This window comes from Pteronotus mesoamericanus, unplaced genomic scaffold, assembly GCF_021234165.1.
Source record: "Pteronotus mesoamericanus isolate MK-2021 breed Mesoamerican mustached bat unplaced genomic scaffold, CSHL_Meso_final contig_82, whole genome shotgun sequence".
In the NCBI taxonomy this organism is placed as follows: domain Eukaryota; kingdom Metazoa; phylum Chordata; class Mammalia; order Chiroptera; family Mormoopidae; genus Pteronotus; species Pteronotus mesoamericanus.
The window spans coordinates 8,678,504-8,780,737 of record NW_026555265.1 but is presented as its reverse complement, the minus strand read 5'-3'; the positions used below and the strand labels follow the sequence as shown (position 1 = coordinate 8,780,737).

At 37.1% G+C, this 102,234-nt stretch overlaps 1 protein-coding gene across 1 annotated transcript; it reads right to left on the bottom strand.

Moving 5' to 3' along the window:
• Window positions 1-3,289: 3,289 nt before the first annotated feature.
• On the bottom strand, window positions 3,290-88,839 carry PLS1 (plastin 1). The gene is made up of 16 exons (XM_054585153.1): window positions 88,775-88,839; window positions 50,492-50,597; window positions 45,783-45,946; window positions 43,791-43,920; window positions 40,315-40,447; window positions 38,349-38,430; window positions 34,067-34,232; window positions 33,842-33,984; window positions 29,731-29,826; window positions 26,674-26,869; window positions 21,946-22,024; window positions 18,753-18,867; window positions 12,448-12,581; window positions 11,905-12,028; window positions 5,136-5,260; window positions 3,290-4,885 (listed from the first exon to the last, which is right to left on the bottom strand). The coding sequence occupies exons 2-16, from the start codon at window positions 50,559-50,561 to the stop codon at window positions 4,750-4,752; spliced, it is 1,893 nt and encodes a 630-aa protein (XP_054441128.1). The 5' UTR covers window positions 50,562-50,597; window positions 88,775-88,839; the 3' UTR covers window positions 3,290-4,749.
• Window positions 88,840-102,234: the final 13,395 nt, after the last annotated feature.

The following is a 102,234-nucleotide window of genomic DNA, read 5'->3' as shown; positions in this document are numbered from 1 at the left end:
CGGTCCAGGCAGAGGAAAGGAGAGCAGTGGGTGACAAGCTCCGGGAGGCGACTCTGCGAACGTCGGGGTCCAGAGCTGCGAGAACTGCCAGCCGAGCTGGGTCCCCAAGAGAGATGCTCACAGATCCATCTCTTCCCGTCACCTTCCGCTACGCGTCAGCGCTGACACGGGGCGGAGCCTGCTGCGGGCCGAATTGGGCTTTGGGCGGGGGCCTGTAGATGGGGCGTGGTCTCGGGGCGCCCAGCTCCCGCTCCCAGAGAGCTGCCTGGCGCGGGACAGCTCCAGCTGAGCCGGAGGCGCTCAGCCGCGGCTCCTTCTCCCTAGAGTTGGGGCTGGAGGAGATCTCCTCACCGTCCCCTGCAGCACAGAAGTAAATACGCAGAAAAAAAAGCGGTGTGGTTCGTCGAGCTGCTGACAACGTACGTTCAGTAGAACCCTCTTGTAGAATCGTCAGATTATTTCACATTCCCGTGTCCTCTGCATCGCCAAGAGGCCAGGCGAGTTTGGTGTACTTACACTGGGCTAGCCACCCGCATTTCAGAAGACTCCGGTTTTAGCAACTCGTTTGTGATAGAGGACCGGCGTCGTATTCCTGATGCCATACATTTATTCGCATGTAATTAAGGGGTACTGATATGTATCCATGGGCAAGCACTTTTTTAGGATGGACTCTGCATCACAGCCCTTCAATGGTTTCTTCTTCACATTTATAAATCTGATTTTAAAAGATGAGTACTATTTAGGCAAAAGCTAGCTCAAGCACAGAAGGGCTACTTTCTTGAATAATTTATTTTCTTACTCAGGCTTTCATTTAAAGCTGATTCCTTCGCCTTTAAAACCTGGGGCGGGGGAGGAGGGAGGCTGGCAATTATTTGGCTTGAATAATTATTATTGCTTCCCACAAGCAGCCACACAAAAATCTAAATTGTGCCCTCAAGGCTTTAGGCTTGTAAGGCAACACATAAATTTACTTCCAAGTATCTTGTATTTGAGGGAAATAACATCCTGTTCTGTTCAGATTGTTTTGTTCCAACCTGTCCCTGCCAACACCAACTCCCAAATTTCTTAAATACATCTTTCTCATCAAAGTCCTCCTAAGAGGAATTGCTAGGCAAGATTGTCCACCTTTCCAAAGATTTTCGTGTGTTCACTTCAAAATAGTAGTTATCTATTGAATCATTTTAGCCTTTTTATCTGTAATAGATCATAAGTCTCCCCCATTCTATAATGGAATTCAGTTCCAAGTTTGTGTATTTGTTGGAATGTTAAAGTTGCTCCTTGCAAATTTTGGGCCTGTGAACACAGCACTACATATTTGAGTTTTGTGTGTGTGAGCTTAAAACTTTCACTCAGTAAGTAGAACCACACTAACCATGACCCATTCCCAAGCTGGAGTGTTTGAGGGTAAAAACTTCAAATGGCACAGAATTATATATTCCACTTTTAAGTCTATGCAAGTTTCTGGGTTTAGGTGATTCCCATAGAACTTCAATGGTGCTGGGTTGATACCTTAGATTCAGGGGAATTTCAACCTACATTAACAGATAGACTTTGGAGGCATTCCAAAGTATTAGAGGGATTTTCTTTCTTCCAAGTAAGCATGTGTTGCAACTGCATCCTGTTCCTCAGAAGTCTTGGAATCAACTCAGATGCAGATGATTCTCTCTTGCCTCTCTAGCACATTCTTTATCTAGCACAAAGTGGGAGTATTTTAAGGTCTCCAGATCTTGTTTATTTTGCATCTGTAATGTGCAGACCAGTAGTGGAGTTATAATGAACGATGGAATGCAAGATTCAAAAGTAGCACATTACTCAGAGCAACTTACCAAACCAAAGGATACAAAAGAAGAGCCATCTCCAACTCCAGTTGGAGAGAAAATCCGGATTCCAATCTAGTCCTATAAGTAGAATAGACTTTACCTACCTTTCCAAACTCTCTACCTCTTCTTCACTACTCCTAGGCTGTATTTGCCTAGTTATTTTCCTAAAATTCCTACAAGACTCTTCCTGTTTGAGCCTTTGCACTTTTTCCCTTGGCTGAATACTTACGACCTAGCTCATCATCATTCATATTGTCCAAATAGCACATCCTTAAGGAGATCTTCCCTGACCAACCCAAACTAAAATAATCTTTACCCCAGTTCCCAAGTCAGTCTCTATGACATTAGTTTTATTTCTCCTACTGCAATGATCACTATATAAAATTCCCATTTGTTTATCATCTCTCTCCCTTTGCAAGGATAGAAGATTCATGAGGTCAAGAAACTGTCTATATTTTTTCACTGCTGAATCTCCAGGGTCTAACATCATACCTGGATCATAATAGACAAATTTATGTTAGTGAATTGGTTGATGCAACAAAATTACTTCAGCACAAACTAAATGTGCAGTAATATGCAGTTGGTCTTTACTAAAGTTGTTCATGTTAAAAGACCAGAGAACTGTCCTGTGCGGGTGATTCAGCTAGCTGGAGCATTGTACAGTATACCAAAGGGTTGCAAGTTTCCATCCCCAGTTGGGGCACATGTGGGAGGCAACCGATTGATGTTTCTCTCACTCACTTCTTCTCTTTCTAAAATAAAAAAAATGTATCCTCAGGTGAGAATTTTTTTAAAAAGACCCAAAGAACAACCTTTTCTCCCCAACTGTATTTTGCCACGTATAACGCACACACTTTCGGCAAAACTTTAGAGGGAAAAGTAAGGATGCACATTATACATGGGTAGTACTAATTCCGTATCTATATAAATGTTTTTAATTCTTTAATTTGTACTTGTGCATTAAAAGTGTAGCTCTAGAAAGCAAAAATTCTTGTATCATATGTGTTCAAAAATAAATGCTAAAATTCCTTTATAATATAAAAAGCAAGTATCTAAATATACATAATTATAAAATTAAAACAAAAGATTTTTTTGCCAGAAAGTTTGGGCCAAAAACATGGGTGAGCATTATACATGACAAAGTATGGTAATAAATTTTTTTTTGTTTTAATAATTAGTTTAGCAATTAGTTTTACTAACTAGTAATTAGGAATTTTGTTTTACTAATTATTTTAGTTTCTCTTTTTTGGAAAATTATCTTATGAGATAACTTCTCACAGTTATATTTTTCTTTAAATGAAATACATACCAACACATTTGTACATACACAGAATTTTTATTAAACATACATTGTGAGAAAAAGAACATGCTAAAGTGCTAAATTTCATGTAAATTAGATAACTTAATAAATACAATGGTGAAAAAATGAAAAGGAAAAACATGATTTAAATAATCTCACAAAAGGGCAGGAACATATCTTAATTGTCATATAAGAACACAATCATCAAAATATAAAAGGAAAAGAAATCTCTCTAGTAGAAGAATATATTTCATAGTTCCACCTGTTGATAATTTCAGTTAAAAATTCTATTCTAAACACATGAGCAGTCTTACTCTTAACCAACATATACATTTTAATCAGTGGTAAAAAGGGGAGTTCCACTTCTCATTCACACTGACAAAGTGACAGCATTTTTGTTACACAGCAGTTTCACTGGCACTAGCAGTGGAAGATGAAGGAAGTAGATTTCTGAATTCAATTGTTAGCAAAGAATCTCTCTACTGATAAAGATTCAGACAAAAATACATCTCAGGTAACACAAGCATTAACCAAACATTGCTGTCTTGTCGGAGGCTGTGAAAAAAACATGTGAAAATACTCTATGTTAAATAGTAGTTTTCTGCTAAAGAAATTCAGTGGGCATGTTCTAAATTATTTAGGGCTTCAGTATAAATCAAAATTAGCATCTGTAATATGAAGCTAACGTTACAGTGTCAACATGTCTTGAAATCCTGTAGCCAATATTTGGCTATAAATATTTGGAGAAGTCGGTCAAAAAATATATGCACATCAAAAATGAATATTTCTTAAAGAAACTTTCATGTATCAAATATCTACAAACTGAAAAGTACCCATGGAGTGTGGGGTCACAATAAATACTTGGCTGACTTACCAATTATACATGCTGTTTAAGAAAGCCCAGGGAATTCAGGTGAAAGTACATATATGCATACACACATTCCTCTAATAACACCCTACCAACATATATATGCTGCCTGTCATTACCAAATTAGCATATGCAAAGTATCAATGCAGTTAAAATTAAGTTTTAAGTAAAAAGCTCTGGCTTCTTAGATAAGAGAATGAACTTTGGGGTTTATTCAAGAGTTCTCATGTGTAAAATATTTTATGTTAATAGAACAATACTTGTCACTTAATAGTTTTAGACAATACAGAAATTTACAGAGAAGTTAAAGCTTTATACCATTGCACAGAGGGAAAAAAGAGGGATTAAACCAGATTATGACTTTGAATACATTTATGATCAAAATTAACACATACACACAAATCAAAACATATTTCGCAGTAGGACTTGGAAAAAAATTTTTGTATTGGTCTTTTTTGAACCATGAAAAAGAAGAAATTAGTCTTGTTTTGAGACTTTCAGGAAATGAAATTAATTTTATCATGAAATATCAGTTTGATGATGAACATGTTCCATCATCAGTATCTACTAGTAAAGTAATTGTGTTATCCAAAAAGGTCAACAAACTCTAATGGAATGAACAGGATATTGAACTCATTAATGAATTTTACAACTGTTTTAAGCATATAAATAATCTCTGGTTTTATACCCACTACATTTCAGAATTCTGTAAACTGTGAAGCATTCAATATGTTTAATGTGGCAGAAAATACGTTTAATGTTTATTTTATTCTGTTCAGTCCTTTTCCCATTAAGCATGCAAACACCGTCATAACCATCTTTGGTTTCACTTCTACGAGGTCATCAGGTAAGGCATATATCCGGGCACCAATCTTTCGAGCAACTGAAATGGCATATCTGAAAAGACAAGAAAGATATCTTGGTATTTTTTATCTACTGTGTTTTCACTCAATATATACTGACAAAAGAATGAAATATTTTGGTAAGTCTTAACTTTACAAAAAGGTTAAGTTTATGAGTCTTTAAATCATATTCCTTATACAAATTGTACTTAAAAATGTGAATTTTAAGAACATAGAAACCTTACTTGTAAGGATTTAAGAAATTAAAAAACCACTATGTTCTAACGTAAACCATAAAAGCTTACTTAGCATTGTTCAGCTTGTCCTCATCAGAAAGGTCTTCTCTCCTTATCATTTCTTGACGAACTGCATTTGGTGCAATGGCATCTATTAAGTCTAGGACAGGTAAACTAGTGCTAATAGATTTGTCCTAAAAAATAAAGAGTATATGAACATTCGTATCAGACCAGAAGGTCATAACCACGTAACTGAGAGCAATTGATAAATTTTCTTTATACTTAACGTTCAGGTTTTCTTCAACGAGCACAAATCACAAACCATTTAAAATACACTTCTGCCCTGGCAGGGTGGCTCAGTTGGTTGGAGGGTCGTCCCACACACCAACAGTTTGTGGGTTTGATTCCTGGTCAGGGCATTTACGTAGGTTTTGGGTTTGATCCCTGGTCGGGGCATATACTGGAGGTAACCAATCAAAGTTCCTTTCTCTCTCTCTCTCCCCCGCACCGACCTCCCTTGACTCCCCCCCTTCTCTTTCCCCTCTTCCTACCTCTCTACAATCAATTAGCATATTTATTTAAAAATAAATGAATAAAATATACTTTTCCTTCCATCTTTCCATCTTTACAGAGCTTACAGTGTAGAGAGTCGTCACCATACCTAAGATTTGTGGATGTGACAATTCCTAAAGTATGCTAACTATAGCATTTATCCTATAAAAAAAACCAACTTTTGAAAGGGAATAGAAGGTAACTTTTAAATTAATAGTTTTGCAATTCTAGTAATAATATATTTTTTAAGAGCATGGATTCCTAAGCCTTCACTTAATATTTTTCAGAAAGAAAAATGATAGTGGAAAGGAACTAACATCTACAAAGGCATTATTCTTGTCGCTTTACATTTTCAGTTTTTTTAATCCCTAAAGATGAAGAATATAAAGTTCACAATACTCAAGTGATTTGGTCATACAACCAGCAAGTATGGAATCACTATTTGAACCCATAACTGTTCCACTCCAAGATTCTCTCCATTTTTTTAAGTTACCTCCAAGTCAAACTAAAAATGGACAACTAAATTCTAGTGGATAGAGCATTGCCCTTGAAGTCCTAAATCCTGGTCTGAAGTGATTTTACCACTTACCAGTACTTGAGCAAATTATTCTGTCTCTCAGCTTGAATAGTGGCCACTGTTGGTTGCCTATCCAGAATCTACTCCTTATGGAATACTTTCTCCAACCTAACAAAACTCGTATTTTTGCTCTGTATCTATACTTCCAACATAGGGATATGTGCTCCAAGGAAAGCTGACCCCCTCCACAGCTACAGGGCTGTCCTGAATTAGTCCTAGGCCATGCATTATGAGGGTGGGGTGGTCAAGTTACTCTTTTTAGGTATACAGCAAACATACAGTAACATCTATGTTATTAAAATTTCATGGGGGAGAATGTTTAGGAAGAAAATGTCTAAAAAGACTTCTTGGGTGAATAATAATGAAAAAAAGTTTGAAAAACTCTAGTCTAAGCCAAATAGAGGCTAAGCCATATTGATTTAATTTGGGCCTAATTTAATTTAATGCAAGGTCCTTCCTATTCAGGAAGAGTTATGGAAAGCCAGCAATCCCTCCCCCTAGATGTGAATGACACTATAAAACCTCTGTAACCAGGAGCTATCCAGTAACCAAGAGGAGAGCCAGCTTTAGGGTGAAGTTGGCAGTTTAGATGGCAAAGCAGAGACGGGCAAAAACCTGAGTCCTGAATGACATACTTTAATTACTAGCTCAACCGATCCTGAAGTCTGTCCTACAGCTCTGGATTTCTGCTACTGTACCTTCTCTTTTGGTTTAAACCATTTTAAGTGGTGTTTCTGTTACTTGAAGCCAAAATACTCTTTCCTAATCACTATAATGGAAATGTCATAGGATTCCTAAGAATATTAAGATAATATAAATGAAAGCATCCAATACAGTTCCTGGCCGAATGTTGTTCTTAATAAATGTTTGATAAAATATGAGGCCTGTGAAACAGAGTAACAGGTTGCTCTCTTGGGGCCATGATCTATGAGCCACTGCATTTATTAATCTTAGAAAAATTTATATTCTTCATTTTCAGGAATGTTCATTCTATGAAACATTTGAGGAGGGGAGAAGTAGAGGGGTACAAATAATTAGAGTCCTTCGGTCTGTCTCATGCTGGTAATTGAGATCTGTTTTTTTGGCATCTTCTCTATTTCTGAAAAATTCTCACAGCTGTTTTGTCAATGTGTCGTCTACAGACCACCTACATGAAAATTATCTGAGATGCTTGTTCAAAGTACAAATTTATCCCTATACTCGAATTAATGAGTCTGCGGATGGGGCTAGGAATCCACATTTTTAATAAGCATTCTAGATGTACACCATTATATTTTCTAAAATTAAACTTAATGTAATTCTATAATAAATTTATAATTTCTATGTGCTTGCTTTTCATAATATTTCTGTAGTGATTAAAAAACAGACAAGTGGCTTAATTGTACTGTATTTTGATTACTTATTGACATATTTGTGAGGGTTTTTTTTTAAAGTTTGGGGAAAATTGTTGATGTGTTTTGGTTTTCAGCTTCGCTGAGGTCTGAGGTAAAACTGGCAAATAAAGTTGTGAGATATTTACAGTGTACGTCTTTATACATTGTGAGAGACTCCTAGTCTTTCTAGTTAATGAACACAACCATCACCTCATATATGTATATATTTATTTTTATATATGATGAAAATATGTAAGTTCTACTGTTAGCAAATTTCAATTATACAATATAGTGTTAACAGTGGCCATCATTTTATACATTAGATCCTCAGACTGTATTCATCTTATAGCTGAAAGTTTATACCCTTTGTGCTATTTTAAATATTTCTTCACTTAAATATAGGAAGTAAGGATTTTTCCACCTATCTCTCTATGATTCATTTTAGGAAAAACTTTTATTGAGTTGCATGAAAATTTGAGTTTTAAAGGTCATATCAGATCCCTTATCTCCCTATTTCCAAGAAAACAGGCCTATCTTCCAACTCCTCTGATTTGTGTATTATCAGTGAAAAACTTTACTTCTGCAAAGGGAATAGGGGTTACAGTAAAACCCTTAGTTTAGTATATAAATGTATTTTCATCATTTTCCTTCCACATCTGTTAACTTACTCATAAAGAAACTACTTAAACAAAATGAATTTGTAGAATCTTAAAGACAGTCAAGAGTTTGGCTTGATTTTCAAGATAACAAATTATACCATCTCTTTTTCTTAATTTCTTTTGGGAATATTTGATACATATTCCTATTAGAACCTTCCATTCCATTGTTCTTCCAGTCATTTCTGAAGGGGAAAAAATGATGTGGCTGCCAGAATTCCCAAAAAAGCTTGACAGGAACCCTTCCGCATGTGATGCTCTTTATATATACTGGCAGTACCAATAGCTTAGGAAGTCCCATTTATTGAGCCCTTACTATATGCCGCGTACTATTGAGCACTTTGTATTTGTTAACTCATTTAGTGTGACAACAAACTCAGAAGACAGGTACTATTAATATCTCCATTTTAAACATGGGAAAACTGAGGCATAGAGAAATTAATAATTTTCTCAAGGTCACACAATACTAAATGGTAAGCAACAAATAAATTCAGCTTTATTTGTCAAGAGATGTAGACCAGCTGCTAGTATCAACTGCTAAGGTTTCTATATAACACATGCCCTTCTCATGTGCTTCCTATTTCACTTAGCTGATTTCTATAGTATCACTGACACCCCATAGGATTCCAGTTTTCTTATTTGTCTCCTTCCCTGAGGAGTGAGCTCTTTGAGGGCATTACGTAACTACAGTGACTAGCAAAGCACCTGACACAGGGTAAGCTTTGAACACAGGGGATGGCAAAAGTAGGTTTACAGTTGTGTGTATAGACAAAGACATGCAGATTATGATTATTACAGTAGCTGTACCAACTCAGAAGAATGTCACAATACGACTGTATACCTACTTTTGATCACCCTTGTATTTATGGAATGAATGAGCAGTATGCCACACAGTTAATAAGTGGCTGAGCTGAAGTCAGACCCAGGGCCATAAATTCCATGGTCTGGTTTTCATCCTGCAGTTAGACATATCTGGATGCGAAATTCAGCTATTCTGCTTCATAGCTCTATGGTGGTAGAAAAGTTACCTAATTCTTCTAATGCTTTTTTTTTTTTTTTTTTTTTTGCTTATAGAATTGAGAGGGAAAAAGAAACAATACTGTATAAAATACTTAGCACAGTGACACACAAGACTCAATAAATGGCTATCATGATTATCATTATTGGCTGATATACCACTTCCTTATATTCTTGGTGAGGAAAATTGCTTTGCCACTAAAAGGGTAAGTTTGTCTTTTCTAAAATATCTAGGTATAGCCTGCCTTAATTATGATCAATCGGTTCTTACTACTACCATTTATAGCTTTCAAATATAATGCCTTCTTACAGTTGGAAAAAACCTCCCCACTCCAACTATTTTTCAACATTCACTGCCACACTTCTTAACTATTTATAAAGGTTTTATTATCAAGCACCTACTAAATGCCAAGTGCTTCTGCAGTATATGTCTGCCACCTCAGTTTTAAGTAAGATCACACTCTCCAGTCTACTTTTCCTGGTGAGTTCTCTCCCTTTAAAGGGTTTGTGTACTCCCATTTTTCAACCGTCCCTTCTATTCAACTGATCACCAAGTCTGTATTCTGTTTTATATCTCCTTCCATCCAACTCTTCACTTTCTGAAAATCACCTTGAATACAAGCTTGAAATTGAATCCATCTTCATTCCTGAAGGCAGCTGCACCTCAAGACAACCTTATTTTTGTTATCATGTTTTCCATTTATCCAGGCCCCAAATCAAGAGTTTTCACTCCTCTCTCTCCTGTGCATCCCAAACTCAAGCGGCCAAAGCCTACTACTTCTTTTACAACAGCAAAAAACTCTTCATTCTTAACATTCTCACTTCCCTACCCCTAAAACTCCAGATTCTTCGCTTCACACCTTGAGTTCAGCCTCTGCTTCTTAGGTACTGTTCTTGAATTTAAACCATTCTTCTTCCAACCCATCCTGCTCACCACATTCAGAACAGTATTCCGAAAATAGTCACTCTTCCTACATTAATGCCCTTACCAATATCCTGTATTAAGGCCAGATTCCTCCATAATATTGGCCCAAGCTGTATCTTGTATTATGTCCCTTAGGAACCATCCTCTCTAGCCAAACTACCTCTCGTCTTCTCGGACTTGCCTTCATTCAAGATGGATCCCTTATAGCTTGTTACACGCCTCTTACTCTCCACAAATTCAAATCCTTCCTCTCTATGGTGGTCAAATCAAATTCAACTTTCTCCATTACTCTTTATTGACAATTCACTTGGAAACAATCAATTAGAATTATCCATAATATTAGTTGCACTAATTCTTTGGATTTTATCATTTATTCTGTAGTATTATTACCTTCTCAGTTATACAAATTTGTCTTTCAAATAAATGGTGAACACTCTGAAGGCCAAATTAATTTCTTGTATTCTATATCTTCTTATTTGCCTAGAAATGTAACTAGTAGTAAGAGCTCAATAAATACGTATTAATTTGTTTCTAAATATTTTCTCACTGTATTTAATTACACACATGCTAAAAATTTTTCATAAATATGCAAATGCATATAACTGCAGTAAAACAATTTTAATGAATGACTGTCAATTAGAGAACTTTATGTGTTCCCTTTCCTGTTGTACATTTTTAGTTGTGTTTTATGTCTAAAATATATAAAGACATATCATGGACTGATATGTACATATTTTTTTAATAAGTAACATTAAAAAATCAATGTTATTAGTTCCTTCCAAGATGTTAAAGAAAAAACACACCTGAACTAGGACACGGGCAACACCTCTGCCAACATCCAGAGATGTTCTGTTAAGACAACTTGGGGCTCAGTTTTTGGTAAAGATGAGAAGATAGAATTTATCAATTTCTGATATTTCTTCTGCTCTACATGTTGTTAAATATATGAGCAAAGGCAAAGAAGAGAATAAAGGTGGGTAGATAACTCTTGGGAGAACTTAGGGATTCATCTGTTTGCATTCCTTCATTTCACTAAAAAAACTAATTGCTGATTTTTCACTTATAATAAAATCACAAACACAAGGCTCACTGAATGAATGTGTATAAGCAGACATGCTTTGTTGTAGCTAACATCGGCTTGCATGCAAAAGCAAAACAATGAAGATGCATGAAAATTAGTGGGTATGTATGTACACATTACATTTTGAATGCTTTATGAATCATCCACAAATGCTTGGAAGTGAGTGTTAAGTGCCATTATGAAGCCACATGACAAGATTTTTTTTTTCCTACCAGTTTTCTCAATTCCCACTCGAATCCGTTTGGCTGGCTCTGTTATGTCTTGGAAATGATGTCAATACAATTCTGAAATTGCCGCTAGGGAGCACAAAACATTATAGGTCTTATAGAAACAATGGGTTTTTAGCTTTCTTTTTCATCTGACAATTGAATTTTTTGGCTCTATTCTATTATTTTTAAAAATTAGATTATCAGAGTCTGATAATATTAACCTGCATTTATACTCAATAAGACAACCAATCAAAAACCTAAGAATTCAAATTGTATGCTTTTGATTTATACATACCAAAAAACTAGTATGCCTAAGCTCACAAATTATGTTCTTGAGATATAAATTAATGTAATTCTGAACCTAAACCAATGTAATTCCCAATAAAAAATTTCTTCCTAGACTTAATTTCTTACCAAACAAAAAAATTTTTAAGTAGCTTTTGATTACCTTGAAGCTAGAAATAGAAGTATTTTTGTTTGCATTTTTAAGAGTCTGATTGACCCATTTAATTATAATTTCATCATTTACTTTTTCACCTTCTCCAAGATCTGATAACACATTCAATGTGTACCTGTAACAGAAAAGATGTATATTTGAAATTGAAAGGGGTGAAATTTGCTCCCAAACCATTTGTATCAATATTTAGGTAAATATTTAAGAAATATTTCAGTTCTAATAAATATTTCTAATTTTAGTCTGGTATTTGCACTTAGTTACATTCCAAAGTTACAAAGCTCAGTAATCAGAAACAAAAACTACTATATGGCATTTAAAAAAACTTAAAACAACTCCTTACAAAGCAGTTTTCAAGAGACATTAAGAACTGTGATTGTTCCTAGAGATTTACCCCCTTTTAAAATAAAGATTTATTTACAAAGAAATATTTTCATAGTATATTTCTTCCGTGTTTGTTATTCTGCAGAATGAAAACCTTAGTTCAGATGATTTTCTGAAGGAAACTCACAGTGTTGCTATGAACATAGCCCTTACCTTCTCATTAGCTGCCATACCAATGCCAGAGTAAGTGTTGCATTCCCTTCATTTAGGTCCTGCCCAGCAATGCCAACCAGGGAGAAGTTGGCCTTATTCTTCCCAAGGTCCACTGCATAGTTACAGTTTTCAATCTACAAATAAGTAAAAGTATTGGTATAAAAAATATATCTCTTGAATCTGCAAGCTTAATTCAGTCATCTGTAACATAACTATGGTGACACCTTAAATTTATATTACAGAATTTCATTTCATAATAACACAGTGGAATTAAGAAAATTATTATTCCAATTTTATAGTTGAAGATGTACAACGCACTGAGGCGTTAACCTAGATAAACAACTGGCTGGGAAGTTTTTTTGTTTGTTGTTGTTTTTTTCCTTTTTTTTTTTTAGAATTTTATTTTAATTTATTTTTTCAAATACATTTGTCTCTGCTGGGAAGTTTTAAGATCCTCTTACCTTAAAAGTCTTGACTGTCCAAGACTACACAGCTTATCAGTGGCAAATCTGTGATTCAAAACCAAGGTTCCCTGAATTCCATTAATAGAGGTAATAAATAGAGTTTTGCCTAAACTCAAAATTAAGGAATAGAGGAAAAATTGTTTCATTAACAATTTAACTTACTCTCCAATATTTTTGGTCTAGATCTTACCCATTCTCTGAAATTCCACATTTAGCCCACTTTCTTCAACAAAGGTTTAACCTTGACTGTACCAGCTGATAATAATCTATCCCTTCCTTGAACTCCCAATAATACTTATTTTGTAATGCTTATCCACCATCATATATTTATACTTTGCATTTTATATACTCTCTTTTGCCGACCATAGCAAAGCTCCTTTTAAAGGGCAAAAACTATAATATGTACAAATCTGTGTCACACTCTCCCCACCCTGGCCTAGCACCCAGCATAGCACCCTGCCTACAGTAAGAATCTGATGAATGAACACCAAGTAAACTACTTACATATACACATAATTTACCTATATACACATATAAATTCAATGTATTTGAGTATTTTATCTCACTGAAATTATCAACTCCTGTAATCTTGTAATATATCACCAGTAGTAAAAAGTACTTAATAAATACTTTAGAATAAAGTAAACTTTAGTTAAGAAAATAGTATAACTGGTTTCTCCTGATCTTCTTTCCCAAGTTAGTTGAGGCCTCATTACAAAACAATTAAATCTAGGATACGGACACATTTTTCTAAGAGTAAAAACATATTTCCAGAAAAGGTGAGAAAGGGCCATACAATAACAGAATTTACACAAAGAAATGGGTATTGTTCTTTAAAAGAGAGAATTCAAATTCCCAAAGGGCAGTGTGTAACAAATAAAAATGCAAAAAGATGTTTTGAACTTGTTGTAATATCTGCTTGGTTCCCTTAATAAGTTAAAATCTTTCATATGTATTCATTTTCTTAAAATACAAGGAAATATTCCAATATTCTTTATTTTTCCTAGTAGTCACATTACGTTATCAATTTAGTCTGCTTACTAAAAGTATATGCTATAGAAATGCACAGATTTGAAAAAATGGAACAGATTCCTAATTTATGGAAAATAGCATCAGAGCTCTGATTATGTAACAGTGTGAACAGGAGGGATAAAACCCAGCGTGCTTTCCAACGACACCCTTTTCATTAGGAAGATTTTCTAGCAAATCATAATAATCACTTAAATATAAAATGTGTTTCTTTGAAAAGCCATTTGTTTTATAGTTTGACCAAAATTCCTGAGGGGCATAATGGTTAGAAAGGAAAGCTGAGTTGCTAGCCTAGAGATCTGGCGTAGAGATCTAAGATACTAGCACGCACTGAAAGGAAAAAGGGAAATGAATGCTAGCGTAAGGGAAAGATGTGTTCTAGGTGGGGGCGGGGCGGGAGAGGAAGGGAGAGGACGGGAGAGGAAGGGAGAGGAAGGGAGAGGAAGGGAAGGAGGGAGGAGAGGAAGGAAAGGAGGGAGAAAGGGAGGGAAGGAGAGAGAAAGAAAGAGAAGTCTATGTGGGAGAGAAACACGGACTGGTTGTCTCCCCCACACGTCAACCAGGGATCAAACGTGCAACCTAGGTATTTGCTTTGACCTGGAATGGAACCCTCAACCTTTTGGTGTATGGGACAATGTCCCAACCAATTTAGTCACCCAACCAGGACTTTTTGGCAACATTTGATTCCAAATTTGGCAAGCTTAAACTCTGAAAAGACACAAAACTAAAGGAAGAATAAGAAATCAGGTTCCTAGAGGTAAGCCATGTTTATAGTAGTACTTAACACTCTAAAAATGAATCTACTCCCTGAAAATGTAAATGCACAAAGTTCAGAGCACTGGACAAGAACTGGGCCTTAGAAATTCCTAAAGCTGTCAGGCTAAAAGACTAGGAGCCTGTAGAAGATAAGAATGAATACAATAAAAGGAAAAAAATGGAGGGTGCAGTCTCACAGTGTTAATGGAAGAAATGATTACCAAGCACTTGAAGTATTTTGAACAAAAGTAAAGCTTAGATCATTTGGAAAATGAGAAAAATCATGTAATGGGATACAGGGTTCCAAGTGGGGGAAAAAAAAAACTGAAGAGATAATGAAGAAAGACTATTTAAGTGGTGCAGCCTTTATACATGTGAAGCAAAGTGATATCTGGTGGTGAATGTACAAAATCCATAAAATAAGTCCCTGTGATACTGGGCCATGAAAGTAGCACTTATTTTTCAAACATCTTGAAGTTATTTCAAGCTTATGCTTCATTCTATAAATAGCTGGTATTTGTTAAAAGGAAGCACTCTACCTATGACTCATTTGTGACATCTTATAATTAACATAAAAATTCCAGGTATAACGATTGTTTAATTTTTGTTTTTCTGTTACAGTTTGCATCTGAAAATTTAAAAACCTTACATGAAATTAGTTAACAAATTTTTCTGAATTCTACTTCCATGACTAGAATTGTAGACAAATAAAATTTAAAATGTAGGCATGTCCAACCATTAGGTATACTGAAAAATATCAATATAAGTCTCAAAAAATCATACTAATCCTTTAACTAATTTTAATATTATGATGCATTTCCTTTTATTTTTTAAAACAGTTTTTTGAAGTATAAAGTCTATAATGCATATTTAGTCTAGAGATCTGAAGAATAAAAGTCCTTTCTGAATGCATGTCTCTTTTTGTGCATTTTAAACAAATTAGATTCATATGCATATATGCCATTTTGTACCCTGCTCATTTCCAAGTCATTATTAGTAAAATACTTAAAATGCTATTTTTAAAAGATTGTATTTATCTTTAGAGCCGGGGGGAGGGAGAAAGAGAGGGAGAGAATGTCAATGTGTGGTTGCCTCCAGTTCCCTGCTTTTCATGACTTTGAATATTTCTTGCCAATCCCTTCTAGCCTGCAGTTTCTTTTGAGAAATCAGCTGACACTCTTATGGGAATTCCCCTGTAGGTAACTAACTGCTTTTCTTTTGTTGCTTTTAAGATTCTCTCTTTATCTTTAACCTTTGGCATTTTAATTATGATGGGCCTTGGAATGGGCATCCATCTTGTTTGGGACTCTCTGTGCTTCCTGGACTTGCATGTCTATTTCCTTCACCAAATTAGGGAGGTCTTTTTTTCATTACTTTTTCAAAAAGATTTCCAATATCTTGCTTCCCTCTCCTTCTAGTGCCCCTATGATGCAAATGTTGGACCTTTTGAAGTTCTTAGAAGTTCCTTATACTATCCTTGTTCTTTTGGATTCTTTTTTCTTCTTATTCTGATTGGTTGTTTTTTCCTTCCTTATTTTCCATATCATTGATTTGATTATCAGTTTCATCTACTCTATTGTTTTCCTATAAATTGTTCTTTATTTCAATTAGTATATCCTTTATTTCTGATTGAATCTTTTTTATGTTGCTGAGAGCCTCACTAAGTTCCTTGAGCATCCTTATAGCCAGTGTTCTAAATTCTGAATCTGTTATATTGCTTTTCTCCATTTTGTTGAGCTCTTTTTCTGGAATTTTGATCTGTTCTTTCATTTGGGCCATTTTCTTTGTCTCCTCGTTTTGGCAGCCTCCCTGTGTTTATTTATATGTATTAGGTAGAGCTGCTTTGACTCTGTGTCTTGGTAGTGTGGCCAATTGTAGTAGGTGTCCTGTAGGGTCCAGTGGTACAGGCTTCCCTATCACCCAAGCTCAGTATTCAAGGTACACCCTTTTTGTGCGGGGGTGCGTATACCTTCCTCCTGTAGTTGAGCCTTGGTTGTTGCTGGCAGGTCAATGGGAGGGATTTACCCAGGCCAGTTAGTTGCAAGAATTGTATGACCACTGACCACCAACCTCTGCCCTCTGTGGAGGATCAGCTGTGCAGGGGCGGGGTGATGGTGCTCCGACGTGGTCTGTAGCTTTCCACTGAGTGTGCTGGCCCTAGGGTTTCCTGGGTGGTAGAGGCCAAGGTCAGCCCCCACCTGTGTTTGCCCAGGGTCACCCTGCCTGAGCTATAAAGCAATCTGAAATGGCTGCTACTTGTGCTGGGCTTGGAGATTACCAGACAAAGCCAAACTGTGAATCTAGGCTGGCTGCTGCTAGTGCTGGGCTGGGGCTTACTGAGGCCAGCTGTTGCTTGTTTGAGAGGATTCAAGAAGTTGTGCAGCATGAGCCATTAATATGAAAAAGCAGCCTGAGTGGGCTGGTAAGTTGGGTGGGAGAAGAGTCTCTGGGGATCTCCAAGGTGGGTCAAATAGTGTTAGCCAGGTTGATGGAGTGGCAGATATGGCACCAGTTTGCTGGCTCTTTGCGGGGAGGATTTAGTAAAAGGACAATGACCTCGGATCATTTTGATGCCAGATGCTTCAGTTTCTTCCTCTATGTCATTGGTGACTTTCAAGCTGCTACCCCACTCCTGGGGCTCAGAGGGAGTGAGTCTGAGTAGGTGAGTCCATGTGTGGGGTCTCGAAGAGGAACTGCTTGGAGCTCCAGCAGTTTCTTCCACCAAATCAACCCCCACTGGCTTTTGCAGCCAGAAAATGTGGGGACTTACCTTCCTGGCACTGGAACCCTGGGCTGGGGCACCTAGTATGGAGCTGGGACTCCTCACTCCAGAGACATCCCTTCCAAATTTTTCTCTGCCACACATGGGTGTGGGACCAGCCCATTCTGTGTCTGTGTCCCTCCTACCAGTCTGGCTGTATGTGGTTTCTTTAATTCTGTAGTTGTCAGACTTCCATTCAGCTCAATTTCTGAGGGTTCTGAGTGATGGTTGCTCTATATTTTAGTTGTAATTTTGATGCGGCTGTGCAAAGAGGTGAGCCAAATGTCTGCCTACACTGCCATCTTGATGAGAAGTCCCAATAAGTGAAATTATTAAAGGACTTTCTGAAGATTACTGACATGTATTACCAAACTGAATCTAGAAAGGATATACAAATGAACATTTCCTCTAACAGTGAATGCAGTACAATCCGATTGCTTCTTATTTTAAATTGTACCTCTTTATTTTCATGTGTATGTATTATCCATTGTTCTTTTTCTGTAAATTATTCACTCATATTGTCTGCTTTACTATTTTACTATTATAATTTTAGTAACAGCAACCACATTTTAAAAGTTGATTTGTATGAGCTATTCATAAGGTAAGGATATTAACTCTTTGCCATATATATATTGCTAATATGTCTCCAAGTTTATTGTTTTTGTTTGCCTTTTAATTTTGCTTATGGTATTTATTTTTGTTTACATAAGTTTAAAAGTCTCCAGACAAAATTCTATCATTTCTCAAAGGCTAACTAAAAAAATCTCCTCCTCCATAAACCCTCTCATGACATGTGCAGCCTGTAACCTTTTCTTTTTTAGAAATCATAATATTCACTTTTGTGTATACTGTGTTGTATTGTAGTTATGTACATATCTCCCTAACTTCCTTAGGGCTTCCTGAGGACCAACTCCATGCCTTGTACTATTTTATATCTTGCATTTCCCTGTACAAGTAATCAATAAATATATATTGAAAAATGTGAACAAAAAAACAGTAAAGATTTGGCAAATACTGGCAATTATAAAATAGTAATGCATTTATGATGCATCTCAAAGAACATTAAGTACTACGACTTCCTAAAGACAAAAATGGGTACATAGATTGTCTCTGACTAGGGAAACTGCCTCCATCTTTCCAAACATTTATTAAGGCAAACTTATAAAAAGGCTAGTTAGCTTAACACATTTGGTTTGAATCAGAACCATGGGAAGAGATCACACTTTACTAAGCTTTGAAAAAACTCTTAACTCTTCTGTTTTATATCAGAACAATAACAACATTATTTCATTCACCTTCTTCATGTTCCCTCCAAGGGCAGGATAAGGAGGTTTGTTAACATGGCTCCAGTTGACTGGCACGCGGATCATTTCGTAGAGCTGGAAGATCACTAAAGCATCTGCGAGATCACTAGAACAGGGGGAAAAGAAGGTGAGGGCTGAGGAAATGTTGGCATTACCTAATTTTATTAAGCACAATGGAAATGGGCTTAAGTCTTTAAAAATACAAAACAGTCATTTAATGCTTAAAGGAGGATAGGATACATCATTTGACCCAGAATTTCTAATCTAGAAATCTGTCCAAAATTTTTTCAAAAATGTTTACAAACCTATACATGCACAAGGACATTCATTGCCTTAGTATTTATAAACTTCTAAATGACTTATAGACCAGGCAGTAGAGGGCTGTTGAAAAAACTATTCATACCTTGGACTTCTGGGTCACCATAAGACATAATAAGGCAGATTTCTATGTACTAGCATAAAAGGCTTTATAAGACATATTATGATTCTAAACGCAACTGGCAGGACACTGCATAGTTTATTATTTCTCATGTTGACTTTCAAAATTAAGAGTATTTAAATACCTATATGTGCTACAGGCTGTTAGCAGTGACTATCTCTGGGCCAGAAACAGGAATATGGGAATGGTTAGGGGCAGATTATCATGTTTTATTTTAGTCTACATACTTATTTCTTGAAACTTGTACATTGGGAATGGAGTTCATATACTGCCTATGTATTATGATTTTTGAAACTTTTAAAAAATGATTAAATAAAAATCACAATAACTACATAATAGGCAGCTGTCCGTGTTAAATAACGAGGGTTAAATGGAAGGAATTTATGAGCAAGTAGGAAATACTGAAGTGAGAACAGTACTACTTTCGATTCAGAAAAACATGTTCTCCTGAGGTGCTCAAATTATGTCTATTGAGTCTGTTTTCAATTCTGTATGCTAAAGACACAAAAAAATAGCAATTGATCTTAAACTCGCTATATGCGGCTATATAATGTAGCTTTTCTCTCTCAACAGCTTGTTCACTGAGTTATCTTTAGCTAAGATTCATATTAAAGCTACTTTGCATCTCTGAGCACAAACCATATGCCAGTGAAGGGGGCTTGGCCCTCGCTGAGCAATGGAGGGAGAAAGTCTATTTTGAAGGTAATTGAGAGCTGACTAGGTTACCCAAAAGCACATGGAAAATTTTGCCTTAAAAAAAAAAATCACTAAAGTATTTGTATAGTTTCTGGAATCTCATCTATTTCATGAATTTTTCTTTTTTACTTTAAATGAATTTACTCTTATTTTTATGTAGTATGATATTATTATTTATGTTTTGCAAATTGAGAAACTGAAACCAAGAGAGTTAAAGTGATTTCCAAAGAATTCAAGATGTGTTCCAGAACCAACTTGTCATAGAAAAATTCTAGGGCTAATAGTTCTTAAAATACATTTAACAACTTGTTTAGATGAGAAAACTTTCAGTTAAAATCAATCTAAATTATTCTAATGCTTTGGTTTGGTTCACATTTCATATACTGTAGGTGAGGAGCTAAAATCACTTGTTGAGTTTAGGAATATGATTCAGGCACAAATTCATGGACATATGGTTCTGGTGGCAACTAAACCCTAGCTAATGTTTTTCTATATACACTGGTTCTCTTTCAGGTCATATTACTTTTGAGAATTTTCTGAATTCCCTTTCCCAAGAAAAAGTTACATATGCCTAGAAGCCCTGTGTTAGCATTTCAAAATCTAACTACAAATAATCTTTAACTAAAAATTTGGTCAATTCTCTTCACTACTGTCAATCATAGAGAACTCTAGAGTTCTTAACATTTATGAACAAGTTACCATGAATTTCAATAAATCTTAATCCCCTAGTTTTAAATTTACTTTTTAATCAAAATAGAAATGCATGCTCATTGTAAAACAAAACAAAATACCATAATTAAGTTACTAAGATTAAAAATAAAAGTCTCCTCACTACTTTCAAATGCTACCCTCCAGGTTGCATACAGTTTGGTATTTATCCCTCCAGATTTATAAAGAAAATTCACAAATAAATATGTATACACTCAATTTTAAAATAAAAATAGGACCATACTAGACTTGTTATTCTTTTCTATCAATTAAATATAAGACATTCTTTCAAATGTCCATAAAGATCTAGTTGCTCCTCACTTCCAGTATTTGAGTCCTTTACTGCCCTGCTACTATGTTAGGAGTTCCAGTATAAATGACATATATCTCTTGTCATTTAGCTGTAATTTACATAGCCTTGAGTTTATCAAATATGAGCCTATCACATCAAAGCCAGTTACCATAATAAGGCACTACTGGTTTTAGGTTTTAAATAATATTTTGAATATACATCAACAAGCAGAACTTATTCCATCATAAATCCTCAATTAGCCAGTGAATTTAGTCTTTGGTGGCATTAATCTTCAGTTCAGATTTAAATAATAATATAGTTTATGTTCATTAAGGCATTTCCTTGGCTGTGCAAAGTATTAATATGTTTAGTTAATTAGGCCTTTTTTCTTAAAAATATATAATTAGCTGAAGTTTAGTTCTTTTGCATTTTTGAAGCCAGGCTGGTAGATCCTAAAATAAAGAAAGTAGAAAGGTTTTCTTTTCAACCATACTTAGAAAAACACATTTTCATTAGCACTATCAGAGAGGACAAGAAATGATTCAACAAAATATTTTCTTAGTCCTACCAATGTTAATAATGTATTGTAATTTTTAAGAAAGAAACAATAAGATAAATTATAACAATGAGGGAAAGTAAGTTATTTCTACAAATTAGAAAAAATATACATAACAAAATATGGTATAATTGTGCTTTTGGCAAAAATAAATAGAATGTGACTTATAATGAAAAATATCGATATAATAAGAACTATTTATAAATTACTACTATTCTACTCTGTTAAATGGAAATAATTTATTTTCCTGGTTAATAATTATAAAAGAGTAAGATGGATTATCTTAACCAAATTGTTTATATCATCAAAAATTATAACTATTATTACCATATTATCATTTAAAAAATACTATACTTTTAAAATAAATCCATTCCATTGCCAATTCCCACCATTCTGTGATTTTTATAAAATGTTCTCATGTAAACATACCTATAGTTTGAAACTAAAAAAGTTGGACATTTGTCTTGAAGCTGAAATACAATAAAATATTTACCTGTACAAATGATTAATGTATGGGTTGACGCCCAAGGAATTCATCCAGTTTCGAAATGTCCTCTCTTCTTTGCTCTCTCCTAGAGTAGATACAAGTTCACACTGATGATTCAGATCAAAAGGAATCAAGAACTGCATTTTAAACCATTCAGACAGGTACAAACTGGCCATACATACTTTGCCATGGTTCCTACAACACTATGAAATTTTTAGGGAAAAAAAATCTCTTATTGCCAAAGTCTCTTTTTCTCCCCTCTGTCTAGAAAGCTTCTATTTGCTCTAAATTTTTCCATCTAGAATTCCTTACTTTATGTGTGTGAATTGAGCCATGGGTTTCTCTGTCCAGAAAAGTAACAAATACACCTGTATAGTCATATATGTAGTTAGAATTGCATGCAAAGGGATTGGCTAGAAATTAATAAAAGGAAATCTTTTAGCCCTCAAGGTACAATGTGCACATTAAACAGAAATAGAAAAGCTAAACCTTTTCCAAAGCAGTATTACTAAATTTGTACAGATAGGGTTTTAAACAGAAAAGTTGCTGGGCATACAGAACTACATTTTAACTACACCAAATAGCAATGAAAGAGGCAGGATTGCAGGTTAATATAAAAATAAGCAATGAGGGAATAAAACTATTTTACAGTCTTCTTGAGTTATTTTAGATTGTCATTATTGAAAATACATACGGACACAGCCCTCACACAGGGTGCTAAGAGAAAGACATATTTCACCATAGTAAGCCCCAGACCTCAAAGATCACCTTAAGAAATTCCTGTAGGCACTATTATTTAACCTACGATCACTTAAACTCCCTGAGTATTCCCTTTGTAGCAGTGCTTATTTCATTTATACGGTAAACATGGGCTATCCTGTTATACAAAGTGAGCAGAGAGAGATGTGAGCTCTCCTTGCCATTTCTGCCTTCCAGTCATCCCCCCCCACCCCGTATTGCAAATAGTCCCAAGTCACTATAATACTATTGTTTATTTTTCAGCAAAGTTAGGGGATGACAGAATGGCCTAGCCTGCATCTCATCACCAGACTCCTGAAAATATGAAACATTTATAGTATACCTCTCATCACTTCTAAACCAGAGGCAAGTTCAAGTTCCTCTCTAGACTTTGTCTCATGTGAGATTCCCAGGGCAATTTGGCCTATAAATCTACAACCGTCCGAGTTCCAGGAGCCCATTCGGACCGAGCCATCGCTGCAGTCATCTTCAGACTCAGTGCCGCAGATACTACAAAGCTGCACACCCAGGAGAGAAGCCAAAACCTTGCAAGATCTAAAGGATTCTGTTTTCTGTGCCACTGTTCAGGAAACAATCTGCCAGCTGGACTTTCATGTGGTTTTCAGTGCCATTACTTAACAGCTTTCCCAAACTGTTGAAATCTTGCTCTATTAAATTATATCACCATATAATTTCTTTCTTAAATTTTGTCAGCTCATGTCTACATAATCTGTTTTATCTGCCACTACCCCTTCGTAATAAATAACCTATTTAAAAACCTTTTTTTAAAAGAACCAAGTTAAACTAAATATTTCTAGAAACCATGCTTGCCTTATTTTACAGGAGTTATTAAACAGGTACAAATTAAATGTCTGAATTTTCCCCAAAGTGACATAAATATAAACATATTATAATCCATAGCTTGATGCATGTGACTTGGGTTTACTTTTTAGTTGTTTCTCTATTACAATCTGTTATTTTGCTTTATATAAATTTTTTCCAGTAATAAGAGAATTTTTACATTATTTCCATTTCTGAAAATCCAAATTATGTTTTAAAATTACAAACACTAATAGCATAACAATTGTTCATTTTAATTATAATATTTAAAGTCTGTTGAACCTGATAATATAGTGAATAATATTTAAAAGGACACTAAACTTGTACCTTGAACTGTGTTTGGTAAGTTTCAGAGGTTCTCATTTCTTCCTATTCTCAACTAATTATACATTATTTTAATTTTTAATACCTGGTAAGTAAAATAAATTTTATAAATTGGGCATTTATTTATCTAATGCCATCTCAAGTTGTCTTAGTAAACAGGTGCTCAAAGCCAGCAGCACTATTCATTTGTGCAAGAGCCATGGTAAAGCATTACAAAAACATACGTATTCCAGGTTGGAAATGTTGTCTGCATTGCAGACAATGAAAGCAATCTTAGAAGTAAAATATTAGTTGCTGATATAAAAGAAAAAAACTACAAAACATTCTTTTCATTTTCAGGGTCAAACTGACATCTGCAATTAAAAAGTTTCATGAAAGGTGACAAATTTATTAAAAATAGTCTACTGAGAAGAAAAGGAACTAACATATTTGACACTAACTAAATCTGTTAAGTGATATAACGTATTTTCTTCCTCTATCTGACTGTTACTGAGCACATACTGTATACTCTTTCATTCATCAAAGGTCTTTTTAACTCACTTTGTATTACTTCAAAATAAGTATTATTAGTCTTGTTTTATATATGAGAAAACCAAGGCTCACAGAGGTTATTCAGATATTTAATGGTGGAACCATGATTGAACAAAGTATAATTCCACGGCCTATGTGTCTTCCATCACCACAAATTAATTCTGACATGGTCTCTTTATACATAGCCTATATATTTGGCTCAATTTCATATGAAGGTTTAATACTTAGTTGGGTTTTTTATTTTCTTTAATTCCATATAGATAAAATTATTTGCCAATGAGGACATACTAATATATGAATATGGGATGTGATGAGGTCAAGCTTCAAACTTCATAAGGATCTATAAACACAAATTTACAGAGGAAAAAAAATCCAATGACAGTCAGAGTCAAATACATTTTGGCAGATGTATCAGGACATACATATGTTCTAAATAAAGATGATTGATAAATATTTCCCATGGTATCTTATATAAATATAGTAAATACTAATGGAAATATTTAGCAATCTGATTCACACTGAAAAATTCCAAAAGCATGCTGAACACTAGCAAAAGAATTCAAACGTTAAAAATAGGAGAACGAGCAAGTTGGAAAAGATATCTAGCAAGAATTTGGTGACTATAAAAAGCAGATCATTTTTAATATGCCACTCTAAACAATGCCTTCTAATGTAAGACGGAGGGATTTTGAAATTTTCCAGACTCATAAAAACTGAGCAGTCTTTCTTTTTTTTCAATTTTTTTAAAGTTCTAATTTCTCATCCTAAATTTCTCTGCTGAAAAATCTATTATCTATCTTCCCTCTTAGTTATCTAAGTAGAAAATATAGTCCTTACTTTATTTTACTGGATCTCAGGAAGAGTGAACTGAATTAATCATGTTCCTCAAAGACCATATTTGTTAACTCTGAAACTTCTTTCACTAATTTAAAAAAAAACTGTAATTATAAAGTGACAGAGACATTGGAACTCTGGTTGTGGCAAAGAGAGAAAGACCATGAAACTGACTTCCCATTCTGTCTCACTAGGGAAGAAGGGAGTAAGTAGTGTGGGTGATGTGAGCAAATGAACACCAAATCATCAAACTCTCCCCTCCAAGAAGAACCCCTACTTGAGAACTACCTTCTCCAAACCAGGGAAACTAGTGGGAATATTTTAGGATTGGCTCCTGCCTCTGACAACTGCCACCACCGCTGCCACAGTTTTGACTTTTAGTTGATACTAATGTGGGTTTTGGTATGAATGTGAGTCAGAGGGTGAGAATGGGAGAAGAAAGAAGAGGCCAGAAAAACAGATCAGGAGAAAGTCCTAGATACTGAGAATGTAACTGTCATTATGATGATTCATATATTGTAAGCTCCCAGTAAGTGAAACCTAGCTAAATAGCACAAAATATTTGTGTTTATTTCAAGATTACTTGTGATAAAAGATGAGTTTGTTTATTTATAGGGGAGGCATAAAGGCTTAACATCAAATCCTGAAGTCCCATTGTCAATATTGATTTCTAATGTGTTTACAACTACACTATTCCATCATTACAGAAGGCAAATTAGGTAGAAAATTACATAATCAAGCCTTGCTCTGCTATTCTAATTAAGTTTCATTTGTGTTTCTTGCTTGTCATCATGCATTCTTTAGGCATATTAAGACTGAAAAAAAAAAACACAGCATGAACAATGCAAAAAATAAATATCAACCAGATAGAAAGAATAAATGGCACTAATAAAAAGAACATTCAGAATGAATATATTTATAGAGTATAGGAAAGTACTAAATACAGTACCTACATTAGGAGGGGTCAAATCTGCATTTCATGGAGCAAAATAGGAAAGTATTATAAATTATGAGACAGATAACAATAGCCCACACACAAGACAAGTATGAATATTGTAAATTTTTTCATGTATACTAAAAACATTAAAAAGAGAACATTACTAGAGTCAAACTGTAGCTTTCAAAGGAGAAAAGCTACAAATAATTATTTTTTTCCAATAGATAATTCATTGTCCATATTCGTGGTGGAGTTATGTTATGTGGTCATTAAAGAGAATATTTTTAATGTATGATAGTTTTCACTGACATCTTACAGAGAAGCGACAGACAAGTACAAGATTTATCCCAGCACTCTCTTTAAACCAAAACCAACAACCACTTTCTTTAATTTGAACTTTTTCATGGATGCACATGCCTACACACAGTAAATTATGTCTCCTACCACACTCCCCCTCCTCTGACAGTGAAGTAGGACAATAACATAAGAAGATACATACAGTGAATCAATTAAAGCCAGAAAGAACATACCTTCCAATAAATCCATATCGATGTCATTATTATCAGGCTTGTGTAGGCATGGGTATGTGTTAAACAGATTAGCTACAAAAGCTAAATTAAGTTTAGGATTGCCTGAAACCACATCTGCAGGAGTAACGAACTGTCTGCAGCCCAGTTTATCTGCCTCTTGAAGCATGAATCCAGCACGCTTCAGGTCATTTTTCTCCTAAACAATGATATAAATAAAAATGGTCAAGATTAAACTTTTGATTGGCATAGCTGTTCATAGATATATACAGGGTCTGGCAGAAGTAATGCCTGCTTGAGTGTGGTCGGTAGGGTAATAGTATGGGTGTAACAATTTATAGTTTTAATTTGACCATTTTGCCTAAAATGTCATATGGTGTGCTTGAGTGTGATGTTGTTATGTTACAGAATTACATGCTTATGATTATGTAATAAAAGATTTTGTAATAAAAAGGGGGCATTATTTGTGCCAGACCCTGTATATTTATATGCACTCTTCTGGAAACATATCTAATAATAGCTCAAAATAAGGTCAGAACATGGAGGAATTCCAAATCAACTTCCTCTTTTCTTTTAAGGCAATAAAAATAAGTCTCTGAGTTTTCTTGCTGGGACCAGAGTAATATTTAGCCCTCATTGCCAAAATATTCAACAAAACTTTCAAATAACTGTATTAGGAAACTCCTATTGATCAAATTATAGATAACTTAATCAATGCCAAAGATCAGAGTGCCTTCTGGTTAAGAGGCTTAGTTGTCTCACCCGTGTCTTAATGATAATTTCAGTAGACTCTTTTTCAATGAAAACAAGTTGGGATATTATATTTTAATAAAAAATATTAAAATCAGAAGGAATATCACTTTTCACAATTGCAAAAACCCCAGAAACAACCCAAATGCTTGTCAGAAGAGAGCAAACAAACAAACAGTTATATTCACACAGTGACATACAACAATATGAGAGGCTTAGGAATACAACATTTTTAAAATAAGTACTGGAAATTTAAGTACAACATGATAAACTTTACATGAAGTTAAAAAGCAAAATAATTTAATTTTGTAGTGAATATATTTGGTTGAAAGAAAAGAATATAAAAAGAAAAGCAAAAGAACAATGAACATAAGATTCGAGGTGGTTATTATCACATCAGAGAGAAGGGATCAGGAAGAACTGCAGAGCAAGATGTAAATTACTTTCAGGGTCTTAGCTTTCTTGTTGAATTGAGAGTTCATAAGGGCTTGTTACAATTTCAAAAGAAGCAACTATGAAAATATTTAGTTCTCATGTTTCCTTGGGCTCTTCCAATTAAGGGTAGTTCCTAAGACTTATTTTTTACTTTCATGATCTTGACACTTGAGATATGCTGGCATTCTCTTTACCGGTTATTTTCTAGAATGTCCTTCAATTGAATTTGTTTAATGTCCTTTCATGATTGATGATATGCATTTTTAATATTTTCATTGAGATATAATGCATATCCCATAAAATTAACCATTTTCCAGTGTACAATTAAGTGATTTTTCAGTGTACTTACAAAGTTGTAAAACCATCACCATTATATAATTCTGGAACATTCTCATTATCCCTCCTCATTCCCCGTCCCAAAATGAGCAAATAAATGAATAAACAGATGACAGTAGATCATAAAAGAAATATGATTTATCTAATTCTGTGCACCAGACTTGCAGAAAAGTAGAAATGCAAATAAAATCAGAGAAAGTGATAAGTTTAATGCTATTAAATAACAGTGAAATGTTACTAAAGTAGACATCAACAAATCACAATATGTAGACTTTATATAGATCTTAATTCAAATAAACTTTCAAGGGAAAATCTGACATTGTAAGCCAATTGGAAATGTCAATGTTGACTAAGTATTCAAATAACATTACAGATTATTGTTAATAATTTCAGGTAAGGTGTTATGGTTATATTTTATGTCTTTATCTTTTAGAAATACATATTGAAATACTTACTGATAAAAAGCTATGATATCTAGGATTTGCTTCAAAATAATATGGAAGAGGAAGGAAATAGGCAGGTGATCAAAGTGAAAAAAGACTGACCACGAGTTGACAGTTGTTGAAGCTGAGGGATGAACACATGGTAGCTGAGTATACTAAGTCTGTTCACTTTTGAATATGTTTGAAATTTTACATGTTTTTTTAAGTTCCTAATTTTTGACTCTAACTAATTTGCAAATTTGCACAATTCTGCAACACTAAATTTCTTAGAAACATTAAGCTTCATTTTAATAATATGAAATATAATTAAATAATGACTTAAGTTGCCTTTAAAACTAAATATTATGTACTTTAAGTACTTAATAGATTTTCATATCAGCTATAGTCTGACCACATTTTAATGTTTAGATAGAACCATCCCTGATATTTACAACTTATGCTAAAAGAACTGGCTTCCTAGGAATTATGTTAGATGGATCAGGATCTGTATCAGCACTTCCTACACCCATAAATACTAGGAATTGTCATCTTTTATTTTGTGTATTTTCAAATGTAAGTTGGAAGAACTTATAGTCAATTGCTTAACAATCTCATAATAGCTTGTTTCTACCTTTCCTAGTACACAGTGATAGTCACAAAAACACCCTGTGAGTTCCAGCTATGTTGCACCAGGGAAAGTAGATGCAGGGTTGATTCCACACATACTCAAGGTTGGAATTCTGTAGTTCCCTTTCTTCATTGAAACCAGATGACTTAGCATGGAGATTTGGAGCTTCAGCCATGAAAAACCTTCTGAAAACCAAACTTTAAGGACGGGCTAAGGACTCCACAGGGAATGCTGCCTGTTGAGAATTGCACTCTAAATTTGACTGCACTCACTAGTCAAATTCAGGGATTTGGGGCAAAAGGAATGGGGAATCATTATTGGGGACAGATTTCACTATGGGCTGATAAAAACGTTCCAGATATGGATAGTAGTGATGACTGCACACCAAGAAAATATACTTAATGCCACTGCACTATACATTTAAAAATGATAAAAATAGTAAATTTTATTTTACCAAAACTTAAAAAATTTTAATTAAAAACCACTCACATTAAATCCTGAAAGATCAATGGCAATAGCAGGTCCATCATCCCGGTCACCTTTAGGTGCAATCTGATTAAGCAGATGAAAATAAGCTCTTGAATCCTTCAAGGAAAGAAATGAAACAGATTTTTTAAAATGAATAAAATCATCATAGGAAAAAAAGTGCTCAAACTGAGGAAATAGCCCCCATCTCAAAGAATGCAATAATAGCCACTAATTACTTATTATAGGCTCCTGAATGCACTATGCTATTTTGCACTTCAGAGCTTCTAGCAACACTGTTCTCTATACTGGCATACCCTTCTTCACCTTTTTCATTTGTTTACACTGCCAAGCATCAGCATCAGTTAAAATCAGGATAAAGTATTAATCTTTCGGAAGTGTTCCCTGGATTCTCTAACATGATCACACTGTAATAAATCATCCAATGAAATCATATCCAAAGATGGCTATCATAATTCTTCCCTGTACATTCACATAGCTTCTCCCATTAAAAGCCAGTCTATTTGCTCTCCTCTTTTACTTAGACTGGACTTGTGACTTGCTTTGACCAATAGAATGCAGTTAAAGTGGTGTTCTGGGGACTCTAAGCATAAGCCTTAAGAGCTTTTGTTTCAGTCATTTTGAACACAGCTTCCATATAAGTCCAACCATCTGAAACTGTCATGCTGTGAGGACACCTAAGCCAGCCATGTATAAAGGCCTCCTGAAGAAGCAGTGAGTCACTAGACATGTGATCGATGCCCTTGCCCACATTCCACACCAGCAAAACTCAAAACTGAATGCAGAGTTAGGGATCCCAATTCCTGAAGCGGAATCACTCAACCAAGCTGCATTAACCCACAGAATCCTGAGAAACAACAAGTCGTTATTTCAGTTATTCAATTTTTCAATGGCTTGTTATCCTGCAACGGATAACTGTAATATCCATTTACTGCTAGATGTGTTCTCTCACTGTGTAAACTTCTCAAGAGCTAGGTCACTGCATCCCCCAGCCCCGGCATAATGTCCCACAGGGAGGGTTTAATAAATATCTGATGAACTGGACTTTAAAACAGGAGAGCCCCCTGCGGCCAGGAGGAAGGTGGAATTCCCCTCTGGGCCCTCCGGTCCTCCTCCTGCGGCTCCAAGTGCACAGCCTCCAGGACAAGAGTCCAGCACTCTCTGGCTGGGTGGCCAGGGTGGAGGGCTGGTTTACGAACAGATTTTTCTTTTCTTTTTCCATTTAATTTCTCAATTACAGTTGCCATACAATTTTATATTAGTTTCAGGTGTACACCCCAGGTGATTACACATTACATAACTTACTGAGGAATCATACCAATAAATCTCATGCCCATGTGACACCATACATAGTTAGTGGAATTATTATTCCAGTGGAATTATTATTCCAGTAATAATAATTATAGTCAATTATTATTGACTATATCCCCTATGCTGTACTTTACATTCTCATGACTATTCTGTAACAACCAATTTGTACTTCTTTTTTTTTCTTTGTTTGTTTGTTTTTTGTTGTTGTTTTTTTTTTTTCTTTTTTAGAGATGGGGCAAGGGAGGGAGAAAGGGAGAGAAACATTGATGTCATAGAGAAACATCAATTGGTGCCTATTGTACACGCCCTGACTGGGGACCAAATCTGCAACCTAGGCATGTGCCCTGACCAGGAATCAAACTGGTGACCTTTCAGTTTGTAGGACAATGCCCAACCTACTGAGCCACACCAGTCAGGGCCAAATTAATTTAAAAACTGTCTTGGTCTTCTTGTGCCTTGAAAATGACATTTGTGAACATGATAGTTAAACTGTACCACTTTTTAAACTATTATTATGCAAAACACAGAAGAAAAGTTAGTGGCATGATTATTACATATAGTTAATCTGAGAATAATTAATCTGTGTACCTTAATTACCTGGCTATTAACTTAGAAAAGCAGTGTCAACATGTATATGGAAATTTCTGAATATGCCTTAATTTAGAAACTGAAAAATACCCAGTTACATTGTCCTGGGTTAGTCTTCACTGGTGCCATGGGTTGGTTGCCCCATGTGTCCTGGTGAGTGAATATATGCCTAGTATGGAGAACAAACTTTTGTGTAGAAAATTCCTGAGAAATAACTGTCTGCTAAGAGTCTGTCCAAATTTAAAATTCTTGCAAGTAAGGTTCCAGAGCCCCTGATTGCTTCTAATTCACTATGTAATTGTATAAAATGAAAGGCCAGCATATACTTATAATTTGAGACTATGAGGATTCAATACCAGTCATGTTTCAGAGAACACCCTTTTTCTTTAAGATGCTGGTTCCTGGAAATCCCTTTCTGCAAGTGATATGCTTGTTTTAAGTTTTTTGATCTCTTTGGAGCAGACACAGGATAAACATCAATAGTGTTAATGCAATTTTCACAAAAGCACCATGGAAAAATACTCATGCTTGCTACTTATTAATTTTTAAATTTATACTCATAAGATTACAGACTGGCTATATGGAGTTATTAGGAGTATTTTTCAGTCTGTTTGAGTTTATAATGAAGAATGCTACAGCTATATTTTCCTTATGTTAACATCGAGCAATCAAACCTGAGAATAGTGCAGAAGTCATGTTCAGTGTTCACAGACCAAACATTAGGCCTGTGTCACCACTGTGTGGTACACCCACCGGATGAATTCTAGCACATGATTTGGGAACATAATTTCAATGGGAAATCTACCACTGTCAGATATTTCTTTTCTTCTCTAGAACAGAGCTAAGACAGTTTATTCACAGAGTTTTTCTTTAAGAACTTTTTGTTTAGTTCCAATTTCACTAAATCAAAGATGTGTTCAGGCATTTCAGGTAACAGATGTGTATGTAAAGTTAACAAAAGAAGTCTTTTTAGAAACTCGACTTTTTAGATATTACACCCAAGTCTTTCATGTTAAATATTTGTCCTTCAAGGGTTAGAGGTACACAGTTTTCATTTCATATTTTTCACAGGCTATGCCATGTGCTGAATTAAAGTACCAACGTAACACTAGCTCTGCAATCTCAATGTGTAATCATTGCAGTCTTATTTAACCAGGGATCCTAACCACTAACATTGTGACTTTGCCTCGAGACCTTTCCTCTCTTCAGTACTGTGGTGCTTTGAAGCCAGCAGACAAAGATGCATCACATGTCTTAGGCTGATGCCACTAATTGATTGGTTTATTTGCAATTTGAGCCATTTAGAGACCAATAAACTTCCTTTAAAAAAATAAAAGGCAGCCCCTCAAGTAAAATTTTAAATGAGCATATGACAGATGAAAGCAGACAATGTCACTTCAAAGAGAGAGATTGTCACCCAGGCCATTATGGCAAAAATGTAACCAGACTGAAGGTGCTAATATATCTAAAGGGAAAACATGAATTAATGTCAACAATGATAACTCTGCAAAAAATCATATAAAGAAAAAGTCTCAGGGACCCAAGTTGGCAATGCTGGTCCAGGCAGTGAGCATGACAGTTGTTCTTAGGCAGACTGAATGCTACAGTTTCCTTGACAATGGTCTCCAATAGGGAGGAAGCGTTCCAGCTACCCTGGTTGAGAGACCTACCTGAAGACCTCTTTTCATCTACTGATTACCTGTGCCCTCAGATAATTTGCTTCCCTATTAGCTGGTTATTGACAAGTGGCCATAAAAGTGTTGAATTAGTCAGGCCCACAAGGGCCTCTAGTGCAACAAACACATAATTTTCATACTGGCAGTCGCTCTATAATTTAGTCTATCTGTGGAATGTAAAATGGAAAGGATGCTTTAATCTGCTAATGAGCCACCTCCTTCCCCTCACAGCCAGTTGGAGTTCTCATTAAAAGCCAATTACACAGAATTATTGATGGGACTGAAGGAAGGCATTTTATTTATTTATTTGTTTGTTTGTTTTTAAATTTTTTTTAATTGTTCAAAAAAAAAAAGCCAATGAACTAGTATTTTTTAAATACAAGATTTCGTAATTAGCATTCTCAGAGAAATGCAAAATTTCATTTCCTACACTCTGCCCTTGTGAATTCAATTTCAATTCAAATTTAAGTCTCTGTCCCTTTTGTTTTTACATTCTACATCCTTATTTTATGCCACAAATTTGAACATTAAAATGTAACCTTAATGTCATGGCTGAAGTTGCTGATGGTATGCCATCCTGCATTGGTCAAATGGTAGTTCACCCATCGAAGCAGTAATTCCTCTGGAGAAAGCTTCATCAGCTCTTCTAGTTCCTCACCTTCATTTAGCAATGCAATCAAAGCTGAGAGGAAAACATTGAGATATAAGTTCTTCCTGTAGTAGGTATATGTCAATGAAGATTAAATATTTTTTTATGATCATACCTTCATTCCTGGAAATCTCAATATCAGCAAAAAGACCAACTTTGATGATCTGCCAGAGAAGTCCCAGGACTAAGTGGGGTTTTCCTTCTTTGAGGTCCTGTGCACCAATGTTGACCACCGTACAACCAATGGCTGAGGCAGAATTCAAGGCTAGGTTTAAATTTTCCTGAGTTGCCACAGAGAAAAACATTCATGAGGAAATACTTTTCTAAAGTCTCACCAACAAGTTGTGAAGGTAAATATGAAACAATGGATCATGAAATATCAGATCTTTGAACATAGGTAATATTTAAATAAACACAACACCACTATTCCAAAGAAGAATTCTACAGTTTTAACTACTACCTCTATATGCCAATGACTTTCAAATCCATATCTCCAGTCCACACTTTCTCCCAGCCCCACAAGTACCTTGAATCAGTGTGTCCAAAACTGAAGCAATTTTCTTGCCATGCTTCCCTGGTCTTCCTTTAATCCCCTCTTCAAACAGTTTTTTCTTTATTCCCTGTCTTGGTTGATAGGACCAACATGAATTCTTGCCTTCTACCTTTTTGAGTCAGAAATCTGAATAAATCCTTGTTTTCCCTGGCCTACCACAGCCAGTCACCAAAATCTGTCAATTCAACTTTCTTAATACCTCTGGAAACTGTCAGTGCCTTTCTTTAGGTTTCTTAATTCCTTCCTAACACCATCTCAAACTGCCAACAATCCATCTTCTGCAATACTCTGCTGTCAGTGATCTTAGTAAAATAGAAACCTGGTGGAGTTCCCTAGCTTTAAAACCCTTCAAATGCTCCCTGTCACTCATACTACGGCCTCTCACTCGCTATCTAGGACCTTTGAAGTTGCTATTCCTTCTACCTGGAACATGCTTTCCCCAAATATCCCTGAGTCCTTTAATATTGCTCAAATGCATCTAATGGCCTTCTTTAAATATCCTGCATAAAATAGCAAGCATCGCTACCACCTCTGAAGGCACCCATTATTCCCTATTTTACTCCTTTGCATTCTCTGGCATATTATATTTCTCCCAATTAGATTATGAGCTCTGTGATAACAAAGGTTTTTGATATGTTTAGGGCTGTTTCCCTGGTACTTAACACATGGTATATGCTCAATAAATATTTACTGAGTAAGTGGATAAATGGGTAAGAGTAATTAAAGGCATAGAGGGAAAGGAGAGTCTCAAGTCCAAATTCCTAATATGGCAACAATCAAAAATCCTTAGGATTTGACTATGGCCTCATCTCCTGATATTCCACTTATACAATAATCCATGCTTCAGCCAAGATAGATGGTCCTTTAGAGCTCCCAAGACAATGCCAGGGCTTTGCAGGTAGTTTTTTGTCTAATTGCAGTTAGAAGTAAAACTCAGCTTTATCTCATCAATGGGTCATGTCGTTGATATACGGGGAGCCAGCTTTTGATGTTAATTTTATTCAAAACCATTGGTTTTACAGGTATAGCAAATGAGTTACAAGTAATTGGCTTAAAAAAATGCATTAAAAGTATGGAGCTAAAATCTGCTTCATCGAATAAATGGCAGTTTCTAATTGGTAAATACAATTTTATTGCCTAACTGCTATGTAGGGAACGGGACAACCACTATTGCCTAAGGCCAATTTCAAACATCTAAAGAGCAAGAAGGCACAGGAGAACCCCATAAAGAGGTTGTTCTCCAATTCTTAATGTGGACAACTGCCCTGAGTGTTCAGCCTTCCTTCCTGAAGACCTGCATTGGTGGGGAGAGATAAGGACGAGGGGGAATCTCCACAATGGAGACATGCGAGAACTGTGGTTCTTCCTTGAGTTTCCGAGTCCTAATCTGTAAAACAGGGTATCTTTATAGAGATGCTAACAAAGGCATAAGCAAACACCGCAGTTTAACCTGAGTTACCCATCCATTCTCTCCTGTCTTTTTGTGCACCACTGAACCGTGCCTAAGATACAGCCCACTTCAAAAGGCAAAAAATTTCCACTGCTGCTTCAGATGGCTTCTCATGTTCCTTCTGTTTTGATTAACTATTCGATTCTTTACTAACAATCTCATACAGGTACTGCAAGTTTTCTTTCTTTTAAGTCATGCCATTTTGCAAATTTTTATTTTCCATAAAGTTTCAATTCAAGATGAGCTCACTTTTTTAAAATGATTTTTAGAGGGCTGTGCTAGACTTATTGGGTCAGTAAGAATAAAGGCATTATTTGTTATTCAGATTTCATCATTTGATATATCATCACTTTTACTCTATTTGAAATGCCCAAATGGGATCTATGATTTCCCTACTTTAACTGTAATTGTAGGTATGGTGAGATTGAGATCATATTTTTGTGTGTACATTTGTATATATATGTAAGTATAAAGTATATACACATATACTTCGTATGAATGTGAGTATATTAGTTGCACTGGATTTTTTTATGTGTTATAATGAATAGATTCAATTTCCTATACCCACTCTTGTTAGTCAATAATCTGTTTTTCAGTCTTATTCACATAATTCTTCTTTTAATAATGATAAACAAGAAAATGTAGCTCAGTAGTACATTGTGTAGAAGAGAAATGAGAAAGTCTCTAAGATAAAGAATGAGTCTTGTTATATTAACTACTTCACCTGTCCTTTTCCCTTGCTTTCATAGTTACTGTATCTCATTTTCATCCTTTTATATTTCTCTTCTTTCATACATCATGTTACTATATGACCCTGTCACCATAAAGTGAAAAACTATATTATCACTATCTGTACAATCTTTTACAAATGAATTAGGCTTCTTTGGGATAAAGTTCCATGGAAAACTGGTAGTTTTCTAGCAGATCTACTCCCAGAACTCTAAAATTACTAAATAAATAAGACAGGTTTAATATCCACAGTAATACTTTGCTCCTTCCCAAGAGGCCTATCTTTTCTCATTCTACATTAATACGCTGTTTCAAGCATCCTTGAAACCTAGATTATGACACCCTACTCATATTGAAAGATTGTCATCTCTAAAAATAAAAGTGTAAAAGACTTAGCCCCTCAGACTCATCTGTAGCTATTACAAAATAGTTACAGAATATTTTACTTTATTTTCTTTAATGCACTGCATATATGTATTAAAAGTAAAAACAAATAAACTTTATACAACACTAAGAAATGCTGTATTTCAGATTTGGTGCCTTAAAAAAATTTTATGACACATATTCTAGAAATAAGACTTATGAGACTGTTTTTAACAATCACAGATAAGAGATGAAGCATCCTGACACTAGATGAGAAAAAAAAATAATCTCCTGGCAATTACAATTAGAAATGGGCTCCTTCAAGAATGGTAGCGTCTGCAAAGGCTATGCAATATTACTGGCTTCCTGGAGTGGGGCACAAAACATTATGTTAGTCAACATTTAATTGCATAATTCTCATGGATGACAGGAAATGGGAGTATCCCTTAGATAGTCCAAAATTAACCACGTGCCACTGCTGTAAGGCCATACCTAACTTCCTTATGGAAGAGACTTCAACACGTCAGCCAGAACAAAGATTGTACTTGCCACCAGAAAGGAAGGAAAGCTCAGCAGTGCTCACTTCTCACAGCTGCAGTGTGACCAGCAGCTGTTTCACAGTTGCTATGGCTACTGCCCCGCGAGAATGGCAGGATGGCACAGGGATGGAAAGGATGGATTCTGCAGTGAGACCACTGGGATCACAAGCTGGCTCTGACACCGCACAATATCTCATCATCTTTCAAATCATTGAATCTTATTTTAAGGCTGCTGGGGGGAGCTGAAGGGATAATTCTTGTAATATGTTTAGAATGCTGACTGGTATCTAGTAAGTACTTGGTAAATGTTAATATCCACCCATCGATCTAAACATGTTGAGGGAATAAGTGTAGTAACTATAAATTCCTGAACTTTAACAAAATGTGAATGGACAAGCTGACTACAGAAAAATTTAGTACAAAAAGAATAGCTAAAAACTTTGTGAAATGGTAAAACTATACACTTCTTTTCTCAACCAACCAACAAAAGCACTGGCATACAGCAAATATTCACTAATAAAAATAACAATAATTATAATATAACCTGAATACAATTATCTTAAGAAGTTCATCCAATGTACTTTAGATCTTAATTTCACTCATTAGAAAATGCAGCTAAATTTTTATTTACTAAACACCTAGTTTTTATATGAAACAAATTATGTTAAATCATAGGTTTTACTTGGGCCTAAATGTTCATTAAGAAAGACCTTACAGTCTTCAGCACAGTAACATGAGTTCTGGTAAAGGGCAAAATACTTACAGAAATAGTGAAAGGGGTGAGCTTTTTCTTATTAATGGCTCTTTCATCAATTGTATCTGGTTCAGATAAGTTGATCATTTTGCTAAAGAGAAAATGGGAACGATTTAGTCTAAGATTCCTGGTAATGTTTTTAGTTTATTTTTATAAGCAGACAAAATAGTTAAATTTTGAAAAGTCATAATAATCTACTTCTTTACAATATTAGACTGTTATTCATGTCAGGGACTTCATTTTAAAAATCTAGCCCTGGCCACGTATGTCAGTTAGTTAGAGCATCACCCTGATACACCAAGGTTGTGAGTTTGATCCCCAGTTAGGGAACATATATGAAGCAACCAATGAATGCATAGTGGAATAATAGATGTTTCTCTCTCTTCCTCTCCCTCCTTCTTTCTTTCCCTCTTTTTCTCTCTCCCTTCCTCTCTAAAAATAAATTTTTTTAAATCTAAAAAAAATTCCCTAACCTAAAAAAATCCATCACTCACTGCAATAATAACCTTAGCATTTCTTCCTAATTTTTAAAAACAGTTCTGCATTTTCGTTATGTGAGTCTTACCTTTATTTCATTTAATGATCACCAACATACAGCATTATAAACAGAGAAATCCTCAAGAAGCCAATTTCATTAAGTGGAATCAACTCTTAAAATTACTGTTGTTACAGAAAAATAAGGAACCAGAGACTTGGTCTTTCTAAAACTTCCATAATTCAAACATTTTAAAAGAAATTAATATAAATTTTATCTTTATATTTTAGAATATATTTTGGAAAATACTCATTCAATTCATGATAGGAATTTCCTCTTAAGGTCAGAGGAAGAGTCCAGAATTGTAGGTGGAGGTCCCAGTATTTTTTTCTTTTCTTTTTTCTAAATCATGAGCCCCGCGCCCCTTTCACAGCCTGTTTTCATACTGCAAATCAAGATGAGGTGAGCTTCTGCCCTTCTGCTGCGTTGCAGGTTCTGTTATACCTGAACTCGCCTTAGGACACCTGCATTACCAGTTGACGCGTGTACGGCCCCAGTCGAATTCCTCACCAGACACTGTTCCTTTCCCCCTTCCCTGTGGGGACGGGGCACAGCTCCAGGGGCCCCTCGCCTGCACACCTCTCATGTCTCTTTACCTCGCCAGACTAGAGTCTGACTTAACAGGGTCTCCATTCCCCACTGATTCCACCAAGCCTGTTCCCTTGAAAGATTTCACTGTAGAGTAGGTAGGCAGAGTAGGACTCATTCATCCAATCACAGTATATTTTATACATAATGTCCTAAAAACTAATACCCTGTATTCACGGGTAGGTTTTTCTTCTTTTCAAGTAAAAACACAGAAGAAAAGACTGAAGGAAATATGCCAGAATGTTAATAATGGCTACATATGGGTGATAAGAATATTTCGATGATTATTTTTCATCTTTGTTATCTGCATTTTTATAAACTTAAAAAAAACTTGCTTTGTACCAACAACTATGCCGGGGCTATCGTACACACAACAAAGATAAGGCATGCCCTTTGAGAGTTTACAGTGAAGTAGGCAGAAAGAGCAAAGAGTCAAGGATACAACAAGGGTAAACTACATTAATGTCATCTAAGTAAAAATGACGTGTATCTTCCTTCTACATTTCCTCATGTTCCTGTCCCGGTCAATAATCAATACTCCCTTATTCAGATGTGAAAAAAGAAACCCTGTGAACATTTTAAAATGTATCAGAGGATTAACTCAACAGTTTCCTGGCATTATTAAGGTAATAGAATAAAAAGGCATCAGAAAATTAAGAAATTACATTTGAAAGAAAATTCTAAGAAAAATATAGTACTTCATTGTCTATGTGATATAAATTCTTCAAAACCTCTATAGCTACTCATTAACTGATTCCAAAAGACAATGGATTTGCTTAACTGTAATTTTCATTGAATACTCATCTAGGAGACAGTAAGAACATAGCTCCCGTAACCCAATGCTCAACTCACCAAAGGAGGATGCCATCTGCAAGTGATTTGAAAAGACTGTCATCATTGGGGTTCATGGGTATGAGATGCTTACAGTCAGGGTCATTCTCCAGGGCTTTGTTTATCCAGTTAACAAAGGCCACTTTTTCTTCCTCTGAAAACAGAAAATCTTAGTAGCAAACCTCATTTCACAAAATTCACTGCACTATAAAACCATTCTTGTTCAAATACTACAAATGCCAACCATTAAAACTCTATTAAAACACTAAAGGGTTTCTAAAGGGTTTAAGAAAAGGTGAAAGGGGAATGCATTCCACTTTTTTTATCTGCTATATTTGGGGGGAGTAATGTATATATCTTAAGTGACCACAATGAATATTCAGTTTTATTCTAAAATCTCTCCAAATACATACATATTGCTTCTGAGAGCAAATGCATCAGAAGCAAACTATCAGAGGCCAGATACACATACACACAAACACACACCCCAGGAGAAAAAATACAAGAAGCAAATATCCACAGCAATAAATTCCACCCCATCATCACCCCTGAAAAATTTACAAAGTTGTTATTTGGGGATTACAACAGAAATACTGATTTTGATCAAGAGGTATTCCAATGAATGAAACAGGTCCACTTCTGTGGAACTTCTACTATAAGAAAACAGACACACATCTAGATACCAGTGCTACTCTTGCCACGTTCACCTTCATCTGCTCAACACATGGCTTCTAGCAACAGTACCTGGATCTTTAGGTAGAAATGCTATTGCGTTAATGCAGTAGGGAAAATAGGAAGGAAGTTAAAGGAAAAGTGTTCTACTGCTTGATTATTATCATATGAATATAAAAACATAAAAATATAAAACGTAAAAGGAAATAATTCCCACGTCCATCATTGGGTAACATATAGTAAGCTGACCTTCCCCATTATTGCCCCAGTTCCTAGAATTAGGCAGTTTTCCTAAGGACATATTTAGCAGGTTACCTCAAAATTTAATCCATCTCTCTCTCTCTCTCTCTCTCTCTCTCTCTCTCTCTCACACACACACACACACACACACACACACACAGAGAGTGATAGAGAATCCAAAAGATAAAAACATTTACTAATATTTCTCTTTTGTACATATCTGCCTTCTTATCTCCTTGCCTTACCATACCTCCTCAGGGACTTAGTAGGGATTTAAAGATCACTAAGATATTGTATCATAAGGATTAGATAAAATACATATACAAGGAAATGAAACATAAGGGAAATAAACACACTACTAGAGAGATATAAGCGACGTTTTGAAGAATATTAAGAAAGGAGTAATCACCTCTGGTTGGGGTGGACCAAGAAAAGGCTTTATGAAAAGAATACTACTTCAAAGATGGACTTTTAATTTGCGAAGATGGGCAAGGAAAGGGGGAATGTTCCAGGCATAAGAAATGAGACACCATTTCACAACCATCAAAATGGCTGTAATAAAGAAAATAGACAAGGACTGGAGAGAAAGTGAAAAAATTGAAACTTTCATACATTGTTCATGGGAATGTAAAATGGTGCAGATGCTTTGGAAAACAGTTTGGCAGGGCTTTGCTCTTTTCCTTTTTTTTTTTTTTAAATGCCAAGCATGGAGTTACCATATGGCCTGGCAATTCTACCCCTAGGTATACATTTAAGAGAATTCAAAGCATATGTCCACAGAAAAATGTAAACACAAATGTTCATGCAGGTTCACCATAATAGCCAAAAAGTGGAAACAACCTAAATGTCAACTGATGACAGGAAAAAACAAAATGTGCTACTCTCCACAGAGCAGAGTATTATTCAGCAATAAAATGGAATGAAGTACAAAATATGCTACAACACACATGACTTTTGAAAATATTATGTCAATGATGAAGTCTGTCAGGCGAAAGTCCATTAGTGCATGATCCCACTTATGTGAAATTTCCAGACTAGCCAAATCTATAGAAATAGAAAGAAGATTAATGGCTGCCAGAGGCTGCTGTGGTGGGGAATGGGCGGTGACTGCTACCAAGCATGGGGCTTCTCTCTGGGATAACTAGAGGATTCCAGATTAGGTAGTGACGATAAATGCACAAGGCTGTGAATATACTGGAATCTACAGAACTGTGTCCTTTAAAAGGGTAAATTTCATGCTATCTCCCTTATATCTCAATAAAGCTGTTCTTTTTCAAAAGAAGTCACTTAATGTTCTATATTTTATTCTAGATAATGGTTACATGGTTGTATTCATATGTAAAAAAATCATCAAACCATATACTTAGGAAAAGCGTACTTGATGTACTTTACTATGCATGTCTTATACCTTAAATAAACAACTAAAAAAATGTATAGTGATAGACATCGGAAACATGGTTACCTCTGGGAAAGAACAGTTACTGTTAGAGATGTGAGGGAACTACTCAGAAGACAGAAATATTATATCTTGATCTGGTTGGCAGCTAAATGTATGTAGCTAAAGGGTGTATATACACATATAAAAATTCATTAAGCTGTACATTTAAGATTATAGCACTTTGCTAAATGTATATAGTATCTCAATAAAAGGGTTTTTTCTTTAAAAAAAGGAAGCTTTTCATTAGAATGGACAGGCAGAAATGGAGTCAAAGAGCAAATACATTTCAAAAAATGGAAGTACTGCTACACTTCTTTAGTGGGAAAAGATTAGTAAAAAAAAATACAATGGGTGGGACAAGTATAAGTATATTCTTAAAAGAAAATCCAATTAGAAAGAAAAAGAATCAAGAGGATACTTAACAGATTTAGATCTCAAGGGAAGAAAGGAAAAAAAGTTACAGTAAGTTTTTGTGAAAACTTTTAAAAGCATAGTTCTAATTATGTTATGTTAATATGAACAAAAGGAAATTGGCCAAAGGTTGTTAGACATCTTGACCCTGTGCAGTAAGTTTAAAATGGTACAAGGCATCTCATCTTAGAGTTAATGTGACTGGATTTCTCACTGGGCAACAATCCAATGATTCTATCAGATCAAGCAAATCAGGTATTGTGCTCTCTAGTCTCTTGTTTGCCTGATAAAGGGTGAAGCAGGAATCTCAGCTCCCAGAAAACAGAACGAAAAAGTCCTTGCAATAAACTTCTCCACATATTCCTACATCAGGTCTAAAGGTAAGCTCACCTTAGCAGTCAGTATGAAAACTCCATTCACAGGTTATGATTAAACACAGACAACGCTGAAAATAAGTAATGCTGTTTTGCTGTTTCTAATCCCTTTGTCATGCACAGCACCTGACACATAGTAGGCATTCACTTGATTTCAATGATTCTAGGATTTTTCATTCTGACATCTCTGAAATTAAGATGTATTTCATATTTGACAGCAAATTATAATTTAGTGTGATTTTCCCTCAACAGTACATAAAACAACAGTTTGAACTGCAATAAATGGCACCTTAGACTTGATAAATATGAGACTTGTTGAATGAACCAATGACTGAAAGATCAAATGCGGAGCAGGAGGGTACCTGAGTAAGAATGCTGTGTGCCCTCGCTGGAAATGGATGAAGTTCCTCCGATAGCAGTAATCCCTTCTCTCTTGTTAATTATTTTGCGGAATGTTTTGCTGATGTCTTTGCTTTTTAACTCTTGCATTAGCTAAAATGGGGTCAAAGTAAAATTGAGCCTTGATTAGATAATCATAGAAAATCTTGCAACATGAAGGAAAATTACTTAGACTTCTTTATTTATTTGGAATGACATCAAAAGAAGTACTAACCAGGTATTCTTGCCCTTACTACTTGTGTTCACAAATAACTTGCATATCATTTTACCAATAACACAAAATGGACAAATGTCTGCATTCCAACCTCTAGAAGAAACTTTATTATAATTGAGCTTAAATTGAACACATTAAAACTATTCTTCTAGATTTGCCATGATCTTTTGTACTGAAACGGAAGAACTAACTACGTAAGAGAGTTTTAAATGCCTTAATGAAGCTATTTTCCTGTCTGAACATCTCAACTGAATACATATTAATGTAAGTAAGCCAACTTTTATAGGAAATTACATAGGCTTAGAGAAATACCCTCTCCCCAACACTCTCTCACTGGATTTTCTAGACATTGGTTAGATTGAATTCAATCAGTTCTCCAAGCAGCAGCCAGAGCGAGTTTTTAAAAAAAGCAAATCTGATCATGTCACTTCACACTCTATTCCTCCCATATCACTTACTACTGCTCTCAGGCTAAACACAAAAGTCCTACAAGATCCTGCATAATCTGACCCTGACTTACTTCTCTGGCCATATTCCTTTTCCCTTAACCAACGCAGCTCCTGCTATACTTTTTCCCCAAGGGCTTGAGAGTATCTACCATCCCTAAAGCCACCAGAGCCTCTAATGGGCTGTCACCTCTGCCTGCCTTGCACATCATTCGCATGTTATTCATTTCCCCCATCCATCTCTTTTATCTGTTCAGCTCTTGGCTCTAGTCTTTATAGCTTCTGGGATGCCTTCCCTGAGTCCCTGGGTTCTCCAGCCTCCACACCGAATTCTATTCCTTCCACTATAAACTCTCAAGTAGACCCATACTGCCCTGTCACAGCAATTGTCAGTTATCTTTTATCCATTTTTGTGGTTCTGTCTTCCCCACCATATGTATAGTCCATGAAAGCAAGGACCACATCTTTTTTTGTTCAACACATTATTCACAGTGCCTAGCGGAGCTCCTGGCCAGAAAGGAGCGCAAACATTTGCTTAATGAATTAAAGAATGCAAAACCAGAAAATTTACATTTCATAACTATTTATTTAATTATATTAATGGTTACATTTTCATATAAAGAATATAGTCATGGTGGTATTGTTGGAAAGAAGTAACAGCCCTTGCTCAGTTGCCAGCTGGCCACGGCAGCTCAGCCCAGTCGCCTCTCTTGGCCCGACACATTTGAAATACATCATATTCAGTGTTCAGTTCTACAATCTATTTTTCTTTTACGGGTTGAGTCATATGTTATTTTCCACCTCAGTTCCCTGAGTCTTGAGGTAGTTTAATAATGTAACAATGCTATCATAGCTAGCATCAAAATTTACCTGGTGGCCCTTATGAAACTGAAGATGTAACTTATCACAAGGAAATAATCAGTTTCTAGAAGGTAACGCTTCTATACCTTAGTTATTTCAGGTCAAAAATGTTCCATTTCTCAAGGCCAAATACTAAGATATTAAAATACTCTGCATGCAGACAGAGTCAATGAGCATTGAAGGCAACTATAGTTTTATTAGGGCATGAACTGTTATTGTTCTCAAAGACTGACTTCCACTCCAACAATTTGAGAATGATTTTCATTTGTTTGTTTTGGGAATTATTTGTGGACATAGTTGTTATCATTATCATCAATTTTAATGCAGTACTTTTTCTGGTCTCTTCAGCCAGATTTAACTATAGAGACAATAGCATTATTAAAATTCTTCCAAAGCAATATGATTAGTAGCCAGGAGAGGATTAGATTACTTACAGACACAAATTCTTCAAAACTGATCTTGCCATCTTTGTTGTTGTCAGCAACTGCTAGAATTTTCTCCACAATCTCGCGCACTTTATAGCCAGGCAGAGGAAGGCTTGCTTCCTTAAACAGGTCCTGAAGCTCATAGTCACTGACATACCCACTGTTGTCAATATCTGTAAGATAAATTATGAGCTGTCAAATATCAATTGTAGCCACAACTGGCATGGTTCAGTTGGTTGGGTGTTATTCCTCAAATCGCAGGTTCGATTCTGGTGGGGCACATGCCTAGGTGCTGATTTGGCCCTGGGTTGGGGCACATAGGAGAGGCAACAAATTGATGTTTCTCTTCCCTCTCTTTCTCCCCTCTTACCCCGCACCCCCCTCTTAAAAAAATCAATTGCAGTCTGTTGGAGAGGTGCACTGAAATAGATTTTTGGGAGGTTCACAGGCAGATAGAACCTTTCAGGTTTGCTTCCCAAGTGACAGTAGCCTTTTCTCCTGCATCTGAACTGTACAACATATTCTATAAGCTTTATGAAAAAAAAACAAAAACATACTTAAATGGACTGTTCCCCCATAGGACTACTATACATATTTTAAGTGCACAGTACAAACATTGCTTCGACAAATGAAAAACTCAGGTTTAGCACATGACTAAGCTTCAAAGAACTAAGTATTGGGAAGCCTCAGATATCCAAAAAAAAATACAGCAGCAATGGTCAGGAGGGGAAAGCCACCTAGACTTTAACTTCTTCACAGAATTTACAAAATGGATCTGCTGGACGCATACTTTGTATAAAATATGTGCCTATAAAATACATGTAAGGCATCTCTGGTCTACATTTCACTTGATGGCAGTTCTGTTTCACATGTTAATAATTCACTGCTTCTTCATAATGTATTCATGATACCATTATGTAGGCTGACTCATGTTTGATGTCATTTTGAGATTAAGTGTTCAAGAAATAATTTCACACCTATATTTGGACTTTTGGAAATAGGTGTCTTGGCATTTTCCTGGCATCACTGAGACGCCCTCCCCTGGGTTTTTCCTAGAGACTGCCTATCACTTGTTGACACAGAACAAAAAATGACACAAAACACTTCTGTGCAGAGTTGGCAACAGAGCTCTGGTTGTTTGGTGAGTTGCCTGGGTCCACCTTCTACAGGCTCCAACAGCTCATTTGGTAATAGTGGCTTCCGTTCCTGTATTTCTTTTTCCTCTCAGTAAAAGAACCACCCTGGCTATAACAGAATTAATGATAAAAATAGAAATTTTTCTTTTAAAGTTTCATGCACAAGCTTTAAAGTTAATACTGTTCAGGACAATGAAAAATTTCTAAACTAGAATCTACCAATAACAAAATATTACTTTATCTCAAAAGTTAATTGGGAAGCTAAGTTGCTTGATATTGCAATAGTTAATACTGCTTTTTTTGACCAAAATCAACATTTAGCATGTCACTATAAATTCATTATTTAGTATATCATCAGTTCAGAATTGATTCCTATAATTATGAAATAAAAAAATAGACTAGGCTGCCTTACTTCTTCTATACCAGCACTGTGGTAGGGGATATTTTAAAATAAACAAGATAGAGGAAAAGTTATTTACCTGCTTAACCACCATGCTAAACTAACAAGGATAGTTAAAAGTTAAGGCTTTGAAGTCAGAAAGGTGTGCGTGCTTAAATCCCAGCTCCATTCCTATGACCTCTGTGGTTTGGGTGTGATGTGACAAGAAATAATAGATACTACTTTATAAGCATGTATTCTGTGCCAAGATTTGTTAGGAACTTGACTTACCTTATCTCATGAAATCCTTACAACCTTCAATTAGTTAATAACTCTATTCCAATTTTTAAAATGACAAAATCAAGGCTTAGGTTAAATAACCATAAAAATCGCACTTTCAAAAGAAATGAGACTTTCCTACAACTCAACAACAACAACAAAAAAGCAATTCACTGATTTAAAAACAGGCAAAGACATGGGGATATAAAGCATAGTATAGGGGATATAGTCAACAATATCGTAATAACTATGTATGGTGCCAGGTAGACACTGAAAGTATCGGGGAAACACTTTGTAAAGTATATGACTGTCTAATCCCTATGCCGTACACCTGAAACTAATACAAAATAATACTGAACATAAACTATTATTGAAAAATAAAATTAAAAAAATTAAAAATTAAAGATGGGCAAAGGATTTATGACATTTCTCCAAAGAAGATACACAAATGGCCAATAAGCACATGAAAAGATGCTCAACATCACTAATTATTATGAAAATGCAAATCAAAACCACAATGAGATGCTGCTTCACACTCATGAGAGTGACTATTATGTTAACAACAAAACAGACCAGAAAATAACAAGTACTGGCAAGGATTTGAAGAAATTGGAACCCTTGTACATTGCTGGTGAGAATGTAAAATAGTACAGCCACCCTGGCAAAACAGTACAGTGATTCCTCAAAAAATTCAACATCAAATTACCATATAATTCAGCAATATCACTTCTGAGTATATATGCAAAATAACTAAAAGCAGAGACTTGAAAAGATATTTGCACACCCATGTTCATAGCAACATTATTCACAATAGCCAAAAGGTAGGAAAAACTCAAGTGTCTATGGATAGATGAATGGATAAACAAAATGTGGTGCAGAAATTATTCAGCCTTAAAAAAGTAAGGAAATGATGACATGTGCTATGACATAGATGAACGTTGAAGACATAATGCTCAGTGAAATAAGTCAGTCACAAAAAAACAAATATGACTCACAGAGACAGAAAGTAGAATGGCAGGAGTACTGATAGAGAGGGGGAGATGGGAGTGAGAATTTAATGGGTATGATGACGGTATGGGAAGATGAGAATGTTCTAGAGATCGATGGTGGTGGTGAGCGCATAACTATGCCAACGTATTTAATGTCACTGAACTGTACACTAAATGGTAAATTTTATGCTGTCTTACCACGGTGAAAAAAAAAGTATCTTAATCCCCTACGTCTCCACTGAGGACCCCAAAAAATCCCATTTAGTTAGGTAGGATGGGTGTGTATCGCTGCCTCTGAGAAAAGTTTGCTGATACAAATAAGCAGAGGCATTGCTGAGTTTATGAGTAGCAATTTATCTTGTAAATGAAGTAAGCAAATACGTATTCTGCTACTGTTAGCACGTCTCTGATATAGCACAAATTATCCTGCTGTCAGAATTGTTCCAGAATTACTTAGTTCAAAACATCATTAAATAAGTGTTGCATGATTATATGCCTATGAGTCATAGAGATTAAAGCTGGTGTACTAAACAAAGCAGATTACTAATTCACTTATTTTACTAAGACCTAGGTAGCACTTTTATTCAAGCTACCAAACTACATCTATAAAATAACAGAAATGCCAAATTAAAGAGGTACATTTTTATTACTCCTCTAATTCAATGATCAAAATAGGCAGAATATCCCAATAATTGCTAAATTTCTGTCTTGAAAAGACTCAGAGCACTGCATACAATACCCTATAAAATTTACTTTTAACAATGTTTTAGAAATCATTTCAAGATTAAAGCATTCACTGTGAGCCTAATTTAGCCACCATGAAGACTGTATTCTGAAGGTTTGAGTTATTCTGGAGTTTGCTATACAAATTCTGGAGAAGAGAAAGGGCTCAGAGACTGTAGACTTCACTTCATTTCATAGCAATGATTTGTAAGTCATAACCTTCCTGAGAGCTTTATTTTTTTTAAGAGGTTTACTTTTTAACCTTAAACCTTTTTTCTTTGTACTGATCTCTAAAACTTGTTCTGCACTGTATTTCATCTGCATATGAATAGTTTTTGTCACTATTCACTAGGTTTGTGGGAAATCTAGGCACAAAACTGTGCTCATTCTACCCTCCCTGGTCTACCATCTGACTGTTTTCCATGGACTGCACTAGGAAAGGAGCCTACTGAGGAAGGGGTAAGGGGTGATGGTATTGCCATTCCAAAGTCTACTGACTTTTCAGCTTTCAGTGGGCTCACCTTTCACTTGCATGCATTTGCAGACTAGAGCAAAATATGGTTATTTATATTTTATTTGTTTGTCACAGCAAGATGCAGAAGAATCACAATCCAACAGAGAATGAGAAAAAAGTTTTGGAAGAAAAATACAAAGCTGTTAAAATGATAATATCATAAAGACAAAACATTGAATGGCTTTAAAAAGTGACAGAAGAAATGTAAGACATACAACCTTTAAAAACAACACTATGATTTTTTAAATTATTCATGAGGGAAAAGGAAAATAAGTCATATGGCCTTTAAAAAGAATATTAAGACTTTTAAATATTCTGGATGAAGTAAAAAAGTGTTACTGTTAATGCCAAACACATAAAGGCCAGAGTTCAGTTTACAGACAAGGAAGTGTTTCTATATTTTTTCTCTGTAATGAGGATATCATGTTAAGCATATTCAATTACATTGTCATTCATTAACCTGGATTATTCTTTGCAAAGAAATAATCAAAGAATTCAAAGTACAATTGTCCTAGAAATTCAAGCCTAGTTTCAGTTTATCTTTCAGAAAGAGAAAGAATCCAGTGAAACCTAGATAGAAAAAAAAAAATCTTGGGGTAATTGGGTCATGGTAGAAGCAATAAAAGGTATTGTTCCATTCCTGGAAGGCTGATATCAAACAGAAGAGTAACATCACATTTAGTTTTTCTCAAGCATACCTATTTTATTAAATGCTTCTTGTAGCTCCTCCAGCTCCTCTCGAGAAATGGTAGTGGTACTGTTTTCCATCTTTGGACAGGAAAGACTATCTTCAGGTCTTTATATCTTTAAAAAAAAAAAAAGCAATGTTATAAAAAGAGCCCTTCAGAAACATTTATCTAAGCAATACAGAGTACACAGGCAGTAAAATACCTAGAAGAAATCACCTGAGAGGTCTGGCTGACAAGGAACAAATAGAAATAGATCTCCCAGTAAGAAACACCTGCTTTTCACACCCTGTGCTATTTCTTAAGGAGCCTGCCTAAATTTCTTTTACATTTTATCCTGCTATTTCAGTAAAGTATGCATTTCAAGTTTGAGGAAAGTGTAGCATTTGTAAATGTAAAGGAAGAGGTCAGAAAGTAAATTTTAACACATAAACAACATCCACAAATGGTCAAGTAAGAAGAGTCTGAAGATTCGGAGATGGAGCCTGTGGCTATAATATTCAGCCACTGCCACCAACTCTCCCTTTCCCTGTGTGGGTCCCTTCTTACTCTGAGCAAGCGATACAAACTGAAAGCAAAAAATATATAAAACTGGGCTGTAAGAAAAGCAAACGGGTAGCAGTCATTGCAGAGAGTAACTGCCCAAAATGGAAAATTAGCATTGGTGGTATAGTAGTGAACACTGCTGCCTTCTAAAACATAAAATTATCCATAATCCCACTATCCAGAAATATCAACACTTACCATTTTATTATCTCTATCTGTTTGGCTTTTCAAGTACACATGTACCTTTCTAAGGAGTAAAAATTATGAGTATACTACATTATAATTTTTTATACTAATACATTGTATGCTTCCATGTTCTTTATCAACACAATGTTTAATAGTCACATATTACTACATCATAATTTATTGGGTAAATCTTTTGTTTCAGAGTATTTTCACTGCTTCCAGTCTCTCTGTATAAACAATGCTGCAATCATGATGCTTATAAAGATTTGTATATACCCATGTTTATTTCTGTAAAATAAATATCTCAAGGGGGAATTATATTTTTAAGGTTTCTGATAAATATCAGGGCAATTCATTTTTAAAGTGACTTAGTGGTCTGGCTATTCAATATAAGTTAAAAATGAATACATATTGCATTCCATTTATGTACACATTATATTATAGAGTTAATATGTATTTCAGAAAATAAAAATGAGTGTTTTGTAAACTAACAAGAACTAAAGCTAAGTGGGAAATTCTCTTTTTTATACTTATATTTGGATAGTAGGCTCAATATCGTCCCTGGACATTTGTTATTTTGGGGGAAATAACGTCATTTTTAAAATAATTTATGTATTAAAAATTTTCACTCATCATTTAAAATCATATTAAATTGTGTGAAGCCCTCTAAGGGTGTGGCTCATTTGTCATTTGTAATCTGTATATGCAAGCTGGTTTAGTGTTTTTGGTATTCTTTCAAAATGATAGATTTCTACCTCCTACCACTATTCTGGGCCTATTCCTAATTAAATGTGTAATTAAATCATTTTGAGATATACATACCATTGTCCACTATTTGATTCTAAACTATTTTTTCTTTTTAAATCTGAAAAACTCATGTTACTGGAGTAGGAAAAAAGGGTAAATGGAATTCATCTTACTCCTTACATGCAGTTTCTCACATCTTAGCACTAAACATCTACATTTTATTGAATTCTCACTTTTAAAATATTTTACTATATTTAAAACTATTTACAGGCAAAGTTATTTTCTATTGAAAGAGGTTAAACATCCTTTTAGGATTTTCAAACACAATCCCCCAGGTCTGTAAAATGCTAATTCTGCTGAGGCTGGCTTTGAATTCTGTGGCTTTGGTCATCCTCTGCACCTTTCTCATACTCAAAACAGTTTCTATCCCTTGCTTCAAGTTTTTAAAATAGTAGTCCAAATTTAGCATTTGCAGTCCACAGAAAGTCTGCAAATTAAAGGCCCTTGTGCTGACTTTATATTTGAAAGTATAAATATACCTGGGGTTCTATTCTTTGCTCAAGCCTATTCCAATTTACATCATTTGGTTCTGGCTGGTGTGGCTCAGTGGATTGGGTGCTGGCTTGTGAACCAAAGGGTCACCGGTTCGATTCCCAGTCAGAGCAAATTCCTGGGTTGCAAGCCAGGTCCCCAGTAGGGGGCGCTGTAGAGGTAACACACGTTGATGTTTCTCTACCTCTTTTTCTCCCTCCCTTCCCCTCTCTCTAAAAATAAATAAAATCTCTTTAAAAAATCAAGTTTACATCATTTGTTAATTACATTAAAAATTTTTAGTCTCCCATAATCAGGCAAAGCCAGCACATAAATTTATTGAAAAATCAACTTATCCACGCAATACTATGTTTCTCAATTTAAAACTTTGTTTTTATAAGAATAAAAAAGTTGATTTAAGTCCTTTGGTATTTAAGTGAAACAACAGAAAAATGCAGAACAATCTTCAAGACATATTCTTAAAAGAACGAAGCAAGGTGCAGAAGAGCAAGTATGGTGAGGTAAAAGGAAGCTATATCAGGTGTGTATGATTGTTGTAAGGATACAAGAAAAAGAGATTGCCTCTCCAGGGAAAATGGGGGATTGAGGCAGAGAGGGAAAGGGGCTTACTTTTCAGAATATACTTTTTTTCTTCATTTTAAAAATATAAGCCTACTATAAATAACTGAAAATACAGTGAATTGTAGTAAAACACTGAAATAATTAAAATAAATACTAGTGGTCGGAAGGTACAAATCATTGAATGCTGATAATGACAACCTTAATATATGAGGTCTGCCCGGAAAAAGTCCAACTATTGTTAATATAACAAGAATGGTTTATGCAATGTCGATGTAACCTGGCAGCCAAGGAAAGTGGACTGGAAAGCGCATGTGTGAACAATGACGACCTACTGTACTAGTCAGTGGGGGTGGTAGATGCCATTAAGTGAGCATGTGCACTGTGTGACCACTGCATTCAAAATGAGTAGAGCAACAAATCTGCGTCAAATTTTGCATTAAGCTTGAATATTCCTCCGCGGAAACTATTTGGATGATTCAGAAGGCCACAGCTATGGGCAGGGCAACTGGTGATTGGCAGCTTCATCATGACAATGCACCTGCTCATGCATTGAGTCTTATGCAGAGATTTTTGGCGAGATGACATCAAATCACCCAGGTGACTCAGCCCCCCTGCAGCCCAAATTTGGTGTCCTGCAACTTCTGGCTTTTCCCAAAACTAAAATCACCTTTGAAAGGGGAGAGATTTCATACTGTCAATGAAATTCAGGAAATACGATGGAGCAGCTAATGGTGATTCCAACAAAGGATTTCGCAGTGTTTTGAACAGTGGAAGAGATGCTGGGAGAGCTCTGTGAGGTCCCAAGGTGCCTGCTTTGAAGGGGACTGAGGCGTCATTGTCCTATGCACAATGTTTCTTGTATCTTGTATTTCTTCAATAAATGTATCTATTTTTCATAGTACATGGCTGCATACTTTCTGGACAGACCTCATTTATAAGTATCTATATATGTTACAATTTTAAATAAGAGCGCATTTATTACAAAGGAAAATACTGTGATTAAAATAGTGAAATCGTTTACTGCTTTCCACAAAGGCATAAAGAGTTAGCATTAGAGTCGTTAATGGAAAATATCTTGCCTCTTTTACAAGTATAGTCTCATGCATGCATATATAGTATCAATAGCTGTCTGAGTTTTTGCAAAGTTGTGATGTTACAATTCTTCAAAAACTAAGTACAGTATATAGTGTTCCTTAATGGGTGTTTTTACAGAGCACAATAAACTTATTGCAACATATATTGTTGGCTAAGAAAATGAGGTAGTTTGCTTTGGTATATTAAACACTGTTATAGTCACATACATGATCCCCAAATACGTTGCTTAATATGATGAAAAAAATGTTTCTGCTACAATAAAATAGCACTGACTCTTTAAAATTTTATGGGAGAGAACATACTGCATCAACAAATTTTCACAATAGTATGTAACATCTTAGAAGAAAAGCCCAATGATCCCATAACTAGTAACACAGTATTTATTTTTTCTTACTAGACCCACTCTTAGATGATTAATGTGCTCGTGCACTGTCCTAAGTATTTTGTGTCCATTCTCATTTAATCCTCATCATTCAGAGGTGGGTGCCGTCCTCATTTCGGTAATTGAGAAAGGGATGGATGCTTCATGGGATGGAGCGACTTTCTCAAGGTGTCAGAGTGCATAACTCTCTCACATAATAAGCCTAACAGCTACACTGTGTCAGAAACCCAACTCCGTCTTATTCCTGACTCTAGGGCAGTATGCTCTGCAGTATCCCAAATATAATCTGACACCAGCCACATAAACATATAAATATGCATTTGTATAATAATTGTACAATTCACAAAATATATGAAACATAAATTATTATATACTTGTGAAATAAGAATTTGCATTTTAAATGTAATTAGTCTCTGTAAAATTCTTTGTTAACTTTTGGGTAAAAATTCTTGCTAGATCAACTCATTTTTCTCAAGCACTTTACTTGTCAGTCCTGAAACACTCTAGAAAAACCCCAGAATTCGCTTAGCAATTTTAGAAATAAACACATCACCTAATCAGTACCTAAACGCTTGGCACTGAAGCATACACACCTGGATGCCTAAGACTGACAGCTTCCTAAGACAGCTCAGAAGTGCAGTTTTCCAAAGTCAGTCCCAAAAAATGCAGCCAAGAAACAGCCAGGATCACTGACCAGACCCACCAACAGGGCAGATTATGCTGAATTCTGTAAACAGAGAAATCTTCCTTTGGATTTTGACACAATGCCCTAAGTTTCTTCAATAATTCCAACACTGCTTTCATCCTCTGCTTTTTTTTTTTTTTTTTAGCACATATTTTAACTGAAAACTTTTTTCACCAGTTAAAACTTTTGCCCCCTCTCTTAATCCCCCAATGTACCTTGACACAACCAAATATATATTTGGAAAGTAAAGGAAGTGTTTTCAAAAAATGAACTTTTCAATTTAAATAAAATTGATCTGATCTTTTATCCTCCCTCAAATTTCTAACTTCCTTGAGACTTTAAAAGCTTTGCCAAAATTAGCACAGGCAGTCCTTTATGGTTGGCAGGATCTTAAGCCCTTGGAACAGGTTCAGAGAAAAAGGCATTAGGTACTGCCTTGGGACCAAGATTTTGATGCCTTCTAAAGCTCCCAACTATTACGGACCAAAGCTCTTGTTCATTTGGCGGAGTGGGGAGGGGGGGTTTAGGTTTTTTTTTTACATTATTTAATAGTATTTTTATGGCATTTTTTCCATTACTGTTTAACCACCTTATACCCTGCTCCCACAAAGCTGTTCTCGTTGGTCCCTTTTGACCACCTGGCCATTCTGTTTTGCCTCCTACCACTGAGGCCCTAGACAAGATCACCTGAGATTCTCAGTTTTCGAGGCAGCCACTGGCCCAGTCCAGAGAGCCTTTTCCCCTAGTACATCCTCCAAAAATTCTCTTCTTCTCTTATTCCAGCTCCTGCCTCCACCGCCCAGCATAATGTAAAAAACAATGGCAAATATTACTGAGGGCTTTCAATAAGCCTGGAACTATGCTAACCTCCTCACGCATAGGAGCTTTGTATTTATCTGTTCTTCTACTAATAAAACAAGGATCCTCCCTGAAAAATGTAAATTAGAGGCCTATAGAGGCTAGGTAACCTGCCCAAGGAAGGTAAACAAAAGAAGACATTGAAAATCAAATGTTTCTAGTGCCCAAGCTCTTAAATTCTACATGAGTTTCAATTAACATCCCTATTCTCTCAGCACAAGCACCACAGTTAAGTAGTTTTTTTTTTTGTTTTGTCTTGTCTTTCTGGCTGTATTTTAAAGGATTTTTTTTATTTGTCAATTACCATTGACATTCAATATAATTTTGTATTAGATTCAGATGTACGGCATAGGAGTTAGACAATCATACGCATATCATACGCTTTATAAAATGTTCCCCCTGATAGTTCCAGTGCCCACCTGACACCATACGTAGTTATTACAATATTATTGACTATATTTCCTGTCAAAAATATATGTGCACAGGGACACATATATTTTTTTGAATTAGTATTTTGGTGTTCTTCAGATAAATACCCAAGAGAGGAATTGCTAAGTCATAAGGTAGCTCTATTTTTAACTTTTTGAGGAACCCGCAAACTGTTTTCCTTAGTGACTGCACGAATTTACAATCCTACCCACAGTGCATCAGTGTTCCCTCTTCTCTCCTCTCCACATCCTCAGAAATACTTGTTTATTTCTTGATATCCTTTCTGACAGGTGTGAGGTAATATCTCAATGAGGTTTTTATTTGCATTTCTCTGATGATTACTGAGCAGATACTGAGCATCTGTACATATACCTACTGGCCATCTGTATGCCCTCTTTGGAGAAGGGTCTGTTCGGGTCCTCTGGGCATTTTTTAATTGGACTGTTTGGTTTGGGAGGGGAGGGCTGGTAGTATTTGCATGAGTTCTTTATAAATTTTAGCTATTCACCCATTATTGGGTCTATAGTGGGGAAATATCTTCTTCCATTCTGTAGTAGATTTTGTGCTTTGTTGATGGTTAGACTTTGATCTTCCAGGTCTTGCTATGAAGTTTTTGTTAGGCAGGACCAGAGCAGAATTTAGTCTAGGGCTGTGGTTCTCAACAGATGATGATGTGTTCCCCAGAGAACATCTGGCAATGTATAGAGACATTTCTGACTACGGTGGCCGAGGAGGCATACTGACATCTAGTGTATTGAGGCCAGAACATCCTACAATGCACAAGAGATCTTACAACAATGAATTATCCAGTCAAATTTCTACAGTGCTGTGACTGAGAAACCATATTCTGAAGGCTAATTATTCCCCACTATTAATGCAGGATGGCTCCGAGTACTCTACCTAGTACCCTGTAAATTATTACCTTTTATTTAGCCTGGCTGATGGTGCGAGTGCCAAGCATTGTTCTTTTTAAATCTTTCAGGTGGTTCTTTCCCAGCCTCCAGGTAGTTTCCTCACACACATGCACAGATCAGAATTCTGCTGAATACCTGAGGGGCACCCTCTGAAGATCTGTGGAATTCTCTCTGTGCAGTTCTCTTTCTTCAAGTAGTATGTACTGTGAACTCTAGCTGCCTTTGTCTCCCTACATTCTCAGGTCTGAAGCCCTTCTACCCATAGGCACCTCCCTAACCTATAGCCACAAAACTCTCTCAAGGCTACAAATGAGGCATTTAAAGAGCTCACCCTGTTTATTTCTTGACTCTCAACGATCACTATCCTTTGGTTGCTTGACTTCCAAGGTTTCTAAATTTGAAAACTATCTTACATATTTTGTCCATTTTTGTCTTTTGGTATTTGGTTACTTCAGGCAGGAGAGTAAGTTCATCTTGACCAGAAGCCAAAGTTTAAACTGTATATTTAAATTTTTTTATGTTTATAAATTATAAAGTATTCCATGCTCAGTATAAAAGTCTAGAACTACTGCAGTGCTTGGGAGGTACTCTTCTGGACTATTTCAATTTACAAACATTCATGTATATAGACTTAGATGCATGTGTTATTTTTTAAAATGAGGTTAGGTCACAGATTTTAAACACTATTTTAATAGCTACATAGAATGGAAAAAGCAAAGGAAAACAATGACCTAACATCTTACCCACACCAGGTTCCTATAAATGAAATAAATGGTACATAGTATTAAGTAATATTAATAATACTACCAATGTTCATAGTAAATGCCGTAGAGGACTGAAAACATACAAAAATGATGAAAAGCTGGAGAGGATATAAGAAATCAGAAGTTCTTGTTGCCAAATTTTTCTCCAAAGTGGTATATCTGTAAGAGGTGAAGACATGCATATTCTATGACCCTCAATTCCACTTCTGGGAATTTATCACAGAGAAACTCCTATACAAATACAGCAGTAAGCAAAAGTAGGTTTACAGTTGCTCATATGGAAAATACAATAATAAATAAATAAATAAATAACAATACCACCAAAATATACTCTGCATTACATGTACTCACCTGTATTCCAAAATACAGGTAAAAAGCACAGTACTGTTACAGTATCAAAAAGTTGTAAACAATCTGAATGTCCATTATCAGAAGATTAGATAATTATAATATTCATTTAGTGAAACATTGCACAAGAGTTAAAATGAAGTAGATACCTGTATTGACATGATAAAATCTTAGAAATATATGTTAAATGAGAACAATATAGAGCATATATCATCTGTAAAAATTTTAAAGCACGAAAATCATTCTCTGTGTTATTAATGGAACTGTTAATAGAAAATATAGAAAGATGGGTGGGATGAATAATTAACACCTGCCAATTTCAGGACTATCAGCAATGGAAGGGATTAAAACGGGAGAAGGCCTTCAGTCATATCTCTAGTGTTTTCTTTCTTACAGAAAACAAAGAGCTGATACATAAAATAAATGGCAAACTGCGAAAACTTCTTAAATCTAGGCCAGAAAATATGAGTATCCATTATATTATTCTCACCACTTCTTTTCATGTTTCATTGTTTTATCATTAAAACTATGATAAAAAGTTTAAACAAAATAAATTGCATTAGGGTACATCCTGCAAGAGCATACAATGGTCCTTCTTTCCATAATGTATTTTACTTAACCACCCTCTTTATTTGGTTTTAGGAAAATATAGCAGAAAGCCTATTTTTAAAGCAAATTGTGTAATACAGTCAGACCTGGGTTCTTGAATGACTTGGTTCTTGAATAATTTGGTTCTTGATCAAGTTGTTCATGGAAAAAATGTCTCTGTTGTCTAACAAAACTTCGGGTCTTGATTCTCAACCCTTCATGCTGACACCTATATGATCAGTCACACATCTCTCAGACAACAAAGGAGATTCAGTTTCCAAACAAATCGCTTCTTGAAGTTTTCCAAAAGAAGCTAAGTTTGAGAACTGAGGTCCCACTGTAACTCCCCTAAGTTGACAATTCAATCTGAGAATAAAAGGAAGGCTTATGTGTGTCGGAATTTGATTTTAGGTTTAAATAAAAAGCATCTGGAATGAATGGCTAAATAATTAACAGGGGCTAACACAGCCAAGCAGCGTGGACATGGAAATGCACAAGCACAAAACTAACAATACAACTTTTTTTTTTTACAGTTGATGTGAATCTATGTGCCAAGCACTTTACATAAATTATTTTCAATTCTTAAAACAACCCCTATTTGTAGTGGTTAAATCTATTGTTACTGATAAAGAAACTCGAGCTCACTAAGGTTAAGTAGTGTGCACAACATCACACAGCTAGTAAGTACAAGAGTCATATAATTCAAACAATAGTGTCAAGGTCCATGTTTCCACTGAAAGGTTAGGCCCAGAAGGTACTCTGGACCTGCCACTACAATATTTAATCATTGTGCTTTAGGATTAGTCTGACCCTGCCCAACTCTTGCAATCTTAGAAAATTTTGCTTTTGTTAATTTCAGAATCTTAAAATAATACTAACTGACTGACACAATGTTTTTTGTATGTTTTAATGTGATATTTCCTTTCAGTCTGTTTATTCAGTTCATTTAAGCATCTCAAGGCAATTTCACTAGAGATTTTATTCTTAGTTAATAATAATGACCTAAAGTTTGGGAAAGAAAAAATAAGTTTGAAACCGACTCTTCATGGTGGCCCAAAACCAAAGACTAAGGAAAACCACCAGGCTACTGCAAGGAACACATGTCATTATCCAAAGAAGTAAGTTTCACCTATAAGTGCTTTATAATTTATAAAGTCCATCGCCTATTTTATCACATTTGACTCTCATATCAATTCAGTGAGCTAAGCAGAAGTGAAAATACAGCCTTGGCCATGTGGCTCAGTTGGTTAGAGCATCGCCCCCATACACCGAAAGGTTGTGGGTTCAGTCCCCAGGTGGGCACTTATCTAGGCTGCAGGTTCCATCCCCAGTCAAGGTGCAAATGGGAGGCAACTGATGATTCTCTCTCACATCCATCTTTCTCTCTCTCTCTCTTTCTCCTCCCTTCCCCTCTAAACTCTCTAAAATCAATAAAAAATCATATCCTCAGGTGAGGATTAAAAAAAACTGAAAACACAAATTTTATATTATAATAGCATTGTATTTCCTCATGTTATTTTATTCCCAGTTTACATATAAAGAAACAGACATTGAGAGGTCAACCTACAAAAGCCTAGGTCATCCATTGGTTAATACCAAAGCTGGTACCATTTGCAGTATACCTGAGTTCTAGTGTACCATGTTCCTTTCCATAAACCACACTGACTCTTGAATGTCCAAGAGCAATGAAGACATGAAATAGGTTGTCAAGGCAACCAAGGAATCATCTTTCCACACAATATTTAAGGAAGAGATCTGAGCCTCTTTTATGTAGATGGTGAAATTAGATGACTTGAGGTTTACAAAACAATTTTCCACAAGGTTTTTAACTTTCTCAAATCTAACCCCAAATTCTCCCTTTTTTAGTAAGTTAAATATTATTTACTTATTATATTCAACAAGAATTACCATTCATAAACAAAATAATGTCAAAAGTACATAAACTAGTAGGAATAAAGCATGGGTTTTTCAAGGGTATAGTGTTAAGCATTCCTAATAATACTACTGATTTTCATAATAAATGCTGTAGGGGTGAAACATACAAATATGGAAATCAGGTTAGAAAGATAACATAAATTTACATAAATAGGTTATATTTGAAATGCCTATACTTCCCGTATGGCATTGATTCTAAAGGGCTTTCAATTTTTAGCCTTTTTGATAAAAACTACAAGTCCTCCTCCCAAAAAATGCGCCAGATCTGAATTTTAGATATGATTTCAGGGAGTTTGTGGATGCACACCCCAACCTCAAGTCCACATGAACCATCTAGAGATCTATAGGCTCTAGGTTATGAACTCTGGACCCAGGATTTCCAGAATTTCCTTTAGAAAGAAAACATTTAAAAATAATTCTGTGGAGAACATGTTCTCATCATCGGTCTTCAGCTTTTTCAGTGGAAAATAATCAGTTAACCATCAAGGATCGATGATGTGAAACTAAGCAATGGCCTTGGCTGGGTGGCTCATTTGGTTGGAACATGGTTGGCATAATGGGCCGTCACTTCCCGCATTTGATGTCCTGAAGTTTATGCACACCTGGCGGAGTAGATTAGTGGGTTATATAATCTGGGTGATGTCAAACCTATCTTCACCCAGTGGCCAAATAGCTTTAAAAGATGCCTGCAAAGAACTAGGGTACTGAAAATATACAAGCATAAGAAAATGGCAGGGCCTAGTGTGAGTCTTCACTAGCTACATTAGAAAATGAAATAGGGGTACATGTGACCACAGGTTGGACATACAATTCAAAATTACCAAGACTACCAAATTACAGCTTTACACAGTCATTGACAACAAACATTGCCCTGCGTATACATTGTCCCATGAGGTATTAGTTAAGGATATTATAAAGTCCATCTAACTAATAGCACATTTTTGCTGGTTAAAAAACAGCATTTCTTCTACCCTTCAAGACTGAGAATTGGGTTGGAAACAGTTAGGAAGGAAAGAGAGCAAAGGAACCTAAAAACTTCAGTTCCAATAGAAGGATGTGGTCAGAAAGATCGATAAACCTTTAGAATTCTTAAAGCAATTCAAGCCAGACATATTGAGCACTAGAGATCAAAGTCAGCATTTAGAAGAAAAAGCAAGTTCAAGAAGTGTGCGCTTCTTGTGCACACCCAACCCCCGGCTGCGCCCTCCTCCACAGGCTCTTAATGCTGGGTCCTCGGCAACAGGGTCTTTTATAGAACTGACTCTCAGTCAGCACAAACATGGACTTTTTGAATGGCTAGAAAAGGCCACACCATTAGCAACATTTGCAACTATGCAAAGTAACATAATAAGGGTAATCAAATGTCATGCTTTGGCTAGTAAGCTGATCTAAACTGAGGAGCATAAAGGAATGCTATCCCCCTCCTCTGCAAGAACACAATTTAGCATTTTGGCTGGCTCATTACGAAAGGACTGGCACAAGGCACAGCCTTTGTTATATTACAGACATAATACAAGAAAGGGAATTCTGGTTCCTAAGAAAGTCATAAAAATTTTTTTTTTCAAAGAACTATGTGAAATGTGTCCATGGCACTCACATTTCAGAGTTAATTGGTCACAATGTGTTGTTTCTCTAAGAGCCACAGAGCCATTATATAAATAAATTTAATTGGTTGACTGCTTCACAAAGCTGCGTAGGTTAAGTCCTAACTTTCTACTTAGGTTTGAGAGCTCAGGTCACTGCAAAGGGGAACATACTTAACTTTTAAAAAGCTGGCCTCTTTTAAGAAAACTCAGGAGTATTTAATTCTTTGGCACTAAGACCTATGCAAATTGCCAGCAGTATCAGTAACCAGGTTTCCTCGACATGCATCATTTAAAGACCGTCTCAGCTTTACAAGGGCTGGGAACTGCTCATTTTCTGCTTTACTAAGAAAAGAGCTCAAGTAAGACTACCACAGCTTCCAGGGTAAAGATATATGGTTCTCAGTCAACTTCAGGAACCGTTAAAAGTGCTCAAAGTGAAAGGGAACATGCTAATCTGTACACTATATATAAGAAAACTGTTTATGAAAGTCTTCAATAAAACAATGAAAAAAGCTTTGAAGCAAGAGCACTATCTCCAAATACATTTTGGTACTTAAAAATGTAGAAGAGCCAAAATAAAGATAAACAATTTATTTCTTAGATATTTTCTTCAGACTTCAGACACTGGCATGTAATCTCCCCACATCCCTTGGACTGCCAATATTCTATTACCATTTGTTTTATGTATCAGTGGAATCCCTTTAGAAAACAGAAGAGTTTTGCTTACCCATAATTAAGCCATAGACTGGAAGAGCTGTTTCATCAGACTGAAAGAATCAGGTTTTGAAGCAATAAGATAGGTACATTCCAGGTGGCACAGAAAGTGTATTCAGTCACTTCAGCATTTTCTTAAGTCACATATATATTTCCAAAGGGAAAATTAAAGCCAAATAAAAAATTATAAATTTAAATTTTTTTATCCAACCCTGAATAAACCAAAACAGTCCTTTCTTACCTAACAAGTGTTGCTTAAGGAAATTGCTTTTAAAGCTGAAAAGGTAAGAGAGAATTAAGAATTATGGGATCCTTTACACCATGGTTACTATTTGCATTGATTAGGCAAAGTCCAATTCCAAAAGCAAGAAATGTCCTAGACAACAAACAAGCAAAACAAACAAACAAACAAAAAACATGAAGGTGTTTCTCTCAATCTAACAATCATTTAAAAAGCAGCTCTAAAGTCTGATGCTAGATCATTGCTATTCACATAAGGAAAAACACTGCATACCTGCTTCTGTTGGTCTTAATCACCTGAGATTTGGAGGTCCAAGAAAACAAATGCAGAATATTCAAAATTCAGTCTCTACAAACCGTGTATTCTCAAATAATCCTCTATCAAATTCAGTGTTTGACCAAAGAAAACAAGCAACTCCACACTGAAGTCTTCTGCCTACTACTACAGATTTTAATCTTAAAAGAACTTGGTCTCAAGTAGAAAGGCCAATTTGCAACGTGGGAGTGGCTTGAAACTATAAAAAAATCAAGAGGCAAAATGTAGACGCCATCAACATTTCTGCTGGATTCATGACTGTGCTTAAAATATATCAGAATATTCACATTACCTTTGGTCTTATATTTTTATAAATATGCTTTTGTCATTTTAATTTTGAAATAGCAATTTGGTTTTCACCATGTGAAAAATCATTTAACAATTAAGTACATATTGAGATTCCTATAAAGAATTAGAAAATTGTGTTAAACATTTTTTAAAAACTACACCCTACTGAATTTTTTTATAGTTATTGGACTAATTTCAAGCAAATACACAAAATTACCTTTGAATGGTAACTGGAAACATTACATAGAATTCTACAGTGTTAAAGCGAGGAAGTGCCTCAAGGTGTCTAGTCCCATTCCACTCTTTAAGTGAGGCAAGAACAAGTTCATTTACAAAATCTATAATCTATTTTCACTGAATGGTTAATTCTCAGAAGAGGAAATCTGAAACACCTTTAATGAAAGCTTCATAAAAGTAAAGAATGGCTGTTACAAAATTGCTTCACAAAGTGAAAGAAAAAGTCAAGGGTTTGTATGTTTAAGCCAGTTTAAAAATGAAAGTACATACTATATAATTCCATTTACATGAAATTCTAGAAAATGAAAACTAATGTATGGTGAGAAGAAGAGCAATGGATGCCTGGAAGAGGGGTGGAAGGAAGAATGGACTGCAAAGGGCCATGAAAAAAATTTGTGGGATAATAAAAATGTTCTGCATCTTGACTGTGGTGATGGTATTCTGAGCATATAATCTATCAAAAATTACTGAATAGTCTAATTTAAATGAGTACTGTCTATTATACCTAAATTATACCTCAATGATTGTTAGAACTGCACACAAATGCATTTAATATTGAGAAGGCACCTGTATTTAAAAAAGGCTTACTGTTTTATATGCCTCAGGATGGTAGAGCTAGGACCATTAAGCAGAAATACCAGGAGACAAATTCTGCAACAATATAAGGAAACACATTCTGTCCTAAGGGTGCAGCCCAGCTTACCTTTGGAAGGCTGAGGCTCTCTTCAATGAGCCTGAAGCAACACAGGCTCAAAGTACATTTTCAGGGTACAAATGATGTTGTCTTTGGGATTCCTACATGGATCGCTAGATGAAGTGAGCACTAATGTTTCTTGCATCAAAAATTCCATTATTTCAAGAAGGATCATTTATGGATGTTTGCGACCCCACTGATATGGTGTGAAATTCTGCTAACCGCCAACTAAAGCATGGATTCGCCATGTCTGATTTCCCTCCATAACTTCAATTTGCAGGAAAAATCTACTATGTACCCAATGCATCCTTTTAGAAAATGGATCCAGTGTGGTTATTTTCTGATTTTTTAAAGTAATATATAAAAAGAAAATATTTGGAAAATAAGAAAATTTAAATTGATCTTAAGCACGCCATTCACAAACAACCAGTGTCTATATGTGATGAATTTCCAGTTTTTCTTCTATGCACATGTCCATGAATATACTTTTTTTTCCAAAAAGTTGGTATCTTTCAATATACAGGGTGGAGCAGAAGTAGATTTAAAATTGTTCATATGGAAAAGTATACAATAATTAATAAATAATAACACAATAATAAACTCTTTCACATTCTCACAACTGTAAACCTACTTCTGCCCCACCCTGTACAATTTTAGGTAACTTAATTAAGATATTTCCCATATCATTAAGCATTTTTTGGAAACATGCCTTTCATGCTTCATACTAGTCCACATTATGACTATACCATTATTAATTTAATAAACATTCATGTTGATAAGTAAGGTGCTTTCCAAAGTTTTCCCTTTAGAAGTAATGTTATCCTTGAACACAGAAAATGGATAGGAAATAAAGGCACTTACATCCCTGAATCCGGCTTCTGTAACATTTTCTCCACTTCATTTTGTTACAAGCAACTTCCCTTTCCACCCTCCTAGGAAGTGTGGTAGACGGTTCAAATGCACAGCATGGTGGCTGCTGCCTTTGTTGACAATAGTTGTCTTTTTCTTGAGCGCCTATTATGAAGCTCAACCAAAATTCCAGAGAGAATATTCTGATTTGATATCAACAACAACTACGTAGAAAATGATGTGGTGCCAAGTCATTGATCAGGGCCAAGTGCATGGTGCAGTTTTAACAACTTGTGAAGACAAAAGTATTGTTTGAGCCAATGCAATTACTCAATAAACATTGAAAAATAATTATCACACTCAAAGCTGCCTATATAATTCAAACTACTGGATGAAACAAGAACATTTAGAAAGGAATTTACTTGTCCATGTTTGTAGCTTCAGGGCATGAGCCACATCTTTTAAATCTCTGTAAACCCACATATACTCATTTGGAGGTTTGTTTATAAGAAATATTTCTACAATATGTAAAGAATTTTTTCTGTATCTTAAAAACAATCCACTTAATCAAACTTATAAAACATCAGGGTAGCAGTTACCTTTGAGAGTGGCGGCTCCGGGAAGAAAGCAAGGTTTCTGGGGTTCTGATAATAATTTGGCTTCTTGGTATTAGGGGTTGATTTCATGAGGGATTTTGTGAAAATTCATCAAGGTATACATTTATGATTTATACATTTTTCTGCTTGTATGCTATGTATCAATTAAAGATTCAAAAACAAAACAAAACAACAGTCTCCTCTTTTGCCTGACAGGACATGAATGGACATATTAAGTCAAAGATGATCAGAAACCTCATTTCTAAAGTCCTAGTTTTACTCACTTTAAATTCAACATTCTTAGCAATGTTCTTCTATTAACAACGTTGTAAGGAAACAATAAATACACAAATCTTGTACTGTTTGGGTGTATCAATTCAAGAGGCGGTTGAGTCCTTACTATGTCCAAGACATTGCAAGAGCTTCTTTAATGCTATTCAGATTTAGGGAGGACAACATCATAGAGAAAAACTTAAAAACAACCTTTGAAAGACTGGCAGATGATATGGATTCTTTTCATCATTTTAATTTGGCTACTAGTAAAAGTGAGTAGATTCCATACTTTAGCACCTTGGAAAATGTTTCCTAGCATAAGTAAGTATTAAAATTTGTCATAAATATGTATTACCTATAGATAAATGGGTAGAAAAAAATTTTTTTTAAAGGGCAGACCAGGGAGCTGGAAGTCCATGAACAAAACTGTGTAAGCATGAGAGCATATGGCATGCAACAAGTAATGGAAAGCAAATATCCTGGCTGAATGAGTGTGCCTATTTCACAGCATAATAATCATTTTTTTATTTTTTAAATTTATTTATTTTTTAAATTTTTAAATGATGTTTATTCTATTACATTTATCTTAATTTTCCCCCCTTCGCCACTGCATACTAATCTTATTATTCTGGATCTAAATTACCAGAGAAGCAGGCACAATGTGAATTACCTCCCTCTGAGACACACAGAGATCAGTGTGGCTACAGCTCTGCTTGACACATCCATTTACAAAAGCCCTGACAAATTCTTTCCAAAACTACCTGCTTTGGGATCTGACCCTGAGATGACTTCAATTTAGAAAAATATCCAATTAAATCTCATTAACATTTTCTCATACACATCAACATTAGTGTCTGGAGCCCCACTGGCACTATTAACCACTGCTGTCTTATCTGTCAGCAAAGGCTGACAACCTATCTGTGGCAGACAGAATAAGCCCCACCCCCCAGATATGCCCCAAACCCCTAATCCCCAGAACCTGTGAATATGTTACCTCACTTGGAAAAAGGGACTTTGCAGATGCGATTAAGGGTTATGACTTTGGAATGGGCAGATTACGTTAGGCTATCTAGACAGGCCCAATTTAATCACATGGGTCAAAGAGCAGAGTACCTTTCCCTTCCAGCTGAGATGAAATAAAAGTAGGAGGAGGAGAGATCGAGGCGTGTTGGCTGTGGAGACGGAGGAAAGAGGCAATGAGCCAAGAAATGCGGGGGGACTCCAGAAGCTGGGAATAGCCTTCAGTTAACATCCAGTAACAAAACGGTGATCTCAGGCCAACCAGCTCAAGAAACTGAATTCTGCCAACAACTCAGATGAGCCGTGAAAGAGCTCCTACTCTGGGCCTGCAGGGAGGAATGCAGCCCAGCCAGCGGCTTGATTTTAGCCCTGTAAGCACGTGAGCACGTGTTCGACTTCTGACCTATGGAACTGTCAGATAACAAATGTGCTATTTCAGTCACTAAATTCGTGGCATTTTGTTATGGGATCAATAGAAAACTAACATAGGCTCAGTTTTATTCAGAACAGGATGTCCTTATCACCTTGGCCTCACAGTGCCCACAAGAGAGAAAAACTATCATGTAGGAGAAACAGAGAGGGGGGAAGGAGTATGTTGGGGAGGAGGGGCCAATATTGACTTTATAGCTCTCCTTAAATTTTCCCCCTGATAGGATATACACACAAATTGGAAGTCAGTCAAATACTCAGTTTAGCAGCTTAAAAAGACAGAAAAATTAAAATATCCAAGATTCTGCTAATACTGATGAGCAAGGATGCCTCCCTGTCTTAATCCTACCTAAGAGATGAGGGTCCATGGATTGCTACAATCAACATTACATTAAATGCCACTGCAATTAGGTGCAGTGGTTCTCATTAGCAGTCTTAAGATCACCCTGTGGAGCTTATTTTAAGTACAGGTTTCTGGGCCTTATCTCCAAGGACTGTCATTCAGAGGTTTTAGGGCATGGCCCAGGAATCTAATTAGGGTCAAAACTAAGAATTTCTAAATTTCGTCCCTCAATGAATGACTAACATTATTGAAAGCATTCTCCACTTCTCCCACCAACCACTTGAGACCTCTCCTATTCTGACCAAGGCCCAAAATGCAATTCTTTTCAGGACTTAGCCTAACAGGTGGCCCAAGAAACAGACCAGATGGTTAAGGGTATAGATCTGATATAAACAGACATGGATTTGATTCTGCTGCTGCCTCTCACCAACGGAGTGTTTTGGGCAAGTCACTTAAGTTCTCTATACCTCAGTTTCCTCATCTGTAAAAAGGGAATGACAAGACCTACCCACTCACAGGGTTGTTATGACGGATTTCACAGTTCTTGAAACACAGTAACTGGTCAATTACTCTGATAATTAACACCACCATAATTCCATTCTTGGAATGGAGTCAGAACAAAATATTTATAAGCAGAAGTAGTTTGAATTCAGTAGCATTTTTCATTCCTGTACAGTATCTGAAAAGATTAAATATTTAATAAAAACAAGTTTCCACTCTGGACTGCATGGTATTGAGTATGTTTACAAGACACTGTGTTGTGGAAAGTAAACAAAGAGAACCATAACATCCCTATCTCTTTGAGGCTATATATACCCAAGGAGGTATAATTTTATACCACACCTCTAAAAGGGTTGGCTAAAGCAAAAAAGACATTTTTCCCAAGCACAAGCATTTGGGAAATGTATCTCTTTTTTCACCTTAGAATATTAAATGCCAACTGTGTGGACTGTTGAGACAACAGTCACTGAGTACTTTAATGACTAACCAGGACTCCATTCTAATTTGAAAACTGCTGAAAGTGAAACTGAACAACATGCTCCAGGTTACAGAGCAAGTTTAAATCATCTCCTCTGCCAAGTAAACATGAAGGACAAAAATAATCATGTTCCTAAACAATATATAGAATTTAGTAACATGAAAATGAATAGACATAAACAGGAAGAAAATGGCAGTGTTGCTCAGTCCATGCGGATGATGATAACGCTATCACCATGAAATGGCCAACAGCTGGGTCACAACTAGAAAAATAAATTGAAGACTAAATTTTTAAGTAACACAACACAAAATAAATGATTAACTGTAAAGGATGATGTTGGAAGAAATAGAATACCTACTTCAATACTTTTTCTATATCCTTTAATGTGGTTCCTGTCTCTGCTTGTATTTACTTCATCATTCGTCTTCCCTTTATCCTTCATAGAAATGGCAGGAAACATTTACAGATGAGAAAAAGGGCATCTGAAGAAAGTCTTTATTTTTGCACCTGCTGGTCCTCAGACTATATATAGTCCTCTAGGCAGAGCAAGGCTAGCTGTCGGGGGAAACCCATCCGCCTAGCTTTGTGCTTCCCAGAGGGGTCTATTGTGAAAGCAACAGTTCTGGCCTCTCTCTGCCTCCTTTCTCACTCTCCCCCAAAGGAGAGGAACTGATTCATCTCACTGGTAAGAGGGTAAGTGTCTTGAGTCCACTGAACCTCATTCCAGTACTGCCATGATCCTTAACCTTTACCTGGAACAGAATCGCAGAGAGGGCTTTTAAAGCACAGATGTATTGGTCTGGATTGGAGAACACAAATCTGCATTTCTAACAAGTTTTAAGGTAACACTAACACTGCTTGTGTGTGGATCACACTTTTGAGAACCACTGCATTACTGAATGAGGCTAAAGTGTTCTAGGCCATTGTCCTCACCCGGCTTGCCCCTTTCCTCTTTAGCAGTAAACTTGTCTTTAGAACACAAGAGCTCTTCCCTTCTTCCACATGGTAAGCAACCCAGAGGCAACTGTCCAGCAAGTGTGCCTGGGACTGGATGGGTAGAAGCTAAAATTCAAGGAGAAAAGGTGTAAGGAAGACCATTTGATCACACAGGCCAAGCCTGCAATCCTAGTTCAGCTGTACCGGGAATAAGGTCCTTATTTTGAACTCTATCTGAAAGGCCTCCATTTCTTAATCAGTTCAGATAACAAAAAGAAGAAAATGAACTACCAGCCCCTTGAACCAAAGAGCACCCAGCATAATGGTTGTAGGCATGACAGGAAATATGACTATGAATTCCAAAGGCATGACCTCATCCTGGAAGCACTGTGACCTTGTCTAAGCCATTGTGCTGAAGCCAGATGTCATCAGCTGTGTGTACTGAATAATGTTCCTGCTCCTTAAAGAACAGGTAGGGGTGTACCTGGAGAGATGATGAGCTAGGACCTTCAGGAAATGCTGCCTAGAGATGATTTCTCTGGGTTAATCATCAACAACTATTCAAACCAGGTGGGCTGACTCAACAGCTCCCTCCCTGTCCACAGCAAAGCCAAGCCCCTCAGCTGTTCTTCAAAGCCTCAGGCACCTCATGACCACTCCTCCTATCTGGGCTTGCTAGCCCTGGGTCTGGTAGCTTGGCGGCAGTGCCATATTCTGCCCACCTACCCACATCCTGTCAGGGGTGTCCAACCTTTCGGCATCTTTGAGCCACACTAGAAGAAGAGGAGTTGTCTTGGACCACATATTAAATGCACAAACACTAACAAAAACTGATGAGCTCAAAAAAAATGGCTTTAAGTTAATTTACGATTTCGTGCTGGGTCACATTCATAGCCATCTTGGGCCACAGATGGCCCATGGGTTAGGCGGCCCATGGGTTGGACGGCCCTGCTAGATGACGCTGTTGATGAGTCTCAGGTAACACCCTGGCTTCCAACCCTGCAGTGGAGCCAGTCTTGTCTCCTGTGCTCAGCCCCACTCAGCTCCTGGAGCCCCAAGCAGAGTTCAGTATCCCCAGTCCCTCTTTCAGCAGGAGGTTAATCTGGATAGCAAAAGGTTTTCCTTAAGAAGGGCAGCAAAATTAAAACACAGTCTCACCAGACCAAAAAAAAAAAAAAAAAAAGGAGAGAGTGAAACCCACACCAGGCCTTGCCTTCTGAAACCTCCATACTCCTGGGGCACCCACCTCAGGCCTCTGTAACTTCTTCGCTGACCAAGAGCCTCTCCTGGCTCCCAAGGGGACAAATGGCACACAGGGGTCAAATCCTGCCTTAATGTGTCCTCTGTGACTCACTGTTTTGTTGTTTGTTTGTTTGTTTTTTTAATTTTGGAGCTAACATATAGAAATTAGGAAATTAATATAAAATTCACATTTCTATTTTATCTTTGAAAATTCTATCTTGCCTCATCCTGGCAAGACTGAGCCCACACTTCCACATGACAACACCAGGCTAAGCCAGACCCTGCCATGCCCTTTAGATAAGGTGTAAGAAGTTTGCCACAATCTTTATGACCCACTGCCATCCTCATTTCCCCCTGCCTTTCGTCCACAGAGCACACATGAACAAACAGCAGGTAAGCACAAGCTTTACCTCCTGCCACTGTTAATTCCTGAGATATCCCTGAACTCAGATTACAGTATTGTGCAGTGGAAAGAAAGAAGCATGTGTATTTTATTTTCTCTGCAGCTGGTCGCTACTTCCATCATCAGTCATGAAGCCATAATTGTAGGAACTATGAACAAATGGGCAGGTGTTTACCCCAATGTGGCCCAGACTCCTGGTGAAAGAGGTGAGAGAGAGTAAAGGGACTCAACATAAAAAGGCAATTTTCTTTTCAACATCTCTAGTTCCTTAAAAGATCAGGACTCATGAAATTAAAAAAGCCAGATGTTGTGTTGTTACAGAACAAAAATTCCATAAAACAAAGTTACCACATATAGAATTTTATGGCACATTTAATTTTTTTAATTGCATATAAAGCAAATAAAAGTTTATTGTTTTTAGAAAGACCCTATCACCTGATAGCCCCTTTCATTTTAGCAATAAACTAGATTTCAGAAAAACTTTAAGAATTATTAATGAATTAGGAAATGACCACTGTGCGATATAAGTGTACAAACATCTTTTCTTGTCTCAAATCATCTGTTGTTGGCACGTACAATGAACTGGTTGAAAGTACTGCTACTCCACCGTCATCAAAGGACTGCGGTGTCACAGACAGAGACTGGATCCAGAAAGGCACCAGTTGGGTTTCTCTCCAATTCCTGATATTTGCCCATAAGATTAGTCAGTTAGTGTCAAGGTACATAACTGATTTTCAAAATTCTTCCTTCTCTCACTTCTTTCCTTCCAAGGTCAGCACTTAAGTGGGAAAATAAAATGTATCACATTTACTTGCTTGTCTTCTCAGAGACTTTCTAGGACAAGAATGGATTCTGTCGTCCTTTTCCTTCTGGTTCAACATAAAACAGGTCCAAAAGTAAATTAGGGGAAATTTCAATAGTCCGCTAGGAATCTTTCAGAGGTGTATTCACTTAAGATCTCATTTTTCTGATCAAACTGAAGGAACAAGAAAACTAGAGCTGAGGCTATGTCTACAGTGAAATGGCGTGCTGAAACGACTAACAATGATTCCTTTAGATTATGACTTGCAGGTTACAAAGTGCTTTTGCATAGTGTGTTACATGTAACAGAATATTTAGTAAAGCCTACACAAAAATACAAGGTATCCGTATTATTATTTCTTAGCTGAACAGTGATGCATCATTCCATCGTAAATCCAGCCTTGTCCAGTTTTTCAGTGTTAATTCAAGAAGCTCAGAAAAGAGGAGAATCTCAGCACACTATATTTCCAAGTTAGTTGAAATTGATTATCTTTGCTCATGGACAAGGTAAAACTAAATAGCAAAAACTATTAAAACACTTCCTAAATGTTTCCTTTTTCAATTCTATACTTGCTTTTTAGCAAAAATTATCTTTTAATCTTTATTCATCACTTCTATTTTCTTACATGGCAACTTTTAAAAGTTTAACTACTTTAATGCATATATTTCAGTACCTAGGAAGGCACTGTAAATATATCATTAGAAGCCTTGGCTCTGGATGGAGTCAGAAATCTTGGGAATGAATACTGACTCTGATTTTTCATCTTGGGCAAATCATTCTGAATCTTGGTTTTCATAGCCAAAAAATGAAGATGATGCTGCTGATATCAACTTCATAGAGTTTGGGGAAGGATTAATTAAAATGAACAGCAAAGGGCTTAGAAAAAGACCTAACATATAGGAAGTGCCCAACAGATGTTAGGTATTATTTTAAATATTTGTGATTTTTGGTTTTCATAAAATTAGTGGTCCTCAATAGTAATGTATGTGTGAGCACTTGTATATTATGTATTTTGCATAATATAAAAGTTTGTATATTGTATGTTAAAATTTATATATCATGCAAAATACATAATTTGCAGAAATGACATTCACTAATAACTAATGGAAGAGTTATTTTTTGAAGAAAGACCTGGATGAACTTAATTATGTTTAAACACTGAATTTGAATAATTTAAGTAATCATTAAGACACTTCACTATCTATTTGTGAGAATAAAACAACACAGAGCTGCTTCTAGACCAGGAGCTGGCAAACCCAGCCTGCAGGCCGCAACTGGCCCTCTGCCTGCTTGCACACTGCCTGTGAATTCAAAATGGGCTTTGCATATTTAAACAGTTGAAAAAAATTCAAAAGAACAATACTTTGTGACCTGTAAAAAATCTAAGAAATTACCATTTTAATTTTAGCTCATAAATAAAGCTTATTGGGATATACCCATGCTAGGAATGGTTATATTCACTTACATATTCTTTATGGCTACTTTTATGGTTCAAGAGAAGAGTTCAGTGGCTGAGACAAAGATTATACGGTCCACAAAGCCTATAGTACTTATTATCTGACTCTTTACAGAAAAAGTTTGCCAACCCTTGGTCTAGACAGTTGTTTCTATGAGGGCAAAGACTGCTGGGGCAGAGCTCAGTGCCCTGCTCAGAACTGTGTTCAGTAAGTATGTGATGAAAGAATATGGTATCAGCATAAAGAACCTGAGGTGGGGCTACTCACATGTACTAAAGATTGTTGTTCTCAAGTAATAGAGAACCTTTTCCAAACAGAGTACTAGAGAGGACTGCTCCTGTCTGTGCAACCCAAGCAGGGTCTTTATTAGCAAGTAATTCTAATGGTGGAGTTCTAGGCTACACTGAAGAGAATGGGAAAGAGCAGATCATGAGGACAAACCCAAGAGCAGATCATGAGGACAAACCAAAGAGGAGTTCCGCATTTTCCACTTGTACGCTTTTACAAAAATAATGACATCACAAAAATACAGCTGAAGAAAATTAGTTTGGAAAAAGGATTTATACACACAAAAAATATATACAGCCTTAGTTGACCACCACCTTATTTATAGAAGTGGCTGCTATAAAGGTTTGCAAAGCCTTAAGTTGCATGTGTGTGTGTCTGTGTGTGTATCCAAATCAGAGTAAATATTAGGCCTCACTATAACCTATGTGACATAGACAACATCCAGAGGGTCGCCTTCAACCTAGGGAGCCTCCTTTGTAAGGAAGTACAGTGACAGCTTGTTTCTAGAGAACTATCAGCATGGTGATGGTTCTAATATAAGCCATTTCTAACAAAACAAGTTGATGGGAACTGGAGAATATTTAGTTTGGAGATGAAATCATAAGTCCTCAATCTGAATTAATTACTCAACATTTCAGTACACTTTTCTGCCTTTACTGGAATTGTTTTTGATTGTTTTGCAAACTAATCAGCCAGCTTGCCCCAAAGAAGGTGGGCAGAAGATGTATCGCTTCCTGAATAGCCACGAGTTCTCCAGTGGGGTCATGTGATTAGTTCTAGCCAATGGCCTGTGAGCACAAGTGATTTATGTCTTTCTAGGCCAGATTCTTACAGTGTGTGATCCTGGAGCTCCCCTTCCTCTGCAAAGACAATCTGGAAGCCCTGAGTAAAAACAAAACCACAGCAGCTTGTTTCTCTGAGACAGTACGTACAGAACAGGTGCATGAAGAACAGCCAATGACATTTATGTGAACAAGAAATCAATGACAATTTCAGAGTTAATTTGTCACTGCAAAATATCCTACCCTACCCTGACTTCTAAAGAAAGTCTGAGCAGAAAGAAACCTTCTGCCAGTCTGTGATCAACAAACTTGGGCTATTTACAAGGATTAGCTGCATAAGTAGGGAAATTTTCCAAACCTTTCTCAGACAGGTATCTGTGCAACTTTATTTCATTTCAAGTGCATTCATAGCTTACTACCACATTCAATTTGATTCAAAGGTAAATATTAAAAACCAAATCCTTTACGCCACTCACTTATCAAAAGAACTTAAGAGCTGAGTGAAATATGTATTGAGTGATGTACATTGAGTGATGAAACCACTGACAAGCTTGAGCTGATGTTGTTCACCCGCATAGTTTGTTTCCCACTTTATGACCCCTCGGCTCCATTTTCAGGAGCCACATGCGGCACTGGAGTCACTACTCCACCGGCAGGCATGATGTTGCAGTACCCTGGGCACAGCTGGTGCCGTTTTCCTTTGTTACGAGTCAATAATAGGCTCTTAACCAGACTGATTCTGGTGGGGCCTTGAACACAGAGGTGCCATCTCTGCTGGCTGGTGGTAAAAATGTCCAGTAAGGTAAGGACTCAAGCCTATGTCCCTTGATACATTCCTGATTTAAAACCCCTGGAAACCCTGGAGCCGGACAGTAGGCTATAAACTTCCACAGCCCTAGGTTCAATTCTCGACTCAACCTCCAACAGCTGTGTAAGTCGGCTAACACAGCCTCTCTGAGCCTCAGTTCCTCCACCTTCACAAGGCATTTGTGAAAGTTCGTGGAACTGATGTAAGTGGAAGTACTATGTTAGACTCTTGCTGCTTCAATGCCATGGAATTCTTCTGACTCTGAATTTCTATTAACTTTGTGTTTTATTACAAGCAAAAGAATATTCCCAGTTACATTTAAAGCAGTGAAGAACATACCCTTGCCTTTACCCTTAGATTACACACTATGTAATGACAGTCTTAAAAATAAATTCTACCACTTAATCTGATCATCTTCAATGCGATCGAGGCCTTCCTATGAAAATGCATCTTAAGTTAAATATCTGGTCATCTTCCAGAGACAACTGAATGGTTTAAATTCCTAAGAATTTCTTAAGTACACTTCTGCTGGTTTCCAAATCTGTAATTATGTATTTTTATACTTCAAGTAAATTGCTCTCATTTTTTTCATAGTAAAAACCAATGTCATCACAGCGTACTTATAAGAAAAATTATAAAAATGAGACAAATTCCAAAAGAGGGGCATCCTATAATGTATCTACCACAAGGTCCGCTATTCCTCAAAATTCTCCAGGTCATTAAAAAAAACAAAAGACAAAGGACAGTCTGAGAACTGTCACAGCCAAGAGAAGCCCATGGAGAAAAGACAAGTTAATGTAATATATCATAAACGGGATCTTCAAACAGAAAAAGGACTTTAAGTTAAAAACTAGGAAAATATGAATAAACTATGCACTTTAGTTAAGAATAATATAATAGTATTGCTTCATTAATTATAACAAATGTACCACACTCATGTAAAACATCAATGGTAGGGTAAACTGTGTCAGTGTGGGGACACACAGGAACTCTACTATCTGCTTAATTTCTCTGTAAATCAAAACTGTTCTAAAATACACAGTTTAATACAAAAAGAAATGTCACCACGATGAGAGACCACTTCACACCCACTAAGATGGCCTTAATAAAAAGACAGATAATAGTAAGTGCTGCTGAGGCTATGGAGAAACTGGCTCCTTCATACATGGCTGGTGGGATAGAAAATGGTGCAGTCACTTTGACAAAGAGTCTGGCAGGTCCTAAAGATGTTAAACATTGAGTTACCATATGTCCTAACAATTTCACTTCTAGGTATATGCGCAAGAGAAATAAAAATGTGTGCCCCCCGCCAAAGAAACTGGTTCACAAAAGTTCATAGCATCCTTATTCGTACTAGCCAAAATGTGGAAACAACCCAAATGTCCATCAGCTGATGAATGGATAAATAAAATGTGGTAGATCTACACAACGGAACATTATTCAGCTATAATAAGTGAAGTATTGACGCTATAACATCAATAAAGCTTGAAAACACTATGTTAAGTGAAATAAGCCAGACACAAAAGGCCACATATTGTATGCCCCATATATATGAAATTTCAAGAATATGTAAATTTATAGACAGAAATTAGATGTGTCATTGCCTAGACAGGGTGAAGGAGGGGCGCAGTAAGAAATGAGGAATGAGTGTTAGTGGATACAGGGTGATGAAAATATTCTAAAACTGACTGTATGCTTTAAGTGAGTACACCAGTCCTCAATAAAGTTATTTTTAAAAACGATTACATCCAGTGCACCAAGAACACCAATGGAACATCATATAATACTATTCAAGGCAAAGATTTTGATAGTGTCTGGTTGATAGGAAACCTTGAATATCCCTGGGAAATCATGCTCCTTGCTTTGGTAACACCCTAGTGTGGTGTCCCAGGGTGTAACACATGGAAAGAACCTGTGCACACACAGAAGGTCTGAATGAGCAACATCTGTAACATAAGGCCTCCCTAATTTGTCCCCTTGATGTGAAATAGGATTCAAAAGAATATTCCCACTGATATGTAATAAATTTGAAAAATGTCTATTATTATGTCCCCTTTCAGTACTCTACCTCAGAATATAGTCATTTCCTTTGAATTCCTAGAAAATTGCAATGCTTTCCATTCTTCCATTACTCACTATTCCAATCCTAAAAGAAATGTAATACTAACCTTGCAGAAATATGTCAATAAAAATTTAATATCCCACAGCACAACACACATAAGTAGAATCTGTCAGTGAAAATTTAGAAAGTTTAATCTTTTTTATCTTACCTATTTGAGGTGCATATTTGCAGGAAATATAATAATTTTAAAAACAAAACTACTTTGTTCAAAATGAAAGGGATGAAGTTTTCCCCTTCCCGTGTTAATCAAGTCTAATTTTATGAATCAAAAGCTGAATTACTGTTAATATTTAAGAAACTAAAGCCTAAGGTAGAATAAAGTAACTTCAGGTTTTTGTTTCATTGAACTGTGGGGAAAAAACAGATATACAAGCTTCTAGCGGATCAGTGTATTCATACACATTGCTATGTTACGCTCCTACTCCTAACCTGATTCCTCCTAAAACAATAAAGGATACTTTGAGAGAAATAGAACCTCAATTTATTTCAAAGCTGAAATCACTTTTACATACAAGGATTATTTATATGTAAAACATTATTATTATTTAGTATTATTTAATTTATTTCTGCAATAGTTTAGAATGCATATGAATCTACAAAGATCCTTATATTTTGAATTCAAGCTATGCAGCTGCCTCTTGGATGAGGCTGGAGTCTCTCTCAAGATTTACTGTCAGTAAAACACAAAAGGGGTTAATAATCTAAATATAAGAATCTTAAGTGTCTACAAGCAAACAGAAGCTAGAAAGTGTTAGGTATATGGGTGAGGAGAGGATTGGTAGTTTCATACATTCATTCATTCATTCCTTTATCTTCCATTCCTTCAGAGCTTACCAAGTGCCTACCATGCCTCAGGCAATGGGGCTACGAAGTGAGAAAGGCAGGATCCTGCCTTATGTGGCCCCGAACGTGAGCAGAAGAACTCAAAACAGAATCTATCTTAGTATGAGAAGATTTTGATCTAAAATGTGTATGGTATCTTTCTACTTACACATTTTACTTTATTTAATCCACATGAAACAGAATAAACTACAACAACCAAGGTTCAGACAGCCTGAAAGACTGGGAGGTTCTCGCACCCATGGAACCTCTCAGCTGTGGATCTTGGGCAAAGGGGGTGAGTCACTCAGCTCTGCCCCACTCACAGAGTTGCCTCTTCTAACATCAGCTGACAACTGGCAACTCCAGGGTAACAACGTCTACTTAAAAATCCACCCTTTTTTCTTTTCTCACACCAATGTAGTTCTCGGCACAGGAGACTTTTTAGGAGACACACGTAGAAGATTCTCAAAATCTCCAATGACACACAAATGTCTTCCCCATCTGTGGGCATCCCCTGAAAAGATGAGCAGAAGGGAACACCTTGGCCTTAGTGCCCACTAATCTCCAGACACGTGCTTCAGCACTAACCCAGTATATATTCTTTTAATTTATAGCTGAAGTACTCCTGACGCCCCCTCCTCTATTATTTTCTTTATGTACATATGCTCCCTCATTTCAAAGGCTTTACAAAGCTGCATCAAACAGCAATTTTCAAAACAGCAAAATTCTTGTGCCACAAGAATTTTTAAAACATGCAACATCACACTATTTAGTCAGGGGCATTGGCCTCCTTTCTCTTTGATTGTCAAATAAGAAAATGACAGCAGCCAATACAACAATAGTCATCAGTTTGAATGAATCAAAATTATACCTATTTTTTTGTCAGATCAGCAAAAAAAAAAAATTTGGCGGGGGGGGGGTGTGCCGCAGACTTTTAGTAGTAGTTAGTTTATGTGTGCCAAGAGGCGGAAACAGTTGAACATAGCTGGCATAAAACAGCAAAAAGCAGCATAAATCATCTCCCCTTGACACTGGCCTGCCTGCCCTAATTATTACAATGACCAGGGAACCTTCCTTCTCAGTTCCGCCGCACTTGGTTTGTATCATCCCTCCTGCTCTCAGCACCAGCCGCTTCACATTAGAACCATGAATTCACACATGTTTAATCATCCTACAAGACTGTATGTTTTTTGAGGGCAGGGAAGGAACTTTCTGCAATTGTGTAAGTTCTAGCTATTCCAAACATACTTGTTGAAAAAGTTTAACGTTATGTCCAGATTAACAAAATAAATACTCTGATACATATATACCCGTTGGTATTATAGTCATTCATAATTGGTTTGAGTGATCTTCTAACAACATCAAACTGATTGATGTTGGCTGCTCAGCTTTCTGTGGGTAAAATGGCTACACTGGTTGAATAGCAGTTATTTTAAAACATGGAACACAAGAAAAAAGGCTGGTTTCTTGGCCACGAAGGGAGTGCGGGTAGTAGAGCCACATAAGCTTCCAGAGAGCAACAAGGGGCACAAGGCCACACCCACTTAGTAAATGAGACTAATGAAAAAATACAATAACCAAAAGAGCCCTGAATCATCAACTTTGTAGTGAAAGTAAAACTTCAAGAAAACTTTTTCCTAGCTCATCTATCTCACACCCCTGCCCTCTCGCCGGGTGGTTCCCAGATCATTGACTTCAGCATTATCTAGAAATATCTTCGGCTGAGATGAAATTTTCTGGTCCCCACCCCAGACCTAAAGAATGAGAAATCCTGGAGCTGGAACCCAGCAATCAGTTCCTTACCAAGCTCTCCAGTTGATTCTTACGCATGTTCAGGTTTTAGGACACATTAAAGTACCTGTATCTAAAAGGGCCAGCTCTCTTCTGTCTCCATGCATTTGCTCATGATATTCTTTCCCCCATAGAATGCTCCTTCCACTATTCTCTGTAGATTGAACTTGTACTTTCCTTTCAAGGCTGAGCTCAAAAGTCTTGACACCTTCCTCAACCTACTGAACTGAATTAACTTTCCCCATTAGTGTCCCGCAAAGCTTCACCATGCCCTTCCCCCTGGTGCCCTCCCATGTCACAGGCTGTCCCTGTGTCAGCCTCCTCCATCTGACTGAGAACCCATGGGCACAGGACGATGTCTCTTTCATAGCCCTGCCCCCACACCAGCTCTTTTTACTCAGTCCCATCCCTTTGGCTGTGCAGAGGAGAGGAGATATTTTTTCTGGAACAAGGCTCTGGTTGACAAGAAGAATGCTGAGAAGCATCCAACCCCTCTCTCCACAGTAGAAATTAATAAATATCCTGTTGAGTGAAATCTAAAGTTTAGGGGGCAGCCCAGAAGTCACTTAAAGAGCTGCAGTCAGAAAACACATTTAGGTTTTGATAGAAGTCCCATATAAATTTCATAAAGAAATTATTCCCTCTGGTCAGAAAAACAAAACATATGGGTCAATTGGAAGAGCACTAGATTTGGGGCTAGACTGAAGCTCCAGCAGGACAGGGACTCTGTATCTGTCTTGGCCATCGCTATGGTCCCAGTGTGGAACCTACTTTATGTCAACTTAGAAGACACAGATATGAGTTCCATCTTTGCCACTTCCAAGCCACGTCACCTCAAACAGGCAAGTCATTCTCAAAGTCTTGGCTGCTTATCAGTGAAAGATCACAAAGTCACATGTGTATTATCATAATTATAATAAATACCTTACTTCTTTAACTTGTAGTTTACTAATTGCTTTCACATTCAATGTCTTGTTTAATCATCAAACCTGCTGTTAATGGGAAGGCCTCCCTTCTCCAGGGGTCAGAAACAGAAGCACAGACTTTGACTTTCCACCCAGAAGCACACACTTTGACTTTCCATCCACTTTAAATTACCGTAAGGAGCTCATTTTGATCACTAAACATTCAGAGATTCTTAGATTACCTCTTTCCACTAACCATGATCCTGGTTTAACTTGGCCTATTTGAGAATAAGAAAAGGGATCCAGCAAACTGCTATTGCTGTTATTTTTCTGAAATTAATTCACTTGCATGACAGCTCTTGCTAAAAACCATCACTGGGTTTTTTGTGAGCTGCGTTTCACAGCTGGCAGCCCACTGCCCTGATGATACCAAAACTCGTTAAGAACTCGGCCCCTCTTGGAAACATTCCCTAGGCTAGAGTATCCCAAGGAACCCAAGCCCGAGGAAAGAGGAAGGACAGGGAGCCTTCACAACAGAATGCTGACCATGTTCAAGTGAAGGAACGCAGGAGTCTTTGAGAATTGTTGGTTTGTTCTCAAAGGTTATAAATACTAACTTGATATCTAGCTAAAGGTTCAATTATATACTAACTTGATATTGTCTTTCCACCAAATTATTGATGACTAGCATTAAATCCCTAAGCAGAGATTCATTTACCAAACCTCAAAATTCTAGTTTGCATTGATTTTTTTCCTATAAAAGTACACAGTGAATATATATCATTGAGGGCAAAAAAAAAAAAAAGAGAGAAACAAATAACGTAGCCATAAAAGATAGCATTTAAGGTGACACAGTGAAATGAGTCAAAAAGTCTACTTGTGCCTTTGATCATTCACTGTAAATATGTTGGTTCTGAACCTGCTTCTCTTATTTCAACAATTTAATCTAGATTCTAAGCACCAGCTATGGGAATAATGTGTGAATAAACCTGGTACTTTCTATCTGAGGCATTCAAATTGCTTGATCAACATCAGTTTTGGGTCATAGATGGTCATGCATTATTTTGGATTTCACAATCATGAACCATGGGTCTAGGTTTACTCATTTATTCACCAGTAAAGAGGGTGCCACATGGGAATTCATTGTTAGGGAGAAGGTTTACACAAGCAGACCTTGGCCCAAGGTATAATTGACAGGACTGATCCTTCTATACACATTTACCAATGTTTTAAACTCAAATTCTATCCAAATTCTATTTTGACAGCACTGGTAAACTCATGTTTCTTGGTTCTCCAACAAATCGAAGGGGCTTTTGCCATTTTTTTCCCATTAAAAATGCATATTTCCTGGGACTAGGCCTTTAAATCATTTCATTATTGAGTTTCTCAATAATAAAGTAAATTTAGTCTCCTCTAGTATTTTGAGTCTCTATGGTCAACCATTCCCCCAAATCTTTTGCTTTTCATCATAAAGAAAGCAGCCCTCCACAAAACTTATTCCACCTTATGAACACATTCATCCATATTACTATCAGAAAAGATGCTTTCTCATGTTTTCTTTGTGTGGCCTGTCTATATGCGGTCAGTTATCATCCAAACATTCTTACAGTTCTATAGCTCTAGATTGCTGAAAACAGTAAATCATAACAACTTAGTTTATTATAAAGTCTAAAGTCCACTTCACAACTGGGCTTTATGAACAAACTATCTGTAAGTCTACTAGAAAATAAAATATACTTTCTGATAAAACCAATTGTTATAAATAAAAGAAAACCTCTCCTAATCATCACTCTCTCATCCCTTCTGTGTGCACAGTATTACTAAACAGCAACTTGTTTTCACAGAAACCATGCTATGTGTTTCTCACCGAAAAAGGCAAACAGAAACTTTCATACACAGCATTACTGAAAAGAAGATCAAAGTTAACACAGCCTCAAATCTCAAGCGATTCATATATGTCAGCAAAATTTCCAGCAATCAAATTGTATAGCCATTTTGTAACCAATAAATGTATATGGCGCACAAAGGCCTCTTTCTCCTTCTCCCTGATTTCCATCATTATCAAAAATAAACTGTTGATTCAGATTTATGTTCAGGGAAAGAGCTGGGTGTGTAATGAGTTCCTGGATGTTGAGATGAGTAATGGGCGGAGGCCAGAAGCAGATGGCCTTTCCTTTCACATGTGGGCACAGGCCCTGAGAATGCACAGAACCAGACCAGGAGAAGGGGAAGCAGAAGCAGGAAGTGGAAAGAGGGCTCAGACAGCACCAGGTGGAGTAGGGATAACACTCTCAGCTGGATTCCATTTTGAAACCTTAGAGGTTAATTAGGTTCATGTGGGTGGGGACGGTTACCATCTTCTCACAACCAACCCCACTGGTCAAATCTGGAGCCTGCTAGTCCTGCCTCTGATACTTGTCTCTGACCTGCCTTCCCTGAGGTACCTACACACATCCCCAACTTCAACAAGTCCACACTGACTTCAAACTTCCTAATCTTGAGGGATCCAGAAGGTGGTGTTCAGGCCGGGATTCTCCCTGGAGATTTTGACCACTGCTCAAAGGCCTCAGGTCAGGCTAAGGGGCAAGACCCACAGACTGGAAATTCCAGGGCACCCATCAGTGGATCCTACCACCCCCAGGGAAGAAAGTCCTTACAAACCTGGCCATCCTGCAGTCTGTTGGCTCATACACAGGGCTTCCCACACACCTCAGCTCCAGAGGTATCTCTTACTAACTCAACCTCATCCCCCAGTTCCTCCTGAAAAAGGGAGGGAACAGAACGGAAATAGCTTTACAGTGCACCCAGAGAAAGAGTTGCTGTCTCTCCTTCCAGGAATGCTTCAAGACTAAAAAGGAGATAAAGAATATGTAGAATAATTTAAAAAACAAACAAAAACAGAAAGATTCATCACCGTTTTGTTTGTCAGATTAAAGTCTGGCTCAAAGGATGTTGGGAGTTTCACCAGCCAAAATCTGTAACATTTTGAATGGGTGCAGCCTAAGCATCTGTTAGGGTTACCACAGATAATATTTTGTATTTTGTTAAGATATTTATTTAAGCTCTCAGTGCATGATGTCAAGGCAGGGTTGGAATCAAAGCTCAGTTCAGACACATGTCAACTGCGTGACTTCAGAAATATGACTTTAGTTAAGCCTCAGTTTTCTCATCTGTAAAACAGGAATAATCATTGCATCAATCTTATAGGATGGTTTGTAAAGATTAAATGACATATCGCTTGTAAAATGGTCAGTACTGTTCAGTACACTAGTCATGGAAAACATTCTATAATACTAGTTTCTAATACTATTATTAGTTTGAGAAAGTTATATAATACAGTAATTTTTAACTCTAGATTTTAGTATTTGGACATTTTTTAAGTGTATGAGTCATTAACTTCAACATACCACCTGATTTTGTATTTGGCTGTCCAATCCATTTTAACTAACGTCCCGATTTTAATGAAGTTATCCCACTCTACCTGCCCAGCCCTTCCCTTCCCCCCGCAGGAAGCTGTGTTTCGGCCCTCAAGTTCCCTCTCTTTCTAATACTTTTCTGAGAAAAAGCAGCGCTGCCAGTTGAAGACAGTGACCAACTGCATGTGCATGTACCACCGAACAGCTCAATGGAAAGGCTGTGATTTCATTTGCAACCTCTGTTCCAACCAACCAAATTCTCCAAACTGGGATTTGGGTTCTGAGGAACTGACTTCTGTCTTGTTTTTCCAGGTAAAGGGACTGATTACAATTCTCTTTCTCTCTCTCTCAACCTTACCCCTACCTTCCTGGGTTCTAGACAACATAGCCATCACTAACCACCTCCTGGCAGCATAGAATGCCTCTGCCAAACATACTCGCAGTCCAAAGACATTGGGCTGCCCTGTTTATGTCTTCTGCCCCTGACAAGCTAAGCTACAGGGACCTTTCCCTACTCCTCCTCAACTCCCTCAAATGCTGATTCCCAAAACTCCCATTCTCACCCTCTGTGTACTCAGTCTTGAATTGGCCGGTCACCCCTTGTCTGTTCTCTTCCAATGACAAGATGTCCACCTATCCGCCATCAAGTTCCTACCTTTAGATTGATTCCCAAGGGCTTTAGATCCACAAAACTTTTCAAACTGGAGTGTCCTGCTACCAATTCAACTTCAACTTGGGGCCAACAACCTCAAAAACTAAGGGTTAATGAAACTAGCACAGGGCTAGTAGTGAGAAAACCTGGGTAGAGGCTCTGGATAGACCACTAACTAGCTTAGTTAAGTATATCTCAGTTCCTCCTCTATGTAAGGAGGATAAAGTGGTGTCTTAGAGCTCTAAAATCCTAAAAGCCCACCCTCTCCATGCCAGAATACACTATTTATTTATCCATGTATTTATTCATGCAATAATTATTGAATGTCTAACACTGCAAAGCTACCATGCCTGGAATTAAGAGGAGTTATAGATCATCCCCCAAAGAGCTTATCATCTATAATGGGAAATAAGACAATCACATCAATAACTGCAGGAAACAGAAATAATGTCATAACTGGATGTACCCATAAGATAAAAAGAATATGACAAGCTTATAACCAACACACCAAGACTGAAACTAAAGTAATTTTCAACACATCTTTCACCAGACGCGTTTTCCTTTACACCATCTCTTAAGTCTGTGCTCTCCACTCTGCACTTAGAGTGACATGGTTAAATCCGGGCCTGGGGTGGGCCACAATCCCCTATTATAATTTTACCTCTGTCCCCAGCATTTCCCTAACTGATGTGTAATCTCTCATCAAATTGTGAGAATCACCCTATCAAGCTGGCCTGACTTGCCAACTGCCTTGCTACAGCCCTAAGGCTGCCTCCCCGGTTATCACAGAACATCCACATCAAATTCCTTTAAAAAAAAAATGATCTGTGCTTCACTTCCTCCCTTCCACAAACAGTGGCTGAGAACACACTTTGTACTTCGTGCTGGGCGGGATGTCTAAGTCATAGACTTTAACCTCTAAAAGCTTACTCACTTAGTCAGGAAGTTGAGGCATGTGCTGAAACACAACAGTTCAGAAATTTGAATACTAGCAGCAGAGACAACAGTAACAAATGCTAGAGGCTTCAGAAGATGGAGAGCTACTTTCTGGCCACAGTAATCAAGGAAATCTTCTAGGAAGAAGTCAGTCCTGAGCTGTTCCTGGCAGTATGGGCAGAACTTCAGGGAGGGAGGCAAACAGGTATTCTGCTCTGCGGGTCCCATGCGACTGAGACAAAGAAGGAGGGCAGTTTTAAGACCAGCAAACAGTTAGGTGGGGCTTGGGTGAAATAATCCTTTCTTTCTTTAGAAAGGATACTTGTTGAAAGAACTTTACAAGGTACTAGCAAGTTTAGTAGCAGGAATAACTAATTATCTGCCTAAGCCTGACCACACAGTAGAAAGGTGTAGATGTTCAACAATCAAACCAAATTATGAAGACAGAATCAGCAGAGGAGGGGGATGGTATATGGAGCCCTGAAAATCAGAAAACCTGGGTCCCAGGCCCAGCTTTGCCAAGAAGGGCTCCGGCCGCCACAGCAAGTCATTTAACCTCATTGGTCTCAGTTTTCTCATTTGTAAACTGAAGCAGCTGAACTGGCTGACCTGGAAGGTCTCTGCAGTCCAGAACTAAGTGAACTGTATATTATTTCTGCCATTAAAACATTCATCGTGGGGGTGAAGGGAAAGTCAGGTTACATATTCCCTTTCCATACAGGTTTCTCTTCTTGAACTAAACATTTCTTTTTCCTAAACTTATTAATTCTATGTACATGCCTCCCACATCATAAATTTAACACAACCTAAATAATGTTCTGTGTGTGTGTGTATGTGTGTGTGTGCCACATGGCCTAAAATTTTGTTTATGGCTCACAAGTTACCCAAGAAATTTGTGCAGCTCAACCTTAGCCTTGTAGGAGTGTAACTGATACCGCAGCCCCAGGGCAAAATATCTCTGTATAAGCCACAAAATGTGCCAGGGTAAGCAAAGAGAAAAAAGTGAGAACTCTGTTACTCACCTAAAAGACCACTTTCTTTTAACAGCACCAAATGAGGCCTGAAATAAGTTATATAGAAAAGTAGTGGGGGCGGGGCGGGGGGGGGCATTAAATTTGCTAACCTTGGCCAGGTAGCTCAGTTGGTTAAAACATTGTCCAGATGCACCAAGGTTGCCAGCTCCATTCCCCCTGGGGGCACATACAAAAATCAACCAATGAATGGATAAATAAGTAGAACAACAAATCCATGTCATCTCTCTCTCCCTTTCTCTCTCGAAAATCAATCAACAAAAATTTTTAAATGCAGAAAGTTTTTGGCACTGAAGTTCGCTGAAAGTTAATGCCGCATGCAGAGGCACCCTGCTCCAGGAAAGACACCAAACCCACAAACCACGGATGCGATTTCACTCCAGCCCTATTGATCCTAAGCACCAAAAGGCGAACAAACCCGGCACGGTGTTCAAGCGAAACAGGCTGGATCAGAAAGCTGCTGCAGCAGCAGCAGCCACCCACCCGAAGTTTAAGACAGAGAGGAAAACAGCAAAGTTACAAAATGCCTAACATTCAGGGAATAACACAGTTCTCAGGTTTACTGTGGAAGCAGCACATACCGGTATAGACAATTTAACACCTGACCGAAAAGAGCAGGAGAGCCGCCTCGCGAGCGAAGGAAACCTGGAGAGACTCCCCTCAAGTCGCTGTGCGCCAGGGACGAAGTGAAATCTTCGTCGCCTGTTCCTCCAGCCCCCCTCCGGTACCCCACCACCAGGACCCGTACCTGCAGCGGCTGTACTGCTGGCGCCCGCAGGTCCACTCTGCAGCTACCTCCCTACTCTTCCCCAGCCGCGCTCGCGCCACTGCGCATGCCCGGCTGGCACCCAGCCATCAAGCTCGGAATCCACTTGCCGCGTTTTGGCTGCAGCTCTTAGGGAAAAGGACCCGATCCTGAGCGTGCTTTCAGCTCGAGTGCGCTGGGAGCGGCGAGGCGGGGGGAGAATTGGATGATCCTGTGGTAAGGGTACTCCTGCTGCCCGGGTACGCGGGATTGACGCTTCTCCCCGCCTAAAGGTGACCACCTACGTCTCTGGAATGAGCTTAGCACAGTGGTTCTCACTTGAGTTGTTAAAACACAGATCCCACATCAGAGTTCCAGATTCAGTTGGTCTGGAGTGAGGCCCAACAATTTGCATTTCTAAATTTTCACAGGGGAAACTGTAGCTGCTGGTCCCCATACCAGGCTTTGCGAACCGCTGCTTTAGAGAAAAGGGGATAGATTACTCTCCCCCTTCCCTTTTGGGGATTTCACAAAAACATTTCCTCTTCATTTAACAGCCCCACCTGCTTTAAAAGTAAGTAAATAACTACACCTCACACTCAAACAAAGGTCGGGTACTTCCTCTAGCACGTGAATCAAGTAAATGGAATGTAGCCCGAAGAGTGCTCACATAGTTTGCTAGCGAATCTATCCTTGTGGTCACTCCAGCTCTGCCCAGGAAACAGCAGCGGTTCCTATTTCGCTGCCTCTTTAATTCAAAGTCCTGCGTGGCTCCTTAGTACCTAGCACAGTGCTCAGTACAAAATAGGCATCCAAGAAATCTTAAGAAGTATCAATAGGGCTGGAGAGATGGAAAGATGCTGAAATTATTTTAGGAACCCAAAGGAACTGATAAGCAATTAAATGTAGAAGTGTGTGGGCCAAGTTTGGGGAGGACAGGGATTTTTCTTCCCTCTCACCTAGAGAAATCAGTGGGTTTAGTATCCTTCTATGAGCCCAGATATACAGAAGGAGTTAAGTATGTAAGTTCTCACAAATAAGACCACCCAAATATTTTTTTAAATATACACCTGCCACACAAGCCCACCATTCCATTTGTGAATGAAAAAAGGGTTCTGCAATAAAAATTACAAGTACAGTGGCAGAAAGTAACCTCACAGGCTGACCTGATCATCTACTCCTAGCTAGGCAGATCTGGTGGGTCGTCACCCCAGGCAAATAACTTTAGTAAAAGGTTTATCTTCTCCTTAGACAAGCACGTTCCAGTCATTCTTAAGGCATCTAAATTAACACATGTTTGAAATGCCAGAGTATTCTTTTTTTAAAACCCTTTGAAGCACCCAACCTCAAGAAAACCTATAATCTTAATTATCCTGTAATCAAATCCATGCCTCACTTTCTCCCAACTCCATGTAATTTTCCTTATGTTCCTTCCTTACTTCCAAATGTGTCATTCTCCAGAACATTTGAAATCTTGCTTCCCTGCAATTGTCCTAAGTTTGGCTCAAATAATCTGGTATGAAGATTCTCTACAAGTTTGGATGTTTCTTCAATTGACACAATCATAGTACCCAAGAGAAATCAGCCCTGACCAGTGTTACTCAGTTGGTTAGAGCATCGTTCTATAAACCAAAAGGTTGCTGGTTTGATTCCAGGTTGGGGCACATACCTAGGTTGCAGGTTCAGTTTCCAGTCAGGGTGCATAGGAGAGGCAACTAATAGATGTTTCTCTCACATCAATGTTTCTCTCCCTCTCTCTCTCCCTCCCATCCCTGCTCTCTAAAATCAATAAGTATGTCTGCTAGTGAAAATAAAATACTACTATTACTACTACTAATAATAATAAAGTATTGCCCTTTAAAAAAATGTCTACATACAGACTTGAAAATGAATGTTTATAGAAGCCTTTTTTCACAATAGCCCCAAACCAGAAAGAACTCAATGTCCATTAATATGTTAATGATAAACAAATTGTGGTACATCTATAAAATGGAATACTGCTCAGCAAAAAAAAGAAAACAGAAAAAGAAAAATAATTACTCATATATGCATCAACATGGATAAATCTCAAAATCATTATGCTGAGTAGAAGATGCCAGAGACAAATGTGTGATTCTGTTTATATATAAAGTCCAAACCAACCTATAATGATATAAAGCAAATCAGTAATATCCTGAAGTTAGGAGTGGAGGGAGGGATGGGCTGTAAAGGGGCAGTAAAAAATAGTTTGGGGATCATGGAAACCTCTTCATTGTAGTGAAGATTTCATAGGAGTATACACTGTCAAAACTAAATTGTATATTTTAAATTAAAAGTCTGGAACACCCATTTCTAAAAGTTACAAACCCCAAGATGTGACTTGTAAATGCATTGTTGAAAAAACTAACATATTTCCCAAAAGTATTCCCTGAATATAAAATAGTAAATAGAGTATGTCATTAGAAATGCACACCAGTGAATAATATAAAGAATATTGTCTGCTGAACTGATGATATCACTAACAACGAGAAATAAGGTTTTCAAACTGCCTGGGTGTCATGGAGATGATAAATAAATGAGCAGGGCTCTGAGTCAAGGGCCCCAGACCAGGCAACACACTACTACTTCCCTATTGGAGTATCCTCTGGGATTTTACTTGATAAAAGGGTTCCACTGATAATTAAAAGAGCAATAGTTTAGTGGGCAGAAGCATTCTGGTCATCAAAAGCATACCCTCTAGTTATAATAACCATATGTTTCAGTTTTTCCAGAATAGTTCCAAATTAAAATATTTCTTTATCAAATGAATTTATGTCTAAGCATGTGTTTCAGCCGATGGTTGAAAAAAATAAAATCAACTGAAATTGAAATAGGGACCATTTTCTTGCTCTTCTATAGCTTATGTAAAATTTTAATAATATAATGATATTAATAGTAATAATATTAATAACATAGCTAAGCGTTATTTAACTCTTACTATGTACCAATAACTGTTTTAAGCACTTTAGAACCTTTTTTTCATTGAATATCCATGACAATCCTATTAAGTTATTCTCTTTTTATAGGTAAGGAAGGCACAAAATATTAATTATTTTTCTAATAATGCAGCTAAATGAAGACTAAAAACTACATTGAAAGCCATATTTTATACAAATACAATACTTGCTGATTTCACACCGCACAAGGGTTATTAATTTATTTTCCAAGGCTCATTGGTACTGGGAAGGGGACCATGAAGAGCAGACCTCCATAGTCACCACCATCATCATCTTCACCATCATCTCTAATGTCTATTCCATGTTCCCTCTGAGCTAGTTTCTGTGCTAAAAACTTCATGGTCTTTCTCCTAATGCTCACAAGGACAAAAGTAGAGATTCAGAAATATTATGTAACAGAGAGTGAATGGACAGTAGAGCCAGGATTCCAACTCAAGTCCAACTCCGTAATTGTCATTAATCACAAGTAGCCCCTACAAAGTTAAAATATACCCCATACTCTTAACAACAACACAGAAAAGCATTTTGTGTCATAAAGTGAGTCTCTGTTAATGTGGTTAGTGTTAGTTCCCCAGAGCCTAATCCTTATCCTAAAATCAGCTCCTCCTCATGGGCACCAATTTTACCTTCCATTTCATGAAAAGTAGTAAATTTTCAATGATACTGGATAAAACCAGGAAGTATCATGGGAATATATTTACTTTATTTGGCCAGTTTTCCAGAATACAAGGAATAGAGAAAAAATATACATAGGTGGAAAAAGCTAAGATTCAGTTTAACTCTGGCTATATTTCTTTATCATCATTTGGAGGAGGAAATAATAATATGAGAAATAAGAAAACAAAATAAGGCCAAAAAAATCTCTCTCACACACGTGCACGCGCGCGCACGCACACACTATTTAATAGAGATTAGATCAAAATAGCTAATCAAGTACACACACCTAAACCCTGTCTACCCTTTCCCTATCATGAAATGATAGAGAAAATACTTTTTAAAAGCAAAAAAAGCAAAAAATATATCCTAGGAAAACAAGAGAAACTACCATCAACAAATAAGAATTATGGAGAAAAGACAGAATTCAGATAGGCTCACATCTTAGAAAAAGAAAATGGAAGGAACGTTCAGCTTAAACCACACAGAGGACGAGCATTTCGAGGAAGGGTAGTAAGCTCACAAAGAGCAGATCAAGCAGGGCAGAGGGTACTGTGGGGGCACTGGTCAGAGTAGTTGGCAAAAGAGGTTTAAAGTGGCCAGACTACTCAACAACTTTCTCCTCTGCACTGTTTATAAATTGTGGCCCAGGAGCTACTACTTTTAGGAAGGATACGAGTCTTCTACAGCTTGAGGATAAGCTACCAATACATCTTTGCCTTTTGATTGCTGTTCCTTACCTCAAATTGGCAGAGGATGGCTCAGCTAATAAAAAGGTAAAGGCAATAGAGATTCTAAAATACAAGATTGAACAGATAACTAAATGACTATAACATTTGGGGGAAAAATCACCACGACAGAAGCACCATTTCTACAACTAATATTAGAGAAAACAGAGCTAGGGAACACTCAGAAGAAGACATTTGAAAAGTATAATTAATATCTTCAGAGGAACACGAGATGCCACATGTACAAAAAGTTAGATATTTAGGGATTTAAAATTTTGATGACTGACATAAAAACTAAATATATGGTCTAAGTTTCAGAATAGACACAGATGGCCCTGACTGGTGTGGCTCAAAGGCTTGAGCGACATCCTGCAAACTGAAAAGTCACCAGCTTGATTCCACAGTTCGATTCCAGGTCAGAACACATGCCTAGGTTGAGAGCCTGGTCCAGGTCCCCAGTTCAGGGCATGGGAGAAGCAATCGATCGATGTTTCTCTAGCACATCGATGTTTCTCTCCCTCTCTTTAAAAATAAATACAAACAAAATCTTCAAAAAAAGAATAGACACAGATGGTGAGCAGTTAGGAACTGGAAGATTAAACTGAGTAATTATCTCAGAATGAAGTCAGCCTAATAGATATTGGGGGGAAATGGCCTTTAGGGCGTAGCTGGGTGATCAGGCAGTTTATTACACTTTCCATCCTCTCCCAACACCTTGCCCATCCTTATATGAAAAAAATAAAATCAAGTGCAACATTAACTGAAACAGATGGGAACTATGAAACGAGCTGTATGTTTCTGTTTATGACATATGGGTAATCCTACTTTTGAAAAGTTCTCATTATGCCATTTTACTTTTATGAAAAACCCATAGTAGTACTTGCTTTTGCTGACTGAAAGAAATCTGAAGAGGATCTCTGCTTTTAGAAAAAGAAAAGAAAAGAGAAGGGGGAAAAAAAGCAGTGTTTGGCATTTGTTTTGCAGCAGCCCTTACAGAAAGCATGTGCACCTGAGCAGCAAGAGTGGCCACGCCAAGCTCCCTTTCCAGGAACCACACTCAGCATTTGGGCATCAAGCTTCCATAGCTTTGAACTGTGTCTGTGAGCATCTGGGCTTTACTTCTGTTTATTTTGTGCATCATTAGCAAGATTGTCCTAAGGTATCAGAAAAGCCTAAGGAAGCACATAAGTGTTATGTTTAGTGTAACACTCGAAGTAATTAAGCATATTTGGTATGATTTGGTAGGTTATTTTGGGGGTCTGGAAATGCTAAAAAATTTTTCCGTATAAATTAATGGTATTTGTTTCTTCACTTTACTCCATTTTGACTTATGAAAGCTTTCAAAAGAAGTCTCTACTATTGGATAGTGGGTAAAGCCTATATTTATGAGATGATGGCATATTAAAATAATGGAAAATTATGGACTAGTCAGTAACAGACACCATGGGTTTCCCCAGCTCTCTCCTGGGATGCCTTCCTAGCTAGCCAAAATTACGTTACATTTCTCAGATTCACTCGTAGCTACGGGTCCAGGTATGGGTCATGTAATACTTGGTTGAAAACTGAACTGCATGAGAAAGAGGTAAGCATGATCCTCTTTGGGCAGTGTCCTGACCCTTTCAGAGTTAGCAGCCTCCTTGACAGGTAATTTGGGGGCGGAGGGGGATGGTTCTTGAAATCTCATGTTAAAGTCTGTTTCTCCCAAAGATTCTGTATATTATCTATATCTCTTAACAAACCTCTTTATTCTTAAACTAGCGAAAGGGACATCAGTCCTGAAAAAGACACTATCTATCTGGGAAACAAGTTGTCTTACTCAAAAATGATCAGTAAATAAGTGAGAAAATGAATACTAGGAAACTGTAGTTCAAAAATCTTAGTAAAGAATACAGAATAGTTTTAACCTTGGGGTTAACAGTCCTAGGCAGGACTCAAAACCCAGAAGCCAAACAGGAAAAGATGGGCAGATTCGATATAATAAAAATTAAAATTTATTTAGGACAAGAGCTAAATAACAGACTAAGAGAAAATATTCTCAGAATATAAATCAGAAAAAGGTTAACATCTATAATTTATTAAAATGCCCCTGTAAATCAATAAAAAGACATAACCAAATTAAAGTCAATAAAGTACTAAATAGATATTTATATAAAAAGAAATCCAAATTATTAATAGTCATATGAGTAGGTATTTGAACTTGCTGGTAAATAGAGAAAGGTATGAGTATATATATAAATATATATGTGTGTGTGTGTGTGTGTATATATATATATATATATATATGCCTTACCCCAAAACCAATCAAATCAGAATCTCTGGGATTAAAAGCTTCCCACCACATAATTTTAATGTGTAGGCAAGGTTAAGAACCATTGCTCTAAAACATTAACTCAAAGTGTGGTCCATGGATGAGTAACATCAGCATCACCTAAGAAGGAGCTTGTTAAAAATGCAAATTATTGCCCTGGCCAGTGTCACTCAGTTAGCTGGAGCATCATCCTGTAAACTGAAAAATCCTGGGTTCAATTCCTGGTCAGGGCACATGCCTGGGTTTCAGGTTCAATTCCAGGTTGGGGTGCGTGCAAGAGGCAACTGATCAAGTTTCTCTCTCACATTGATGTTTCTTTCCCTCCCTTCCCCTCTCTCTAATTAAAAAAAAAAAAAAGCAAATTCTTACCCTGAATGGGCTCAGTTGGTTGGAGCGGCATCCTGAATACCAAAATGTTGTGGGGTTAGATCACATATCTCCCCTGTCCCCACCCTCCTTCCTTCCTTTCTCTTTCAAATCAATAAACACATCCTCAGGTGAGGATTTAAAAAATGCAAATGAGAGTTTTGCCTGTTGCTAGGCGCCTAGGGCTTTGCGCCCTGCCACCCTTCTGTACCGGCCCAGGCTCATCGTCCTTGCACTGCTCATTTCTAACTGCCTGGAGCCTGAAAGCGGACTATAGGCAGGTTTGAATATTAGCACCACGGTCTGCTACCTATGGAAGCTTAGGTTCTAGAGCATAGGTGAATGAAGCATTACAGTTTCCTGACAGTTGAAAAGGAAATCCCATTCATGAGAGCTCTATACTTTTATGACTTCATCTAATGCTCATTTCCTGGCAAGAGCGCTCCTTTCTAATGTTATCAGTTTGTAAATTGCTATTGGACTTTCTTATATTTTTGGAAATACAGTAATTTCATCATTGAAGATCTGCAGGAAAATTCCTTTGGGTTTTGCTGAGTCCTTATTGGCCTCTTGGGGCTAAGGCAAAGCTATCTGAGCCCTGTTTACACTTCCATCAGAACAATTCCATTTTTATCTGGTTTATTTCATGGGATTCTACGGAAGATTATGTTTGAAGAAATGACTGTACTTCTGCAGAAACAAAGTCAAAACCTGCACATGTGGTGTCACGAACACTGCGCTCAGTGTCCGGAAATGGCAGTGATGATGATGTTGAGACAGCATTGAAGTAGTTTCTACTGAAGAAAAAACAAGAATTATGTTTTCTGAATCCTTGTACATCTGAGAAGAGAGCTTCCCAACTCATGTGCCACAGCACAGGGTTCTACCAAAAGTGGGGTCTTTGCTAATACAGATACAAATTTGAAGCAAATCTTCAGGCTCCTGATAAAAACTACTAAAGTCTGGGTCAAGAAGTGAAATCTTAACTTCTCAATTGGAGAAAGATGGCGGAGGAGTGAATGGGAGTCATGCTGACCTCCTCCCAAGACCAAACTGGAATTGTGACTAAATAGTGGAGAAATCACCTGGAAAACAATAGAACTATAGTGGGAGAGGAGCCTGGGAGCCACGGACAGACAGTGGATTCAACTCTCACACATCCCAACGGGTGAGAAGTGTGGTGGAGGCTCGAGAGGGTGGGCTGGGTGCCCACAGGCACCAGCACCAGAGGGACATTGAAACGGCCAGTTAGCTCCCCCTGAAAAGAACGGGGTCTGAATCATAAACAGGGACCTCTAAACTACAGCTGTTAAAACCAGGAAAATACAGACAAAACGCAACCCTGAAAAGCTTAGGGGTGCTCTCTGCCAGAGACAGGTGGCTGGGGATGCAAAGAGACATTTAAAGGGCCAACGCAAAAATTGCAGTGGCAACCACCCTCCTTGATCTCTGGGAGAGGCGGCAGCAGGGTGGGCTGGAGCCTGGGGAAAAAGATCGGTGAGGAAAACTTTGTGAAGAGAACTGAGATGGCGGCCGGTGGAACCCCAGTGATAACGCACCTCCCACTCTGCAGCTACCATCTCGCTAAGGCGTAAGGGAATCAATTAACCTGCCTTTTGTGCGCTCTGCACACACCTTGTGTGCGTGAAAGCTGGGGGGCTAAGACAGAGGCATTGGGGAAAGAATAGGAAGAGGAACCGGGGAGTCCTGACTCCTTCTCCTTTCCCTAGTCTCCATTGTGCAGGAAAAGGACACACCCCCAAAGAGCCAAAAGCCAAAAAGCACACAATAGAGAGCCCAAAACCACCCAGTGCAGGCGCACAAACCTGTGCCGAGTAGCCGGCGAGGGTTGGCTAGTGTGTGTGTGGACCTGTGCGGGGGGCTCGCGTGGGCTGGCAAGGCCTCCCACAGGTTGGCACCAATGGGGCCTGCGAGGGAGTGTGCAGATCCGCGGGGGCAGGGGTAAATTGACCCGCGCAGGCCCACGAGTGCAGAGCGGACTGCAGAAATAGTGGATCCTGGGCCAAAGGGGTTACAGAGCTGCCCAGAGTCCCTGGAGGAGAGACTGGAGACAGGATTAACAGGAGAGTCCTGGAGCTGACTTCCTCCCATTTCTGTAATCTCCATTTGGCGAGGGCAGGCAACGCCTCCAAAAAGCCAAAAGCGGGAAAGCACACAATAGAAGACTCTAAACTGACCAGTGCTGGGGTGCCTGCTGGTCTGGGGGTCCAGATGAGAACGCGAGGTGGCGAAGAAGCCCCCTGGGCTGGGGCAAGTACGTGTGAGCCCAGGCGGGCGGGGGATCCTGCCAGCCAGGAACACAATCAAGGAGCCGGCATGAAAGTGCAGAGAGATCCACAGAAATAGTCGATCCCTGGTCGAAGGGGTCACAGAGCTGCCCAAAGCAGCAGTCAGACACAGACAGTAGACTCCTGGAAGGCTCAAACAAATGACCCAAGGTCATACAGGGTCAACAGCTGACACCAGCAGAGGCAGGCCCAGAAAGAAAAATAAAGGAAAAAAAAAATAATAATAAATAAATAAATAAATAAATAAAAAGACCCGCCTACTACCATGGAAGTTTAATCCACAAAGTCAGGAAATCTAGACAGCCCAATTGAAGCAGAAGCAAAAATAAAAAATAAATAAACAAACAAATAAATAAATAAATAACTTAACAGACTCTCACAAAAATGGGAAGAAAAAGTTCTCCCCAAATGAGTGGAAAAGGGGACTCCCCACAGAGAGAGATAAATGAAATAGAGGCAAGGTAACTATCAGATATTGAATTCAAAACAATGGTTCTAAGGAAGCTCAATGAGCTCAGCCAGCTCAAAGATAACTATGAGAAACTGCAGAGAAACTATCAGGATCTTACAACAAACTATAGCAACCTGGAAAAGGACATAGAAACTATCAAGAAGACACAAGAGGATATGAAGAATACCATTTCCGAATTGAAGAACACAGTAGAAGGAATCCAAAGCAGGCTGGATGAAGCTGAGGATTGAATCAGTGAGATGGAGGATAAGGTAGAAAGAAGCTCCCAGAAAGAACAAGAAATGGAAAAAAGACTCAAAAAGAATGAAGAGGCATTTAGGGAAATGCAGGACAACCTGAAACGCCAATAATATCCGTATAATAGGGATACCAGAAGGAGAAGAAGAAGAGCAAGGGATAGAGAACCTCCTCGAAACAATAATGATGGAAAATTTCCCTAATTTGAGGAGAGAAAGGCTCTCACGGATCCAGGAGGCAAGGAGAACCCCACTCAAGAGGGACCCAAGGAGGTCCACTCCAACACACATCATCATTAAAATGACAACTATCAAAGACAAAGAGAGAATCCTCAAGGCAGCAAGGGAAAAGGAGAAAGTAACATACAAGGGGGCCCCCTTGTACGGCTAGGAGCTGACTTCTCAACAGAAACACTACAAGCCAGAAAGGAATGGCAACAAATATTCCAAGTAATGAAAAGCAAGGGCCTACAACCAAGGCTGCTCTACCCAGCAAGGCTCTCAATTAAAATAGAAGGGAAAATAAGGAGTTTCCCCGACAAGAGAAGGCTAAAAGAATACATCTCTACCAAACTAGCACTCCAAGATATGCTCAAGGGACTGGTTTAAGGAGATGAAATAAAAGAATGAGAAAGAGAAAAATAGAAAAAATGAATAAGTGGCTATCAGTAATAACTCTCAATGTAAATAGACTAAATGCCCCAAATCAAGAGACACAGGGTAGCTGAATGGATAAGAAAACATGACCCATACATATGCTGCCTACAAGAGACCCACCTCAGAACAAAAGACCTACACAGAATGAAAGTAAAGGGATGGAAAAAAATATTCCAAGCAAATGGGCAAGAAAAAAAGGTCAGGGTTGCCATACTTGTATCAGACAAAGTAGATTTCAAAACAAAGGCCATAAAAAGAGACCCAGATGGGTACTTTATAATACTTAAAGGAAGAATCTATCAAGAAGACATAAACATTGTAAACTTATATGCTCCCAATATAGGAGCCTCTGAGTATATAAGGAAATTGTTGGATGACTTCAAAAAAGATATAGACAGCAACACACTGATAGTAGGGGATTTCAACACCCCACTGTCAAAAATGGACAGATCTTCCAAACAAAGCATTAATAAAGATATTGTGCAGCTGAATGACACACTGAATCAAAGAGACTTAATTGACATATATAGAACCTTACATCCCAAAGAAGAAAAATACGCATTCTTTTCAAATGCTCATGGAAGTTTTTCAAAGATAGACATGATAGGACACAAAGCAAACCTCAGCAAATTCAGGAAAATTGAAATAATACCAAACTTTTTCTGGGACCACAAGGGATTGAAACTGGAAATCAACCTCAAAGAGAAACTTCAAAAACTTGCAAACTCATGGAGAATGAACAGTAGACTATTAAACAATGAATGGGTCAATAATGAGAGAAGAGAAGAAATCAAAAAATTTCTGGAAACAAATGAAAATGAACAGACAACAGTCCAAAACCTATGGGACACAGCAAAGGCGGTCCTGAGAGGGAAGTTCATAGCAATACAGGGTTACCTAAAAAAGATAGAAACATTTCAAATAAAAGACCTAACACTACAACTTCAAGAATTGGAGAAACAACAACAAATAAATCCCAAAGCAAGTAGAAGGAAGGAAATAGTCAAGATTAGAGCAGAACTGAATGACACAGAGACGAAAAGAATAACTCAAAGGATCAACCAATCCAGAAGCTGGTTCTTTGAAAAGATAAATAAAATTGACAAGCCTTTTAAGCAGACTCATCAAGAATAAAAGGGAGAGGACCCCAATTAATAATATCAAAAATGAAAGAGGAGAAATAACAACGGACACCATAGAAATACAAAGGATTGTCAGAAACTACTATGAACAATTATATGCCAAGAAATTTGAAAATCTTGATGAAATGGACAAATTTTTAGAAAATATAATCTTCCAACACTGAAGGAGGAAGAAACAGAAGGCTTGAACAGACTGATAACAGTTGGGGAAATTGAAGCAGTAATCAAGAAACTCCTGGCACACAAAAGCCCAGGGCCGGACAGTTTCACAGGAGAATTTTACAAAACATTTAAGGAAGAGCTAACCCCTGTCCTCACACTATTCCAAAAAATCCAAGAGGAGGGAAGACTCCCAGACTCTTTTTATGAGGCCAGCATCACCCTAATCCCAAAACCAGATAAAGAGCCTACAAAGAAAGAAAACTACAGGCCAATTTCACTGATGAACATAGATGCTAAAATCCTCAACAAAATATTGGCAAACCGCATCCAGCAATACATTCAAAAGATTATCCACCATGATCAAGTGGGATTCATCCCAGGGATGCAGGGATGGTTCAATATACGCAAATCAGTAAACGTGATACATCACATAAATAAAAGAAAAGACAAAAACCACATGATCATCTTGATAGATGTAGAAAAAGCATTCAATAAGGTACAGCACCCATTAATGATCAAAACAGTCAACAAAATGGGAATAAATGGGGCATTCCTCAACGTAATAAAGGCCATATATGAAAAACCTACAGCCAACATCATACTCAACGGGCAAAAACTAAAAACTTTCCCCCTAAGATCGGGAACACTACAAGGATGTCTGCTTTCACTGCTTCTTTTCAACATCGTATTGGAAGTCCTAGCCACAGCGGTCAGGCAAGAAAAAGAAATAAAAGGCATCCAAATAGGAAAGGAGGAAGTAAAGCTATCATTGTTTGCAGATGACATGATAGTGTACATAGAGAACCCTGTAGACTCTACCAAAAAACTCCTCATCCTAATAAGTGAATTTGGCAAAACAGCAGGATAGAAAGTCAATATTCAGAAATCAAAGGCATTTTTGTACACCAGCAATGAAATAGAAGAAGAAGAAATCAGAAAAAAAAATACCATTCGACATAGCAAGAAGAAAAATAAAGTACCTAGGCATAAATTTAACCAAAGAGGTAAAAAATACCTGTAAGCAGAAAACTATACAACTTTGAAGAAAGAAATTAAGGAAGACACAAATAAATGGAAGCATATACCGTGCTCATGGATTGGAAGAATTAATATCATCAAAATGTCCATACTACCCAAAGCAATTTATAGATTCAACGCAATCCCTGTTAAAATACCAATGACATATTTCACAGAAATAGAACAGACATTTCAAAAATTTATATGGAACCATAAACGACCCCGAATAGCCACAGCAATTTTGAGAAAGAAAAACAAAGTAGGAGGGATCACAATACCCGACATCAAACTGTGCTACAAAGCCACTATACTCAAAACAATCTGGTACTGGCACCAGAACAGGTCCATAGACCAGTGGAACAGAATAGAAAGCCCAGAAATAAGCCCAGGTCTCTATGGGCATCTAATATTTGACAAAGAGGGCAGAAGCATAAAGT

What these genes read in the sequence shown, in the direction of transcription:
- PLS1 (XM_054585153.1), bottom strand. Translation starts at nt 50,561, where the DNA reads ATGGAAAACAGTACCACTACCATTTCTCGAGAGGAGCTGGAGGAGCTA. An exon ending in AGAAGCATTTAATAAAATAG is followed by an intron (nt 45,947 to 50,491) that starts GTATGCTTGAGA and finishes TTTATCTTACAG; the next exon opens with ATATTGACAACAGTGGGTAT. An exon ending in CGATATGGATTTATTGGAAG is followed by an intron (nt 22,025 to 26,673) that starts GTATGTTCTTTC and finishes TATCTACTCTAG; the next exon opens with GAGAGAGCAAAGAAGAGAGG.